The sequence below is a fragment of the Staurois parvus genome, unplaced genomic scaffold (assembly GCF_062004578.1).
Source record: "Staurois parvus isolate SC_StPar_1 unplaced genomic scaffold, SC_StPar_1.0 ptg000162l, whole genome shotgun sequence".
Classification (NCBI taxonomy): Eukaryota; Metazoa; Chordata; class Amphibia; order Anura; family Ranidae; genus Staurois; species Staurois parvus.
In genome coordinates, this window is record NW_028317958.1 from 6,865,412 (window position 1) to 7,009,590 (window position 144,179).

General features: G+C 42.8%; 3 protein-coding genes across 5 annotated transcripts; 1 reads left to right on the plus strand and 2 right to left on the minus strand.

Annotated features, from left to right (window-relative positions):
* Positions 1-4,007: 4,007 nt before the first annotated feature.
* On the minus strand, positions 4,008-54,846 carry UBA3 (ubiquitin like modifier activating enzyme 3). Of its 3 annotated transcripts, XM_089676022.1 has the most exons (18): positions 54,720-54,830; positions 54,588-54,626; positions 42,100-42,220; positions 29,959-30,039; positions 25,369-25,451; positions 24,951-25,031; positions 23,466-23,509; positions 23,314-23,378; positions 20,095-20,250; positions 17,076-17,178; positions 16,068-16,181; positions 15,469-15,522; positions 15,171-15,207; positions 15,003-15,084; positions 11,916-12,016; positions 10,680-10,743; positions 8,074-8,128; positions 4,008-4,739 (listed from the first exon to the last, which is right to left on the minus strand). In XM_089676022.1, exons 1-18 carry the CDS (start codon positions 54,737-54,739, stop codon positions 4,651-4,653), a joined length of 1,389 nt encoding a protein of 462 aa, XP_089532148.1. In that variant the 5' UTR covers positions 54,740-54,830; the 3' UTR covers positions 4,008-4,650. The 3 variants fall into 3 exon arrangements, with proteins under 3 accessions (XP_089532148.1, XP_089532149.1, XP_089532151.1); XM_089676023.1 differs by lacking the exon at positions 54,588-54,626 and having other exon boundaries at positions 54,720-54,846; XM_089676025.1 differs by lacking the exons at positions 54,588-54,626; positions 54,720-54,830 and adding an exon at positions 48,587-48,608.
* Positions 54,847-58,789: 3,943 nt separating this feature from the next.
* On the plus strand, positions 58,790-89,996 carry ARL6IP5 (ARF like GTPase 6 interacting protein 5). The gene is made up of 3 exons (XM_089676026.1): positions 58,790-59,016; positions 80,525-80,742; positions 82,416-89,996. Exons 1-3 carry the CDS (start codon positions 58,841-58,843, stop codon positions 82,586-82,588), a joined length of 567 nt encoding a protein of 188 aa, XP_089532152.1. The 5' UTR covers positions 58,790-58,840; the 3' UTR covers positions 82,589-89,996.
* A 12,099-nt stretch (positions 89,997-102,095) lies between these two features.
* On the minus strand, positions 102,096-128,692 carry LMOD3 (leiomodin 3). Its single transcript, XM_089676027.1, has 3 exons — positions 128,053-128,692; positions 114,705-116,147; positions 102,096-104,034 (listed from the first exon to the last, which is right to left on the minus strand). Exons 1-3 carry the CDS (start codon positions 128,518-128,520, stop codon positions 103,987-103,989), a joined length of 1,959 nt encoding a protein of 652 aa, XP_089532153.1. The 5' UTR covers positions 128,521-128,692; the 3' UTR covers positions 102,096-103,986.
* Positions 128,693-144,179: the final 15,487 nt, after the last annotated feature.

Genomic DNA, 144,179 nt, shown 5'->3' on the forward strand with positions numbered 1-144,179 from the left:
GGCTCATCATGTGTACCAGGTAGCAGATATAATTGCAATATGTCCATATGTGTATTGTGTAATAAAGCTTAATTATTTTAAGTACTTTTGAGTATCGCATTCTGTCCATAATTATTTATTTATTTCAGGTACTTATATAGCGCTGTCAATTTACACAGCGCTTTACATATATATTGTACATTCACATCAGTCCCTAACGCTCAAGGGGTGTACAATCTAAGGTCCCTAACTCACATTCATACATACACATACTAGGGGCAATTTAGACAGGAGCCAATTAACCTACCAGCATGTCTTTGGAGTGTGGGAGGAAACCGGAGTACCCGGAGGTAACCCACGCAAGCGCAGGGAGAACATGCAAACTCCATGCAGGAAGTTCCATGGTCGAGAATCGAACCCATGACCCATTTACTGCAAGGCAGACGTGCTAACCACTAAGCCACTGTTGTAACCGCTTTTCTGTGAATCTCTTTTCACGCTCCTTTTTTGCTGTCAGCCTCTATCAAACCCGTATACTGCAGAGCACATACTGGGGAATTAAGAAGCAGCAAAAAGAGACAGTCAATTGTGTTTCAGTGAAAGTGATGAAGTGATAAATCACCTGCTTCTTCTTTCACTGTCCAGGCACAAGCCTGGGGAGGGGCAAGTATTATTGAACTGCAACAGAGAAGCATACAGTCTTCTTCCCTGCCATGAACTGATGGACAAACACAAATGTAGGGCAAAACATACATTATTATTATTATACAGTATTTATAAAGCGCCAATGGTTCGCTCAGCGCTGTACATTACAAAGGGGGACAGAACATGTGACAGAACAATACCAATACAATGCAAAACATGAGGGGATCGAGGGCCCTGCTCTTTCGAGCTTACAATCTAGGAGGGAGGGGATGGTGGCACAGGAGGAGATAGCTGTGGGGGACGGAGTGGTAGGAAGAGTGGAGGAGGTCGGCAAGTTAGCAGGGGGTGGGGTAGGCTTCCCTGAAGAGATGGGTTTTCAGGGTGCGCCTAAAGGAGAGGAGAGTAGGTAATAATCTGATGGGTTGGGGCAGGGAGTTCCAGAGGATGGGTGACACCCTGGAGAAGTCGTGGAGGCGGGCATGGGAGGAGGAGACCAGGGAACTAGACATACATATATACACATACACAATGTAAAGAAGTGTTAATAGTTTATTTTATCATTTAAAAAATGAAAATTAAATGGATAGAAGAGGAATGCAAATCAAATCAATATTTGGTGTGACCACCCTTTGCCTTCAAAACTGCATCAATTCTTCTAGGTACACTTCCACACAGTATTTGAAGGAACTCTGCAGGTAGGTTGTTCCCAGCATCTTTGCAAACAAATCACAGATCTTCTATGGATATAGGTTGTGCTGATGGCACTGCTGGACATCTTCCGACGTCAAAGGAAAGTAAACATGATGTGTCTCATCTGCTGCATTGAGTTTCCTTCGCCAACCACTGCGACTACGGTCCTCAACGTTGCCCATTTCTTTGTGCTTGGAAATTAAACACATCTTAAAACCCAGGCAGCTATGTAATCTTATATCTGCATCAGCAAGGTCTCTTGCGGGCAAACTACCTTGGGGTCAATTCATTAAAAGATTTTGCATGCGATATGAAAGTAATGTTACCGGTTTTCAGAAATAACACAATAAAAGAGTCAATTTATCAAAGTGAAATATTGAATGTGATGTAAATACCTTACATTTGTAAAAATATGAGGTCAATACCGCAAAAATTAAAGTCAGTTCACTAAAGAACAGACACAATTGTTGTTTATCACCTGCCAGTAGGCAGCCGGTTCTTTAGCAATGTACAAAATGATAATGAAGGGAACTCTGCACTGGCCAATAAATTAAAAGTATACAATGTATCAGTGTGGAAATGCTCTGCCCTGAGCTCAGGAATGAAAATAAAATTGTAACATTTCACCATAAGGAGATCGTTCTGTGAATGAAAGAACACTAGAATGTATTGTTTCATATTATTTGCATATTCATTTTTGTAAAAAAAAGTGAAAAAACACCAAAAATAACTATAAATTTAAGTGATAAATATCTCAAAGCATAAAATAATAATGTATTCAGTAAAAACTGCCTTTTTTAGTGAATTGACTAATTTTGAGATTGTGCTGTCTTGAGACATGAAACAGTTGTCCACAACCTCAACTTATTAGCAGAGTGTAGCTGTTCCTCACCCAGCTTTAAGCCTCCTACACAGCTGTTTCTGTTTCAGTTAATGACTGTTTTTCAACCTACTGTACATATGAAATTGATGACTATTAGCACCTGCCTGGTATAAAATGAATAAAGGCAGGAGAGAAGCAGTGTATACAGTGACTGGCTGTCACTATAGGTCAGTGCCAGTTTTTAAATGTAATTACCAGCTTTTTTTTTTCTTCACTATAGCTCACAGAATGAGCTGTCACTTTCCCCTCAGCTAAAAGAAACAAAGTTTCCTTTTAGTTTCTTTCCCAGCTAAAAGAAACAAAGTTTCTTTTAGCTCCCAGGAAAGCATCAGCTAAGTTTATGAACTATAGTGAAGAAAGAAAAAAAAAAAAAGCCAGCAACTGCATTTAAAAACCGGCACTGACATATAGGGGTTTATTTACTAAAGCTGGCGAGTCCAAAATCAGACTCCCTTCTGCATAGAAACCAATCAGCTTCCACGTTTCATTGCCAAAGCTTCATTGAACAAGCTGAGGTTAGAAGCTGATTGGTTTCTATGCAGAAGGGAGTCTGATTTTGGACTCTCCAGCTTTAGTAAATAAACCCCATAGTGACAGCCAGTGAGGGAGCCTCTGTGTATACACTCCTACCTCACTGTATACACTGCTCCTCTCCTGCCCCCTCCTTGCACACACTGCCCCCCACCCCCTCCAAGAGGACCTGTCACTCATATGCTATCACATATTGGACTATTGGTTCCCTATGTGATAGCAATAAAATCATAAGTTAAAAAAAATAAATAAAAATATGAAAGTAGAAAAAACAAATATACAAAAAAAATTAGAGCCTCCCCACCCCCACATACGCAGACATTTCGGTTTTCGGACATATGCATTCTGAATTTCTGGTAACGGTTTCAGCAACAGAATTTTCATTTCGGTGCATCACTAATATATAGATTTAATTTCCCTGGAATTCAGCTGTAAGCACTACATTTCCACGTTTGATTACTGTGTATCTGTATGAAGAAAAACCTTAAAATAGGCAGACAAGTTGTGTCATTAAAGAATAACTCCACTTTTAGGTACATTGCCAGGATTTAAACAAACTTTGTTACAGATTCCTACCTTTTTTGTTTTGAAGAGAAAAGCTGTTTATCCCACTTTGTTTTTTGATACTGTTTCTATGCCTATTCTATGACTGTTTCTATGACTATGCCTAAAACCTGACTTGTTTCTTATTTTGCATTTATTTATTAACAGTACTTATATAGCGTTGTCAATATACACAGTGCTTTACATATATATTATACATTCACATTAGTCCCTGCCCTCAAGGAACTTAAAATCTAAGGTCCCTAAACTCACATTCATACATACACATACTAGGGCCAATTTAGACAGGAGCCAATTAACCTACCAGTATGTCTTTGGAGTATGAGAGGAAACCGGACCCGTAAGAAACCCACACAGGCACAGGGAGAACATGCAAACTCCGGGCAGGTAGTGCCGTGGTTGGGGTCCGAATCGACGACTCTAGAGCTGCCAGTTGGAAGGGCTAACCACTGGAAATTACATTTCTGGAGGCGTTCTGTACACCAGCTGAGTACAGATCGCCTCCAGGAGCCATATTACATTTACGTTATAGAAAATGACAGCAGCTGCAGTTTGGAAAAGAAAAGGTAATTTTTTAATAACATTAAATTACAATATGGCTTGTATAGCAGTTGTATATGCTATATAACTTTTTCCATTCAACTCCCTATTTTTTTTCCCTCAAAAGTGGAGTTACCGTTTAAAGTATTAAGAATATCAAGCATATAAATATTACTTAAGGTACAGATGTTTTTATTATGTCTAATTACAATATTGTTTACACCAGACAAAAAAAAAAAAAAGACAGCTTTTGTAGCTTCTGCCATAAGAAAGACACAACGTAAAAGATACAAAGCTTTATACAGATCAGAGCAATCAGAGCAGCTAAAGTGCACCTGATGTGCATGCGCGATAGCAGCCATTTTGTGGGTCAGATACATGTGCCAGAGGCTGCAGCCTATTATTGTGCTAGGACCTTGTGACATGAACTTTGTATAGCTGCCATAAAGTCACTAGCTCCTAGTGGACCACTAGCCAAAGTATATCTACAAACAAAATGGCTTCACGCTGACAGGTACTCTTTATTAGACCAAAATACTGTACATTGAAGATGTTTCTAAAAGTATATTTAAAATGCTCTTGGGGGGGCATTTAAAACATTTTCCCTTTCATAAATAATTTTTCAGTGAGGGCTATGTTACATGAGCATTTCCAATTAGCCATATAAACTGGGTAAGAAATCAATGCCTGACTTGCTGTCAGCTGGCCACAAATTTCTTTTTCCATTTTTGTCATACTCCACATCCATATCAGTATCTGCTACTCAGTCCTGCAAGTAATTCTAACTAAAAGTGTCTTCATGGAATCTCCTGTGTCAGCTAGGTGGTAAAATGAAGTTTAAATATGATGGTTTGAGGGGTCGTGACATCGGCAACTGCAAGTTCCTGTCCGTCAACAAGGCCGAGCTCTACAGGGAGGAAGAAGAAATAAAATATCAGGATAAGGTTATATTTTTAATGGGAATATGGACATAAATTATCATCTACACAGCTAATGTCATGCAAGGGGCATATTTATCAAGTAAAGAAGCTGACTTTCAAAACACATCCCCTGCAGTTAAATATTCCAGGTCCACGTAATAGTAAAAACAAAGTGCACAGAAAATCACTTTAATTAAAAAAAAAAAAAAAAAAAAAAGGATAAAATATCACTTACAATGAAGTAACCTGATGTTACAGGGCTACATCCATTCTTTAGAGTCACTCTACAGAACAGACATGGTCCTGAAACATGTCAGAATAGTGAAGGTTATTTTACAATTAAATGTACAATCTCGGCATCCCTTTCTGCGCAGCTCATATAGTTTTTTTCATTTTGGTTTTCCCAGTGTGAACCTCAAGAGTAACCATCATGTCTTGCATCCTCTCCTACTTCCTCCAAATTAGTGAGAGTGCAGCCTCATCTGTTGAAGTGATCTGTCTTTCCCTGATTTGTCTTGTTGGCATGTCCTGACCAAGTCACTTCATTGCATTCACAAGTATATTTTGCCTTTGCCACACATAGCTTGCAAGCATATTCAGAGCTGCCTTGGTACCAGTGAAGCACAGTAAATTTGAAGATTTTATTCTGGGTCCATGTGTTTTAAATGGCAGGGAATGATTCTTCACCAGAAAAGGTTTGGTGAAAGTCACATTCACTGTGTTATAAACAGATCCACTAAAGTTTTGTCCACATATAGATGACGTTTAAAGGAAACTATACATAAAGTGTACTTTTCACGCAGTTTTCAAACGTCAAACTCTTTGCAGGTTAACTCCATTGGGGCAGGCAAACTTCTGAAGGGTTTGTTCATTCCGTTCTGATATTTCATTTTTTTTTTTATAGATATTGGAGGATTAACACCCTCTCCTTTGTCTCTCAAGGACTTTACTGGCAGGATCCCAGCAATGTTACCACACCTCTTGTGTCCATTTGTCAGTGGCTTCCACTCCCCCTTCCGGATTTTTTATTTTATTTATATTAGGAAATCAACATCCTTCCAATAAATAGCATAGCAAGACATACAAATACCAGTTGCAAAAGGAGGACTCCCAGTACAGATGCAGGTGGAGGAACTTGAGGGTGGAACTTGACATTAGAAAGGGTTTGATGCCCTGAAACGACATCCACTTGTACTAGGTGTCCTTGTGTTACTGGTATTTGTATGTCTTGGTATTTGCTCTATGTGGACCCAATGTGTATTGCTATACGTTACCTGAGATTTTGTAAATGTAAATTACTGAATTGCTAATCTTGTGTGCTAGCTTTATCATTCCTAATTTATAGAGAACTAAGGGCCCTTTCACACGGGCACATTCTGTTCTCATCAGCAGGGGATCTGTCCGCCAACCCCCTGCTGATTGGAGCAGAGCAGAATGGATGACAGATCCATGTCCGCTCAGCCGACACAGCCCAAGCCTGCTCCACTCTATGGGCGGCCGAGTGTAAACAGACTCCGCTGTCTATTAAAACCCCCCTGCCTCTGATCCAGTCAGCCCAAATGAAGAGGACAAAGTCCTCCACTTTTTTGTGGACCTGATCAGACCCAGAGGTAGGCAGGTGTAAAAACGGACACAAGTCTGTTTACACCTGCTGATCCACAGCAATGTATGGCGCTTCAAATCAGGTCCGCCTGAAAAATGGATAGCCCCCTTCTTCTTACATCTTTGGAGAGGCTAATAAGAGTGGGATCTGTCTCTCTTTTTCCTCCCCCTCTGGTTAGTGGGCAGAGGTTTAGATTTCCAACGGTGGTCTGTGTGTTCGTTCGGTGGGCACAATATGTCAGTCCATTTGCTGTGGGAAGCTTGACACACATACAGTTTAAGGGTGAGAAAGTGAATTGGCCTGTGTCCTTTTTTAAACTTGATGCTCTTTTGCTGTTGCTGTGTGGGCATAATTATATTGTTTTTTTAATTTGACCAGTTGCAGGGATTATATGGGGTTTCCCCCTCCTATGGCTATTGATGTCCATCCTGGTGGAGAATAATGGTGCAAAAGCTTATTACTACTTCTTTGAACTACGCAGTATATGAATTCATATTTCAATTATACAGTTTTTCTGTGCATCCCTGGTAAGATAGTTCTCCACAATTACCTATGTAATACTTGTTTTGTATATACAGTATGTGATGATTGCTGCTTTATTCACCAGTGTTGTTTCATTTTTAGTAGCATTTTATGCAGTATTTATAATTCTCCTGAGGAAGCCATAATGCTGGTGAAACATGTAGAGCTGAATTTTACTGCACAGATTTTCAAGCTGCATAGATATTCTGTAATGATTTCATGCTCAATATTGTCAAGTGCTGTTTTAACTGCTGTGTACTGTATTAAAAATATCCATATTTTAATTATATAATCTCTTTTGCGTTGGAGGGATGTTTGTTGACACCTTTAAAATCCCTTCTTTTTTATTTCAAATATGTTTAATGTTTTGAATGGAGTGGCTCCCTTACAGCTATAAAAACTGACCACACCTCTCAACATTTCATAATCCAAAATCAATTTATTTAATCTCTGACCTGATTAGAATCAGCATAAATTCACCAACTGCCCTAAAATGGTGAACCCATGACAGTCTAGTTCCAGATGCCATTGCAGCCATTCACAGAGTTGTTAATACACTGAATTAAGCTAGTGATGGCCATAAGGTATGCTTTAGGTCAAATGATCAGGAACGTTGTAATAGGTTTTCCTGCTCCTACTCACCATCTCTATTGTACAAACTGAATCTAAACAGAGTTTGGGTCTGCTTTAATATACTAAGCTTCAGTTACAGATGTGGGTTCCTGATGTCTGATATTTTTCTCGTGAACAGCATGACTATGCCAGAACACAGAAAGGGAAAAAAAAGTTATATATTCTTAAGACAGCATTGTCATGGAAACGTAAACATGAATGGTCAATTAACTGTAACACAGTGAGATTCATGTAATGATAGTGGGCAGATAGCTATGACAGTGTTCAAAATTAACAGAGCTGTACTAGCCAATCACATCAGGCAGTTTGAATAATGAAAAACGATGGCTGATTGGCTGCCACTGATGCTGCGCATAACTTTTTGTTGTATTAGATAAATCGGATTGTGCTTCTGTGGATGTAAGATGAGCACAACAATCTGCCATGTTTCTCCTACGAGAAACTAAACTACAACGTTATAAGTAAACTGCTGGTATACAATTATGGAGCACTGAGGTCTGAATCAGACAATATTTAACATGCCCCAAACCTAGCTAAACATTTATTGCCAATAACAAGATTACCGTGTAAAGTCTTGCAAAGATTGGGCCTTGTCCTTTCTTCTATAGATGCAACAGTCTGGAGAGAAAAAGAAAATAAATTTAAAGGATAATGCCACCCACAATCACTACACAAGTCATTTTGTAATCCAGCCTCACTCAACCAGGGTTCCTTCGGGGATCACTAAGGGGTTCCATGAGTAACAAGCAGATTCTGCCGCTCTGATAAGTAACCACTGACACCAACAATCATTTTGCCTATTTGTGGGGGGACATTTTTTCCAATGACGAACAACCTAAGGTGGACCGTCATCACAGATTACATATACACCTGCAAAAGAAGGCCTTTCTTCAATGTCCAATATAGGAGAGATTTCACTGACCAACAGTGAGAGGGGGCCAGTCACTTACCACCAATGTAGAGAGGAACTTTTTCACTGGACTGTCAATTTGAGCAAACTTTAGACTTTTCATTGTCTGTATTTATTTTCTGGGTATTATTATTGATAATTAGTTTTAATTTACTATTAAAAAGAATACAGGAGGGTTATAACCCCTGTCAGATTTTCTTTTGCCATCTATGCCCCATTGCAGAGATTTGCCTTCACTTCCTGTCTCATAGCTAAACAGAAAGTGACAGGAAATCCCTACAAATTAAGGGAATTCCTTGGGGAGCCCCAGGACACCAGAGCTAGTGTCCCCATTGGAAGATTTTCCCTCTATTACATTTCTGGGAACAACACAAAATTTAGGATATTCTTTCAATGATAAAGGTAAACAGGACAAATAGAGAGGGTGAATCTCCCTAAAGGTGGCATAGACTGCAATAAAAATTGACAGATGTTCTTATCCCTCCCCACTCTATCAAAAACTATAAGAAAAAATTGCCTTTTGTTATACTTTAATAAAAATAATTTTGTGGTATAGAGCAGACCTGGGTGTCAAATATGCTGAGTACATCACATTCCATTTTATTCATATATCCATAAGGCCAAGATCAGTGGAGGGCTGCAGTGATGGTGGTCCTTCTTGAACTTTGTTCCATCTCCACACAGGATCTCTGGAGCTCAGTCAGAGTGACCATCGAGTTCTTGGTCCCCTCGCTTACCAAGGCCCTCCTCCCCTGATTGCTCAGTTTGGCTGAGCGACCAGCTCTTGGAAGAGTCCTGGCTGTGCTAAACTTCTTCTATTTGAGATATATGAAGGCCGCCGTCCTCTTGGGAACCTTCAGTGCAGCAGAATATTTTTGTAGACTTCCTCAGATCTATGTCTTGCAAAAATCCTGTCTCTGAGCTCTGTGGGCAGTTCCTGTGACCTCATGGCTTTTGTTCTGATACAGTATGCACAGTCAGCTGTGAGGCATTTTTTAGCGAGGTGTGTGCCTTTCCATATCATGTCCAATCAATTTAATTTACCACAGGTGGACTCCAATCAATCAAGGTGTAGATACATTTCAGCAATGATCAAGAGAAATGGGAGGCATCGGAGCTAAATTTCAAGTATTTTTACTAAGGGTCTTAATACTTATACCAATGTGATATTTCAGTATTTCCTTTTTCAAAAATTTGCATACATTTTTAAAATTATGTTTTCACTTTGTCAATATGGGGTACTGAGTGTAGTTTAATGAGCAAAAAAAATAATTGGAACAACTGTAGTACCAGGCTGCAACATAACAAAACTGAAAAAAAGTGAAGGGGGTCTGAACACTTTATGAATGCATTGTACGCATGAGGCAATCCAATTGCAATAAAATAAAGTACAAAAACATTCATTGCATGCGAAGTTGTGTTTATGTGAATATTTCTGGGGAGGGGGTCCATATCTTTCATCAGATTCTTAAAAGGGTCCATGACTCAAAAAGGTTAAGGACCGCTGATCTAGAGGATATTGGGATTTTTCAAAAAAAAGCAAAGCCCCTCTTTTAGCAATCAATACATAATTTCACAAATTATACCAGTTAAAAATCACTGTCTAGGGCAGCAATGGGCAAACTACGGCCCGGCGGACCTTTTAATCCGGCCCGTGGAGCGTGATGCTGTCAGGATGTGTGTAGGCGGGGCAGCGTGACGAACATGAGGGGAGCTAGGCTCCTCTCACAGTCCGCCCTGAAGACCGGAACGGCGCGGGAACACGGCGAGAGGAACGCGCGGAGCAAAGGTAAGTGAATTACTATGGGGGATGAATTACTATGGGGGATGAATTACTATGGGGGATGAATTACTATATGGGGGATGAATTACTATGGGGGATGAATTACTATATGGGGGATGAATTACTATATGGGGGATTAATTACTATGGGGGATGAATTACTATGGGGGATGAATTACTATATGGGGGATGAATTACTATATGGGGGATGAATTACTATGGGGGATGAATTACTATGGGGGATGAATTACTATGCTTACTATGGGGGAATATTACTATACTTACTATGGATGACACATACACATCATTCATCTACTCTTGGTCCGGCCCCCGGGTCCAATATATGAACTCATTGCGGTCCTCAAGTCAAAATGTTTGCCCACCCCTGGTCTAGGGCTATAGAGAATCTACATGGATCCAGATGTATGCAGCCTGAGACGACATGTAGCAAAAGATCTCCTGCTAAAATCTTCTTACCTGTAAATAAAGTGTCTTATTCTTCCCATCCAGTGTTGCTGTGATAGCAGGAGATCTCATTTGTCTGCACAAAAACATTCATGAAAGATTTATCAGAGATCAAAACCTAAAAGTAAGTGGCAGAAGCTTATAGCAAAATATAACATGGCATATGTGCAGGGGTGGAAGAAGGGGAAGTGGTGTCAAGGAGGTGATGACTTTAGCTTTATAGCCTTGGTCAACCAAGCACAACATGGAACCTGGAGTTATGTTAAAGCTGAACTCCAGCATAAGCAAATATTATGTAAATGCAACAGGCATGTGTATTTTTCATTTAACCTTGTTGTGCTTTGTGTATTTCTTCCAGATCTATGCATTAATCCAGTGTGAAACTTTGCTTCTGTGGAGGAGCTTCCTGCAATAAAGACCAGTTACTGCAGCTCTCTTGCTGTGCAGGGTGACTAGTCTTCTATCAGCCCACTCCCTCTGCATTCGATCTGCCGCTGCAGTGCTGATCATTGTGTTCTGACGGGGAATGTGGGTCCCTCATCAGAATACAATAGCACAGCAGGGGGTGATCCCTGCATTCACACTGTTTGTGTTGATGCAGGAATCAGAGTTTTTTGTATACTTTCAGCCCACCGTTTGAATAAAAAAATAACTCAGTGTGTACCAGCTTAGATGTAGCACAGTGCTAAAGTCACTGTTACTTTTATGGGGTAATAATTCCAGATCTATGCATTATTTCAGTGTGAAACTTTGGGGAGATTTACTAAAACTGGAGCACTCAAGAGTCTGATGCGGCTGTGCATGGTAGCCAATCAGCTTCCAACTTCAGCTTGTTCAATAAGGCTTTGAAAATAAAACCTGGAATCTGACTAGTTTCTACATAGAGCTGCACCATACTTTGCAAGCTCCAATTTTTGGAAAATCTCCCCCTTTGCTTCTGTGGAGGAGCTTCCTGCAATAAAGACCAGTCACTGCTGCTCTCTTGTTGTGCAGGGGAACTAATTTTGTATCCGTCCCCTCCTTCAGTTTTCTGAGGTTGGAACCTGCTGGATTTCTCCCCACAGCTCTCTGCACAGGCTACAGCTGGGTACACATGGATCGAAATTTGTCCGGTTCAGCAGAAACAAGGCAGATTTTGATCTGTGTGAAGCCAACTGTGTTCAGCAGAAGCCAATCGTTTGACGGACTTCTGTCGAACAAGACCACTTCAACGATTCAACCTTATGTTCCTTTAAATGGGCTACTCACAATGAGGTATCATTCGTTAAATAATCCAGAACTTCTTGCAACTTGGCAGAGGATGGAAACTCAATGTTCTGAGGAAGCAGACTACACGCCGGGCAATTATCCTGTTCCAAAACACAGAAAACTAGTTTAAACAATAAGAAAAATGTGTTGACATCGTACACTTTTTTTTTTTTCTTGGGACAGAGACTCAAAAGTTTGCAAAGCATGAATGTAGGCTTATGCTCATAACACTATTAAAGAGAGATTTTCAGTTCAACAAATAAAAATAAAGCGTTACACTCTGGTCACACTGATCCAGACTTTGAAATTGTGCGACTTACGACATTCTGATGTTGATTTCAGGTGCAATTTGCAAGACATCTGACACAGATGTCTGTGCAAATCACACCATAAGTAGTGCATGCACTACTTTAGAAATCGGTGCGGCTCCGACCAAGTCCGAACCGCACTGATATGACCGCTGTAATTACAGACGATAGGCTACGACTTGTCATGCGATTTGCAAGTCGTATGGCATGCAAATCGAATGCCAAGTTGCACCCAGTGTGACCGGGGTCTTAAAGCAGTAGTAAACCGCAAAAAATAGAACAAAAAAACAAATCTTCTCACTGCATACTAGCACATTATGAAAGATTTACTTGAAAAGGAAGCGCTCCAGTGCACCGCTGTCTCGGCTCCCTGGGGCTTCCATCTTCACTTGGTTTTCCTTCCGGGTTTGCGGGATGCAGCTGTTTGACTGGCCGTGCTGTAATAATATCACTCCGGCACACATTAGCGCTTCGGCCATGGCACAGCATGTCATCCCTTGAGCACGCAGTGCGCATGCGACAGTGATATCACCAGAGCTGCTAAAGTAAATATCTCCTAAACGGTGCACGTTTAGGAGATATTTACTGTACCTTTATGCAAGCCTTATTACAAGCTAGCCTGTAGGTAACTAATAACAAACAAAGACTTTACTACCACTTTAATGTTTGTGTAGATCCAGCAAATACACCAGCACTTAAGCTTTGCAGTGCTATGGTCCCATGTTAATTTTAGGGTGGTGCCACAATAGCTTCTTGAAACCAAGTGTAGCACGTGTGAGAAAACATAGGCATCAAAAGCATCAGACATACCCGGAAGTGTTTGATGCTCAAGATTATGATGGGAAGCCATTACTCTGCAAGGCAGTGAAGGTCTGAGGCACGGGTGGAGGGACATGTTACGTATTAATGTTGTTCTTTTGTGGGGGTTTTTTTTTTCTTAAATCAGTAATAGGGCCACTATTTTTTTTACCACTTGTCTACAGGGCACTTATATCACCTTCCTGCCCAGGCCAAATTTTCAGCAATTCAGTGCTGTCGCAGTTTGAATTACAATTGTGCGGTCATGCAACACTGTACCCACATGAAATTTTTATCGTTTTCTTGAGACAGATAGAGCTTTCTTTTGGTGGTATTTAATCACCTCTGGGTTTTTTATTTTTTGCTAAACAAACCAAAAACTGAAACTTTTGCAAAAAAAAAAATTTTTTCTTAGTTTCTGTTATAAAATGTTGTAAATAAGCGCTTTTTCGCCTTCACTGATGTGCGCTAATGAGGCTGCAGTGATGGGCACTGATAGGCGGCACTGATGAGGGGGCACTGGTAGGTGGTACTGATGGGCATTGACAGGCATCACTGATGGGCACTGAAAGGCAGCACTCATATGGCACAGATAGGCGGCACTAATAGGTGGCACTGACTGGCGGCGCTGATAGGTGGCACTGAAAGGCAGCTCAGATGGGCACTGATATGTGGCATTGATGTGCACTGGTAGGCACTGATATATGGCATTGATGTGGCACTGATGAGCACTGGCAGGTGGCATTGATGGGCAGACAGGTGGCATTGATGGATACTGCCAGGTGGCACTGATGGGGCTACACTTATCAGCGCACATGGATTATCAGTGCCCTGATGATCAGTGTACACGTCCCCTATGAGGAATGCCGATTACCAGCTCTCCTCTCCTCACGAATTGTCAGCGTGACAGTTTGTGAGGAGAGAAATGCCGATAACTGGCATTTCCTTATTTACATGCGATCAGCTGTGCTTGGTAACAGCTGAACACATGACAGAGCCGACGTGTTCGGCTCTTTCCGTTGATCGGTGATCCCAGGGACACAGCGCACCACCGATCGCCGTGCACCCCCGGGGACATGCACACACGGTTAGAGTAGGAGGACATTATAGGACGTCCTCCCAGAACGAGAAAACTGCCTTGTGCCCATCATTTCCTTATATGGTGGGCGGGAGGCGGTTAAAAGGCGTTCACCCCACTACAAATAAATTCAATCCCAATCAGTGGAAAACATATCACAAATGAACCAAAGTGCTAATATCCTTGAATAATAATCAGAATCACCTAAGTATTATCCATTGAAAAAATCTACATAATTCATAAATTAAATAGTGTCCATAAAAAAACAAAAAAAAAAACAAACCAAACAGTCCATCCACTGATTTCTCATCCGCTTGTGTGCCCAACATATATGTGAATTCCACTTGCTGCTTATTCACCACCATATGCATTAAAAATGAAATGCTTACCAGATAATAATTTGCGCATGTCTCAAAGTCAGGGAGGAAGCAGACACCACCAGGATCTTCTTTTTGAATAAACCAGTATGACAATACACACACTCAAGAAACAAAGATGCTTCCCAAAGTGCAGCAAATTTTATTAAATATACAGAAGTTAAAGGATAAAAATACACTCACATTTAAAAGTGCTGCTCCCGGAATATTCAGGGACACAAATTATTATAGATCTGGTAAGCATTTAATTTTAATGCATGTGGTGGTGAATCAGCAGCAAGTGGAATTCCCGCAGGTGTTGGGCACACAAGCAGATGAGAAATCAGTGGATGGACTGATTTATTTATGAACATTCTTTAATTTATGAATGTTGATTAGATATTTTTTTTACATGCATCTGTTGCTATTCACTGGCAGCGTATAGTAGGGCTTTTTGAATCAGAATATTTAAAGTTTTTAATCAATGCAAGTTTATGCCATCCTGTTAAAATGTTTGCAAAAACATTACACTTGTGTCTATACAAACCTTTCTTTCAGCTTCAAACGTATACGTGTACAATCCATCCACATCATTAAATACTAGGTAGTTGTTTAAGGGCATATAAGCGCTGCAAGAAATCATAATGAAAAGAGTCAACACGTGATATGCCACGGAACTACTATGATTAAAACAGTGACTAATAAACTTGATTACCTTGATGCTATTTTAAATACTTCAGTGGCGCAGGCCGCTAAAAGTACAAAGGGACCATTGTCAAATCAAAGGCACTTAGATACATTAAAGAAGAAAGCAAGTCAACTGAGAAGAGAAGCTACCATAGTAATAGAAAAATGAAGAAGGTGCAAACAGATTCTTATCATTTCAAATCCCTACAATTAGCAAACACACAAGGCCATTACGTCTTAAAACCTATTACCCCACCAGTATACATTTGGGTTGTGGAAGGAAATCAGAAAATCCATACAATCTTACAAACAGGTCAGAGTTTTACCTGCAATTACTGCATTTGTAGACGCTACAGCTGGAATAATTCTTTTCACAACACCTATGAGTCAGAAAATAATAATAATGTCAAATATGCATAAGCTGAAGAGCTCCATTTGATCTCATATAAGCTGCAAAAAGAATACATTAAAGTTCAAACTACTGCAACGTAAAATTACACATATTACTGCAGATCAGAATACTCCAGAGGTCGCATTTAAGATATCTGACGTTTAACTGCAGTCAAAATCTTTATATTAGTTTTGGATATGTTTCCTCTCATTTCTAGTTCTAGTGACACAACAACAATAAACATAGTGTGGGGAAGATTAGAACCTATAACATTTTTATTGCTGTGCATGTCCTTGTCGAAGACCTCTCTTTTATTCCATCTTCAGGGGCAATATTGAGGGAAAAAACGTAGGGGAAATCTCCCCTATTGGGACTCAGGGGAAACCTCCCCTATTGGGACTCAGCAATGAAAACCTGACCAGGGTTCAAATCCTTCCCGAAGCAATTAAAATAAAAAAAAGTTGACTGGATTTATAATTTAAATTTGAAAAAGTTTAAAGCAAAATCTTCTAGCTATAGGATTCTTCCATTTACCTTGAGTGAGTCTGTATGTCACTCCTCGGATGTTGAACTGTGAAGCACGCTCAAGAGATTTCTTAAATATCCACTGGATATGCTCAGGGTCATCTCCGTCCAGCTGAACACCCTCTAAAGAACAAAACAAGAAGTTTTTATACAAAGACATACAACCTTGTGCACAGCACAGAAGCCAGTTTTTCCCATATTAGACCTGATATCCAGGGTAAACAAATGTTGTCTAAATACAAGACGCTTGCTTGAATCCTGACTCCTTGTGACGCAACCTTTACATTTTACCAAGGTGCATGAGTCTCCTGTAACAAAAACTGGTCACTACTGTCCTCTTTCTTTCCAAAGGATACCCCCAGCCCCCATATACTCCCCTTACCTGTGCTCCATCATTGCTCCTCCACAACTGGCAAGGATACCCAGCACTTCCATGTATGGGGAAATACCTGCTCTGCTGTGACAGTCTCGGTCTAGCAGCCAATTGCTAGGCCTGAGCACTGTTACATTACTAGGGTAGTCACGCCAATGCGAAGGCAGCCGATTTCGGCACTGGTTGAGGAGGAGCAAGGAGCTGTGAAGGAGCACAGGCAAGGTGTGCACATGGAGGACAGGGATGCAACAGTATTTTTGTAAAGCTACTGTCACCTGTATCCCATTGGAGAAACATTTCCTTTAGTTCCTGTCCCGTAGGCACAAGAGAAAATCTCTCCAGACTGAGGGAAATATCTTTTTTGAACAGCTGCCATTGCAACAAGTGTCCCTACTGGAAGATTCCCCTCTATTTTCTTTTCAGTGACAACTCAAAATTTTGGCTTTTCCTCATTGTCAGCTTGTCCCCGGTGGGGACCCAAACAGCATTAAGAACCTGACAGGGTTGCTAACCCTTCCAACTCCATGTAAAATTAAAAAAATAAATGAGCCACAGATAGACGAGTTTAGTGAATCTGAAAAATAATTGCTTGGCAGATCATAAAATGAATTGCTAACTACATATCAAACAAATTTCCATTATACCTCCAAACGGTTGCTCTTTTGGCCATTGTAAAATCCGGACATACTCTATACAGTGCTCTGGTAACCTGGGCATAGATGCAATCGTACACATGGGGAAGTTAATCTGGAGGAGAGAACAATACAAATACATTACAGTAACAGGTCAAATTTTGGAAAAGAGCCAAATTAAAATGTTTTGATGGAATGACACTCAAATGTAACTTCACCTTACTTGGGAAAAAATAAATAACAAAGGTGCTTCACATTTTTTTATACATTATGCATACTTCAGGCTGAACTCTAGGAAAGTGGCTAAATTCAGAGCAGAAATACATACACAGAATTGTTTTTACCATCAGCACATAGGCAATGCAGCAGAGCCAGACTGGCTGCTAATGCTAGGGCTCCCTCTCCCGGACTGAGTATAGGAGAGTACAAGAGATCAAGACAAGCTCCAGTGCTTGAATTTCCTGAGTGTAATGATTAAGGGTACTTTTACACTGTCTTGTTGTATGAACATCAGATATTCCTAGCAGAAAAAAAAAAAGCAAGGAGGAGCTGTATAGCACATGTGCGTAAACGTACACATGTCTAAAAATGTGTCTACCTTATTTAATCAAGTGTGTGTGTGAAGTGTGCTGTACATGCATACCCGCACATAAAACAGTGATTGGCAACACAAATTTTTGAGGGTTGTTTTCTGATCTATACACAGCACAAGTTTATGCACTTGTGTGTACAAGCACATTAAAAACAATGGGCTGCATTTAAGTCAGTTTAAAAAATTGCCAGAAAGCATAGAAAACGTAGACATCCTGTGTGCAAGAGGCCTTATACTAAATACCAATTTGTTTTTATCTCCGGCTTAAAATAGACCATGCACTAGAAAGCAAGATCTGCTTTTTACACCAGACCTCCCTCCTGTATTATAAATTGCCTTATGATGAATGCACAAAACACTCCTGTTGGGATGGGGGCGGGGGGGGAGATATACACTTATCGTACCCCATCTTCTGCCCATAGTGATGTCACAGTCCATCTGGCAAGGGTTCATCTATGGCTGGCTGAGGAAGCCAACAGCATGTCTAGCATCGAATGGAATGCCCTGAAGAGTCATCATGTGGGTAGAGAGAGGAGGAGCAGGATAGGTGTGTGGACTGCAAGTAGGGATGTGGACTGCAAGTTGGAACTAACAACATTACCTTGTCTGATCCCAGCGGCAATGAGTAGCTAGGAGCAGGAGCCAGTCTGTACCCCTGGCAAGCATTGAGTACAGGGTTTCCATTGTGAATGTGATATTTTATTTTTACTTTTTCCTATTAAAGGAGTAACTAGACAATGCTGTTGTGATCTGCAGTCTTTATGTTTTGTAGTTCACATAATAGCACTCTCTACTTCTTGTGCAAACGGCATAGCAAGAATGTGGGAAACTTCTTGATTATGGACTACATAACTATTTGATTGATTTTTGAAACTGTTGATCTGTTGTGAACTTGGAGACTGCTACACATTTTTTTTTACTACAGATGTTTTACGATAATGATAGCAATTGGAAGCTTTTACTAAGAAGTATTGCAGTTTGTTACCAATTAGTTACATCCTCTGTGTTCAGTGCAGGTTAGATCAGCTGATCTTTTTCTGATGTTACTATGATACTGTTCAGTAAGCATTGCAAATGTGCTAAAGTTATACATTCTCGCAATTTATCTTAACAGAAGTTCTGGATACCCCCTACAAGATATACAATATATTGCCAAAAGTATTGGGACACCTACCTTTACACAAACATGAACTTTTATCGCATCCCAGTCTTAGTCTTTGGGTTCAATATTAAGTTGGCCCACCCATTGCAACTATAACAGCATTCGTGAGGTCAGGCACTGATGTCAGATGAGAAGGCCTGGCTTGCAGTCTCCGCTCTAATTCATTCCAAAGATGTTCTATCAGGTTGAGGTCAGGACTCTGTGCAGGCCAGTCAAGTTTTTCCACCCCAAACTCGCTCATCCATGTCTTTATGGACCTTGCTTTGTGCACTGGTGTGCAGTCATGTTGGAACAGGAAGGGGCCATCCCCAAACTGTTCCCACAAAGTTGGGAGCATGAAATTGTCCAAAATGTCTTGGTATGCTGATGCCTTAACAGTTCCCTTCACTGGAACTAAGGGGCCAAGCCCAACGCCTGAAAAAAAACCCCACACCATAATCCTCCCCCCCCCCCCCCCCCACCAAACTTTACACTTGGCACAATGCAGTCAGGCATGTACCGTTCTCCTGGCAACTGACAAACCCAGACACATTCATGGGATTGCCAGACAGATTGCCTGAGAGCGACCCATTCTTTCATAAATGTTCGTAGAAGCAGTCTGCATGCCTGGGTGCTTGATTTTATACACCTGTGGCCATGGAGGTGATTGGAACACCTGAATCCAACAATGTGGAGGAGTGTCCCAATACTTTTGGCAATATAGTGTATATACACACACAGCTCTATACATGACCAGTAAATGCGTACTTCCTAAAGCTCTGACTGCATAACTTCCTCTAACTCCTACATCACCAATCAACTTCAAAATCAGGTATGAATCTGGTTGGTGCTTGTTGAAAATGTTCTCAGTATTGATTCATCACTGACAATTAAATCCTCAGGTATGCATCCAGCAGTGAAGGACCCGAGGACTTACCAGATACATCTTATGTAGTGGATTTCTATAACAACTTGTCCAATTATACCAGTCTGCACCTCACACAGTGTATTTGTAAACTGGAGATGCAAAGTGGTGTAAGGCAGGAAAACAGCCAGTCACTGAAAATGTGCATGCTCACACAGAGCAACTTTAGCAAGACAGCTAAATAGACAGTTAAGGGACCGCTACAGGTACTCTTACCATCTAAAATAGTAAATACAACATAATGATTACCACACTTGTCAAGGCCAAAAATTCTAAAGACCTCTGTGCCACTGCTCCACCTCTATGGAAAACAGATGTACCTCATTACACATTCAGGTGAACTAATCGTACTGAAAACAATTTACACACTAACCTGTGGTGGGTACAATTCAAGAGTACACTCTATGCATGCCGTCATTCCCGGTAAAATGACACGGGCATTTCCTTTAAAGCCTTCTGTACCTCCATCAATAAAAGGAATAACTGTGCTTTGCTGTACCTCTCCATCGTCATAATTTAAGAGGGACATCTGAGAATAAAGAAAAAAATTATGTCTAGATATCTGTATAGTTATTTATACTGTGTAGTACCTGCAGTTGATAGGTTTTAGGAAACAATTGGCCACTCCTCTACTGTAAAAAAAAAAAGAAAAAAAAACAGTCTATCCAAAACTGTTTTCAGACTCTGCTACCGTAGGAGATCTGAGCAGAGGCTTGAGTAGCATCTGTGGCGGGAGATATGGAGGGGGAGAGCGACTGCCAGCTCTCCCTCTCCACATACAGAGATTTCTCATGCTCAAAGCCTTCTACTCCCCTATAAATGTGAGTGCATAACACATTGGTTTTAATTCACTTTTTAATAAAAGACATGACTACACTATGAGGCTGTTGAAGCCGCTCTCTTTTCATTGTTCAGCATCCTGGTCACACAAGCCATAGTCTGCAGTGGCAGCATAGCTAACAGCTAGATACAGTCTCTTCTTGTGTAATACACAGCCTTACCTCTGGGATCCAGCTTTGCTTTTTGATTTGGTTTTATATTTGTTTATGTAATCAGGTACACTTTGTGCCTTGATATTACACAGTTATGCAGGCCATAGATGGGTCGAAAATCAGCCGATTTTTCTTTTCAAAAAAATGAAAAATCAGTCGTTCAAGCGGCCGACGTTACCAGCAATGGTAAAAAAAAAAAAAAAAAAAAAAAAAAATCGGCCGATTTTCATCCCGTCTACAGCCGGGAAAAAGTGTCCCTGCAGAGAGCTCCGCTATTTCTTTGTTGCAACCGCTATAAATGTCAAGGAACTGTCAATGTATTTGTATCCATTTAGGATACAGATGTTTTTATTCGGAAACAAATAGATACATTGTTGCAACCGCTATAAATGTCAAGGAACTGTCAAAGAAATAGCGGAGCTCTCTGCAGGGACACTTTTTGCCGGACTGGAATTCCTCTTCTTCTTCATCCTCTTCTTCTTCATCCTCCTCTTCTTCTTCTTCATCCTCCTCCTCTTCTTCTTCTTCATCCTCCTCCTCTTCTTCTTCTTCATCCTCCTCCTCTTCTTCTTCTTCATCCTCTTCTTCATCCTCTTCTTCTTTTTGTCTTCCTCTTCCAGGTCACTGCTCATGCGCAGATTTTTTTATCGGTAAAAAGATCGGCCGATTTGCCCATCATTGCTTCGAAAATCGGCCGATCGGCAAAATCGGACGATTTTTTTCCAACTTTACAGATAAAAAAAATCTGCCAAAATACCACAATTAGCCCACTAACGATCCGAAAATCGGCCGATTTTCGACCCATCTATGGCCTGCATTACTCCCTATTCCTGATAATTTTGTGAGCAACCTATGGTTACTTTATTATCCACCTGACAGATCACTATTTCCAATTGCTACTTTACTTTTGATTTGTTTATCCCGTCAAAAGGCCCTCTAGTGACCATGACATTGTTGCATGTCCATTGTGCGCCTTAGCATATTTTCCCAAACATGTTAAGACTTCTAAACATAAGAAGCATCAGCTGATGTGAACCATGTCTGACAAAAAAGGGTAGCTGATCTGCACAAGGCTAGAAAGGGATACAAAGCAAGCTCAATGTGTTTAGGCATCCTATAAGCAACAATTAAACAAACTGGCTATAAATGGACACAGTTTAGTACTGTGGCTACTCTGCCTTGAAGTGGGCACCCAGCCAAGATGACTTTTAAGGCACAACGCAAAATCCTTAATGAAATAAAGAACCCACCAGTAACAGCTAAAGACTTGAATACATCACTGGAACTGGCAAACATTCCTGTTCATGAGTCTACCATACGTACCTATTTGAACAGGCAGGGTGTGCATGGTAGAACACCATGGAGGAAGCTGCTGCACTAAACAAAAACATTGCTGCACACTTGAAGTTTGCCAAAGAGCACCTTGGCAAAATGTTTTATGGACAGATGAAACAAAAGTTGAAGAATACTTATTACTATGTATGATGCAAAAAGGGCATAGCTTAAGAACATCAAAATGTCATCCCAACTGTGAAGTATGCTGGAGGGAACATCACGATTTGGGCTTGCTTTGCTGCCTCAGGGCCTGGACCACTTATCATTGAGGGGAAAATAAATAGTAAGTTTACCAAAATATCCTACAGGATAGTGTTAGGGCGGTTGTCCACCAGATGAAGCTTAAAAGTTGGGTTATGCAGCAGGACAATGACCCTAAGCATTGAAGTAAATCCACTACAGACTGGCTTCAGAAAAAGAAAACGCACCTTTTAGGAGTAGCCCACTCAGAGCCCAGATAACCTCAGAGATGCTGTGAATGACCTCAAGAGTTGTTCACACCAGACGTGCTACAAATGTGTTTGAGCTGAAGCAACTTTATAAACAGGAATGGTCAAAATTCGCCCTGAACGTTGTACAGGTCTGATCCAGAGCTACCAAAAGTCATTGCTGTCAAAGCAACAGCACACAGCATCACCTGCCTGGAGTTTGCATGTTCTCCCTTTGCCTGCGTGGGTTTCCTCTGAGTACTCCGGTTTCCTCCCACACTCCAAAGACATGCTGGTATGTTAATTGGTTCCTGTGTAAAATGGCCCTAGTATGTATGAATGTGAGTTAGGGTCCTTAGATTGTACACCCCTTGAGGGTTAGGGACTGATGTGAATGTACAATATATATGTAAAGCGCTGCGTAAATTGACTGCGCTATATATGTACCTGAAATAAATAATAAATTAATAATAAAGGTGTGACCAGCTAATAACTCCAACTGTATATATAAACATACACAACCCGTGTATATATGTAATTGTGGCTTTTTTTATGTGGATTATTTTGATATTAACTTGCAACATATTTGTTCATGAATTCACATAGATTGGTGAAGATTTGGGATTGTATACAATTTTAAAAATATTTGATTTGGTGCACAAGGCTTATGATGGTTAGGAATTCAGATGATTTATGAACTGACTGAATGCATTCCATTTTGGTATAAGCACTTTTGGAAACTTTCTTGATGAAATTACCCCTACCTTCCTCCTTCACAACAGGTGATTACTACTTAGAACAGGTTCACTTTAAAAGCAATTACAAGTATAACATTACCAGCATTCCATTCAGCCACCGCCTGGCAATAATCGAATCCAGACCACATACTACGAGATGAAACTCTGGAGTGGGGAAAAAAAAAAGAATATATTGAATTCCTGAATAACAAAGGATTATTATGTTAATATCTAACAAGAGACATGCATTACCTCGATAAAATGATTCATCCATATCTTGAATTTTTTTATAATAACTTTATATTGATAGTATCCAAGGTTAAGGAAAAAGTAAATAAAGTGAATTTATTTCTGCTCATTACCTTCCAAGTATGACTTTGTTCTCTACTGGGAATTCCCCCTTGTGCTCCCCCCCACCATGCGTTAGGCAGAGAAGCATTTCCTGCCTACACTAATGGAGAAGGGAACGCCCTCCATGTACTCAGAAACAGTCACCCTTCACACTGTCTGCCTCTCACATTTGCAGTAGGGTGTATTTTGCTGCCATCCATTGCATTATTTACAGTTCTAAATCAACAAATTTAAGAAGGAAATGGACACCTCCTTGTACAAATTTCAGGTGTCAAATCTTAGTAGTCAAGCTCCCATCTGTGTAGTCAAGAGAAGAGTACAAAAGATTGTTGTTGGTGAGAAGTGTAGCTCATTGCAGGCTTGGAATAATATTTTATATCTTCCCGCTGGTCTTGACCAAAGCCATCAGCATTTTTGTTAGAAATAAGCTGGCTCATGCACAAACTGTTATTTCCTGGTATTTACTTCCTTCTCTAGGTAGAAATACCAGATCCTCTATGAATTCCTTTGTGAATGTAGAGAATTTGGCACTGGAAGTCTAGAACACCATGGCACCCACTTGGTGTATAGTGGTAGTGGAAGGGTGAATTTGTGTATGGGAGTTTGAAAGGGTCACTATACAAAAGGAGTGACATTAAGGCTGCATTCACACCTAGGCGTCTTGCATTGTGGGCAGAATCGCCGCAATTTCAAAGCGCTCTACTACAATAGCAAAATGCACAGTGACAGCTTGCGACTTCAGAGCCGGGTGCCCATTGCGCACGCGTGAGAAGCGCTGCGTTTTGTGAATGGCCCCGGAGTCTTCTGGGACCTGTCACGTGTCCCAGAAGACTGCAGGAAGGGGGGGGGGGGGCAACTTCCACTTCCAATCTCCTAGGTAATCACAGCGGAAGTGGAAGCAGGTACCCATCAAATTCAGGTACCCCCCCACTCCCCAAAGGTGGCAATCCTTAATGGGGAGCTGGGGACAAAGGCTTAAAGTGGAACTTCCCCCTTTGGATGGCACTCCGCTTTAACATTATCTCCATTCCCCTGCCACTCCATTTCCGCCCATTACACCTGCAATATCATCTGCAATTGCAGGTATGGTTATCATGTTGAAAGCATTTGGCTAGTCAAGAGTATGCCGTCTTTTACAAGAACAAAGAGAAAGTTAATAAAAGTAATCTTAACGGTCTGTTTCTTCTGCTTATCTTAGTGATTAGAACTTGCAGGAATGTGATGGGCTGTGACTGATGTGAGTATATAATAAATATGTAAATTGACAGCACTATATAGGTACCTTTAATAAATAATAATAATAGTGTAAATATCGAGAAAGACAATTGCCTTCATACACACATCTGAATTTTTTTTATACGATGCATAAACTTTGAGGAAGGATACGGCGTGACACAGCAGTCAGGTATTCTGCTATTTATAAATTCAGCTGCCACCTCTGCTTTGGGTCTTCCTACATCCTTTGGCCTGCAAAAACATACCAGAAAACTATTCAAGCACAACTGTATTGAAATAGCAAACAAACATGAAGACAGAGGGAAGGAGGACACTGTAGATGGTTCTCCCAAAGAGAAAGGTTGTAATGTACAGATCTATCATGTATAATGCCAAATTCCAGGTGAATAGTGAAAAAATAAATGTATTAATATGTTTAAGAAAAAAAAAAAACACAGTGAGGGTGTCTGTTTATAACACCCTTCAAATATACCCTAAAACAGTCTCAAAGTTTAAAAAAAAAAAAAAAAAAAAAAAAGGGACAATGACTATATTCCCTTACTCTAGTAATAAAGCTATTTTTGCTTACCGGAAAAGAAATTGCCTGTTTAAGTTAGAGACATCTATGGTGTCCATATCTATAACATGGATCTGTCGGAATCCAGAGAGCGCCTGTTGACAATACAGGATAAAAGGTTACTAAAAAAGTCATGTATTTTATTTGCTTACTGTATTTTAAAGGCCCTCTAGTTCTGCAGCAGCTTTCACATAAGCAAAGGCAATGGAAGTAGATATTGATCTCTTGGTACACTAAAGGATTACGATCAATAGCTGCACATTTAGTACAATTTCCCTGGGGTCCTAAAGCATATTTAGGCCCTGGTCACATCGGGTGTGAATTGGCATGCGAATTGCATGCCCTGCGATTTGCAAATCGCATGCCAAGTCGAACCCTATTGTCCGCTATCAGAGCGGTCATATCAGTGCGGTTCCGATTCCGCACAGATTTCAAAAGTAGTGCATGCACTACTTTTGTTGCGATTTGCAGAGACATCAGTAAGCGGTATTTTACCGCTTCCGAGTATCCGGTAGGATACCGCTTCCGAATATCCGGTAGGATACCGCTTCGCATTTAAAAAAAAAAAAAGTTTGAATCCACCAAAAAAAGCGCCACTAAAATACAGAGTTATTTTATCAAGTCATGCAGTATTTTAGCAGTGAAAACCATGTTTCAGCTGTCGGGTTCCCCACTGATAGCTGAATGTAAGAAAGAAGTGCGGGCAATTAAAATACGGCCCAAATTTAAAAAAAAAACAAAAAACGGCATGGGTGTCCTCCCCAAAGTCCATGTCAGACCCTTATCCGAGCATGCAGCCCGGCAGGTCAGGAAAGGGGGGGGGGGGTGTCAAGCGAGCACCCCCCACCCCCCTCTCCTGAACTATACCAAGCCACATGCCCTCAACATGGGCCTCTTCCCCACAACCCCCTGGGCAGTGGTTGTGTTGGTCTGTAGGTGGCGTGCTTATTGGAATCTGAAAGCCCTCTTCTGCAAGGGGGCCCCCAGATCCCGGCCCCTCCCTATGTGAATGAGTATGGGGTACATGTTACTGCAACCCATTCACAATAACAAAAAAAAAAAAAAAAACTAGTAGTGTGAAAAAAAAGACAGGAGACCATCTTTGACAAGTCCTTTATGAAAAGAAGGAAAATAAAAGAATGTCCCATGAAGTAAATCCAACATCAATCACAATGCCCGCCACCGCCGGAGAAATTTAAAAAAAAAAAAAAAAAAAAAAGGCTCTGCTCCCGACCGTCTGATTGCTGCACTGGTTTGACAGTTCTTAAACATGTAAGGGGCGGGGCCACCTGGTGACATCACCAGTGTGACCCTGCTCCCGTGTGACATCGACCAGGGCATGCTGAGTCAATTATGTCACATGGGGGCGGGATCACATATGTGATGGCCCCGCCCCTTACATATTTAAGAACCGTCAAGCCAGCAGAGTCAGACGGCAAGGAGCCAGTGTCTCCAGCATTTTTTTCTTTTTTCGGTTGGCGGCGGCAGGCATCGTGATTGCCATTCCTTTATTTTCTTCTTTTAATAAAGGACTTGTCAAAGACTGTCTCCTGTGAATGGGTAGTGGTACCATGTACCCCATGCTCATTTACATAGGGGGGGGGGAGGCGGGATCTGGGGGTTGTGGGGAAGAGGTCCTTGTCTCCATCAACATGCTTTACCCCAAAGCACCCCCCCACGTTGAGGGCATGTGGCCTGGTATGGTTCAGGAGGGGAAGGGGGGGGGGGGCAAGGGGGCGCTCGTTCCCCTTCCCCCCCCCCCTTTCCTGACCTGCCGGGCTGCATGCTGGATTGATATGGAACTTGGGGGGGGGGGGGGATACCACGCCATTTTTTAATTATTTTTTTAATTGCCAGCAATTCTTTCTTTTACATTCAGCTGTCAGTGGGGAACCCTGCAGACAGCTGAAATATGGTTTTCACTACTACAATATCGCATGACTTGATAAAATAACTCATGCAGTATTTTAATAGCAATTTTTTGTTAATTCAAATGTTTTATGTTTTTTTAAATGCTATGCAGTATCCTACCGCATGCTCGGATGCGGTTAGATACTGCTTAGTGAATTGTTCCCTGTGTCAGATGTCTTGCAAATCGCGGCTGAAATCAGCGATTCACCCGACTGAAATCGTGCAGCTTCACAGTAAGTCCGGGGGGGGGGGGATGATGTTTGCTTAGCCCTGGTTCACACCGCAGCGATTTCAGGTGCGATTTGGGAACTGAAATCGTACCTGAAATCGGATCTAATGAATGTGAATGTCTTAACATACACGATTTGCTGCAGCGAGATTTCAAAAGTAGCTCTTGTATTAGTTTTTCTGCAGTTTGTTGCAATTTCACATAGACTACAATAGAAATTGCACTGCAAAATGCAATGGAAAATGCAAGAAATTGTTGGGAAATCTTCAGAAAACACAGCAAACAAAACACGCGATTTAAAATCGTATCCAGTGTGAACCAAGCCTTAGCCTTGGTTCACACTGGATGAGATTTATAATCGAGCATTTTGTTTGTGATTTCACCGCATTTTCTGAAGATTTACCAAAGATTTTTTGTGTTTTCAAAGAGGGACAATCTAGAGTTCAAACCACTGATTGAACCCTCAGGTCTGGGATGTCTGTGACCCAGAGGGGCAAACTGTAGTAGAGGTCTCCCCACTCTTAGGAGTGAGAGTGCACTTTCAGTGGGAAGAGCTTTGAGGAAGACTTACTAGGCTTAGTGGCCCAAGTCTTGTGCCGAAAGAAAGAACTTAGGCGCTGAAGTCTGGGTAAAGCAGTTAGATGCTTTGTGTTTTGAGGAAGTAGAGGCTCTTGTGGCTGGAGGATTCTGGGATCCTCCTCTGTATAATCTACCCTCATGTGACATCTTTTATGAATCAACCAAGTGTCTCTCCAAATAGACATTGTCCTTGAAAAGGCATCCATGGGAGGTGTTTTTTTTACAAGCAGCTTTGGCTGTGCATGTGAATGGAGATTAGCGCAGGTCTGGACCTGCCTCGTGTTCTAATGCAACCACACAAAAGGGCAGAGTGGAAAGTATTTTCTGTAATTGATCTGTTAAAGCATGATCCTGGAAAACAGCGTCATATTGGTTGTTCATTGTCCTAGTCCAGTTAGCTGCAGTGTGAGATACTGAAATTGAAGGGAGAGCAGGCTGCAGAGGTGGACCTGCAAGGGTATAGAAAAGCCTTTTAAGAGCATCTCAAATCTTCTATCAGCATTATCTTTGGATGGAGGAACAGCTGTAGGTACAGCGAGATATTTGTTTAAGACTGAGACGACACGATCAACTACAAGAATAGACCACTTGTTTGTGAATTCTTTTTCCACTAAATCTGGATTCCCTGTTTGTGGCATTAGAAGGCACAGAGATGACTGAAGAATTTGAAGATAAAATAATAAAGACAAATTAAAAAGTGGTTAAGCTAAGAGTAGAGGTCCATCACCTTAAAACACTAGCAAAAAAACTGAGGGCCTAGGGGTAGCGATTTAGGGGATGTGCCCAGGGGGCATATTCTCAAAAGCTTTGTCAGTGTTCAAACACCTGAAATTTTGCAGTTGTAACCCCGGGTCTATGACTACTTTTCTTTTATGATTAAGTTAGTACAATACTCTTTAAAGAATGGTGATTTCAGAAAACATTTTTGGTTGTTTTGGATAGCGTGAGTGTAGCTTAAAGTGTATTTCCATTTTTGCAGCCAAACTGGGATAACACCTACTTTATGTTTGTTCCCATTAATATAGCATAACTTTTAACTTGCCTAAAAATGCTACCTAGCTCCCCCCTTTGATGTAATGTTAAGAAGGGAACTGAAGAAATATGTTAGAATAAACCCTGTGCTGTGCTGGCAGATTTCACATCAACTGTAAACTAGATTTGACCACTGTCTGTCCTAACAAAGGGTTGAAGATTTTAAGGCTTGAGTGGTACATTGTATATTAATGCACTTTTAAATAAACCCTGACCCTCACTATGTACCTTATCATCACGCTGCCTTCTATTCTAAGCAAAAAAGCTCTTTATAAAGTTACTCCAAACAAACCACCAGATAGGTCAAGAAATATTCTTTAAAAATGTATTTTGAGGTATGCTGTGTGAATAAGAACACATAACATATAGTAGGGGGGTTCTCAACCTTGATTGCAAAGGTGAATATACACTTTAAAATATATACCTGACACAAACTCTTAGAGCCCAGTCACACTGAATGCAACTTAGAAACTTGAAGTAATACAATTTCGAAGTTGCAGATCAGTGTGATTTTTATCTCCGATTTCACTGTGGCTTGCAACTTCATTTATGTAAGTTGCAATGAAATCGGAAAAAAAGCAGTGCAGGAACTACTTTTGAAATCGCGCTACTTCAAATCGCACTGATTAAGAAAGTGCCATAGAAATACATTAGATACAACTTCAGGTGCGATTTGCAAATTGAACCTGAAGTCGCACCCGTGTGAACCAGAGCTTAGCCTTCCTTCCTTGCTGATCCAAAACAAAATGAACAGTTTGAGCTCAGCTTTACAATTATAAACAATTTACTTGTTGAGTAAACAACAAAACACATTTCCAATACTCAAAAAAATAAATAAAATGTACAATTACCAGATTCTTGAGAAGTTCACACCCCAAACCCCCAGCTCCAACAACCAATATTTTACAGGTTTCTAAGAGAAACTGGAGAGACTGTAAAAGAAAAACAAATTAATACTTTCCACTGCATATTCCAAGATGACCAACCTGCAACCACGTTGTATATGGTAAAAAGTAAGGTTAAATTGCTAATCCAACTCTTACACAGCCCCAAAACTCCTAACAATGCAGTATTATGTGCACATCACACGTACAGTAAAGCAAAGAGCAGCATGTAAAGAGTCAAAATCACAGCAGCCAATCAAAGTTTTTCTTTTACAACTCTGAATACAGTAAATTGAAATCTAATTGACTGCTATGGGTTACTTTTGCACTCTTACTGAATAAACATGTTTATGTCATGGATGCTAAGGGCCTGTTCATGTTTCTGTAAATGTGTGCAGTTGCCATGTGCACAGTTTTCATTTTATAGCGCACTGTGAATTCTTTTTAGTACACATTCAAAATGCATAAATTATTGTTAAACCATTTCTTTAATTGAAGTGGAAAGCAGGCTGGTCTCAGACACCAGAAGTAACTCAAAGGAACATTTAGAAGGGTTTATGAACATGGATGTTTGGGCTGCCCAAGTGTGCATGTTTGTGTTATGCAGGTAACAAACAAATCCTCTGCCAGACGCCTAGAATGTCATATTCCAGGGAAAAAAAAAACAAAACAATACATCCATTAGAATATAATGAAGTCACTTTCCCAGGTGTTCATACGCTGGGGGCACCTCCTGACATCTTACTATCTCCTGATTAGCTAATGAGAAAAAGCAGCTTTAGGATGGATGGCAAGGGTATAGCCAGTAGGGAAAAAAAGTAACATTCTTCATGTTCAATGTCCTATAGGCAGGGCACATCTGTTCACCAATCAATAGGCAAAATGGAGAAGTCTCTCTAATGCCTTGTTCACACCATGGTGCAGAGATGTGAGTTTTTCTGCTCTGCAAGAGCACAAAAAACAATTGTTCTCTCTGTGTCCTTGTCACACCACAACATTAGTATAATGTGCGGATTTCTGCACAGGAATCAGCAATATGTATCAAACGCGCATGAAAACTGAAGTAAATTTGTGTCTCTGCAAGTGAAATCTGCAGTTTTCCCATCAGTTTTTATGCATGTATGGTGTGAACGAGGCCTAAAACACATCTGTGCTTTGTCTATGCAAAGTGACAGCGTCTCTTTAACCACGAGCCTACAGGGCACTTATACCCCCTTCCAGCCCAGGCCAATTTCCAGCTTTCAGCGCTGTCGCACTTTGAGTGACAATTGCGTGGTCATGCAACAATGTATCCATATGAAATTTTTATCATTTTTTTTTGTGACAGATAGAGCTTTATTTTGGTGATATTTAATCACCTCTGGGTTTTTTTATTTTTTCTTGAACAAACCAAAAACCACTGAAAATGTTGAAAAAAAAATTTTTTTCTTAGTTTTTGTTATAAAATTTTGTAAATAAGTGATTTTTCTCCTTCACTGATGTGCGCTAATGAGGCTGCAGTGATGGGCACTGATAGGCTGCACTGATGGACACTGACAGGTGGCACTGATGGGCACTGTTTAAGAATCACTGGTAGGTGGCACTGATGGGCATTGACAGGCAGCACTGATACATGGCACTGATATATGGCACTGATAGGCAGCACTGACTGGCACTGATAGGTGAAACTGAAAGGCAGCTTAGATGGGCACTGATATGTGGCATCGATTTGCACTGGTTGGCACGGATATGTGGCATTGATGTGGCACTTATGGGCACTGGCACGAGGCACTGATGAGCACTGACACAGGTCACTGATGGACACTGACAGGTGGCACTGCTGGGGCTATACTGATCATCAGTGTCCTGATGATCAGTGTACATGTCCCCTGCGTGGAAAGCCGATTACCGGCTCTCCTCTCCTGACGAGCTGTCAGCGTGACAGCTCGAGAGGAGAGAAATGCTGATAACCGGCCTTTCCCTGTTTACATGTGATCAGCTGTGATTGGACACAGCTAATCACATGACCGAGCCGACATCTTCGGCTCTTTCCGTGATTGGTGATCAGCTGTGTCCGAGGGACACAGCGCACTGCCGATCGCCGCACGCTCCCTGAGCTGCGCATGTGCGGTGAGAATGGGAGGACGTCATATGACGTCATCCCAGAACAAGAGAACCTTGCGTCCATCATATTACTATATGGAGGGCGGGAGATGGTTAAAGCAAACCTGTGTTTTGTCCATGCGAAACAAGGAACAGGCTTGCTTTAATAGTTCCCAGCAGCAAACACTCACCTGTTATTAGCTTCCACACTGTTCTGTTCAGCAACTAGGAGTGAAGCAAATAGACAGAACTTATGTGTACAGAGGAGCATGTGACAACACTAGTGCTTGGTGACTTGCCCAGCACTGTCACGTGAATGCTGAAAGACAGTCATCAGCCTTATGTAAGCTCTGACTAGAGTGACTTGGAGCTTACACAGAGTTTCCTTTCTCAACTGCTTGACAAAGCAGGGGGGAATAGAAAGGTAAGTATAAACTGCTGGGATGGGATGGAATGGGGTAGAGTCTGGGGAATTAAAAGCTTTCTATTGCTTTGACCTGCATGTGTCACAGATTTGCTTTACAGTACAACTACTGCATGTATCAGCTTACAGCACTGTGCATGACAGCGGTGTAAATTAAATCCATTGTGTTCTATTCATTTTACCTGCTGTGATTGGGCATGCTTTACATCACAGAAAGTTGAACATAGGTGAACAGGCCCTTAGGAAACATTATGCGCACATTGTTCATGCATGTTTCAATCTCATAGACACAACTCAGCTCTGGCTACAAGCAAACTTTGGGCTTATAAACTCATTCAATTTCATTGTAAGATTTTAAATTTGTTCTATTACACAGAACAACATACTAACCACGAAAACACAAATATCATTGGATAACTGTTCATGTCACAAAGGAAGCAGAAAAGCCAGCAACACATAAAAACAGTGTAATAATGCAAATTAAAGAAAGTTATACACATTTGCCTTTTTTATTACAGCAACGAGCACTGTACAAAATGTGGCAAACCCTTTGTACTCTTTTACAAATCTGCCTTCAGTATCACTGAGGTCTAGCAGCGATCACCGCAAGGTAATCACTGGCTGTGCGAACAGCCACAGATGGCTACGGCCACCGCCAACCTGTTACTGAAGTGTACAGGGCTCAGCGGCTGCAGCAAGCCACTCACAGGTGGCTAATTCAGCTGCAGGAATCGGCAGATGCTAATCGCCCATGTGAATGCAGCCTTAGATGGTTTTGATCTAGGGGAACAAAAAGGTTTACTTACCCAATCCTCCCTGCAGCTAGACTGGACCTTGCAGCTTTTTCTCCCCCATGCGCCAACAGTCTACATTCCCGATGTCATCAAGACCAAAGCAGAGTCCAAAGCCCTGAACTGGACGTAATGATGCCGAGGGATAGTCCACCACCAAGGCATGGGGGAGCACCATCTGCTGGAGGAGCGGAGGATCAGGTAAGTAAAACGGTTTCACCTCTGCTCTACACAAAACAAGCTATTAACCCTTGCAGTGCAGGCCGGAGTTTGGCTTTATATCTACTCGTTTTCTCCACCGTCAGTCTTTTTTGCTTTCCTCAATGTTGGGGCATGATTGTTCTCTGCGTCATTTGTGGGTGTGGTTTTGTCTGTCCTACTTCTTTTGTGGGTCTTTGCTGGGATGCCCACCAAGGCCACTAAAATGAACATACTCACACATCCAGAGCCTGCCTACTGTGTGGAAGGGATTTTATGAGTAATATCATAATTACAGAAATATTTTTCTGGCACCACCCACTAAAGTACTTTCTGTAAAGCAAAGATCAACAAGAGAGATCCAGTGATTACTTCACTGAGTCTACAAAACAGGTATAATTTACAAAACTTTTAATTAAGAAATTTTATATTGGGGGGGGCAGTTTATGCATATATTACACTTCAGCTTTAAATAGAGGTGACAATGGTAACTAGGACAAATAAGGAGGAAGAATCTCCATATGACAAAGCTTTAAAGGATTAGTTCACCTTTTAGTAAAAAATAATAAATGCACATTTTTTTGCAGGTAAAAAATGTGCATTTATTAATTTTGCAGGAGCCTGTAAAGCATTGCATGCCGTGTTTCCTGCAGATCTGTCAGAATATCTCCTTGCTCGTATGGGATGTATGAGCAAGCAGATATACTGACAGTAAGAGTCAATGAACTAACACGGTGCTCCACAGCGCCATGGTAGTTCATTGAGGACTACAAGCTGAGAGCCGTTAAGGCTGCCAGGACCTGTAGTCTCATTCACAGAATGAGTGTGAATGAGTGACGTGGCGGGGTGGGCAGAGCCCCGCACGGCCACAGGTTTTTTTTTTTTCTTCAATTTTCAAAGTGGTGATCGGGGGGGAGCAGGGGCTGGTCAAATCGTAATATGTTACATCCTGAATATGGGTGTAACATGTTATGAAAGATGAACGTATCCTTTAAAACTTTCTCTGACAAGTTTTGGCTTTAAATAAAGTTTATCTACCTAGAGTTCAGCTTTATGTGCCTGAGATGCATAGACAGACATGAAAATTTACAATTTAAACTACCTGAAAAATATTATAATTTGGAACAGCTGGTGGAGCTTTTATATACAGCTTTGGGAAAACCAGCACAAAATTCCAGCAAACACCCATCTTTTGCCTCATCCAGCATTGAACTGCCACGCTGAAATCCCTCCTATCATGCATTGCTTTATGTCGCTTTTTCTAACGACAGGTCCCCCTTTGGAACATGCCACACCTGAAAAATGAAACTTCCTTTTTATGTGCTACTGGCTTTTAAATGCATGCTAAGACCTAGCACTCTAGAAAGCATTCAGAATGAGGGTGAGACTTCATAAAGATGATACACGTTATTGCACTTAACATAATTGGTAGGGTTAAATAAAGATACCAATCCATTCAGTTGTGTGTGTCTGTGTGTCATTTTGTGTGAGTACAATTTTTCATATCCCTGTACATTGCGATCACTAAGAAACATAGCTACGTTTTTTTGTGCTTTTTTTAATGTATCCACACTCTCCGCTGACACCACCAACTGTGAAAGGGAGTTCCACATCATTACTGCTCTAAATACCGTGCAAGACTGCACCACTTCTCATCTAACTTCATTGTGTGGCTATGTGTCTTCTTTAGAGACTGGGGGTTAAATAGTTTCTTCCCAATGACAGAATCCCCATTTAAAGAATTGCAATCATATTCCCTCTTAAATCTCTTGTCCAAGGAGGATAACTTTAGTGTTTGCAGTCGTTCCTCTTAATGGACGTCTTTGAGCCCCCTTATTAGCTTTGTCGCCCTTCTGTGCACGCTTTTCAATTCAAGCAAAGCCTTCCTGAGGTTCAGTATCTAGGTTGGCACGCTCAAGATGTGGCTGAACCAGAGTTTTGTAACGTGGTAGAATTATAGTCTTGTCGCTTGAGTAAATACCTTTAATACCTCATTGAATATTCTGCTGCATGAAGTAATATATAAATGCCAAAGTTACCACTTTGTAAAGTAGCTAAGCAAATGCAGCTTTAAGATGCAATATGTATTAGCCAACTGAGACTCATGTTATCCTCCTGATGTTCACTGTTTAGCCTTACTAAAGTAGCAAAGTCAACCAACCAAGTAGACTTACTGCATTTGTGGGAAAGGGTATCTGATGATCAGAGAGGTGTGAAGTAGTCTGTCTGCCCCATCTGTTCACCCACCCATATGCGAGAAGAATGCAAGTTATGCAGGTGTAGTGTGAAACAAATCGAACTGCTACAAAGAGAGGAAAAAGTTTATTCCCCCCAAAACATTTACTGATAGCAGGGAGATTTTGACAACCCTAAGCATGACTATGAAAGAAAAAAAAACATTTTTTTCAGCCTAGCAGCGATTGTCACCTTTGTAATTATTTATATATTCCTATGCATTAGATGTTTTAGATTGTAAGCTCCAAGGAGCAGGGCCTTCCTAACCCTCTTGTATTGAACTGTATTGTTGCTGTATTGTCTCCCGTTATATTGTAAAGCGCTGAGCAAACTGTTGGAGCTATATAAATCCTGTATAATAATAATATGCTGGATCCACAAAACAGCAAAAGAAAAAAAAATACTACCCTACTCACCTGCACTCTTGTGAATTCTCTGTAGATAAATATAAATTGTACGGTACCTTGGCTGAGCCTGTAGATAAATATAATTGCACGGTACCTTGGCTGAGCCTATGGCAATTGCCCTGGGGTGGGTAGTGCTGTCTAATGCTAACAGTGTACACGTCTCTACACACACATCTGTACAAATTACTATTTGATTGCCCCAAACATCATGTTTGTTTCCAACCTATCTAATCCATCATTGGCTCAATGCTACCAAATCAATCACATGGTAGTGAAAAAAAAAATCAATACACAATTTATGCACAAATTGACTTCAAAATATGTTCCTAGATTGTAAGCTCAAAAGAGCAGGGCCCTTGACCCCCTCGTGTATTGTATGGTTACTCTATTGTCTCATGTACTGTCCCCCACTATAATGTACAGTGCTGAGCAAACCTTTTAGCGCTATATAAATAATGTATAACAATAATGTTTTGAGTATTTTAAATTATTTTATATATTTTGGTGGATATAAGGACTAAATGTATTGTGCTGGCCTTTTAGATTTTTGTAAATATATTTTACCTTAATATAGATTCCCACTTGTGTGACCTTCCTGTAGCACTCCAAATATTGCCCTTGGTCTGGGTATTTTTGTGGGGGGAATTTTGGACCGGCTGGCTCTCAACCAGTTTATGTGCTTTCAAATTGATCATTTTAGATCCATGTATATGGGTAAGACACTATTTAACCTATCTACCATGATTATTTATTTTGTTGCAGTTTTGGTTTATTGTTGTAAATACAAAAGATTGTTTTATTTAATTGAATCATGAACCTAAAATGATTTATTTGTTATATAAGATGTTATAAACAGAATATATGTGCTGTGAGGTATTGATGACCCTTTTCTCAGTTCCTTTATAGTGTGATAGATTTTATCCCCTGAGGAAGCCTGAATGGGCGAAGCATGTTGGGATTCATCACACCACATATGTAAATTATTGGGAACTATGATGTGTGAGACTGCATTTCATCAAAACCTCCAAACTGTTTTCTTTTAAACATATAGATATTTTTATACTTTTGTAATAAAGAATTGTTGATTTTATTTTGGAATTTGTGTCATGACTCTGCACCTCCCAAGTTTTTGAAGAGTGTTTTTCACTTAATGTGGAAAATGTGATGCTATGATCCCTCTTTGAGACACAAGTACTCGTGCAAATTCAAAATAATAATTTTACTGAATTATCAAATCACTGTGTATGGCCGGCATAAAACGCACTGTCCAATAAGTGTGTCCTAAAGCAGAACTGAACTCAAAAAGTGACTATCTACAAAAGTTAATTGTGCTTGTAGAATACCTTGAGGAATGTACCTGATGTCTGGAATTCATCATGAAAAACAGCAGTGCACTTTCCGGTATGTAAGCGTTCCTAGATATCCCTGTTCTGTACCCTCATAGCTGTATATCTGCAGGTGATCTAAGGCCAGAGTGGACCAGATAGGAAGGAAAGAGCATAAACCTCTTGAACCCTCCTCCTTGGAGAAAAGTTTTACTGTAATTTAGGCCTATACTGTGTAATCCAGATCACAATACCATATTTTTTATCCTTCGTAACAATATGAAGATATCAATTAAAAAAAAAAAAAAAAAAAAAAAAATCAGAGAACAGTGTCAACAAATTTATTTTTAAGCTCTTCAGTGCTGTTCAGTTGACAAATGCAGAGCAAATGTGATCACTGTTGAAAGGGAGGACTGTTCAATCAGAGAAACTGATTGGCCCACTCTTCCACAGCCCATTATACAAGTTGTAGAGACTTATAGAGAGGACCATGGATTACAGAGTGCAATGAGGGGGACTGTCTGAGGTAAGACTTCTCTCCAAGTAGGGGTTAGTCAACATTATATGCCAGCGTATGGAGGAGGGAGTCCCAAGACAGAGAATGTAAGATTTTCAGGGCAAAACAGTATGTACAAGCAGACAGTGTAGTGTCAGTTTTCTATAATTAAAATAGTGATAAGATTTACTTTAGATAAAAGGTGGACCCTTGTATGTTGTAAAATAAAAGGCCCCAGAAAGGACCATGGACAAACAAAGGTCCACAAGAGAGGGTCTCCATTTAAAGGCCCAAATCCTAAACTCGCAACCCTTAGGATTCAGGAAAGGAAGGTTCCATGATGAAAATAAGGTTGTTTGGCTAGGAAACCAATCTTACAAAAATGTGAGAATATCTGGTGTACTGTCCCAAAAAAGATAGCTAAACAACCCCTGAAACTAGTAGAGGACTCAAGAGTACAGACCCTGACATCAGCCTGATCAATAAAAGGAGATACGCCATGAGATAGGCAGGGATAAAAGAGAACCCATCTTCAGGTGACCAGTTCCCACAAAGGCCTCCAGGCTTAATCTATCCCCAACTGGTGATGCCTTCAGCCGGAGCTCAATATGTTCTGCCTGCTGGCAAACCAGGGGGGCACAGAGCCTCCAGTAATGATTCCTGCCTGTCATGCAGAAAATGAAGAGCACCCAGATGCACAAATAGACCAAATCAAGCACTGATGTTAGCGAGAATCTTGACAGGAGCCACCAAAAGAAAAAAACAAAAAACAAACACAAGGCTAGCAAAAAAACTGTATTTTTCAGCAAAGCTGAATAAAAGATGTCCAACATCTTAGGACACTAGCAAAAAACTGATGCATGCTGGTTAGAGATGTGGGTTGGCCTACAATTTTTCTGTGTGCCAGTGTTCAAACCTCACGTAGATGGTAATTTAATGGACTGCTTGTGAATTCCTGAGTCCTTCAATGGACGAAAAGACAGAATTGCTTTGTAAATGTATTCTCTTCTATTCCAAAAAAATGAAAATGTATTTACCTGAGAAACATGGTCACAGTACTGTTTGTATCAGAAATTCCCTACTTTTATTCTCTGTTTTTCTATGCCAAAAAAATTATTTTATTTTTTACCTGGCAATCATAGCAAAAGTACAGTTTGTATCAGGAGGTCTCCACTGTTCCTGTAATATAATCACTGTTTCACCCAGATATTTACACAACCCAAAGTCAATGTATGGGCAGCACAGTGGCTAAATGGTTAGCATTTTTCCACCTGGCAGTACCAGGGTTGTTGGTTCAAATCCCAACCACGGCACCACCTGCCTGGAGTTTGCATGTTCTCCCTGTGCTTGCGTGAGTTTCCTCTGGGTATTCCGGTTTCCTCCGACCCTCCAAAGACATGCTGGTAGGTTAACTGGCTCCTGTCTAAATTGGCCCTAGTATGTGTATGTATGAATGTAAGTTAGGGACCCTAGATTGTACGCCCCTTGAGGGTTACGGACTGATGTGAATGTACAATATATATGTAAAGTGCTGTGAAAATTGACAGCGCTATATAAGTTACCGGGAACTGCTTACATGGAATCAAGAATTCCCGGTATGCCCTCAGCCAGTTTATCTTTGGGAAAGTACTTACAAATATCTGGAAGGATGGAGAGACTGACTGGAGTACAATGTGTTTTTTCCAAGACTGATCACATAATTATAGCAATGGCAGATTAGGCACTTTCTTTAAAAGATTTCAGCAAGGGCACATATAAAGGCCTACCCTTAATATCTATAGGGCAAAAATGGATGACTATTTGAAAAGTTTTTAAACTACTTACAACAAACATAGAAAAAAATACACAGGTTATCATTTTTCTCAGAAAAAAAGGCAGTGTTACTTTATTGTAAACTTGGAAAGAGAGAAATAAGGGGGCTGACATTGCCGACCTTTTCCTGAAAAATTCCAGATGCCTGGCTCTCTCTGACCTCAGCAGTTTCAGAATCAATGATATAGAACAAGCATGCAGCAAGTGAAGCCAGAGTGAATGCATAGCTCCTTATTTGCATACACGTTTCATATCTGGCATTTTAAAGGATATCAGTAATGATAGCCCTATAATTCTCTTATCACCAGTTTGCTCTTAAAGCTGAACTTCAGGCAGATATAACACAAATAAAAACAGTTCTGTAATCAAAACTCCATTAAATGTATTTTTACATTTAAGCAGAGTAAGTGCCTGAATATGACTTGGTATCAACGTCTTACAATCCCTGAACAGCACAGCTCAGACTGCTTCTTCTATGAAATGAAGCAGCAGCACATAAATACAATCAGTTGTGATCTGTGGTCATATGCGGAGCATAAATCTGATGTTTCTCCTTTCACTGTCCAATCAAAGGCTGGGGGAAGGGCAAGATCTGTTCCAGACTGACTGATGCATTCTGTTAGCAGGTGTTATGCCGCATGTTAACGTGCGTTGTGTTAATGCTGAATTCCAATAACTCAGCTACTTTGCAAAAATTGCAGGCATACAATGAGTTAAGTGTAACAAGGTGCCTGCAGCCTTGTAGACTTATCTCTATTATTCACATCTGACATGTTTATTGTGCTTCATGTAGAAACAGCTCACTGTGCTCTTAGTTCCTTCAAAAGCATAGTCACTGCTATCCCACCTCTCTTGCTGCCCATTCACAGAAGCCTTTGTATTATGTGAACTCATAGAATACAATGGCTTCTGTGAATGGGCAGCAGAGAGGAGGGGTGGGCATAGCTACTCTGTGTACGTCTCTACTTCCACATCAGGAGTGTATACTCTGGGAGTGCAATACACCTGTCACTTATAAGAGATAGGTTCCAGAGGTGATATGCACCTAACTGGTCTTAACTCAGGGTGCCTGCACTTTTTGCAATGTTGCAGAATTCCTGGAATTCAGCATTAAGATAGCCCATTCATCAAAGCGCAAGACCACACTAAATATTTGGACACGTACAATTTTTTTCAACACAGAGCACTACAACCCATTGTAGTACGTCATCGTGCATTGCATTGGCAAGATGTGTTAAAGAACCAATAAGCATTAATGGCATTGCATCAAACCAATGTTGTAATGCTGTTAAAACAATGTGAATGGGCCTTCAGGCCACATCTTCATGGATCTTTTGCCACAGTGCAAATGTCAGCAGGGGGAATCTATTGATTTCTGCCGCTCTGTTTGACAGGTTGGAACGGCTAGCTGCGGCTGTCAAACCTGTCAGCTTCAATGAAAGGTTGTTGGTGGCCACAGCTTATCGTGGCTGTTTGAACAGCCAGCGATTACCTACAGTAATCACGGCTGCACACAGCTACAAGCTATTGCCACTGACAATCTGTCACTGAGTGTATGGACTCGGAGGCTGGATTCCTGCTGCTGGCATTGTTAGGCTCCATGCACACTGGGCGTTTTGATAACGCTGGTAACATTAGCTGTGCAAAGTCATGTTAAAAACGTTAGTTTTTCAGCGTTTTTGCATTAGTGTTTAGCGGCGTTTTGCCACATTTATCCGTCTTTGCGTGTTTTATAATTTTATTTTACTCAAAAAAAAAAAAAGGTCCAAAAATGACGGTTTTCCACGGTTTGCCACATTTTACAGCTAAAAAAAAAATTCCTAGAAACCCACTAGTTCTGGCTTTTTTTTTTTGCCAAAAATTGATTACAGTCTGTGTGTCCATGGACACATAGGATGACATGCTGGGGAGTTTACTGGCTGTAGAAAAAAAAACGTCAAAAGCCAAAAACAGCAGCTGTAAAACCATCCAGTGTACATGAGGACTAGATGTGGTAAATGTCCTTGCAAACGTAGCCTAAGTTTGATTTAAATGAAGAAAAAAAAAAAATCAGGTCTTCTGATCTGCCAGATAGGGTCCTGATAAGTGACAAAACTACAAAGATTTCAGGATTGAATTGACAAACATTCAAATCCTTTAGCAGGTTAGATAGCTCCTACATGTACAGTATATTTTTTCTGTGCATTTAGCCATGTGTCTGGAGTTCAGCTTTATTCTCAATTGCAATGGAGCATACTATAGCACTTGTTATAAGACACGGAAAAGAAGTCTCACTCTCATTCCATCTAGCTAGAGTGCAAAGCTATAGACAAAAGAATGTAAACATGGGGTTTCTCACTTCATTGCTTGGTTCAAACGCGGGGTGTATGAATGGTCCTGATCGCTCGAGGAACTTCTTAACATGGTTCCAGCGACCTTCCCAGTCTCCAGTCTCCCCACACCCAACATCCACAGCCATTCTGCATAGAACACAACACAGTTCACTGACATTATTCTACAGAAAAACAGTATTTACAGAAAACGATTTCTGGAAATGACAGGTGATTAAATCATAGGCATTAGATGGCAGTTAGAAAATCCAATGACAAAAGCAGGTTTTCTAAACAAGAGTGCTTGTTTAGGGAGAATATACACATTTATGAATGGAGCGGAAACCTACAGTGCTAGACTCACCTCAGAGGATCAACAGTGACTTATCTGGAAATCAGCTGGAATGATCTATTTGTCCCCCTCCCCCAGGAATGGTCAGCCACAGGGTGTCTGCAGAGATTGTGCACTGCCCACAGAAATGTGATATGTTCCTAATTGGCCTATACATGCCCCAGCTGGACATCTTAAAGTAGACCTATAGTAAAAACACATCCAGTCCCAAGTTCCCATAAAAGATAGTCATGTGACCATATGCCTAGGCACTTGGCTCCATACTCTTAGCCGAAAAGGAAGATCAGTAATCAGGCAATTCCACCGACTGGCTGGTTCACCTGCATTTCAGTCTCCAAGCTGCTATAGCTGAGGCCAGATGACCAAATGCCGCAGCACAGGTACTACAAATCTCCTCCTCCTCCCCCCATGTCATTCATTGAAAAATTAATAAATATATCAGACTGGTCAGGATAGGGGTGGGGGTGGTATGTGGGCAATACTGTAGGTCCACTTTAAGCTGTAGCCATAATGCCCACAGAAAACATAAACCTATAGAAGCCAAATTAATAAGCAGAAGTTACCCATCAATGGAATTCACATTCACAGAAAATAAAATCCTGCTTATTATTACATAACATTTAGCAAGACAAATGTGGGAAATATTTAAGACAGCAAATCAAAGTCATAGAGTTCATCTTAATCTATAATGAAGAACGGATACAGAAAGATGTAGATTTACAGCAGAGGAGAATATAGCTGGAAGGAATGAAAGAGACAAACTATCAGAAAATCCTGGAGCTGTGTTACTGTGTTAGTAAAGGACTCCTAAAAGCTATCCAGGAAACAAATCCAACGTTTGTCCTCAAGTTGCCCTGCAATGAAGAATCTGCTGAACGAGTAAATGAGGCTCCAGCCACAATGAGAACCCCCCCCACAAAAAACAAAACAAAACTTTATTATTTCAGATTACCCTTACATGGAAGTACTTGTCAGTATAAGCGCCTGCTGAGCAGCCAAATCAACCTCCGAGCAAAAAAAAAAAAAAGTAAACCCTGCTGTAGGGCTAAATGTAAAAAAAAAATAAAAAAAAAAAAAACATATCAGGCTATATGAATTGAACATACCGGTCTACTGCAAGTGTAGGCAACCCCGGCACTCCATCTGTGCTGAATTTACAAGTCCCATGAGTTATTGCAAGACTGACAGGCACAGAGGCATGATGTAGTTTCATCACAGCTGGAGTGCAGAGGTTGCCTATCACTGCTTCATTGCATACTCTTTGCTCCTTCCCCACCCCACCCCCTCAGCTTCAACGCTGGGAGATGAAGAAGGTGGAAGAGCTGGGCCAGCACAAAATAATTAGACACTCTCAGAAGAGAGGACTAGGACATTGCTGAATGAGGCTACAGGAAATCAGCACCACTGAGATGCAAACGTTGGTTAGGGTTTACACATACTTTACTCAAATCAGGACAACCAACAACCCTGCCATGTAAATACACAATTTGTGGTAGATTGCCTCCATCTGTTTTGCACTCAAAATCTATGAGAATGTGGCTAGAAAATTGCACTATGTACAGTCATGGCCGAAATTGTTGGCACCCTTGATATTTCTCCAGGAAATCATGTATTTCTCACGAAACGTATTGCATTAACACATGTTTTGCTATACACATGTTTATTCCCTTTGTGTGTATTGGGACAAAACAAAAAAAGGGAGGAAAGAAAGCAAATTCGACATAATGTCACACAAACCTCCAAAAATGGGCTGGACAAAAGTATTGGCACCCTTTCACAACTGCGGATAAATAAGAATGTTACAAGCATGTGATGCTCCTGTAAACTCACCTGGGGCAAGTAACAGGTGTGGGCAATATAGAAATCACACCTGAAAGCAGATAAAAAGGAGAGACGTTCACTTAACCTTTGCATTGTGTGTCTGTCTGTGCCACACTAAGCATGGACAACAGAAAGAGGAGACGAGAACTGTCTGAGGACCTGAGAACCAAAATTGTGGCAAAATATCAACAATCTCAAGGTTACAAGTCCATCTCCAGAGAACTAGATTTGCCTTTGTCCACAGTGCGCAACATTATCAAGAAGTTTGCAACCCATGGCACTGTAGCTAATCTCCCTGGTCGTGGACGGATGAGGAAAATTGATGAAAGATTGCAACGCAGAATAGTCCGGATGGTGGATAAGCAGCCCCAAACATGTTCCAAAGACATTCAAGCTGTCCTGCAGGCTCAGGGAGCATCAGTGTCAGCGCGAACTATCCGTCGACATTTAAATGAAATGAAACGCTATGGCAGGAGACCCAGGAGGACCCCACTGCTGACACAGAGACATAAAAAAGCAAGACTACAGTTTGCCAAAATGTACTTGAGTAAGCCAAAAGCCTTCTGGGAAAACGTCTTGTGGACAGATGAGACCAAGATAGAGCTTTTCGGTAAAGCACATCATTCTACTGTTTACCGAAAACGGAATGAGGCCTACAAAGAACAAAACACAGTACCTACGGTAAAATATGGTGGAGGTTCAATGATGTTTTGGGGTTGTTTTGCTGCCTCTGGCACTGGGTGCCTTGACTGTGTGCAAGGCATCATGAAATCTGAGGATTACCAAAGGATTTTGGGTCGCACTGTAGGGCCCAGTGTCAGAAAGCTGGGTTTGCGTCCAAGATCCTGGGTCTTCCAGCAGGACAATGACCCCAAACATACGTCAAAAAGCACTCAGAAATGGATGGCAAAGAAGCGCTGGAGAGTTCTGAAGTGGCCAGCAATGAGCCCAGATCTAAATCCCATTGAACACCTGTGGAGAGATCTTAAAATTGCTGTTGGGAAAAGGTGTCCTTCCAATAAGAGAGACCTGGAGCTGTTTGCAAAGGAAGAGTGGTCCAAAATTCCGGGTGAGAGGTGTCAGAAGCTTATTGATGGTTATAGGAAGCGACTGATTTCAGTTATGTTTTCCAAAGGGTGTGCAACCAAATATTAAGTTAAGGGTGCCAATACTTTTGTCCAGCCCATTTTTGGGGTTTTGTGTGACATTATGTCATATTTGCTTTTCTGCCTCTGTTTTATATTTGTTCCAATACATACAAAGGGAATAAACATGTGTATAGCAAAACATGTGTTAATGCAATACCTTTTTTGTGTGAAATACTTGATTTTCAGGAAAAATATCAAGGGTGCCAACAATTTCGGCCATGACTGTATGTCTATAAGGGCTGTGTAAACTTGGTATTTCATGTTAACCAGAGCCGTGATGGCTATTCTGCTAATGGGAAAGTACTATAAAACCCAAACCTTGCTGCTTTCACTGTAGTTTTAGGTAAAACGTATACAATTTTAAGCCCGTGTTGCGGTACTACATGCTAAGCCACGTGGGTTAATGCAGTTGCTCCATGTGTGGTATGTTGCGGTGTCATTCGCTGTTCAATAGAGAGCAATGCAAGACACACCACCCTGTGTTGAGCTGGTGAGCTGCGTTGCTAAAAAAAAAAAAAAAAAAAAAAAGCATCATGTGGGTTTTTCATCCATTGTGATGCATTGCCAGCCCCTCCAGAATGAACACGCTGCCTCAACACAATGCACTTTACACATGCCAATACTCATGTTAACACGTGTGTTAATGCACCCCAACAGATAACTCAAGTGTGAATGGGCCCCGTCTTTTTGCCTAGAATTCTCACTCAAAGTCCAATGGATAGGGTACTCATATTTCAGTAAGAAAAATGGGATCTTTCTGGAATGTGGGAGGAAACATAACAAATACAAGGAAAACATAAAAAGGGAAACTTTGTACTGCCTACAACAACCCTTGAAATATTTGTTTGGCTTTTACAAATCATTCTTGAAATAAAAACAGCCTTAAATAAAGTCTTAGAGGTATGAGGCTCCATGCACACTACCATTGAAGCTGTTATCAGCATATTATTTTCTGCTCCTGGAAGCTAAATATCATTATCCTATGTGTCAATGCACAGTGCTTTAGGCTAATAGCATTTTTTTGAACTTCATTGTCCAGGAGCAGAAAAAATAAATTGTTTTTGTAGAGTTTTTTGGAGCTTTTTTCCCAGCAGAAAAAATGCCAAATGCTACAAAAATGCTCCTAACAGCTACTGTAAAAACATTAATAAAACACTAAGGCTCCTAAACGCTTCTGAACGCTACTAAAAACTGCTATTAATAGTGATTTTTATCCAGCGGTTATTGAGCGTAAAAGAAAAAATGCTAGTGTGCATGAAGCCTGAAGCTTCCCAATGTTAATGTTACATTAGCATGTTCTGTGTATCTGAGCAAAACCTGTATTCAGTAATAAGCAGTTTCAGAGTATAGGTTGACTGCTAAGTCCATCAATAGGATTGCAGGATAAGAAGTCAGCTGCTTAAACCAAGATAACAAAATCATACAGAATGCCTTTAATGAGGAAATAAGGATGCTGCCAATCTGACTTCCCTCTTCTGAAAATACCAGTTCCCTGGCTTTCCCTCTGGTCTAATGGCTTCAGTACTTTGAGTAACTGACCAGAATGCCAAGTAGCTCAGGAGATCTAACTTCAGTCTAACTTTTCCTATTCTGAAATCCAGTCATCTTATAAAATGTATGTTTGGATGCCCCTTGTATTAGGGGATGTTTGGATGACCCTCATATTAGGGGGCCACTCCTCTCCTCCAGTTGTGCAGCAGCAACCTCACCAACGTTATGAGGTATAATACAGGACCAGATGTCCTGCAATGCAAGATAGGACATCAAAGCAGGCAAGGCATATTAGAAGGCAGAAAAGAACACCAGCTGTCAGAAAGAAATGAATAATATTGAGATGATATATATCTCAATCAATCAATATATGTTAATATATACAAGTTAAGCTATAACTTAAGTTTTCAGTTCATAAGGGAATGAGGAATAGATTCTTATAATATGGGTGGCACCCAAACATTGTATTTATAAGCGAACTAAAGTTCACCATTAAAAAGGTATATGGCCAAGGTCTCTCTCATGAGCCAATCTCAAGCCTCCTGCTGATTGGAGAGCTCTAGCTTTTGATTTAGCAGGAGGTAAGTCAGGACCACTGAAGAGAACAGTGCTCAGTAGCCAATCCTACTCTGCAATGTATGCCAGAGCTAAGGCTTTCAATAGCCACTGGGAATTATTCAAACAATTATACAGACATTGATCAAATACCTTTTCAATGTACCCTTAAATGTATCTAGACTGGTTTTTTGCAAAGAAATTGGGCTTGAAGGTAAAAATGCAGATCTACTATTTTCTCAGGCCAATGGCTGTCAAAGCACTGAAAGAAGGTCCTAAATCAACCAGGAAACCAGTCAGAAGTCAGGGCCTGTTCACACCAGGTGCGTTGAGCGGCATTGGTCAGCACTGATCAACGCAGATTCCACACAAAGGCATATAGAAAACAATTATTTTCTACATGCCGTGTTCACACAATGTGTGGCGGTGTGTGTCATGTTAAAATGCAGCATGTCTGCTGTCACCTCATGTCAACACAGTATTGTTGCATAAAGCTGAATAAAATGTAATTTGCATTTTAATAAAAAAAAAAAAGTAAACAGTGCAATGTGTTCTAACACCATATTGCACTATCACAACACAACGTTCACCAGCAGGCACACATTATACCAAGTATAATGCCCATCCGCTGATATGAACGAGCTCTTAAAAATCACTAACTACAACCTCCATGCTCTTTAAAATAAGGTTTCCTTTATATTTCTGATGAGCTTCAGAAAGCTTTACATATATACTTGTTAAAACAAATCACAAACTGAATATTTCTAAAACATTGGGGTGTTAAGAGAAAAATAAGACATACCCTTAAGTAATAACATGCAATAATAGCCAATTATTGTTTTATCGCCAATAATAAAGTCAAGTATTTTTAAATGGCTGAAAGAGTTCAAAATATTGAAAAGTCTCAAAACAAAAAGGGAAAACAGAAAGGAAAACAACATATAAAGAAAGTTGTAAACAACAAAAATACATAAAGAAAAATAACAGAGCATTAATACTATATCAGTATAACAAAATGAGGATGTCCACCTAAACAAAAATGTTGGAGGTACTTTGTGATCCAAGCACACAATTGTGGCTTCTATTTCCAGGCTGACCTATAAAAACCACTCATAATAACCAATGAAATGTTACCTTTAGCATTCTCACCTGTCTTTGAAATATGTCCGCTGGATTACAATTAGTTTCTAAAAGCAACAAATGAGTATTTATTTGCTTTAAGTTCTATAAATGGGTCCATTGTCAAGCATATTAACGGTTTTGCGTTAAATAAAAAATTCATGTATTTGTAAGGAAGCAGAGCTATGTGAATATACACTATATTGCAAAAGTATTGTCCCCGCCCTCTAAATCATTGGATTCAGGTGTTGCAATCCCCTCCATGGACACAGGTGTATAAAATCAAGCCCCTAGGCATGCAGACTACTTCTACAAACATTTGTGAAAGGATGGGTCGCTCTCAGGAGCTCAGTGAATTCAAGCATGGTACTGTGATAGGTTGCCACCTGTGCAGTAAGTCCATCCGTGACATTTCCTTGTTACTAAATATTCCACGGTCAACTGTTAGTGGGATTATAACAAAGTGGAAGCAACTGGGAACAACAGCAACTCAGCCATGAAGTGGTAGGCCACATAAAATGACAGCGGGGTCAGTGCATGCTGAAGCACACAGTGCGCAGAAGTCGCCAACTGTCTGCAGAGTCAATAGCTAAAGACCTCCAAACTTCATGTGGCCTTCAGATTAGCACAACAGTCCATAGAGAGCTTCATGGAATGGGTTTCCATGGCCGAGCAGCTGCATCCAAGCCTTACATCACCAAGTGCAATGCAAAGCATCAGATGCAGTGGTGTAAAGCACATGTGCAGAAAGGACTTTCCAGTACTCAGCCCCGCTTCACCGCCATTCATGACAGTACTCGCCAGACATCAAGTCACAGTACCAAGGACTCCATGATTGTGGAAGCTACTGTCAACGCGTTTCATCCGCTTGTTTAGACACAGGCTTCCTCAAGACCCCAACTGTCTGCGGAGTCAATAGTTAAAGACCTCCAAACTACATGTGGCCTTCAGATTAGCACAACAACAGTGCATAGAGAGCTTCATGGAATGGATTTCCATGGCCGAGCAGCTGCATCCAAGCCTTACATCACCAAGTGCAATGCAAAGCGTTGGATGCAGTGGTGTAAAGCACGCCACCACTGGACTCTAGGGTAGCGGAGATGTGTTCTCTGGAGTAACGATTCACACTTCTCTGTCTGGCAATCCAACGGATGTCTCTAGGTTTGACTATTGCCAGGAAAACGGTACTTGCCTGACCGCATTGTGCCAAGTGTAAAGTTTGATGGGGGGGGCGGGGATTATGGTGCGAGGTTGTTTTTCATGGGTTAGGCTTGGCCCCTTCGTTCCAGTGAAGGGAACTATTAAGGCATCATCATACCAAGACATTTTGGACAATTTCATGCTCCCAACTTTGTGGGAACAGTTTGGGGATGTCCCCTTCCTGTTCCAACTTGACTGCACACCAGTGCACAAAGCAAGATCCATAAAGACATGGATGAGCGCGTTTGGGGTAGAGGAACCTGACTGACCTACACAGAGTCCTGACCTCAACCCCATAGAACACCTTTGGGATGAATTAGGGCGGAGACTGTGAGCCAGGTCTTCTCATCTGACATCAGTGCCTGACCTCACAAATGCACTTCTGGAAGAATGATCAAACCTTCTCATAGACACCCTCCTAAACCTTGTGGACAGCCTTCCCAGAAGAGTTGAAGCTGTTATAGCTGCAAAGGGCGGGTCAACTCAATACTGAACCTTACAGACTAAGGCTGGGATGCCAATAAAGTTAATCTGTGTGTAAATGCAAGCTCCCCAATACTTTTTCCAATATAGTGTATATCTGTGATGTGGATACGTGAATATTTGGCTCAAAATTCAGCAGATTCAGCAGGAATCACCTGATATTCAAGCTGTATATGGACAGCCAACACTCTGGTAAGGCTGGGTAGATTGTACTTCAAAATTTCCAAAGAGATGTAAAAAAACTAGAAGCAAGGCTCAGCCCACCAGCATTCAAAAACTATTCTAATATAAGTTCTGGGTGGAATGGCCTTTTAAGTTGCCTGATGTAATAAGGACACTATACATCGAGAGCAGAGACAACCGAGAGGGATGATTCAAATTTCTAAGGATATTTAAAGGGTCACTTCACTAAAAACTGACAGTTGAGTTTTTGGGAAAGACGAGCTCCAGGAAAGTAAAACCAATTATACCTGCGGTGCAGCTTGCCAGACTACCAAAGTTGTGTTATTGTCTTACTGGTGTGTGCTGTACCTGAATAAAACAGTTTCCCTTCCTGACCACCTCCTGGAACTGGAAGCCACTTCCTGGAGCTATAGCTGGCCTAAGGTTCCCCCCTTCCCATCCCAAATATTGAACTGTCCTAAACAGTGCAATTTTGATTTCAAAGCTCAAAATGTCATCCTAGGCCTAGCCTGTTTACATTTGTGTTTGCCCAGTCATGCGCTTTCACAGTGACAGACACTCCTACCCTTCTTGTAACTTAGTAGCACTGGATGTCAAAGGAGGACAAGAAAATGACCAAATTCTGCCTGAATCTGAAGAATAAATAGCTCACTATACTAAAAGATGGAACTGACTTGGCTTCACTGATAATTCCATTCCCAGTGCACCCTCAGATATCCCTCCCCACACTATAGGGGAACGTCTGTGCTGATGTTTAATCTCTCCTAATAATAAACAATCAGGCTCTTTACTGCTCCATCAGGTATAAAATAATTCTTAATTTTTTTTATTTAAACATTGTACCACAATCTTTTATGAGAATCATGAATGTCTTTTTTGGTAGTCTGACTCTTCAAACAACAATAATAATCACCAGAAGTGCTGTGTCATACTCGCAGTCTTGATGCTGGTGATAAGTCTCCAGCAACAGATTGCTAAAGAGAACACTCACCTGATCCTACAAGCGTCGCCTCCTTGCTGGCCAAAAAGGTGCAGAATTTGGCTCACCAGTCAGCAATGAGGAAGCAACACCTTTCTGCTTCAGCCAAGAAAGGGAACAATGCCATAGGGACAGATGAATGTATTCTCTCTCTCTCTGGTAGTACCAGGATTGCTAGTGTGACATGGGTCAAGTATAAACAGCAGTTAAAAGGGCACCAAAGCTACACCTGCACTGCACTGCACTGCATCTCATCCCACGCATGCTCACAGCAAACTCCAAATAATATTATGGAAATCCACACTCTGCTTGTCCCATTGAAGTACAAACCCAACCTTAGCATTGAATGCTCGGGGGGGAAGAACTGCCAGTGATGAATTTGAAGGGGCTGTGTGACAAGCAGCATTCACAGTGCAGATCTCCGTGTAGTGGAGATGGTAAAGACATCAGAAGCCAACAAGTCTAACTGCTCAACTAGTACAGTTCCCCTTTACCCACAAGCCTACAGGGCACTTATACTCCCTTCCTGCCCAGGCCAATTTCCAGCTTTCAGCGCTGTTGCACTTTGAATGACAATTGCGCGGTCATGCAACACTGTACCCATATGAAATTTTTATCATTTTTTTGAGACAGATATAGCTTTATTTTGGTGGTATTTAATCACCTCTGGGCTTTTTATTTTTTCTTAAACAAACCAAAAACCACTGAAAATTTTGAAAAAAAAAAATGTTTTTTCTTAGCTTTTGTTATAAAACGTTGTAAATAAGTGATTTTTCTACTTCACTGATGTGCGCTGCAGTGATGGGCACTGATAGACACTGATAGGTGGCACTGATGGGCACTGATGAGGAGGCACTGGTAGGTGGCACTGATGGGCATTGACAGGCATCACTGATGGGCACTGAAAGGCAGCACTGATATATGGCACTGACTGGCAGATAGGTGGCACTGTTAAGCGGCACTGACTGGCACTGTTAAGCGGCACTGACAAGCAGCTCAGATGGGCACTGATATCTGGCATTGATGTGCACTGATATGTGGCACTGATGGTCACTGACAGGTGGCACTGCTGGGGCTACACTGATCATCAGAGCTCTGCGGAATGCCGATTACCGGCTCTCCTCTCCTCTCGAGCTGTCAGCTTGATAGCTCATGAGGAGAGACATGCTGATAACCGGCATTTCCCTGTTTACATGTGATCAGCTGTGATTGGACACAGCTGATCACATGACCGAGCTGACATCTTCGGCTCTTTCTGTGGATTGGTGATCCGCTGTGTCCAAGGAACACAGCGCACCGCCAATCACCGCGCTGCGCGCTCCCTGAGCCGCGCATGCGTGGTGAGAATGGGAGGAGATCATATGACGTCCTCCCAGAACGAGAGAACCGCCTTGCGCCCATCATTGGACTATATGGCGGGTGGGAGGTGGTTAAAGAATTATTCACAGCACCGCTACTCCAGTGATCTCCACTTGCTTTCGGGTCCCGTGCCAAGCAGCTGGCCTGCTGCATTCGGAACACAGGAGGTGAGCTGCTTGCCACCAGAACCATTCAGAGATTGCTTTGCATTTTCTGAATAAATACAAAGCATTCTCTGATTGGATGAGATGAAGAGGGGGGGTGGTAATGTCACACTCTACGTGGTTTCCAGCTTCCAGGGGCACCAGCCAGTTATGGTTACATACATAATTACATTACACTGGTCCAAGCTGAAGCTATGTAACTATGTATAAAATATCCATACCTGGAATACCTCTTTAATGGGATAAAACAAATGTGCATTTATAGCAGAGATGGATCATTTACATGAACACACTTTAAAGTGTTACTAAACCCCGGACCCTGCATTCACTATATCTGGTCTCCCCGGACCCTGCATTCACTATATCTGGTCTCCCACAGTACACAGAACATGGAAGTGCAGTTATTTTAGTAAATATAAACTGCTAAATACCTTTTCTCATCAGCAGTATATAGCAGTCTTGTGACTTCTATCAGTGTACAGCTGAGCACTGGGTAATCTTGTAGGAGTTTTCATTTTTTTCTGACTGTCTTATGAAGCTGCATAACCCCCGATCTCTGCCTGGACAGTGCTGATTGGCCCTGCGCTGATCACATGCACCCTCCCAAGGAAAAAAAAAAAACATCTCTAGCAATACACACCAAACTGAGCATGTGCAGACATGCCACTGCTGTTCTGTACTATGGCAGATGGATTGGGGACAGTAGAAGGGGAGGATCAGAGAAGACAGGATCAAACTGCCTTTTTACACAATGCAAAGGATTAACCCCTTAGGTTCCACAGTGAGTATAACAAGCATACGCTACTGCATATACAGACTTATTTTACTGTTGTGGGTTTAGTAACACTTTAAAAGGCAATCTATTCTTGCCCCAACAATGAAGCTCCATTCACACCATTGTGCACACTTATGTTTTTTGGTGCAATTCATTCTTAATGGGGTTAGTTCACCTTTACAGAAAAGATGTGAAGCTCAACTAACACCAGACACCCTCTGGTCTCCACTGTACTTACCTCCGGCGATCCTGAGCTGCCAGCATCCCTGCAACGGGTCCAGCAGTCGGGAGATTTGAAACCCCTGCTCTTCTCTGTCAGCAATTCCAGAATGGACCAGATCGATTCTGATTGGTCAGTGCCATCACAGGGATAGTGCTGATCAGTCAAAATTGAGCTGGCTGTTCTGATGGTGAAGAGCGGGGATTTCAAATCCCCCAATGGCTAGACCTGCTGCGGGGGTGCTGGCAGCTCTGCAACCCCAGAGGTAGAACCAAGGGTGGGGGTGTCAAGGATTTGTTCAGCTTTACATTTTTTGTGTATAGGTGAACTGACAGCACCCCAACGCACCTCGCCACCGGACGCACGATAACACTCTACCATACACTGCAGTGAGGATGCGTAAGTGAGGCCCAAACCACACAAAGTAACCATCCTGGCTCACATTTTCGTTCAGGTGGACATGCCCTTAAAATGGACCAATCATTGCACTCTAAGGTCCAGTGAAGCCCCATTGGTCAGTATTATGTGCTCCTCAGTGTGGTGATGGTCTACAGGTCACGTGACTGACAGGTGGCCCCGCCTCTCTGTCTCCCTATGGGTATCCTGGGCATTGTCTGAGGGGGTTTCCTCTGTCCATGTTCTAACACCTCCCCTGTGCCAGCACTAACTTGTCAGAGAGCTCTTCTATCCGCCTTCTTTTCTTCTCCCTAAAAAGAGAGAGAGAGAATAAAAGAAGGGTCTCACCCTCCCGGCCTGGGACACAGAGGGGACCCTAGCTGGACACACACACGGATACTCACGGCTCTTCAGCATCCGCCATATTCACCTCAGCCTTCCCACAGTGCACCGGGGCTCGGGGGGAAAGGGGCGGGGTTTGAGCTGACAGACCACAAGCTGTTTCCCGGCTCCGAGCCGTCTTCTGGTGTCTTTTTTTTATTTCTTTAAATTAACTTTATTAACAACAGACAATCCAAGCAACATTGTGTAGTCGGTAGAATGCGCCGCTGTTCCTGGGTTGCATTTCCTCTTCCGTGCTCCGATTTGATGTGCCAATGTATAGAAATAAATACAGATAGATGAAAAGAACTCATGGCCTATTAAAGTGGAACTAAATTCGTGTTTAAAATACGTTGCAGGCAAGGTTTTATTGCAGAGGAGGTTCTGTATTCAGGGATTTACTGCCAATGAGGAAACCTGAGGAGACCACCTCAGGAAGCACCTGGTGAGAGGTAGCTGTGTCTGCTCCATCCTTGCTGTAACCATGGAGCGCTAACAAGCTGGTTGCTAGGGCACTAACAGTCAATGATGCTGAGCAGTCTATCTGACTGCATCCTAGTGACCCGTCACACTGCAAGGCAGCCACCTGCATCCTAGCAACCAATGATGCACAGCTCCATTGGTTGATAGAAAGCTGTTAGCCAAGCCACAGCATCACTGGCTGCATGCACAGGGCAGCGTCACTGAGCTGGTTGCTAAGACACTGGCGATACCTGCATCATAACAACCAGTGATGCTGTGCAGCCCAGCCACCTGTATCCTGGCAACCAATGATGCCCAGCTCCATTGGTTGCTAGAATACTGTCAACCAAGGCCACAGTATCAATGATTGCATACACAGGGCAGTGCCACTGACCTGGTTGCTAGGACACTGGCGCCTCCTGCATTTCAACAACCAGTGGTGCTGTATGGCCTAGCCACCTGCATCCTAGCAACTAATGACACTGTGAAAGCCCAGCCACCTGCTCTTTTATCAACCAATGATGCACAGCTCCATTAGTTGCTAGAATACTGTCAGCCAAGGCCACGGCATCAATGGTTGCATACACAGTACACAGGACAGCGTAACTGAGCTGGTTGCTAGGACAACAGCACCACCAGTGATGTGCGGAGCAGCCACCTGCATGATAGCAACCAAACATGCTGTGCAGCCCAGCTGCCTGCATTCCATCAACCAAAAAGCTGTGCAGCCCAGCCACCTGCATCCAAGCAACCAATAACACTGTGCAGCCTGGCTACCTGCACCCTAGCAACTAACAACCCTCTCACCTGAATTCTAGCAACCAATGATGCACAGCTTCATTAGAAACCTGCTGCCAGACCATAGCTTCATTGGTTGCTGTGTCATTATCCTAGTAACCAATGGGGGACATCAAACATGGATGCATGGAGTTGCCGTGGTAATTGGGACTCCCACTAGAGATCATACAAGTTTTTGATTGTTTCTATGGGGCTTAGAGGGGAGGGGAAGGGTAACAAATATGGCTGCCTCAGATGGCATTTAACCTGGGCACACACCTGTATGGCCCCTTTCACATGGGCGTTCCATGTGTCTGTTTTTCTTCTGTACGTTTATGGATGAAAAACGGACACCCATGTATTTCTATGGACTAGCGGATGTAAACGGGTGATCATCTATTTACATCTGTTAATGTCCGCCTCCGTTAACATACTTTTTTTTAACGGAAACAAACCTTATTTTTTTTCAGTTAAAACAAAAAAAAGGACCGGACAAAAAACGGATGTAATCAGACAAAAAGAGATTTAAACTACCGAAAACGGATGTAAATGGACACAAATCGGATGTAAATGGACGAAAATAGATGTAAACGGACAAAAATGGATGTAAACGGACAAAAACGGATGCAAATGGATGAAAACTAATGTAAACAGACAAAATTGGATGTAAACGGACAAAAACCGGATGTAATTGGACGAAAACTAATGTAAATGGATGAAAAACAGATAAAAATGGATGAAAACTAATGAAAAACAGATGTAAACTGATGCAAAACGGATGAAAAAATTATGTGAACTGATCAGTTTTTTCTTGGAAAAAACGTGACTGAAGTGATGAAAAAAATGTAACTCCCGTGTGAAAGGGGCCTATATCTCCTCTTATCTGGCTGCCGGCAATGTTTTTTAAAACTAGAAGTAAAGTCCTGCTGTTGAAAACTGTGAGCAGGAGGCACTTTATTGTAGAAGAGACATGCAATGCCTCTTCTGCAATAAAATTCACCTACCTGCCTTCTTGCTGTTTTTTTGCGGCATGTAAACTGAGCTGTCACGTGTATACTTCCCAACTGTCTGAGATGGGAACGAGGGACGCTTATCAGCAAAAGTATGCAAGCTTAGGACACACACCCCTGCCACGCCCCCTTATAAGAGAATTAGACAACAAAAAGTGTTGGTTAAACCCTCAAATAGTTGCAGCAATTTTAGCACTGTAAAACACTTTTTGATAGATAAATAATGCATTTTATATACAACTATATACAGTACATCAGACCAAAATGAAGGACAAATTATGAGGAAAGAGGGACAGAGGGACTATGTTCCAAATGAGGGAAGTCCCTTGAAATCAGGGACAGTTGGGAACTGTGCATGTGCAGCTCAGCTTACAGCACTGGCACTGTCCTTGTGTGCTGGGATGAATGACTCCTGAACATGTGCATAAGTGACGTCATCTCGCTCTGGCCAATGAAGACAGCCCAAGACTGGCACCTAGCAGAAGATGCTGACTCCGGTGAGGAACCACTGAAGGAAAGGTAAGTTTTATTCCACTTTAGTGTACACCGAACCATGCATGCGCATCTTCGGGTGGTTAGTGCTTGTAGGAAGAGTTTTCTTTCTGCTCTAGCAGGATGCAGAACCCCTGACCTCTGTCTGGACAGTGCTGGTTGGCCCTGTGCTGATCACATGCACTCTCCCAAGAAAAAAAAATCCTCTCTAGCAGGAGCAGACTGACAACTCATGGGGCCCCCGGGCAATAGGGGATCATGGGGCCCCTGTGTCCTTGCCCACACTCAAAGCACACCCAAAAAAGCCTATAAAAGGTACCAGGGGCATTTCATGGGGCCCCCTACTGACCCCGGGCCCTTGGGCAGTGCCCGAGTGCTCGCATGGTCAGTCCGTCACTGCTTTCTAGCAATATACACCAAACTGAGCATGTGCAGAATGGCTATGGTTCAGTCTGTCTTATCAGGAGATAAGACGTGGACATTTGAACAAGAGGAGGAGCAGAGAAGACAGGATCAAACAGCCTTTTTACACAATGCAGAGGATTAACCCCTTAGGTTCCACAGTGAGTATAACAAACATGCTTTTCTGCATATACAGACTGATTTCACTATTGTGGGTTTAGTAACACTTTAAGTTCAGTCTTGTCAAATCAAATGGTAGTGAATACTAATGGATAATAACTTAAAGCGGAGCTCCACCTAAAAAAGGGGATGTTCTGCTTTAAGCCTTTGTCCCCCACTCCCCATGAAGGATTGGCACCTTTGGGGAGCGGGGGGTACCCGAATTTGACAGATACCTGCTTCCACTTCCGCTGCGATTGCCTAGGTGATCAGAAGCGGAAGTTGTCCTCCCATCCCATAGTCTTCTGGGACACATGACAGGTCCCAGAAGACTCCGGGGCCATTCACAAAACGCAGCGCTTCTCCTGCAAGCTGTCACAGCCGGGTGCCCACACTGAAGATGCCAGCGCCAGGGAAAGAAGATGGCCAGTGAAACCAGCAGTGGTGAGGACACTGCGGGACCGAGGGACAGGTAAGTGGCTGTATTTTAAAAGTCAGCAGCTACAGTGTTTGTACTGTAGTGTTTTTATTTCTTTTTTTTTCAGGTGGAACTCCGGCTTTAATCTAATCAAAATGTATACAATTCCTGAATAATTTGGATTGACATATGTCTGGTCAGCCCAGCATTAGGAACGCTGAGATAGATCAGACAGGTTCTCTTTCATATGCCAACCACAACATGACAGCTTGTAATAACACGGCGCGCCCTCTAGTGCTCAATGGCACTACATTCCTTGGCTGAGTGCACATGCGCAGTAGATAGCTGGAATGAAGTAATTGAGCTGCGGATGGGCTGAGTGCGCTTGCGCCGTAGATGTAGCGACAGACAGAGCTGCAGAAACATGGACGTCCAGGTGGCTCCTCTCCGGGCCTGGGATGATTTCTTCCCCGGATCTGACCGCTTCTGCCGGCCGGACTTCAAAGACATCTCCAAATGGAACAACAGGGTGGTGAGCAACCTGCTCTACTACCAAACCAACTACATGGCCCTGGCGGCCGCCGTCGTCTGCTTGGTGGGGTGAGTCAGTGCATGATGCAGCACAGGGAGGACACTGACAGATCAGTATGGACTGGCCAGGATCAGATATAGACAACTGGGGGACTACAAGACTCAGCATGGACTGGCCAGGATCAGATATAGACAACTGGGGAACTACAAGCCTCAGCATGGACTGGCCAGGATCAGATATAAACAACTGGGGGACTACAAGACTCAACATGGACTGGCCAGGATCAGATAGCTGTGGAACTACAAGGCTCAGCATGGACTGGGCAGAATCAGATAGGTTGGGGACTACAAGGCTCAGGATGGACTGTCCAGGATCAGATGTAGACAACTGGGGCACTACAAGACTCAGCATGGACTGTCCAGAATCAGATAGCTGGGGGACTACAAGGCTCAGCATGGACTGGCAAAGATCAGATAGCTGGGGGACTACAAGGCTCAGCATGGACTGGCAAAGATCAGATAGCTGGGGGACTACAAGGCTCAGCATGGACTGGCAAAGATCAGATAGCTGGGGGACTACAAGGCTCAGCATGGACTGGCAAAGATCAGATAGCTGGGGGACTACAAGGCTCAGCATGGACTGGCCAGGATCAGATATAGATAGCTGAGGTACTAAATGTCTCAGCACGGACTGCCCAGGATCAGATAGCTAGAGGACTACAAAACTCAGCATGGACTGTCTAGGATAAGATAGCTGAAGAACTACAATGCTCAGCATGGCCTGTCCAGGATCAGATATTGACAGCTGGGGGACTATAAGGCTCACCCTGGACTGTCCAGGATCAGATATAGAAAGCTGGGGGACTACAAGTCTCAGCATGGACTCTCTAGGATCAGATAGCTGGAGGACTACAATGCTCAGCATGGACTGGCCAGGATCAGATATAGACAGCTGAGGGACGAAATGTCTCAGCACGGACTGCCCAGGATCAGTTATTGTCAGCTGTGGGACTAAAAGGCTCAGCATGGACTGTCCAGAATCAGATATAGATAGCTGGGGGACTACAAAACTCAGCATGGACTGTCTAGGATCACATAGCAGGGGGACTACAAAGCTCATCATGGACTGTCCAGGATCAGTTATAGACAGCTAGGGGACTACAAGGCTCAGCATGGACTGTCCAGGATCAGTTATAGACAGCTAGGGGACTACAAGGCTCAGCATGGACTGTGCAGGTCATGTGACATAGGATATTCATAGTACACGCAGGACGTGGAGCATTTCCCGTACCATCTGCTGAGCGTGCACTGAGAAAAAAAACAGTTGCAATGATCAACAGCTTCAAAATGAATTCAGCTTTCTGTGCTGCAGCCGGCTGTGCCGATTGTCTCCGATATCTGGGGACTGTCCCAGGCTTCCCCCAAATGAACCACAAAATATATGATTTTCTATCACCTTCCCCCAAATGAACCATAAAATATGTGATTTTCTATCACTTTCCCCCAAATGAACCACAAAACACGTGATTTTCTATCACTTTCCCCCAAATGAACCACAAAACACGTGATTTTCTATCACCTTCCCCGTTTCCTGTGGACCTTTAAGTCTCCCTGCACACTAGCAGCTGTTTCATTTTTTGTCCATTCACGCTACTTTAGGTGTTTTTTGAGCTTCAGCGTCTACATGCTACTAAAGACGCCATTACCAGCGCTTTGTGTTCATTGGGTTTAATAGAATTGTATAAAATAAATGTAATAATATGAATCTCGCCATGTTTGGAATGTCTTGCTCTAAACCATTTAGTAGGGATTTACATTTTTATTTCATTTTTTCCTCTAAATCTGTATGCAGACATTTTTCTATATGTCTAGAATATTTCTCATTGCTGCGTATAATTACTAATGTTATATCCAATCACAATGTATTATGCAAACATACTTTTTTTATTTGGTTTTTCAGTAAGAAGATCAATGATGAATCCATCAACTCTTAGTTCATAGCTATTCAACCAGCTTTTGATTTGATTGGAAAGCACTTAAGCCGGTCATTGATGGATCGAATATCAGCTGGTTCAGCATGGACTGGCCAAGGTTCAATCCATCTATGGGCACCCTGCCCTGGTTGTACTGAAGTCAATCCATCAATTGATTTGGATACAAGCAGCTTGTCGGATTTTGTACATGCGATCACTGCCAGCAGCTCTAGCCACCAGCAGTGATCAGGAAGACATCCTGTCTGCAGTACACAATAGCACTGCCGGAAGGATTCCCCCATCAAAGTGTTACTAAACCCACAACAATAAAATCAGTCTGTATATGCAGTAAAGCATGCTTGTTATACTCACTGTGCAACCTAAGGGGTTAATCCTGTGCATTGTTTAAAAAGGCTGTTTGATCCTGTCTTCTCTGATCCTCACCTTCTCCTGTCCCCAATCCATCTGCTGATAGAACAGAGCCTTGGGGGCAAGCTGAACATGCTCAGTTTGGTGTGTATTGCTAGAGAGTTTTCTTTTTTTCTTTGGGAGGGTGCATGTGATCAGCACAGGGCCAATCAGCTCTGTCCAGACAGGGGGTCGGGGTTATGCAGACTCATAGGACATTCAGGGGAGAATGAAAACTCCTCTTACAAGCTTTAACCAGTACTCTGCTGGACACTGATAGAAGTCACAAGACTGTTCTATCTGCTGCTGAGAAAAGGTATTTAGCAGTTTATATTTACTAAAATAATTGCATTTCCATGTCCTGTGGGAACCTGATAGTGAATGCAGGGTCGTGGGTTTTGTAACATTTTAACAATGACAATGGGGGATTTTTTAAGCACTTTCAGCAGCTGATTTAGTTATTTACAGAGTATACAGCGTCTTTATCTTAATCTTTGCCTGTGTTCCATTTTAAGCTGGTGCCATGAGCTCTGCCCCAAGTTTCCTCTTTCAGGGTGGGTCCTGCCCCTTGCAGCATCCTATGGAGCCACCCTTGCCTCCCTATACTGTGTGCATCAATGGAAACACACAGATTCACAGCCTAGGACAGCAAAGCCCTCCCTCCTTCCCCCTCTTCCCTTCTTTTTTATTATTATTATACAGGATTTATATAGCGCCAACAGTTTGCTCAGCGCTTTCTTCAAACTAACACTGACTGGAGACTGCACTGTCTACTGTTACCGCTTTGCTGTAAAGACTGGAAGTTCAGGGAAGCAGCGCTGAGGGAGCAGGAGCCAGCAGCATTGAAAGCTGTAAAATATTTAACCGGGGAATGCTTATTTTATTACGTTCGGTGTGTTAAACCAAAAAACACTGAGGGTTTAATCCAAAAAAACTCTCCTAGAAGCCTTCTTCCTGGGAGCAGCGTTTTTGCTGAAAAAACATCTGACGGATGTAAAAGTAATACATTTAGTTGCATTTAGAGGCGTCAAGCGCTTGGGCTTTAATTCATTTCATTGGCCAGAATAATAATTTATTCTGACCAGGGGCGGACTGACCATTTGGAAACTCGGGCACTGCCCGAGGGCCCGGGGTCAGTAGGGGGCCCCATGAGATGCGCCTGCTACCTTTTTCATAGGCTTTTTTGAGTTTGTGCAAGGACACAGGGGCCCCATGATCCCCTATTGCCCGGGGGCCCCATGAGTTGTCAGTCCGCCCCTTATTCTGACCATTGAAATTAATGCTCAAGTGCTAAAACGCGCCGAACGATAACACTCGTGTAAATGCGTTTAGCAGCGCCAAGCGTTTTTTTCTGCCAAAGGACTGCTGCCCCTGGATGCACTGGCCCTGGGGGGGTTTTTTTTCTCCTGCTGGTAAACGCCCCTGCCACTAAAAGCTCCTAAAAGTCTGTGTGTGTATGGACACATACAATAACATTGAGGGTCGTTTACAAACAAAAAAAAATGCCTGACGCCCCTAAAAGTGGCTGCAAAAATTCCCTGTGTGCATGAGGTCTAAATAACACGTCAAAGAAGAAAAATAAGTGCTTCCCAGAATACAGATCCATATTCCACACACTATAATACCCTGTTAGAAATGATCAGGTGGTTTTTGTTTTTTTCTTTCCCTAGCCACATGCTTTCTTTTCGAGGGATCAAAAGAAATTCCACAACCAGTTACAAACTATTTTACAGGGGACTCCGGTTTAAGCTGCTGTGTTATAGTGGAAAAAAAAAATCCCTGACGTGAAACATTTGTCAGAGGAAACTTTGTATGTCTCTTTTATCAGAAATACTTATCCCAATCTGTTAGCATTTTTTTTTTCCAACCCCAGCACGATTGCGTACTGGGGTAACGAAGTTCTGGCATCGTGGCCCGGACATTCTTGGTGGGCAAAAAACTACAGACCAGGAAGTGGACCAGGTGAAGATAAGTTACGAGGGGGACCACAAGGTCAGATTTTGTTTGCATGAGCAGGCCAGGGGGCGGTAAAACCGCAGCTCGACCACCTGGCATTACCGCCCCCTAGCCGTTCATGTGACCAAAAACCTGCCCAGCTGAACACTGACATTAACCGCTTCCTGGCCGCCATATAGCAGAACTACTGCTACAGGGCTGTGCAAAATCACGTATATATGTGATTTTGTATTTCTGGGTAGGGGGCGCTCTGCTCTACCCGCGCCACCATCGCCAGCTCCAGTTGTCACCTTCAGTGTCAGTCGGAGATTCCGAGTCGGCGATTGCCGAGGAACACTGACAGAGGAGAGGTCAGTATGTAAACAATACAAATCTCTCCCGTCAGCTCCAGCATGCTGCTTTGTATTGCTCTGCAGAGCAATACAAAGCAGAATGCTTGCATAGTAAAAAATACACAGACAACACAGTAAAACAGCACACAGTTAACCCTTTGATTGCCCCAGATGTCTATGCAAATCACACCAAAAGTTGTGCATGTACTACTTTAGAAGTCGGTGCGGCTCCAACCGAGTCTGAACCGCACTGATTTGACCGCTCCAACTGCGGACAATAGGGTGCGACTTGGCATGCGATTTGTAAGTCGCAGGGCATGCAAATTGCGTGGCAAGTTGGGGTTAGCTGCTGTTTGTCCCCCTCCCTCCAGGGTCCTGGACAGAAAACTTTTATTACTTGGTTGCTCTTGCTCCGTCTTCACCCCATGGTCAGCCTATCCGTGTAAAGCTAGGAAATGTTAGACCTTTGCCCTGTGGATTTTACAGGCGTGATCCCTCAAAACTGTTCTTAGTTTTCATCTCCTAGTAGCTGAGATTTATAGTTGCCTTTCTTTAGACATACGGAGTTTGGCTGGAGGGATTGTAACTGTTGCAAAGTAGGCATTGTAAAGCTGGATCCCTGATATACTTTATGACTCAGACTTTCTGTTGCTGCCTGACTCATCCGTCCCGTCCTGCATTGCCGAGAACGAACTGTATGCCAAGTTCTGATTTCACTGCACACTGTGAGCTTCTGGCAGGGTGAAGACATGGGGGTTCTGGCAGCATTCACAACTGCGGAATATACAAGTCAAAGTTCAAATAATGAAGCTGAGTGTGCTGGCGGGGGAGCGAGTGAGCGTTCACTTCATACTGCTTGTAAAGTGGGGCCCCTGGCACTATGACTCACATCTGGGGTACTTGCCCACGTATTGCCCCTTTTTTGGAAGACGTGATTGTTCACTGACCTGGTGGGTATTACACACCATAACCAGCCCCAGCTCAGGGTTTTATCCCTAGTGCCAGGATCCTTCAAACAGATCAAAAAGAGTCTGATTGGATTTTTCTTAAAGCGGAGTTCCACTCCACTGTCAAAAAATAAGTCAGCAGCTACAAAAACTGTAGCTGCTGACTTTTAAAAAACACACACTTACTTGTCCCTCAGTCCCGTGGTGTCCTCCCTGCAGCCCGTTTTACCGGCCGTCTTCTCTCCCTGGGTGCCGGCATGTTCAGTGTGGGCACCCGGCTGTTACAGCTTCACAGCCGGGTACCCACTGCGCATGCGCGAGAAGCGCTGCGCTTGCTGAATGGTCCTGTAGTCTTTTGGGACCTGTCACGTGTCCCAAATAACTAGAGGGAGGACATCTTCCACTTCCAATCACAGTGGGAGCGGGTACCTGTCACATTCGGGTTTCCACTCCCCACCCCCCAAAGGTGCCAAACCTTAATGGGCAGCGGGGGACCAGTCTTTAAAGTGGAACTTCCCCATTTGGGTGGAGCTCCGCTTTAACTGCTGCTCGGTTTGTTATTGCCAGATGCTGGCGCCAATGTGACCCACCAAACTTATCCGCTTGAGCTTGTGAAATGAATCAAATTGAACATTTGGAGAATATGATAGCTTGGAATGAAGACAAATATGATTCTCACAATCTCATTTGGACTGTCTGGAACTATTTCTTGGTACTCCTCTGCTTTTGATACGTTTTCCTCCACCGTTCTTTAACCCCTTGTCCTCCAGAGGATTTACCCCCCTTCCTGACCATTTTGTGCGTTACGGCACTGCGTTACTTTAACTGACAATTGTGCAGTCGGGCAACACTGCACCCAAATGAAATTTACATCCTTTTTTTTTCCCCCCACAAATAGAGCTTTCTTTTGGTGATATTTGATCGCCTGTGCGGTTTTATTTTTTGTGCTATAAAAAAAAGACAATTTTGAGGAAAAAAAACAATATTTTTGACTTTTTGTTATTAAACGTGTCCAGTAAAAAAAAAAAAATTTCATCATAAATGTAGGCCAAATTGTATTCTGCTACATGTCTGCTAAAAAAAAAAAATCCCAATACGTGTAAATTAATTGGTTTACGTGAAAGTTATAGCCTTTACAAATGGCGGTGTATATATATTGGGATTTTTAACATTTTTTTTACTAGTAATGGTAGTGATCAGCGACTTGAAGCGGGACTGCAGCAGGAATTCTGACACTGGAGGGGGAACTGACTTGGTGTCACTGATATCCCCAGTGACACCAATACAGTGATCAGTGCTAATAAAAACCACTGACACTGTGCTAATGACACTGGGCAGGAAGGGGTTAACGTGAGGTGATCAAAGGGCTAACTGTGTGCTCTGTGCCATTTTACACAGCGTGCTTTGTTACTGCTTCACTATAAGCACACTGCTTTGTATGGCTGTGCTATGCACAGCCATACAAAGCAGTGTGCAGTTGCTGACTGGGAAGAGAACTGTATTGTTTATAAACAGTTTTCCCCCATCGGAGATGCTTGGCAACCACCGGGCGCCGGCGAGTAATCACCAGCTGGGACCCGGTGATTGACTGCTGAGGCTGTGAATGGTGGCGCGGGTAGGGCGCGTGCTCACCCCCTGCACGGAACTACAAAATCATGTATATATACGTGATTTTGCACACCCGTGCTGCCCTGTGGCAGTATAGGGAGGACGGGAAGCGGTTAAAATGTTACTAAAGCTACAACAGTAAAATCAGTCTCTATATGCAGTAAAGCATGCTTGTTATACTCACTGTGGAACCTAAGGGGTTAATCCTCTGCATTGTGTAAAAAGGCTGTTTGATCCTGTCTTCTCTGAACCTCCTTCCAGTGTCCCCCTCTTATCTCCTGATAAGACATATATCGTGTGAGGTCACTCTGCACATGCTCAGTTTGGTGTGTATTGCTAGAGGGGTTTTTTTCTTGGGAGAGTGCATGTGATCAGAACAGGGCCAATCGGCACTGTCCAGACAGAGGTCAGGGGTTCTGCATCCTCTTAGAGCAGAATGAAAACTCCTTCTACAAGCTTTAGCCAGTGCTCGGCTGGACACTGATGTAAGTCACAAGACTTCTATATACTTCTGATGAGAAAAGGTATTTAGCAGTTTATATTTATTAAAATAATTGTACTTCCATGTTGTGTGTACTGTGGGAGACCAGATATAGTGAATGCAGGGTCCTGGGAGACCAGATATAGTGAATGCAGGGTCCTGGGAGACCAGATATAGTGAATGCAGGGTCCTGGGAGACCAGATATAGTGAATGCAGGGTCCAGGGTTTAGTAACACTTTAACCTAGTGGGCTGTTCTGGGGATCCTTTCATCAGCTTTTGGCTGTCTTTTTGTAGCTACTCATGGCCCCCCCCCCCCCCTTTTTTTTTCTTTCCTCTTTTTCTCCTGTTTTTGCCCCCTTCCTCTTGTGCTGCTTCTGGTTATACTCTTTATGATGATCTGTTATTATGCTAAATCTGTTTTTATTGGAGCTGTTTAAAAGCTGTTTTTATTGGACTGAGTTAATATCCCACCCTTAATGCATGGCAATATGCTATGCTCTCTTTCCTGCTCTTAGGATTATGGATGCACCAATATATCGGTGGCGGAAACATACCGGCCAAAAATAGTCTTGACATTTTGCTGATAGGAAAAAAATGTCCGATAATGGTGTTAATATACGCAAAGTCGCATCTCACAGACTTTCATGCAAAAACACTCCCTAGTGACTTCAGTGCAAATCACGTCCCTATTGACTTCAATGCAAAAACACCCCCTAATGACTTCAATGTAAAATTTCGTCTCATAGACTTTCATGCAAACTCGCGTCTCATAGATTTTCAATCAAAGTCACATCCCTGTTGACTTTAATGCAAAAACGTCCCCCTAGTGACTTCAATGCAAAATTGCCACCCACATTAATTTAGATTTTTTTTTTTTTTTTTTTAACGTAAAGCGGAGTTCCACTCGCCCTGTCAAAAAATAAAACTCAGCAGCTACAAAAACTGTAGCTGCTGACTTTTAAAAAAACAGCCACTTACCTGTCCCTCGGTCCCATGGTGTGTGTCCCGCAGCCCGTTTCACCAGCCGTCCTGTATTCCAGGAGGCCGGCATCTTCAGTTTGGGCACCCGGCTGTGATAGCTTGCAGCTTCACGGTCGGGTACCCACTGCACATGCCCGAGTAGTGCTGCGCTTCATGAATGGTCCTGTAGTCTTCTGGGACCTGTAACATGACCCTAAAGACTACAGGGAGGGAGGACACCTTCTGCTTCTGATCGCCTAGGCCAGTGATGGCGAACCTTTTTGAGCCCGAGTGCCCAAACTGCAACCCAAAACCAACTTATTTCTTTCAAAGTGCCAACACTGCAATGAAACCTGAATATCGAGCTTTTGGTTTAGAAAAAACAACTCGTACAGTAGTGCAAACTAATTAACAGTACAGGGATGACCAGAGACTGCGGACACAGTACAGGGATGACCAGAGACTGCGGACAGTACAGGGATGACCAGAACTGCAGACAGTACAGGGATGACCAGAGACTGCGGACACAGTACAGGGATGACCAGAGACTGCGGACACAGTACAGGGATGACCAGAGACTGCGGACACAGTACAGGGATGACCAGAGACTGCGGACACAGTACAGGGATGACCAGAGACTGCGGACACAGTACAGGGATGACCAGAGACTGCGGACACAGTACAGGGATGACCAGAGACTGCGGACACAGTACAGGGATGACCAGAGACTGCGGACACAGTACAGGGATGACCAGAGACTGCGGACACAGTACAGGGATGACCAGAGACTGCGGACAGTACAGGGATGACCAGAGACTGCGGACACAGTACAGGAGATGACCAGAGACTGGGGACACAGCACAGGGATGACCAGAGACTGCGGACAGCACAGGGATGACCAGAGACTGCGGACAGCACAGGGATGACCAGAGACTGCGGACAGCACAGGGATGACCAGAGACTGCGGACAGCACAGGGATGACCAGAGACTGCGGACACAGTACAGGAGATGACCAGAGACTGGGGACACAGTACAGGGATGACCAGAGACTGCGGACAGCACAGGGATGACCAGAGACTGCGGACAGCACAGGGATGACCAGAGACTGCGGACAGCACAGGGATGACCAGAGACTGCGGACAGCACAGGGATGACCAGAGACTGCGGACAGCACAGGGATGACCAGAGACTGCGGACAGCACAGGGATGACCAGAGACTGCGGACAGCACAGGGATGACCAGAGACTGCGGACAGCACAGGGATGACCAGAGACTGCGGACAGCACAGGGATGACCAGAGACTGCGGACAGCACAGGGATGACCAGAGACTGCGGACAGCACAGGGATGACCAGAGACTGCGGACAGCACAGGGATGACCAGAGACTGCGGACAGCACAGGGATGACCAGAGACTGCGGACAGCACAGGGATGACCAGAGACTGCGGACAGCACAGGGATGACCAGAGACTGCGGACAGCACAGGGATGACCAGAGACTGCGGACAGCACAGGGATGACCAGAGACTGCGGACAGCACAGGGATGACCAGAGACTGCGGACAGCACAGGGATGACCAGAGACTGCGGACAGCACAGGGATGACCAGAGACTGCGGACAGCACAGGGATGACCAGAGACTGCGGACCTTTGGGGAGGGAGGGGGAGCGGGTACCTGAATTTGACAGGTACCCGCTCTTACTTCCGCAGAGTTTTTTATTTTTATCTTACCTGTTCCTCGATCCAGCCGCGCGCTGTCTTTCCGGCTTCTGTAGTGTGGGCGCTCGTCGGACAGCCGGATGCCCAGTGCGCATGCGCGAGAAGCGCTGCGCTTTGTGATTGGTCCGGCGGCTTCTGGGATCTGTCATGTGTCCCAGGTACCGCCTTACCATTCACAAACAGCACTGCTTCTTGTGCATGCGCACTTGGGACCCGGCTGTCACGCACACTACAGCCGGGAAGACAGCGCGCCGCTGGATTCTCCTGGCGTGCCCACAGATAAGGCTCGGCGTGCCGGCTGTGGCACGCGTGCCACGGGTTCGCCATCACTGGCCTAGGCAATCGTACCGGGAGTGGGTACCTGTCAAATTTGGGTACCCGCTCCCCCCCATCCCCCAAAGGTGCCAATCCTTACTGAGGAGCGGGGGAGCAGTCCTTAAAACGGAACTTCCCCTTTTGGGTGGAGCTCCGCTTTTAAAACTGACCATTTCGGTTTTTGGCAAAGTGCATCCTGAATTTTCGGTTTCAGCACCCGAATTTTCATTTCGGTGCACCGCTACTTACAATCCATCTGTCTTATATGCTCTTGACTGTATACTTCATATGCAGGTGGACAGATTGTTTTGATACTTGTATTTTTACTATGCATTTCCCACATATGCAGACACCGATATGATAAGACTCCTCTGAGCCATTTGTATTTCATTGACATGTTATGACATTTGACAGTATGTCTTATTATGACTGCAAAATTATAAAAAAAAAAAAAATTAGACATATAGTAAAGTGAATCTGTCATTTTGCCAGGTATGAACAAAGTACAAGTTTACTTTAAAGTTGCTTTTTTATATTATTGAGTAGTAAATTCAGCTTTGAAATGAGCCTTAACTGACCTCTGTAGCTACAGGCACTGTGGAGCAATGCAGCCTCAAAGTTTACAGCAGTAGCACAGAAGTCATTCTGCCAACTCCCCAACTGACCGCTCTCTCCCCCAAAGACCACCTGCTCTGTGTTTGCATTAGAAGGCTGCAGAGCCACTGCTGGGAGGGAGTAGCAGAATTAGCTGAGCTGCAGAGTCAGTGCTGGGAGGAGCAGGGGTAGCTGAGCGTCTAAGTCACTGTTGGGGGTGGGGAAGAGCATGATGAGCTGAGCTGCAGAATTACTGCAGGAATAGGGAAAAGGGGGAACTGAGCTGCTGAGAAATAATCATGGATGACTTCAGTGCTTTTGTGCTGTGACGTGAGTAGAAGATTAATTCCACAGTGCCTGCTGCTACAGAGGGGAGTAAGGGCTTGTTTTAAAGTGGTGTTAAACCCCAAACCAAAAATGTAATATATTGCAGCTAACCAATCATTAGATATTGTGGCTGCGTTAGTTTTCTTCATCTTTTTTTTTTTTTTTTAGGCTTTTTTTCCCACTGTTTTTATCTGGTGATCTGGTCAGGGGAGGGGAGTGTTAAATGTACTTGCAGATTTAGATACACTAACACTGAAGCCAAACTCCAGTTAATACTTTATAATCAGTTACAGCAGACAGTTTTTTCTTTTTGGGTTAAAGGTTTGACGTAATAAAGGCTGATCATTGTAAGCACCCCTGCTAGTGTTAAATGGTGTATTTCATCTCTGTAACTGATATATTTTACTGGGGAGCTTGTTCTTTTGAAAAGAAACAGGCTTAAGCTGGCCATACTCGTATAGATTTTCGTTCGGGTCAAATCGATGTTCGTTATTGACAGCAGTGACGGGAAAATTTGAAGGGGCAGAAAGGAAAACTTTTCTTGATCAAACAAATTTTCGACCAGTGTATGGTTTTAAAGTCGAATGTTAAAAGCAAAAGACAATTTTCAAATTACATTTGTTCATTTATTGAATGTTCAAAGAATTTTCGTACGATTTTTCTTACAAATATTCTCGTCCAATAATCTACAGGTGCATGGCCAGATAAAAATAGAAGAAAGTTACCTTTAGATTGTACGCCCCTTGAGGGTTAGGGACTGATGTGAATGTACAATATATACGCTATATTACCAAACGTACCGGGACACCCCTCCAAATCATTGGAGTCAGATGTTCCAATCACCTCCATGGCCACAGGTGTGTAAAATCAAGCCCCTAGGCATGCAGACTGCTTCTACAAACATTTGTGAAAGAATGGGTCGCTCTCAGGAGCTCAGTGAATTCAAGCGTGGTACCGGGATAGATTGCCACCTGTGCAATAAGTCCATCCATGAAATTTCCTGGCTGCTAAATATTCCACGGTCAACTGTTAGTGGGATTATAACAAAGTGGAAGCAACTGGTAACAACAGCAACTCAGCCATGAAGTGGTAGGCCACATAAAATGACAGAGCGGGGTCAGCACATGCTGAAGCACACAGTGCGTAGAAGTCGCCAACTGTCTGCAGAGTCAATAGCTAAAGACCTCCAAACTTCATATGGCCTTCAGATTAGCACAACAACAGTGCATAGAGAGCTTCATGGAATGGGTTTCCATGGCTGAGCAGCTGCATCCAAGCCTTACATCACCAAGTGCAATGCAAAGTGGCAGATGCAGTGGTCAATCCGATACATGTGTCTGGGTTTGGTGGTTGCCAGGAGAACGGTACTTGCCTGACTGCATTATGCCAAGTGTAAAGTTTTTAGTGGAGGGGGGATTATGGTGTGGGGTTGTTTTTCAGGGGTTGGGCTTGGCCCCCTAGTTCCAGTGATGGCGTCATCATACCAAGACATTTTGGACAATTTCATGCTCCCAACTTTGTGGGAACAGTTTGGGGATGGCCCCTTCCTGTTCCAACATGATCGCACAACAGTGCACAAAGCAAGGTCCATAAGGACATGGATGAGTGAGTTTGGAGTGGAGTAACTTGACTGGCCTGCACAGAGTCCTGACCTCAACCCCATAGAACTCCCTTTGGGATGAATTAGAGTGGAGACTGCGAGCCAGGCCTTCTCATCCGACATCACTGCCTGACCTCACAAATGTGCTTCTGGAAGAATGGTCCAACCTTCCCATAGACACACTCCTAAACCTTGTGGACGGCCTTCCCAGAAGAGTTGAAGCTGTTATAGCTGCAAAGGGTGGGGCCAACTCAATATTGAACCCTACGGACTAAGACTGGGATGCCATTAATGTTCATGTGCGTGTAAAGGCAGACGTCCCAAACGTTTTGGCAATATAGTGCATGTAAAGTGCTGTGTAAATTGACGGCGCTATGTAAGTACCTGAATCAATAATTAATAAAAAGGAAATGAATTCAGCCATCACAGCTAAGAATTGGTAAGCTGCTTTTGGGTTTAATACCACTTATTATTTACTGCCTGTTAGGAATAAGTAAATACTAATGTCCATAGCATGGCAACTGTAATACTTCAAGAAAAACATAGGAATTACAGATTGTTTTGTTTTTTTTTTTTTTGTTTTGTTTTTTTTTGTTTTTTAGTTTAGATTTAAAAATTCATCAAGCTCTCTGCTACATAACCAGAAATAAATCTTGCATGTAGTTTTTTTAGTGAGGCTGCAGAAGTGGTTCACATATTTCTGCCTTCTCGCCTTTCATCTGTCGTGACCGTTCATTACCCATTTCACCTCTATTGCCTTGTCACTGCCCATCGCTGGTGTCCAGATTAGGAGCCCCTCATAATTTTGGTTTATATGTTGTCAGGACATCCTGAGTCCTACAACTTATTAACCTGACTTTTGTTTAGGCTGCTTGGAAACGGATGTGATCAATATTTACTGGCAGAGCGAGGGAATCCTTTAATGCCATTTGTGATCCCTGGCAGTGTTCTTTATCCGGATGGTAATACTTCTAGAAGGCCTTTCCCTGTACACAGAAATAGAACACTTTCCCTGTAATCCAATATAAACTGATGGCTTCTGGGTCTGCGCTGTCATTGTTCTTTTATTTTCTTGCTGCAGAGAATTTATGAACCTTGGAAGTTCTATTGCTTGGTGCAGTGCCTGCAGTTGTAGGGCCCATTCACATTTCTCCAATGCGACACATTATATGTTGTGATGCCATTTATTCCAAATGAATCTACGCAATGCAGCTCAGACACACAACTAAGAGTATTGCTTTCTAATGAATTGTGGTGCACTGTGTAGGTAGGCAAGAATACTGCATGTAGTTTGTCCGATCTGTCCCATTGAAAATGAAAGGGCTGCCTTAATGCAACACACATTAAAGCGAAGTTCCAGCTGAAAAAAAAAAAAAGCAGCTACAAAAACTATAGCTGCTGGCTTTTAACATACAGCCACTTACCTGTCCCTCGGTCCCGCAGTGTCCTCACCACCGCTGGTTTCACCGGCCGTCTTCTTTCCCTGGCGCCGGCATCTTTAGTGTGGGCACCCAGCTGTGATAGCTTGCGGCTTCACAGCCGGGTGCCCACTGTGCATGCGTGAGAAGCGCTGCGCTTTGTGACTGGCCCGTAGTCTTCTGGGACCTGTCACATGTACCAGAAGACTATGGGAGGGAGAAAGGACAACCTCCACTTCCAATCGCCTAGGCCAGTGGTCGGCAAGCCGCGGCTCACGACCCACATGCGGCTCTTTACACGCTTTAATGCGGCTCTTGTGTGCCGGGCGCCCGCTCCCCTCCCTCCTCTCGGGCGGCAGGGACTCTGCAGCGTGATCCAAAAAAAAACAGCCAGGGCAGCGCGCTCAAATGCAATGATTGGCCAGTCTCGCTGCCACTCACATCCTGATAGCCAGTGATTGGCTGTCAGGATGTGTGTAGGCGGGGCAGCGTGACGAACGTGAGAGGAGCTAGGCTCCTCTCACAGTCCGCCCTGAAGACCGGAACGGCGCGGGAACACGGCGAGAGGAACGCGCGGAGCAAAGGTAAGTGAATTGACACAGGGGGGACTTGGCTTACTACTTGCTACTTACTTACTACTACTATATGAGGGATGAATTAATATGGGGGATGAATTACTATAGGGGGGATGAATTACTATAGGGGGGATGAATTACTATATGGGGGATGAATTACTATATGGGGGATGAATTACTATATGGGGGATGAATTACTATGGGGGATGAATTACTATATGGGGATGAATTACTATAAAAACTTATTGAAACTAAAAACAGTGTACCATCCTATGTATTTTCAGTTTTAAAAATGTGGCTCTCAAAATAAATTTCAATCGTGGTTTTGGCGAGATTTGGCTCAGTTGAAAAAAAAGGTTGCCCACCACTGGCCTAGGCGATCAAATTCGGGTACCCGCTCCCTAAAGGTAGCAATCCTTAATAGGGAGCGGGGAACAAAGCCTTAAAGCGGAAATTCCCCTTTTGGGTGGAACTCCACTTTAATGTACGACTCAACATCTGTTAATACAAACACAAAAATGGCAAAGGGTGCTTGGGCCCTAAAGATAGTCACACACTTTACAGCATGGGTATACAATCCTTTTTTGATCCATAGGTAGACACATTCAATTTTTACACAGGATTTGTATAGTTCCATCAATTTGTGCAGCGTCATACAGAATTAAAAGCTATTATGGCCCTGCTTCTCCTGTAGGTCACAGGAGTTCTGTACTTTAAATTCAGAATCCAATCAAATTCCTAACCGGCTGCTGAGAGCCTGAGCCAGCCAATCCCTTCACAGCTCAGCTCTCCAGAGAGCACTGCAGGGGTAGCGCTGAAGACCGAGAATAAAGTGATCAGCAGTCTTTGATCACTCCCTTCTTGGTCTTACGGGGGGGGCAGATGCAGCATCAGACCTAGGTGAGAATATACAGCTTTTAGAGTTACAGTACAATTCCAAACAAGAGGATTGGGAGGGCCTTGCACCAGAGAGGGGGAAGGACCAGTGAGAGGTAACAACTGGATGGGGATGAATTGACGGAGAAAGCTGTTAGGAAGGGGCAGAATTGGCTTCCTTTAAAGAGATGAGTTTTCAGGGATCACCTAAAGGTTGACAGAATAGAAGATAGTTGTACAGATTGGAGTAGGAGGTTCCAGAGGATGGTAGAGGCTCTGGAGAAGTCCTGGAGGCATGCATGGAAGGAGATGGTGAGGGAGCTGTAGAGCAGGAGGTTTTGGGTGGTACTTTGACACAAGCTTGGTGCTGTAGCTCAGTTGTAGATGGCTTTGTATGCCAGTTGGGGCATTGACAGAGAGTGTAGTGGAAACAAAGTGGTTGGTAATGTGGATGAGTCTGGCAGCAGCATTCGTGATAGACTGAAGAGGGGGAATGCATGTGCAGAGATAGGCCAACAAGGAGCCAGTTGCAATAGTCAGGTGAGTGATAACTAGGACATGAATTGATGCTGTAGGTGTCCCACTTTAGAACCACCTCCTAGCAGATATATTGCTACAGGGTGGTCCTCCTGTGCAAAATCACGTATATAAACGTGATCCTGCATTCCTGCCTAGGGAGCGCACCACCTACAGGCCGCTTCAGCTGTGAGTATTCACAGAAGAAACTGATCTGCAGGTGCCGGGCAGTGGATGTCCACTGGCACCCGCTGTTTGTCAAGGAGAGACACAGAACTGAGCTCTGCCTGTGTAAGCATTTCGGGATTGGGGAAATGATGGATCCAATGAGATTCATCACTTCCCTTAGTAAAAGCAGCACACAATTTACACAAAAGCACTAGCTAGGCACACAGTTAACCCTTTGATCACCCTAGATGTTTAACGCCTTCCTAATAGTGTCATTAGTACAGTGTCCCTGCATATTTTTAGCACTGATCACTGTATTAGTGTCACTGGTTCCCACAAAGTCTCAGGGTCTGATTGTCCCGTCGCAATATTGCAGTCCAGCTATAAGTCGCTGATCGCCGCCATTACTAGTATAAAATAAATAAATCCGCTATACTGTATATACCGCTATTTGTAGACGCTATAACTTTTGTGCCAACCAATCAATACACACTTATTAGAATTTTTTTACCAAAAATATGTAGCAGAATACATATTGGCCTAAATTTATAAAAAAAATTAGATTTTTAACATTTTTTTTATTGTCTTATAGTAGAAATTAAATATTTTATTTTTTAATGTCTTGTCTTTTTTGTTTATATCACATATATAAAAAAAACACAGTGGTGATCAAATACCATCAAAATTCGTGGGGAAAAAGGCATACATTTAATTTGGGTGCAGCGTTTCATGACCACGCAATTGTCAGTTGAAGTAATGCAGTGCCGGATCACAAAAAATGGCCTGGTCGGGAAGGGGGGTAAATCTTCCGGGGGGCAAGTGATTAAGAAAGGGCGAATTTTGAAATTGTTTCGGAAGTGAAGTTTGTAAGATTTAAATGGTAACTGGATATCAGACTTAAGGGAATGGTCCAGGTCCACGATTACAGCTAGCACCCTGGCATGGGTGTAGGGACTGAGATTGAATAGGAAGGTGCTCCCTATGTATAGTGTTCGGCATTGTTCAGTCAGGTTTTTGGGTTTTTTTGTTTTTTCTGTAAACTATAAGTCATGCATTCTGAATGGAAATAGGATAATAGCCACAACCTAAGATAAAAGCCAAATAATACATGGATCATACTGCAGGGATCTATATATACTTTGATTTGGTTTCCTACAAAGGAGGTGTTGCATTAAAATAAAAAGTTCAAAACAAGAAGCACTTTATTAAGACTTTGATTTTCTTGCTGTGGATACTGGGTGTTGGTTCTCGTCTCTACACATCTGTTAACATTCAGTTCCTGAGGCTTTGAACATATTCACTTTTTCCATACCAAGAAAAGCAGCTATTTGGGAGCTAAATATAAGCGGCACTTATTAACTCCCGCCTCTGCTGTGCTGGACATAAGAGATGGAGGCAGCCAGGTTCTCTTCATGTTGCAAGAGAGAAAAGACAGACTGACCACAGCAGGTGGACGGCTAAATTGGAAATTTAAAATGATCCTATGTGTATCGCTTTGATGGATCAGGGCCATTTGAGTCACTAGTTTTCGACACCATCATTGACAGAAGTGGAGTTCAGCTTTGTTTCAGATTTTTTTGTTGGTGTTTTAAAAAAGCAGAATTCTACAATTTTCATGCTGGATTCTTGGGAATTTGATCTAGGAGAATTCTAGGGTTCCATGTTGGATTCTTAGGGGTTTGATAAAGGAGAATTCTAGGAATCCATGTTGGACTGTAGCAGTGTAGAAGTGCGGAAGGTACCACTTTATGATGAGTAAGTTCTGTTAAAGAAAATTGTACTGGGTGCATACTGGTTGCCTTGGTTGAATTTTGTAAATGCTAGTTGCGGGGCTTCTGTGTTGATCCAAAGGCTTCAGTACCCAATACAAGTATACTCTTCACTACTTGTGATTTTTATCTGATTCACTAGATCAGGGGTGTCAAATTCAATTTCATTGCGGGCCACATCAGTATTATGGCTGCTCCTCAAAGGGATGGCTGTATCTGTAAGACTATGTATGTAGGGTTGGGTGGCGCGCTACGTACAGAGCGCAGGGTTGGGTGGCGCGCTACGTACAGAGCGCAGGGTTGGGGGGCGCGCTACGTAAAGAGCGCAGGGTTGGGGGGCGCGCTACGTACAGAGCGCAGGGTTGGGGGGCGCGCTACGTACGGAGCGCAGGGTTGGGGGGCGCGCTACGTACGGAGCGCAGGGTTGGGGGGCGCGCTACGTACGGAGCGCAGGGTTGGGGGGCGCGCTACGTACAGAGCGCAGGGTTGGGGGGCGCGCTACGTACAGAGCGCAGGGTTGGGGGGCGCGCTACGTACAGAGCGCAGGGTTGGGGGGCGCGCTACGTACAGAGCGCAGGGTTGGGGGGCGCGCTACGTACAGAGCGCAGGGTTGGGGGGCGCGCTACGTACAGAGCGCAGGGTTGGGGGGCGCGCTACGTACAGAGCGCAGGGTTGGGGGGCGCGCTACGTACAGAGCGCAGGGTTGGGGGGCGCGCTACGTACAGAGCGCAGGGTTGGGGGGCGCGCTACGTACAGAGCGCAGGGTTGGGGGGCGCGCTACGTACAGAGCGCAGGGTTGGGGGGCGCGCTACGTACAGAGCGCAGGGTTGGGGGGCGCGCAACGCTCAGAGCGCAGGGTTGGGTGGCGCGCAACGCTCAGAGCGCAGGGTTGGGGGGCGCGCAACGCACAGAGCGCAGGGTTGGGGGGCGCGCTACGCACAGAGCGCAGGGTTCAGCTCTCTTTCACAGGTTGTCCACATCTCACTTCCACCCTTCTCCTTGGCTCTGACCTCTGCACACATCTCTCCCCCCCCCATCTCAAAAGCTTCCTTGCATCCTACCTACCCAGCCCAACTTTCGTACCTCCAGGCAGTGTAGGAGGCTCCGCCTGTTTCATATGCAGGGAGATCATTGGTCAGCATCTGCCTCCATCCTGCCCTGCCTTGAATGCATGCAGGGCAGGTAGGGATCTCCTAGAGCTATGAGCTGCAGAGAGGAAAGCTGTCCTTGTAAACACTGAAGTCTTCTGTGCTTATAGGTGACAGCAGTGAGTGGGAAGTGGAGGGTGAAAGCCAGAGATGGCAGAACAGAGTTCCACTACATTCCAGCTGAAAAAAAGCCTTGAGGGCCACATAAAATTGTCTGGTGGGTCAGATTCGGCCCTGCGGGCCTCTTGTTTGACACATGTGAACTAGATGCATCATTATAAAAAAAAGTTTTTCTTTTTGGTTTTGGATTGAGTAGGGAATAGTCGGTTACAACCCTTTTTGTTCTGGTGCAACTGTCAAATTTTTGATTTCCCATCACTTTGTCCCAGTGCAGTGGTCATCAAGATGAACAGGGAAGGAAAGGCCTAAACTTTTACATAGTTTTGAATCCATTTTCCTTTATTTTCAATCCTAATTTTCCATTTACCTAATTTTCAATACTCATGGAATAAGGTAGGCTAGAACCTGTCAGCTTTTTATTGATCCCTGTGTACAGAGTCTGAGAAGGCCCAGCAAAGGATCTGGGAGTCCAAAGTCGTTTATTTCCAAAGTCTTTTATTAAGTTTTAAGTCACAACAGAAAAACTCAAAGATCTCCTCCTTATTCAGGGCTTGGGTATTATACCAATTAAGGCCTCATTCACATGGGGCCTGACAATGCTTACACTGGTGCGAGGACCGTCTTTGCCTGCACAGCTGTTCATTCATCCACATGCAGGCAGATCCATTTATTATAATATCAATGTGCAGCGCTAATAAAAATGTGTGTTATAATCAATGATGACCAGTGTGATTGTAAAAGAGAAAGGATACATCATAAAGAAGAAATAGAGAATAGTGAATACTCCAATGCAGAAACAAAATATATGGTATAACAAATGAAAATAAAGTCCTCTAAATATCATAATAGTCCCAAAAATAGTGATGTGATCAAATCAACAAAATGTAGTGACTTCCACTCTTCACGTCCACCATAAGTAAGTAGCAAGCAAGCGCAGAGCGGAATGACATTAAGGGGTTGTTCCTACTTGTTCCCTTGGCGGTGACCCGGTTGAAGGTGGGATCTCTCCAGAAGCCAGTGATGCACCAAATGAAAAATCAAAAGTAGAGTAGCCAAGTCTCCATCTCCAGCCCATGGTGAACCAAGGAAAGGGACTCCTCTTAGAGGCCAAGCTCATAGACCGAGCTCGGAGACCGTATCATATAGTGTAGTATGTTTTATTAAAAAGATAGCAACCACGTGGAGCATAAAATCATCAATGGATAAAAAGCACTTACATAGATGGCCACCGAACCATCACGTGGACATGGCGGCGTGACGTCAGCATGACGCGTTTCGTGCTCACGCACGTTCTCAAAGGGATCCACCCTGTTCCATTTATGTCAGTTGGGATGCAGCAGCTGCACGGACACAGCTCATACAATCTGCATATGGGTACACGCACCTGTATACTGTAAATATAATGGTCAATTTTATGTATTATATTTTATGTTTTCTAAACTTTCTCATCTTTCAGGTATTTATAATCAATATTTATACTACAGTATACCTGTAATACGTTGAAATATTAGCATAATAATTGCCTGGCTGTGTCTGACTTCAATACTTTCTAAGTTGCTAACCCTGGACAATCGTGCAAAAATTGAATGTTGGAAAAGTCAAAATTCCTGATCCTCGATCACTATATTTGTCTTGGCTCAGTGGCCCAGAAGGTTTTGAAGAACATCTGCATGACAGCCAAAGAGTGTTGGATAAATATGTAGATCAATCAAATATCCTCTTGCAAAAAAAACTATTATGTCTTTTCTGCCTCTCATTGTTTTTCAGGTTTTTAAGTCCTTTCAACATGATCCTGGGAGGCACAGTGGTGGTCTTGGTCTTTTTGGCCTTCGTGTGGACCTCGCACAACAGGGATATCATCAAGAGATTTAAGAAGCAATACCCGACCGTATTTGTCATGTGTATCATGTTGTGCAGCTACTTTGTCATATCCATGTGTGGGGGCGTCATGGTTTTTGTATTTGGAATTTCTTTGCCACTGTTGTGTAAGTTTCCTACATTTCGATATTATTTATTTATTTAACATATTTTATGCAAAGATTTAAAATGTTCTTAAAGTTACAGAAACAAATTTTCTTAGAAACGCAGAAAAAAGTGCGGTAGTCATGTATATGTAGATCATGACAATAGCTGAAACCTTGACTATACATCAGGTCAGGGCATATTGTGCAGTGTGACATATCCAGTACCTTGGCTAGTAAACCAAAAGGAGAATATTGGAGCCTGATGATATATTTTTTTCTTTATTTACAATCAGATTGCTGCTCATTTACTTGTACATTAAAACAAATGCTGTTCTTACAGTTTTTATGTAGCAAAGAGCCACAGAGTGGGTAAACCTTTCCTCTGCCAACATGCTATAGAGACGGACCCTTGCTCTTTGTGTCTGAGTAGTGGTCTCTTTGCAGAGGTCTGAGCTAGAGATCTCCAGTCAAAAGAGGCTTGAGGTTTGCTGACTGAAAAGCTCTAGCTCTGACTCAAGGGATATATCAGACTTTTACAGAGAGACCACTGCGTTCACATAGAGAAAGGCAGTACCGGTAAGACACACAGATGGTAAAGTTAGGGGAGTATAATTGAAGGGTTTCATTTTTAATGGGTCGGATGGGAGAGCTTTGCCTGGAGAAGGGCTTTACCATTTTAACAAAAAATAACAAAATCCAAATTTTTTTGCAAAAAAAATTAGTATTTACTATTTTTTGCTTTGGGAGCCTGGAAAGCATTGCACCAGCAATCAGCAGATCGCTGGTGCCATGCAGGACTCCTGCAGACCTGTCAGTGGATCTGTGTGCTTGTACAGGCAAGCAAATACACTCTTGACAGGAAGAATCAATGAACTACCACAGCGCTCAGCAGCACCGTTGTAGTTCATTGAACACTACAAGCCCACAGCCGCAGAGGCTGACAGAACTTGTAGTTTTCCCATTCACAGTACACTGTGAGCGATGCGGTTGGGCAGGTGGAGCCCCGTACGGCCACATTTTTTTAAAAAATTGTGACAGCTAAAGGGGGGGAGAAGATCCCCTGCTAGCTCTCACAATGGAAGGTTGGGGGGGCTGGTCCTTTCTTTACATGTTACACCCTAAATATGGGTTCAACATGTAAGGTGAACTTTCCCTTTAAAGCTGAACTGCCAGAAAACGGCTAAATGCTCAGATGAATCACATATAGGAGAGCTGTTTTACCTTCCAAAGGATTTGTAATTCTGTCCATCCAGTGCTGAAATTTATGCAACTCTGCCACACAGCACAGTCAGATTGGTGATCTGGCACTTGCCAAGCTAGAATATGCTGATAGGAGGAGAAAGCAGAGTGAGCAAGGGGCAGTCAGTGCTGCTGGTTCTCTGCTTAGTCACAGTCTGGAGGAAGGGAGGTGATCAGGTTGCATTTCATAACTCCTGGAGAGAAAAGTCAGGTCACCAAACCGTCTCTGCTGTCTGCATCTCTGCGCACTCATGCTGAAGATTTACAAACTCTTTTGTCGTTTAAAGCAGTTTCCTTACATCGAGTTCATTTTAAATTTCAGTTGAGATTGAAGTGTACCATTTCTAAACCCACCAGCTGCCATCTAACCATGAAAAATAGCTGATTTGGTTGTTTGGGTTCTTTATTTTCATATATAATTGTCATTCCATTTATTTATTTATTTTCCTGCTCAGTGATGTTCATCCATGCCTCCCTGCGGCTCCGTAACATGAAGAACAAGTTTGAGAATAAGATGGAGGGCGTTGGTCTGAAGAAGACTCCAATGGGGATCGTACTTGATGCTCTTGACCAGCAGGAGGAAAACATTGCAAAATTCGCCGACTCCTTCATTAAATTAAAGGAATAAGATGAACCGTCTTATCGGAACCCCCAGATCATGAAAACTTTCCACCACTCACCCGCTGAAGTTTTTCCATTTTGGTTCAGTTGTGTATACCGGCAGCAGCACCTCACTGCCATATATGTTATTCCCCAGATTACTGTCAGACAATCTGATGCTGTTTGTATTGATTGGTGTGACGAAACCTTCAGCCCGTCTCCGACAAGGTTGTTTATCTGGTTGTCTCACTTAGAGCCAAGTCTGACGATAGACTCCACCACTTTATCCCTCGCCACTGCTCGGTCCAGTCCGCTGACTCGTACTTTTGTGTGGTTTTAGGTATCTGGGGGATCCACTGCCCCACTCCTAGAGGTGTTACCCCCCCCCCCCCAGTGTTACAGTATGATTAGAATCGAAATCTGTTAAGTTTCCTTTACACAGCGCTTGCTTTGGTCACTGTAAAATGACCACCATGCCTCTTTTCCCTGGGGAATGACGTCACCCTGCATATCGGGGTTTAATATATTCCTCCTATTGCATATTTTTGAATAGATGATTTGTTTTGTAACAGTCTCTAAATGTTATTTACTTTACAACTTATATATTATCAGATTGTTACGCCTTTTCTTAGACGAAGGATAGAATGTTACTGGCACTTGGTACAAGGGATCGCTGATTCTTTTGGAGGGGGGATGAATAAAGCATTCAGGTGCAAGACCAGTTTATTAGCCAAACTTAAAGCTGAACTCTGGGCTGGAAAGTAAAAAGTACACTTGTGCACTGTAAGGGTTAAGTGGTTGTTACAGGAATACGGTGAAATACATACCTTATCCTTGGCTCCAGCTGGCTTCATGTATCCATATGACTGGTCCAGTGCTGGTGCCTCTCAAAGGCGCTCAGTACATTAAGTAATGCAGCCTTTTCTGATACCCATAGAATTTAGCCTTTAACCCTTGCAGTGTAGGGGGACCCCATTGAAAAGGTTTTTTGTTTTTTTTTTCTAAATACAATCCCAGATTTCAGCTTCAAAGCGGTCCTTGCATCAAAAGTCTGCTTATTCTTTAGGTTTCCCCTCACCCTTGTAAAATACAGCATTAGGCATTCCAAAAAGATAAAAAATATACGTAGCCTTATGGTAGGTTAATTGGATCCTGTCTAAATTGGCCCTAGTATGTATATAAGTTAGGGACTTTAGATTGTACGCCCCTTGAGGGTTAGGGACCGATGTGAATGTACAATATATATGTAAATTGCGTAAATTGGCGGTGATATATAAGAACCTGTAATAAATAAATCAAATATCCCAGCTTCCACCTGACATTTCCTTCTGACGAGATCCTCAGAGAATGATGACCCCAAAACTCAACACATTCTAGTGAGATTTTGGATCCTGAGCTTTCCCAGGATATGTGATGTCGTCCCCATGGGCAGAAGTTAGGGTGTAAGGGTTTTTTGTGTTTTTTCTGGGGTTTTTTTGTAATGTTTATTACCAAATTTTTACATGGGGTCTAAAGAATACATTTTGATGCAAGGTCTGCTTTCATGGCCAGGGAATAAGCTTCTCAGCTGCCAGAAATAGACAATTTAGCACCCACTGTTGTATTTTAGGTTTATTGGCAGTGTGGCTTCCTAGATTCACTACAGAGAAAACCCAACAGTTTACCAAAGCTTTTCTTACCGTTGTAGAAAGGACCTTTTGGCATTAAAACAATGCTGAAACTGCATGCATAGCACTTAGGCTGCTATAACCAGTTGGCTTCATGGTCAGAGGTGTCTTAGGAACTGTCTGTGTTATCCATGGCAACCGACCAGTTTCACCATTATTTAAAAAAAGAAAAGAATGTTGACTGGTTGCTGTAGGCAGCACAGAGAGCACTTCATTCACATTTGACTCTTTTGCATGATTTTTTTTTTTTACTTTTAATCATACATTGGCGTGTTGAATGGCTCTGCATGTGTATGAACCCTAACCGGATGAGATCACAAGCATCTGTCTCACCAGTCGTCATGTAATTCCTCCATTTATTGGCACTTCTGGGCAGGGGCGGACTGACCATTTTAAGCACTCAGGCACTGCCCGAGGGCCCGGGGTCAGTAGGGTGCCCCATAAAATGCCCCCGGTACATTTTTATAGGCTTTTTTGGGTGTGTTTTGAGTGTTAGCAAGGACACAGGGGCCCCATGATCCCCAATTGCTCGGGGGCCCCATGAGTTGTCAGTCTGCCCCTGCTTCTGGGCTCAGTAAGTGTCTGTTACTGAGATATTGGTCATCCAAAGAGATGGATAGATTGGGGCCTGCTCCACAACGAAATACACTCTTCTGTCTGCAAAGGTTAAATGCTCGTTTTTGCCTAGGTGTAGAGGAATAAGGAGGAATTCTATTTTTCTCACTCCGGCAGACTTCCTCTATCTGTGTTACCTGTCCCCTGAAGGCTTCTCTCTAGGGCACAGGTGTCAAACTGGCGGCCCTCCAGCTGTGTCCCATGAGGAATTGCGAGCGTGACAGTTACAAGCACGACTTCCAAAGGTAGAGACATGATGGGACTTGTAGTTTCGCAACAGCTGAAGGGATGCCAGTTTGACACCCCTCCTCTAAGGCGCTCTGGGCTGTGATTGCACTATTACTTCCTCACATACAATGCAGGATAAATAGCCCTGCATTGTAGGTGATGGCAAAGAGGGACTTCCCAGAGCAACAGGGAGAATAGGATAGAGTGTCAGATCAAGTAGTACAGTTTCTGTCTCCTAGAGCAGGGGTCTCCAAAGTTTCGAACCCAAGGGCCAGTTTACTGTCCTTCAAACTTTGGGGGGCCGGACTTTGGCCACTGGAAGTACAAAATACCCTGGCATCGGTGGGAGTGCAGTGCCATAGGCTTGGTGGTCAGTGGGAGTAGAACAATTACATCGTTGGTGTCGGTGAGAGGAACAGTGCTCCATCATTGATGTCAGTAGGAGGAATAGTGCTCCGTCATTGGGAGGAACAGTGCTCCATCATTGGTATCAGTGGGAGGACTAGTGCCCCATCATTGGTGTCATTGGGTGTAATAGTGCCCCATCATTGGTGTCAGCGTGAGAAATGATAACCCATTGTTGGCGTCAGTGGAAGGAATGGTGCACGAAGAGCCAGATCAAGTAAAGGGCCACATCCGACCTGTGGGCCGCAGATTGGAGACCCCTGTCCTAGAGTTGACAAATGTTTAACGCTTGCACTGCAGAGGGCATCCCTGCAAGTGTTTTTTTTTTTTTTTCTCCATCTTGGGAGTTGGACTTTAGGAAGCCAATAAACTTCCCTTTGCCACCAATCCAGAAGCCGAGCCCCCTGTCCACCATAGAGATTAATTATCTGATATCACACCTGACACAGCTACATACTGAACCCCACTGCTTGTGAATGTGATCTTTGATAATTCAGCTCGGCAACTTCAACTTTTTGAGTATGGTGACCACTGCGGTTGCCAGTAGCTACAGCCGTGTTTTGGGTTATTTGACTTTAGCCGGCGTATGGCCATAGGCTTTACATGCTTTGTAGATTTCTTCCTTTATTAGCAAAAGCTGAATTGGCATTAAACTGATGATTAGCAGGCAGTTTAGTGATTGTGCTTCTGTTGGGTATTACCAATAAACATCTCAGTTTGTGCTGACCATTTTCTGCTTTCTATTTTATTTTATTCTTTGATTTAAGTTATAACTGAGCAATTTAATGGATAAGTGCATCATTTTAGAGCAGACATTTCCTGCCTCCCATCTGATTCTCTTGGAGATGAAGATGGGGCTCAAGTCATGCGCTAGAGGAGACCTATTCATTGGAGTGGTCATTTCTTTTTTGTAATCTGACAGAAGTGCCAGGTGATCGCTGAGCATAAAATTGCAGCCTGATAATTCAATCTCCTATAGAAGTGCAGCACTAATAAGACTTCATACAAAAAAAGGTCATATATATAAATTTCCTATATGCACTGTAAATTCAAGAAAAAAAACATCCTACAATAAAGTGATCCAAAGCTTTCATCCAGACAGTGTAAATACTATATTAAAGCAGAGTCAACAAAAAGTGATCCAAAACTTTTGAGGCCCAGTTTACACTACATGCGTTTCAGTTGTGTTTTTTCTGCATCCAAAACACACAGAAGAAAAACACTGGAATGCACTGGAACGCACATGTCCCTATTTAAATTGAAGAAAAAGAGAGGGAAAAATGAACTGGAACGCGCCAAAAACGCACATGGAAAAAACACATCTGGAATGCATCTGGACTACAGTTCTATAGTGTGAACCAGCTTTGAGGGGCCGGTTCACACTATAGAAATGCAGTCCAGATGCATTCCGGATGCGTTTTTGCATGCGTGTTTTTGGCGTGTTCCAGTGGGGTTTTTTTTTTGGTTTTTTTTATACACATTCCAGTTAATTTTTTTCCCCTTTTTTTTTTTAATTCAATTTAAATAGGAAGATGTGCATTCTGGTGCGTTTTTGATGTTTTACCACGTTCCAGTACAGTTCTGTGCAGAAAAAATGCAGCCTGTTCTAATTTTTTTTCCTGCAACTGGAATGTACTGGAACTGTAAGCAGTGATGTGAGCTATGACATTACCAACTATATAGCTTTCTGTGCGTTTTGGATACAGAAAAAAGGCAACTGAAACGCATGTAATGTGAAATGGCCCTGAAACAGTGTAAATCTAGTAAAACTAAATCAACAGTAAACGATCTAAAAATATGACCTAGGCCTCTTTAAAAATTAAGATGTCAGCCCATGTATTCTCCAACTTACCATGGAAAGGAAAGCCTTGTATGTGCAATGTCACACCACTTATTGGGGGACCACTCATCCTCTGTCGTGGACCACTCAACCAGGAGAAAGAAAATCTCTTCTATTGAGCATATGTGATTTTCCATTGGGCGAGTGGTAACCCAATAAAATATTGCGCCCATCCCCATCTCGGAGACTAGTTGAGTTGTACTTGAAGATACAGGGGTTGATTTACTAAAACTGGCGCACTCAGAATGCGCTGCAGCTGTGCATGGTAGCCAATCTGCTTCTGACCTCAGCTTGTTCATTTAGGCTTTGGCAATAAAACCTGGAAGCTGATTGGTTTCTCAGACCTGCACCTGATTTTGCATTCTCCAGCTTTAGTAAATAATCCCCATAATCCTCCAGAATATGTGAGCAGAAAGGTCATTCATTTAATAGACTTGTAGAAAGTTAACCATTTTCAAAGCTTTTTTCTTTAAAGGTGCACTTATTCTTTAATGTGCTGTTCTTGTTTCTGCTCTTGTTTGTATCATAGAAATGACGTGACAGAGAAATTAGAGAAAAAAAACTATGCAAACCCCTTTGTGTCCTGTGTAATCTTGCAGTCAAGCTTTGCTTTTTTTTTTTTGTCCAGCTTTCTTTATGCACTAGACAGATATATTATAACCTCTATTACACTCCATCTTGTGTATTGGAACTCTAGCTGTTGTGTGACTTGACTCAGTCCTGAGAACCCATCCTGCTGTTACAAACATTGCTTGGCAGATGGAAGTAAAGTCATCCAGATCATTATTTTACAGAACTGTTTTATGTGCATGGTCACTCTGCAGTACCAGATGTTGCCAGTGGGTGAAATTTGTATTTGATTCTCATGTTCCTAGTAATATGTGCCGCTATAACTATGGAGGTTGAGGCCCTTCTGTGCAATAGAAATTTCACAAGCAAATTGCAGATTTCCATTTTAACTGTCTGCTGCTCATATGACAGAGCATAAATAAGCAATCAATTGGATTTCAGTTGACTGATGTCCAAGAAAACTTCCTCTGTGGTTGCTTTTGGATACTGTCAAAGATGCAGCTTACAATTCCAAGGACTGGGCCTTATACCTGCTTGGTATGGTTACTGCACCATGCATCTCATCATTGTTCCATGCGCTACTTTTTCAGTAAGCTTCAACATCACAGTTTAAATTGCAAGAATATGCAGCAGCCAATCAGATGTAAGCAGCATCTCAGTGAAGAGTAACTGCAGGCAACAATTACTGATTGATAAATAAGTGCAGCTGTGATAACATCACATTTTCTACTCCCTCTACCTTCTCTCTATGTAGGCCTTTGCTGCTTTGCAAGATCCTGTTATGTATTTTAGGATGAGGCTGCAGCTTCTGGTCATAGGATGCTATCAGGATAGAAATATGGGAGCTGCCATTGCAGGCTGTCATTCTCATCCTTAAGAAATTAAAGTTACTAAATACGTTTGCAGCACAGGAGTTCCGACTTCACTGGCTGCCTTTATATTTCTGTTTTGGCAGGTTCTCTTTACTGGTGGTGGTGTGGTGCATAACAGCTATGCCTGGAAATCCTGAGCAGATAAATTGCCGGATGGGTGACTTTGCCACTAACAACACATTGCCAGTAGAAGAGCCTGCCTACCTCTGTGGAATTGCTCCCTCGTTGGTCTCAAATGCTGCTGAATCCTACTTGCTAGCATTGCCAGGACAGAGTCATCCAGCGCCCAGGGCAAAGATACCAAACTGCCCCCCCCCCTTCCCTTTAGGGTTAGCAGTGATGTCGCTGTCACTACTCCTGTCAGCCTTGTAACAAGCAACTGGCACAGGGAGCCCCCATCATTGCAATAGACCATTGCACCCAGGGCAGCAGCCCCTCCTGCCCACCCCTTGTCCCGGCCGTGCTCGCTAGTGATGGGGCAACAAAGGGAGCGACATCTTACTGGTCCTAGGCAACGATTCCATAGAGCCTGATGACAAGTTTCATAGGCTGATGTCGGGCGGGCTGCTATGCCTCTAGCTATCCTGTCAATGACAGTTTGTCGAACACTAAGAGGCTGCCCCTATGGAATGGCTTCCTCTGTAATGGAAGCAGCAGGATGTTGCTCCCTGGATTAGATTCAGCAGTATATGGACCACAGACAGAGCAACATCCTGCCGCATCCAGCCAGAGAGGGAGCGATTTTCACAGAGACAGGCAGACGGCCTATTTAATGATCCTGCCATTTGCAATTTGTCTGTAGCTGCAGAATGGCCTTTCTGACATTAGTCTATATGATTCTGACACTTTCATCAAGATTGCTAATGTTACATGGCCCGCATGTCCGCTTCCTTTGTTTATATCTAAAGCAGCATTTCAAATTCTGGCCAGACTGTATCTTGACAAATCTCATTTCTGATTGGTTGCTACAAATTACCTCGCACTCTTCAATCTTTGTTAGTCTGCACGTTCTCATTTGTGGCAGGCTTCTGTATATGTTTAGTTTTTTTTTCTTTACTTTTAGGGTCAGACCTATGATTGCATTTTGGTTTGTTTACAGGCAGATGATGGAAAACCGAGTTTACATGCTAGGTATTGTTTGGAAAATCCCTCTCATTACCTTTTAATGCAAACACCTTTCTAATGGCTGTATGATTGTTCTAAAGAACCGTTTAATAAATAAATATCTGTGTAAGTACACATTGCTTGCAAGCTGCTTCTTTTTTTTTTTTTTTTTTTTTTTTTATGCACATCTGAATTTAATAAAGGTTTTTCTTGTACTGTTCGCTTCCTCCATATTGTGTTCCATCCCAACATACTTGATCTGCTATGTGAGGGTTAAATCAGAAATTGGACATGAATATAAACCACTTTTTTGTGTGCAAAACTCAGGTTTGGGTGTGTTTTTTAAGCAGCTTTTCTGGAAGGAGAAAAGACACGAAGGGCAGCTGAGCAAACACTTTGAGCACATGAGGCCTAAGAGCAGGGCTGCTGTTAGATATCACGGGGCCCCATACGGTCAACCTGACAGGGCCTCCTCGAACAAAAAAGTTTACTATGCTTCAGTTATAAATGAACACAGTGAGTGATTGGTACCGATCACTCATTCTGTTCACTCAGGAAAGGAAGGATTCTATTATGTGCTTGCAGCTGCCAGTGGGAAGGAGGGAAGCCAGCAGCATTGCAGGGGTGGGGGGGAAACGTATGGCGCACAGGAAGAGTGATGGGTGGGTGGGGGTGGTGGCAATTATTGGAAATGATCCCCTGTATGGCGCTCCCTCTGCAGAAGCAGCTGAAAGCCAGCGGGAGGGAAATGAGAAGAAGCCAGCTTTCAACTTATGCAGAAAAAGCCACACGGGATTGGTTCCAGTACTTGCCCCCGTCGTGCTGATCAATCACCCTCCCTGCCCACATTTGATTCACCCAGCTGCCTGAGACCCCTGCTTGCCCAGGCGGACAGGTGGTATCCCCTTATCCACGGCCCTGCCTAAGAGCATACCTGTGCTGAGTCTTTTTCTTGAATACTGGCCTCTCCAGTGACATATGCTCGCCTTTCCTTCATTTCTCTGCCACTCCTTTCAGCTGCTGAGAGGGAAGAGAAACACACTGTGTTTTCTGGTATAGACGACCATGCATTTTGTTCCACTTACATGTCACAGTGCTGGTGCTTAGTGATTGGAGGCTAAGGCACCCAGCGCTATCACATGGGGGGTGGGGAGAAAATCCAAAGGCCTGTGGAAGCTTCAATTTGCCACAAGGTGCCCTGCAAGGACAAAGCACAGGTTCTCGTCAAAGCCCTTCTAAGATCAGGCAAAATTGGAAGGTGCAACAAAACATAGCAATTAGTCCCAAATCTCTTATTGTTCAGACCATTATACTAAAATGTATGGTTGTTGTGAGTTTCTCTACAACATTGGTGTTGCTGATCCATGCTGACTCATTCTGCTGGGTACAGATCTCTAGCAAGCTCTAGATAGCAGCTGTGAAAACTCAGGTGGCATAGCGATTGACCATAGGAGTTGCTGGTGGTGTATACAGCTGGCTGTAGATGTGTATGGCTGTACTGAGGTCTACGCTAATGTTTTAGCAAATGGGCATGAACACTCGCATGTACATATGATGTGTCCAGTGATTCCCATAAATACATGCACATATGCAACCACGTACAGCCATTGTCTTGTAACGCTGGCTGTATGTGATACTGCGGCTCCCAAAGTAAGGAAAAAGCCAAAACTTGATGCCAGGCATATTTTATGCCTCAATAAGCTGAGGACAGCATCAGAAAGGAGGCTATGATCGGGAGCTGGCGGGACAGGCTCTCATCATATGATCACTCTGACAGCCAATCACAGTAGTCATGTGGTTGAGAAGTGCTTCCCTCCCCATAATCCATGCCTTAACACCTACACAAGTGGCCATAAAGAACACACAACAAAGAGGGAACAAATCAATTCTTGACTGCCTAATCCAGGGGTGTCAAACTGGCGGCCCTCAAGCTGTTATAAAACTACATGTCCCATCATGCCTCTGCCCTTGGAAGTCATGCTTGTAACTGTAATTCTTGCAATGCCTCATGGGATTTGTAGTTTGGCAACAGCTGGAGGGCCACCAGTTTGACACCCGTGGCCTAATCACTAAATTAGTTTTGCCATCTAAACCATAAATGACTCACAATGGGAAGAAAAGGTCGCAGACATTGGGTAAATCCCTCTGTATGAGACAAGTGGTTACTCTGACAGCAAACAAGGCTTGTATCAAGAAGTATAATAATACAAATATGATTTATTGATTGCAAAAAGATAAAATGTAATTAGTTTTGAACTATAATGCACAGTGCTCAATACCCAAAGTGTACATATCACAAACCACAATAATAAAAATATCATAATGAGGACGTCCGGACATCAGTGGTGACATATATATCCAGCAGAACACACAACGTGGACAGACCTGCTTGTTGTATCAAAAGGTTATATAATTAAGTTGGTACTGAAGGGTATATATAAATGCCCCAGGGCCCATATGTCAGTTCATTCATCCACAAAATAAAGTAAATTGTAGACAATAGGAGGTCTCCACCTGTGGACTAAATGATATGATGTCACAAAGAACTGATGAAATTGTCCCAAAGTAGCCAAGAGTAGTTATTGGTCAAAGCAATCCGGGGACCAGGTTGCTGAAGGAATAAATGTGGACTCTCAGTGCGTGCTCAATGGAAATTATAGTCCCATTCAAGGATTCACCTATGGTGTGTAATGACTGTTTAGCCGGGTCGTTCAATGTCAAGTTGGATTACAAGAGTTAGCTGACATAAGATCGTACCTTGATTTTAGGTGTGCCTATGGACAGCATTGGAGCAATTGTCGTTGGACCCTGACATTGAGCAGTCCTACCTATAACTTATAATACGGACATATGTGGCAAGGCTCCCCCGATGCTCCACAATGGATTTGAAATGAAACGAACAAGATGTGCTTTAACTGCAGACTGTCAGCTTTATTTTGAGGGTATTTACATCCAAATCAGGTGAACGGTGTAGGAATTACAACAGTTTGCATATGTGCCTCCCACTTGTTAAGGGACCAAAAGTAATGGGACAGAATAATCATAAATCAAACTTTCCCTTTTTAATATTTGGTTGCAAATCCTTTGCAGTCAATTACAGCCTGAAGTCTGGAACGCATAGACATCACCAGACGCTGGGTTTCATCCCTGGTGATGCTCTGCCAGGCCTCTACTGCAACTGTCTTCAGTTCCTGCTTGTTCTTGGGGCATTTTCCCTTCAGTTTTGTCTTCAGCAAGTGAAATGCATGCTCAATCGGATTCAGGTCAGGTGATTGACTTGGCCATTGCATAACATTCCACTTCTTTCCCTTAAAAAACTCTTTGGTTGCTTTTGCAGTATGCTTTGGGTCATTGTCCATCTGCATTGTGAAGCGGCGTCCAATGAGTTCTGAAGCATTTGGCTGAATATGAGCAGATAATATTGCCCGAAACACTTCAGAATTCATCAGAATTCAATTTTGTCAGCAGTCACATCATCAATAAATACAAGAGAACCAGTTCCATTGGCAGCCATACATGCCCACGCCATGACACTACCACCACCATGCTTCACTGATGAGGTGGTATGCTTAGGATCATGAGCAGTTCCTTTCCTTCTCCATACTCTTCTCTTCCCATCACTCTGGTACAAGTTGATCTCGGTCTCATCTGTCCATAGGATGTTGTTCCAGAACTGTGAAGGCTTTTTTAGATGTCGTTTGGCAAACTCTAATCTGGCCTGTTTTTGAGGCTCACCAATGGTTTACATCTTGTGGTGAACCCTCTGTATTCACTCTAGTGAAGTTTTCTCTTGATTGTTGACTTTGACACACATACACCTACCTCCTGGAGAGTGTTCTTGATCTGGCCAACTGTTGTGAAGGGTTTTTTTTTCACCAGGGAAAGAATTCTTCGGTCATCCACCACAGTTGTTTTCCGTGGTCTTCCGGGTCTTTTGGTGTTGCTGAGCTCACCGGTGCGTTCCTTCTTTTTAAGAATGTTCCAAACAGTTGTTTTGGCCACGCCTAATGTTTTTGCTATCTCTCTGATGGGTTTGTTTTGTTTTTTCAGCCTAATGATGGCTTGCTTCACTGATAGTGACAGCTCTTTGGATCTCATCTTGAGAGTTGACAGCAACAGATTCCAAATGCAAATAGCACACTTGAAATGAACTCTGGACCTTTTATCTGCTCATTGTAATTGGGATAATGAGGGAATAACACACACCTGGCCATGGAACAGCTGAGAAGCCAATTGTCCCATTACTTTTGGTCCCCTAACAAGTGGGAGGCACATGCAAACTGTTGTAATTCCTACACCGTTCACCTGATTTGGATGTAAATACTCTCAAATAAAGCTGACAGTCTGCAGTTAAAGCACATCTTGTTCGTTTCATTTCAAATCCATTGTGGTGGTGTATAGAGCCAAAAATGTTAGAATTGTGTCGATGTCCCAATATTTATGAACCTGACTGTATATGGTGGGCAATAATACAAAACTGGTAGGTGGAGAAACAAATATATTAAAAATATATTGAAATTGTGGGTGAAAATGAAAAATAAAGAATATAAGGTTATAAAAATAAAAAATGGTTATAACAATGGAAAGAAAAATAAGGGTAAATATAAGATAAAAATGATAAAGAAAAGGATAAAAAAATAATAATGTATGAAAAAAGAAAATAATGTATGACAAAAGAGAAGGAAGAAAGTGGCAGGAGGTGATGGGGGGGGGGGGGGTATGGAGGATACCATAGTGTGGCAGACGTGTAAAGAACGAAAAAGAAGAATGAAGTGTGGTGTGGAGGATGCTGGGAAGATGGGATTGGGGATTCTTTGTTATCAGCCTGTGGGTATAGGCTGACATAGAGGCTGGGTGGAAGGACATTAACAGGTGGGGGGAGGGAAGTGAGGAATTGATTATAGTATGGTGGATAGTTCCAATTCCTCACTGAGGCTTCCAGGTGCCAGTGTATTAAGGGTATATATCCAGAAAGTCTCTCTTTGGCAGAGGCGTTTAAAGAGCTCTGCTTGTGGGGGCCCTTTGGGGATGGTTTCTATAACCCATACTCTCATGTGGTCTGAGGATTGGGAGTGAAACTCCAAAAAACGTTTGGGGATGCTGAGTTTGTTTTTGCCATCATGTACTGAGCGTCTGTGCTCACCGAATCTTTGGCGAAGTGTGCGTCTGGTGCGACCAACATGCAGGAGTTTGCAAGGACAGGATGTACATTAAATGAGAAATTCAGTGGTAGGTTTTTCCTTGGGTGGTGAATTCTTTTTGTCCATGTGGGATGTATTTGCAGGTTAGGCATTTAGGTTTTTTGCATTGGTACATGCCTTTGATGGACAGAAAGGTGGGTATGGGTTTGGTAGTGAGTTTTATGCCAGTTTTTAGTTTGCTGGGGGCTAGTTTGCTTTTAATGTTCCTAGCCTGTCTGTTGGAGAATTTAGGAATCTGCGGGATGGAAGTTTTGAGGTGTGGGTCCTCAATGAGGATGCTCCAATATTTGCGCAAATTTGTTCCATTTTGTGGTGGTGGGTGTGGAACTGTATGGTGAAACGTAGTGGTCTGGAGTTGGGGTGGTTGGCAGTGGTTGGTGCCATACAGGCCTCCTGCAGATCTGTTAGTATATCTGCTTGCCTGTGCAGGATGTACAATCAAGCAGATTTACTAAAAGGAAGAATCAATGAACTACCACGGCACTCCACAGTCCCATGGTAGTTCATTGAGAACTGCAAACTGACAGCCGCAAAGACTGTTGGTACCTGTAGTTCATTCATTCACAGAATGAATGACGTGGCCGTGTGGGCTATTCAAAATGTGACAGCTTGTACGGGGAACTTCTTCCCATACTACTGTCGGAGGGGGGGATCAGGTGGTGGCTGCAGCACTGGGAACCCCTAAAATCAGATGTAACATGTAAAGTGATTTTATCCTTTATGGTTTGTCATCGTAATGCATTCTATGCATTAAGGCTAAAAATCTTCTGTGTTGCAGCTCCCCCCCAGACCCCCCTTACCTGAGCTAGATCCAGCGATGTGCATGAGAGCAGCAGCTCTCGCCACTGTCTCCCTACTCCCTAGACAGATTGAAAGCTTTGGCTCCTGCTGCTGTCAATCAAATGCTGTGCCGAGCAAGCGGGGGGGGGCGGAGCTGAACCGCTTGCACTGTGTCAATAGATGCAGACAGGATGGCTCGGGACTGAGCCTGCACAGGTGCCCTCATGGAAAGCAGCTTTCCATGGGGGCACCCGCCGAAGAGGAGGGACCAGGAGTGCCAACGGGGAGCCCCAGAAAAGGATCGGGGCTACTCTGTGCAAAAGCAATGCACAGGCAGGTAAGTATAGAAATGTTTGTTATATTAATAAAAAAAAATGTAATATAACTTTAAAGGCATTTTTGTGGGGGGAAAAAAATAGCAAATAAAAAAAAATACAGCATATAAAATTGTGACACAAGCCTTACTGTAATTGAATGCTATTAAAAATTACTTTTCCTTTTTAATCTACAGCGCTGCAATATTTTGTAAAATGCAATGCAATATGGCAACCTAGAGCCTTTCTATACACAGGTGGTGTACAGAACACCCCCAGAAATGTAATTTCCTGCCAGTGTGATAGGCTTACTGATTTCCCCAGAAGTCTGCACTAAGAATCAAGTCAGATTTTGAGTATCCCCTGCAACAAAAATTTAATTTTTGATTAGATACTCCCAAAGCGAAATCACATCTAAAGGGATGCAGACCCTGCAACCTTTCTCATTAGAGCCCTGCAGGTTCAGCAGCTGGCTGGTAATGATAAAACCACTGCCATACAGATTCACTTTGCACATGGACAAACAAACAGCTATTACTTCTTAATAACAAAATGGAGGAATCTCACACAAAGTTTGTTAAGATCCTTGCAATGTACATGGATCACCCAGAGGTGAATGGTTTTTTTTCCTCTTTAGTGGTTCTAAAAGCAAAAGTTTATTGACTCAATGAATTCATTACATTAAAGCGGAGCTCCACCCAAAAGGGGAAGTCCTTCTAAACGGACTGTTCCCCCGCTCCCTATTAAGGATTGGCACTTTTGGGGGGCGGAGCGGGTACCCGAATTTGACACCTTCCACTTCCGGTCTGATCGCCTAGGCGATCGAAAATGGAAGGTGTCCTCCCTCCCTGTAGTCTTTTGGGACAAGTGACAGGTCCCAGAAGACTACAGGACCATTCATGAAGCGCAGCACTACTCGCGCATGCGCAGTGGGTACCCGGCTGTGAAGCCGCAAGCTATCACAGCCGGGTGCCCACACTGAAGGTGCCGGCCTCCTGGAATACAGGACGGCTGGTGAAATGGGCTGCGGGAGACACACCACGGGACCGAGGGACAGGTAAGTGGCTGTTTTTTAAAAGTCAGCAGCTACAGTTTTTGGTGCATATTGAAAACTTGTGGCTTTGTGTAATTAAATGGCAGGGTTTGTTCCACCCGCTGGGTTGTATGCAAGTTTTGGGCAATTTTTAGATATTTTGCCAAGGCACCCCTGAAGAAACCCCAAGGTACCCTGGTTAAAAAAGGCTGTTCTATTTTATGCAGGATAAATACCTCTGAGTTCTTCCATTGAAGAAATTGTATCATTTTGAATCTATTTGTCACAGATGCACGAACTGATACTGGATGGTTGGCAAGGGGCTGTGCCAGGCACTGTTATTATAGGTGATGGGAAGTTCTGCCATCCTTGTATATGAAGATGTTGTGTTTCATTCTTTCTTGCATTCCTTCGGAGCCCTGGCAGATGATGGCTGTAAAGAGCACAACCTTTTTAAAACATAACACATATACAGTAGTCAATGAGAAAACCATACAATAATTCTGACATCATTGCTACCTAAATATATACGGTTAGGGCATAAGACAGCAAGATAACAGTAATACAACAGAAAAAGTGAGTTATTTTCAGTCGAGTCCAGTAAAATTTAAAATTTACAGTCACGTCTGAGAATTGTGCTTTAGTCTTCCTTGCAGGTGCGCTGCGGTGCCATTTATTCTTAATGACACCTACCAATAGACATTCGCTATCATACCACAATGCATGGTTACTCATTACCATAAGTTATACTGCAATACAAGTTTAAAAGAGGTGCTTGCACTTATTTTGTGCATTTGTCATGTGTGCGGCAGCCAATTGAAATGACCCCCCCCCAAAAAAAATCCCCCTATCCCCCCTCCCAGCACAAATCCCCCTAAATCCCTCTTCCTAGCACAACCCCCTCCAAATGACCCTTCCCTGCTCAAATCCTTCCCCCACACCCAAATCCCCCCTCCTAGCACAACCCCTTCCAATTCCCCCTCCTAGCACAACCCCCCGTCCTAATCTTCCCTCCTAGCACAATTCCTTCACCCCAATCCCCCCTCTTAATACAAATCCCTCCAATCCCCCCTCTTAGCACAACCCCCTCCAAATGACCCTTCCCTGCACAAATCCTTCCTCCCCACCCAAATCCCCTCTCCTAGCACAACCCCTTCCAATTTCCCCCCTAGCACAACCCCCCCCCCCCTCCTCCTAATCTTCCCTCCTAGCACAATTCCTTCACCCCAATCCCCCCTCTTAACACAAATCCCTCCAATCCCCCCTCCTAGTACAAGTCCCCCTACATCCCTCCTCCTAGCACAACCCCCTCCAAATGACCCTTCCCTGAACAAATCCTTCCTCCCCACCCAAATCCCCTCTCCTAGCACAACCCCTTCCAATCCCCCCTCCTAGCACATCCCCCACCCCCCAATCCTCCCTCCTAGCATAAATGTCCCCCAAAATTCTGCCTCCTAACACAAATCCCCCCAATCCTTCCTCCTAGTACAAGTCCCCCCCAATTCCCCTTCCTAACACAAATCCCCTAATCCCCCTCTCCTAGTACAAATCCTCCCACCTCATCCCAAACTCCCCTCTTTTAGCAAAAATACCTCCCTCCCTCCTATTCCTAGCACATATCCCCCCATTCCTTCTCCTAGCACAAATCCCCCCCCCCCCAATCATCCCCATTACCCTTCCCAGTACAAATAGCCCCATCCCCCCTCTTGCACAAACCTCTCATCTCAGCACAAATGATTGTTACCCCTCCCCCTCTCATTGTGTACAGTTCCCCCAGCCTGTAAGTTCCCCTCTCACTCCATCCTCGAACTTACAGGTGGGAAACCAGGTAAAAGTGCAGGTTGTGCTGTGCTCTCACTCCTGTCAGTGGAGCAATCCTCCATACAGAAGATGACACAGAATTGCTCTTGGATCGGGCTGTTAAGTTTGATTACCCCGCCCCCTATCTCCTCCAATGACTGCTCATCTCTCAGCAGCAGGGAGCCAGGGAATGAATCAAATGCTGAACATGCCATTGTAAGAGCCATAAGAGTGATCTTGTGTCATCTGCTTTATTGAGGATCACTCCACTGACAGGAGAGGAGAGCACAGCCCACACCTCCCGGCTCACTCCTGTCATTTCTTCTTTGCAGGTTTCACTGCTCCAGGCTGCTGTCCCCTTCCTTGTCCCATCTGTGAGTGTGGTGGGTGAGGGAAGGCACTCAGTGGCCAGGCACAGCGTCCATGGAAATACTGGCCCTGGGGTAGGTCACAACTGAAATCTGGGAGGGGCAGCCCCCAGCACCTCCCTAGATCCGGCTATGGCAGAGAGTATTAAAAACAATACAAAACAAAACATTTTTTGTACTGTTGAATTGTTGGTGAGTGGGTGCTCTGGACACCCTGGCTGCCATTGTGCTACATGCTGGTTGTCCAGTGCGCTCCTGTACCTTTAAGGAGGGGTGGGCTCCCTCAGATTCACCTGCCCTTGGTCTATCCATTAAATTCATGTGTCTGTACTATGGGGGCTCTCAAAATTTGCTAGGACCACAGATTCTCGGGGTGCCGTGACATGGCTCTGTGGCTTACGTATGTATTTGCAAATGCTAACTAAACCCCTGTTTGTATACTGTTAGACAGGTTAATTCTGTTGTTAGTAAACTGGCTGGCAAGTTGAGCTGGGAACTTTCTTTTCTTTTTTGACAAACCAGTGGCCATGGCTGCACCCTTGGTGACAGTGTGCCCTAGGCAGTTGTTTGCCTAGTGGTAGTGCCGGCCCTACTTCCCCCTAATGCTGTATTCCACAAATTCAGCTACTTTGCAAATAGTGCAGATACGCTATGAGTTAAGTGCTAATAGCTGCCTGCCACATGTGGGCTTATCTTTATTATTTATATCTGATAGGTTGATGGCTCTGCTGCTGGAGAGAAGAACAGAGAGCAGCTATACCCACCCCTCCCCTCTGTTGCCCATTCACAGAAGTCTTTGTAATACAAAGGCATCTGTGAGTGGGCAGGAGGAGGGGAGGGGTGGGCATAGTAGCTACACTGCCTTTAAACTTGAAGGGACTGAGACCAGCTGATTCCAGCATTGGAGCTCCAGAGAAATCCTGTCAAATACAAATAATAGCGATAAGCCCAGAAGGTGACAGGCACCATCCTCAGCAGGACTCATAGAGTGCTTTAAATTTTTATAAAGTTCCTGAATTCCTGTAATTCAGCTTACTTGAGGTGATTGTAATTCAGCTTAAAAATCTTTATACATACCATTTTCCTAATTGTCTTTAGGCTGGTTTTAGGTGTCTGCATGGCCATCTCTGCAGCATTATCCTGTGAGTTCAATACAGCATGATGACATGACCCAGGAGGGGAGTCCTTGACACCCTGGAATCACAGGAAGTGGGGTTATTGATGCTGAGTGTCATCCAACCCTGACAATGACTGACACTGGGTTGCAGACTAGAGAAAATGTGTATTACAGTCAGAGTTGCTTTATTGTTGTTGGCTGGGGAACTTTTTTTCTTTTCTTAAAGAAGCTGGAGTTGGGCTTTACTTTTTAAGCTGACCCCAGGACTGGATATACCATTAGACACAGTTGGCACAGTTTACAGCCACACAAGGCACGTTGTAGCTGTGATGGAGTGGATGAAATTGGACAATGTGTCCACCATGCAAAAGTAGAAGGACCAGTGGAATAGCTGGGCACCCTGGCATCTTATCTGCTAGTGATTCCATTCTAGGCATACTGATCTTGGGTGGGTGAACTGTAATCACACAATGAGGAGCTGGACAGATGGCATCATCAGTAAGTGAGATGCTATGAAACCATATATTATACACAGAAATGTATGACCATCAGCTACATGACAACCCTTCTGTCCAAGGCTGTGGCTATGGTGGCTGTGTAGACATCTGGAACCAACAAAGATGTCCTCACCTCTCAACTGATTAAGGGTCAGTTGTCTTCCAATCACATCGAGAGTTTCCAGCTTTTGCATATGTGATGACTGATCGTAGTGAATTAGCTATGTACATTAAAGTGTTCTTAAACCCACAACAGTAAAATCAGTCTGCATATGCAGTAAAGCATGCTTGTTACACGCACTGTGAAACCTAAGGGGTTAATCATCTGCATTGTGTAAAAAGGACCTTTGATCCTTTCTTCTCTGCCCCTCCTCTTGTTGAAATGACCACCTGATACAGACTGAATCCGTAGTCACATGCACATGCTCAGTTTGGTGTGTATTACTAGCGAAGGTTTTTTTTTTTGGTTGTTTCTTAAGAGAGTGCATGTGATCAGCACAGGGCCAATCAGCACTGTCCAGGCAGAGGGTCAGAGGTTTCACATCCTCCTAGAGCAGAAAGAAAACTACAAGCTTTAACATGTGCTCTGCTGAAGTCACAAGACTGCTCTAACTGCTGATGAGAAAAGGTATTTAGTAGTTTATATTTACTAAAATAATTGCATTTCCATGTTCTGTGTACTGTGGGAGACCAGATATAGTGAATGCAGAGTTCTGGGTTTAGGAGCACTTTAAGCAAGCAGGATGCTGATTTCAGTTGCACTTTTTTAATTTATGCAAGAATAACCCCATAGGAAAGGAATACAGTTTGTACAAAAGGTCATTATTATTCATGTATACAACATAATACATCGATATGCTATGCATGGGTCATGCCTGTGGGGTTTTTTTTTGTTTCTTTTATAGCCCTGATGTCACCACCCCAAATTAAATAAAGGTCCTGCCATTGTTGTTGTAAATAAAGGATTTGTATGGAATCTGATTCCATATAATATAGCCTATAGCTATTTGTCACAGTTGACTTTTACAGGGAGCAATAGCAGTAGTGCCATCAGCAGGCTAAAGTCACACATCACATCACATTAAACATTTGTAATTCAGAAGAGAATATATACATATAAAATATAATTTAAAAAAAATCCAGTTTATTGATTTTAGTCATATGTAGCACTGACACTTTTTCCACAGCACTTTACAGACAACCATTCACCTGCCCAAAAGGAGCTTACAACCTAACATCCTCAAAATGTCAAACATACTGTATGGCCGATCACAACAAGAACCATTTACTTTTTGGATTGTGGAAGACACCCACACAAACATTGTCTTTGGCTAGAATTAAACCTAAAGACTGAGGTGCTACGAAATGCGGCTTCCTATCTGTTATTAAATAATTAATTGGATTTCATTTATATATGTAAATAATTCAATATATGATATTTTTCACCTTTGTTGTATCTCAATGCTGCTGATCTCTTACAGCCCTTCCTCTCTACATTATGCATTCCAGCAAAGGCTGCATGGCACTTCTCAGGGAAGGTTTCGTAACAGGAGACAGGGACAGAGCATTGTCATCCAATAAATTTATTTTAGTAAATGTTTGAACCGGGACCTTTGTGGCAGGATCACCAGGTTTAATTCCAACAGAAACTGCTGGGATTTTATGCATTGAATTCACATATAACTTTCTTCTCATGGTAGTACATAAACTAAACTCTTTGCCCTAATAATGCATACTGTGGTTCCTGTTCATCTTGGGGGGCTCATGTAGATTTACACCCAATTCACACCTGTGCAATTTTAAATTTGTTAGTCAATGCATGACCAGAGGATTACCATTACTTTCTATGGAGCCCATTCACACCTGTGCGTAGTTCCTCCATATGTCTTGGGAAATAAAAAAGTATAGGTGCATGTTGGTGCAACAATGCTTGTTCTTTGCCCATAGACTTCAATGAAAGTGCATCAAAAATGCGATAATAAACAAAAACTTGAAAATGTAGATGCATGACTATGAACAATTTTCAAAAGAGTGTTATGTTTTTCTGCCACTAGAGGGGGCAAGATCCTTTCCTATTGAGCAGGCAGAAAGCTAGACTAGACACCCCTATTATCCTTCACAACCAATTTATCTTCTTTGATATAAATTTGCAGCACTCAATTACCCTTTTGACATAATCACATTTCATAAATCTGTCCAAAATGCAGACACAGCTCAGTTCGAACATGAGCTACTGACGTCCTTTGCAAACGTTCCTTTAATTCTTCTAAAACTTTGCTCACATCAATTAGATCGCCAACTTTTGAAGATTCATAACTTTCTTTAATTTCTCAGAACACCTGTCCTATGGTGTCATTGCCCAGGGTTTAATACAACTTCCAGGGACATCACTAATGTAAAGTTAATTCAACATGGTCTATACTGTCATGGTGAGCCACAGAGGACTATACTCCAAGTTACAAACAGCACAGTGCAGTTTAAAGCCACAAAAAACATTTTGGCCGGAGTTAGACTTTACCATTCACAGACAACCTTATTAAATTAAATATAACGTGATGACCTGATAATAAAAAGTAAGTTAATGACAACTACATACAAAGAATGCCATAGGTGGAAGAATTGCTTTTTTAGTGTTCCATTTGGGGATCCAGGTATCAAAATATTTCCGTTGCCTCTGTAAATGATTCATGATATCCACTGATGTACAATCTTGGGATTTTCTCTTGAGACACATCAATGAAGTGATGCACAAACATCTATTCTGAAATTGCAGTACTTGCGTGTTCACTCCTAATGATGCCACTATATGCCGTACCCAGCGACTTCTGTGCCTGTCACTTGCTGTGTGCTGTGCCAGAATAGGTTGTTGAAAGATACGGGTTAATGATTCACACCATTCAATCTACTATTCATCCCATGTGCTGCGTTGATCCCATATAACTAGCTAAAAAGACTTTCAATTGTTTCCACAAGTTCATTGTAAGCAATATTTGTACAGCCTAGGTATAAAAATCTTCACAACAATTCATCCAGGGGGCTTTCTAGCCCTTTAGGTAGGGGTACCTAGAAATACAAATAAACACACAAATTAAAATTAGGAAACATATACGTAACTGATGTGTTACATAATATTATCATTGAAATGGAAATTTCTAAATATATTGCTGATGACACTTGAGTAGCACAGCAGGTATTAGTTATTAGGACTTGTGCCTATATAGGGCAATGGGGGCACCATGTCACCCTGAATCCCTTCCTTTGGACACAATAGGTGCATTAAAGTGGAACTTCACCCTAAAGGGGACATTCCGCTTTATGCACTCCTCTTCTGTTTTTGGCATTTTTTTTCACACTGATCCGCTGTAAAAATGCATGCCACACTTGCGGTGCATTGTTTAAAGGATATGTGACTCAAAAACTGCACTGAAAATGCTTCTCTGGTGCGTTTTTGAGGCATTTTCCATTTATTTCAATGGTAAGAGGTGTTTGTGGTGCATTTTTTTAAACTGAACAAACATGCTCCACAAATGCTACAAGCAGGATTTTTTACTCTGGAACAGAAGTGCAACACCCCAGTGTAAAAACATACATAGACATAAGCATCTTTTATGAGCTTATCTTGTGTTGTTTTTTTTTTAACACAAAAGCCGTTAAAAATCTTCTCAGTGTGAAAGCAGCCTGAGTGTCCTTTTATTAAAAGTCAGCAGCTACAGAATGTTTAGCTTCTGACTTTTTAATTTTTCTCAAACAGGGAGAAGAACCACTTTAAGTGACATAATGAAAGGGGGGAGCAGGTCTAGTTTTCTAGAATTTGCTGTATTAGTCCATGGGGCCTCTCACATACAGTCAGGTCCATAAATATTGGGACATCGACACAATTCTAACATTTTTGGCTCTATGCACCACCACAATGGATTTGAAATGAAACAAACAAGATGTGCTTTAACTGCAGACTGTCAGCTTTAATTTGAGGGTATTTACATCCAAATCAGGTGAACGGTGTAGGAATTACAACAGTTTGCATATGTGCCTCCCACTTATTAAGGGACCAAAAGTAATGGGACAATTGGCTTCTCAGCCGTTCCATGGCCAGGTGTGTGTTATTTCCTCATTATCCCAATTACAATGAGCAGATACAAGGTCCAGAGTTCATTTCAAGTGTGCTATTTGCATTTGGAATCTGTTGCTGTCAACTCTCAAGATGAGATCCAAAGAGCTGTCACTATCAGTGAAGCAAGCCATCATTAGGCTGAAAAAACAAAACAAACCCATCAGAGAGATAGCAAAAACATTAGGCGTGGCCAAAACAACTGTTTGGAACATTCTTAAAAAGAAGGAACGCACCGGTGAGCTCAGCAACACCAAAAGACCCGGAAGACCACGGAAAACAACTGTGGTGGATGACCGAAGAATTCTTTCCCTGGTGAAGAAAACACCCTTCACAACAGTTGGCCAGATCAAGAACACTCTCCAGGAGGTAGGTGTATGTGTGTCAAAGTCAATAATCAAGAGAAGACTTCACCAGAGTGAATACAGAAGGTTCACCACAAGATGTAAACCATTGGTGAGCCTGAAAAACAGGAAGGCCAGATTAGAGTTTGCCAAACGACATCTAAAAAAGCCTTCAAAGTTCTGGAACAACATCCTTTGGACAGATGAGACCAAGATCAACTTGTACCAGAGTGATGGGAAGAGAGAGTATGGAGAAGGAAAGGAACTGCTCATGATCCTAAGCATACCACCTCATCAGTGAAGCATGGTGGTGGTAGTGTCATGGCGTGGGCATGTATGGCTGCCAATGGAACTGGTTCTCTTGTATTTATTGATGATGTGACTGCTGACAAAAGCAGCCGGATGAATTCTGAAGTGTTTCGGGGAATATTATCTGCTCATATTCAGCCAAATGCTTCAGAACTCATTGGACGCCGCTTCACAGTGCAGATGGACAATGACCCAAAGCATACTGCAAAAGCAACCAAAGAGTTTTTTAAGGGAAAGAAGTGGAATATTATGCAATGGCCAAGTCAATCACCTGACCTGAATCTGATTGAGCATGCATCTCACTTGCTGAAGACAAAACTGAAGGGAAAATGCCCCAAGAACAAGCAGGAACTGAAGACAGTTGCAGTAGAGGCCTGGCAGAGCATCACCAGGGATGAAACCCAGCGTCTGGTGATGTCTATGCGTTCCAGACTTCAGGCTGTAATTGACTGCAAAGGATTTGCAACCAAGTATTAAATAGTGAAAGTTTGATTTATGATTATTATTCTGTCCCATTATTTTTGGTTCCTTAATAAGTGGGAGGCACATATGCAAACTGTTGTACTTCCTACACCGTTCACCTGATTTGGATGTAAATACCCTCAAATTAAAGCTGACAGTCTGCAGTTAAAGCACATCTTGTTCGTTTCATTTCATATCCATTGTGGTGGTGTATAGAGCCAAAAATGTTAGAATTGTGTTGATGTCCCAATATTTATGGACCTGACTGTAAATCATACAATACAATTCCCTCCAGTAAATTCTCTGGACAATCTTTAGCAATAATGATAATAAAATAGTTGGTGGAAAAAAATCGATCGATAGATGGATAGCTCAAGAAATCGAGAGAGAGAGATAAATCTACTGTACCTGTCTATTGCTCTCTCTCTCTCTCTCTCTCTCTCTCTCTCAAGTATCTCTACCTACAGTGCTCAGCATACATGAGTACACCCCTTTTGAAAAGTAAGATTTTAATCAATATCTCAATGAGCACAAGAAAAATTTCCAAAATTTTGACAAAACTGACTTTTATAGAACATTTGTTTAGCTCATTACATGAAAATATTCAGTTTTACTCAAATTTGTGGATGCAAAAATGAATACACCCCACAACAAAAACTACTACATCTAGTATTTTGTATGACCTCCATGATTTGTAAGGACAGCACCAAGTCTACTAGGCATGGAATGAACAAGTTGGCGACATATTGCAACATCGATCTTTTCCATTCTTCAAGAACAACCTGTTTTAGAGGCTGGATGGAGAGTGATACTCAACTTGTCTCTTCAGAATTCCCCATAGGGGTTCAACTGGGTTCAGATCAGGAGACATACTCAGCCACTGAATCATTTTCACCCTGTTCTTCTTCAGAATGCAACAGTGACCTTAGATGGTTGGATCATTGTCATGTTGGAAAAGTGCACGACGACCAAGGGCACAGAGTGATGGTAGCATCTTCTCTTTCAATATAGAGCAGTACATCTGTGAACTCATGATACCATTAATGAAATGCAGCTCCCTGACACCAGCAGCACTCATGCAACCCCACAGAAGGACACTGCCACCACCATGTTTCACTGTAGGCACCATGCATTTTTCTTTGTACTCCTCACCTTTGTGACACCTTACAGTTTTGAAGCCATCCATTCCAAAAACCTTTATCTTGGTCTCATCACTCTAGATTACAGAGGCTTTTTCAGCCTGGGCCCTGGCAAATTCTAGGCGGATTTTTTTGTGCATGGGCTTTAGGAGAGACTTCCTTCATGGATAACACCCATGCATGCCATTCATCCTCTGCCATTCCTCTGCAGTGTACGCCGTATTGTGTCACGGGAAACAATCATCCCAGTTTGGCTTTCTACTTCTTTATTAACTGCAGTGAACTTGCATTGCGATTTTCTTCAACCCTTCTCATCAGAAGACGCTCTTGTCGAGGTGTTAACTTCCATGGACACCCTGGATGTCTATGTGAGGTGGTTGCAGTTCCATCTTTGTTACATTTTTCTGTATCACTTTTGCTACAGTATTCTGACTGATAAGTAAAGCTTTGCAGATCTTCTTGTAGCCTTCACCTTTCTTGTGTAAAGAAATGTTTTTCTATCTCAGGCTTTGTGACATTTCTCTTCCATGTGGTGCCATTGCTGACAGCATGAAATGGGAAGGGGATTTCTTTGTTAAGTAATGCTCTTTTATAATCAACTGTCTGCTGAAAACCTGTTTAATGAATAATTAGACTCACCTGTAGTTGAATTCTTGTTAATTAGAATTTTGTTGTCTAAAATTTAGCTTTGCTCCTAAGACTTTCATTGGGGTGTATTCATTTTTGCAACATGGTCATGGAATTTGTTAGGAGAAATACTTTTTTGTGTGTGCAACTGAACAAATCTTGTCTATCTATCTATCTATCTATCTATCTATCTATCTATCTATCTATCTATCTATCTATCTGTCTATCTATCTAGCTTTCTTTTTTTTCTATCTTCTTATCTATCTAATTCTTTCTATCTCTTTCTCTAGCTTCATCTAGAACCCCAATTCCAAGAAAGTTGGGCCACTGTGTAAAATTTACATAAAAACAGAATGCGATGATTTGCAAATCTCATAAACCCATATTTTATGCACAATAGACAACAGAAAACATATCAAATGTTTAAACCATGGGTGCTGAACCTGTGGTCCTCCAGTTGTTGGAGAAATACAAGTCCCATCATGCCTCTGCCTTTGGGAGTCTTGTAACTGTCAGCATTGCAATGCCTTGTGGAATTTGTAGTTCCACAACACCTGGAGGGCCACACGTTGAGAACCTATTGTTTAAACTGAGAAAATGTACCATTATTCTACTAATTAGATTAATTCACAACAGGTCAGTAACATGATGGGGTATAAAAAGAGCATCTTAGAGAGTCAGAGTGTCTCAGAATTAAAGGTGGGCAGAGGTTCACAGCCTGCACTGTATGACACCTCTTAAGCTAGCCATACACTTTTGTGGAGCACACCCACGTGGCACCCACCAGAAGGGTGACATCCGCCAGCAGGGGCACCACTAACGCCACCCCAGTGACTGATCCGCATCTCTCGTCACCTGTCTCTTTGTCTCACACAGCAGAGCAGAGTCCGGACCGAAACCGTCTCCCCCTCCTCGCCTGATATATACAGTGGGGCAAAAAAGTATTTAGTCAGCCACCAATTGTGCAAGTTCTCCCACTTAAAAAGATGAGAGAGGCCTGTAATTGACATCATAGGTAGACCTCAACTATGAGAGACAAAATGAGAAAACAAATCCAGACAATCACATTGGCTGATTTGGAAAGAATTTATTTGCAAATTATGGTGGAAAATAAGTATTTGGTCAATATCAAAAGTTCATCTCAATACTTTGTTATATGTCCTTTGTTGGCAATGACAGAGGTCAAACGTTTCCTGTAAGTCTTCACAAGGTTGGCACACACTGTTGCTGGTATGTTGGCCCATTCCTCCATGCAGATCTCCTCTAGAGCAGTGATGTTTTGGGGCTGTCGCTGGGCAACACGGACTTTCAACTCCCTCCAAAGGTTTTCTATGGGGTTGAGATCTGGAGACTGGCTAGGCCACTCCAGGACTTTGAAATGCTTCTTACGAAGCCATTCCTTCGTTGCCCAGGCGGTATGTTTGGGATCATTGTCATGTTGGAAGACCCAGCCACGTTTCATCTTCAATGCCCTTGCTGATGGAAGGAGGTTTGCACTCAAAATCTCACGATACATGGCCCCATTCATTCTGTCCTGTACATGAATCAGTCGTCCTGGTCCCTTTGCGGACAAACAGCCCCAAAGCATGATGTTGCCACCCCCATGCTTTACAGTAGGTATGGTGTTCTTTGGATGCAACTCAGCATTCTCTCTCCTCCAAACACGACGAGTTGTGTTTCTACCAAACAGTTCTATTTTGGTTTCATCTGACCATATGACATTCTCCCAATCCTCTTCTGGATCATCCAAATGCTCTCTAGCAAACTTCAGATGGGCCCAGACATGTACTGGCTTAAGCAGGGGGACACGTCTGGCACTGCAGGATCTGAGTCCCTGGCGGCGTACTGTGTTACTGATGGTAGCCTTTGTTACGTTGGTCCCAGCTCTCTGCAGGTCATTCACTAGGTCCCCCCGTGTGGTCCTGGGATTTTTGCTCACCGTTCTTGTGATCATTTTGACCCCACGGGGTGAGATCTTGCGTGGAGCCCCAGGTCGGGGGAGATTATCAGTGGTCTTGTATGTCTTCCATTTTCTAATTATTGCTCCCACAGTTGATTTGTTCACACCAAGCTGCTTGCCTATTGCAGATTCAGTCTTCCCAGCCTGGTGCAGGTCTACAATTTTGTTTCTGGTGTCCTTCGACAGCTCTTTGGTCTTCACCATAGTGGAGTTTAGAGTGTGACTGTTTGAGGTTGTGGACAGGTGTCTTTTATACTGATAACAAGTTCAAACAGATGCCATTGATACAGGTAATGAGTGCAGGACAGAGGAGCCACTTAAAGAAGAAGGTACAGGTCTGTGAGGGCCAGAAATCTTGCTTGTTTGTAGGTGACCAAATACTTATTTTCCACCATAATTTGCAAATAAATTCTTTCCAAATCAGCCAATGTGATTGTCTGGATTTTTTTTCTCATTTTGTCTCTCATAGTTGAGGTCTACCTATGATGCCAATTACAGGCCTCTCTCATCTTTTTAAGTGGGAGAACTTGCACAATTGGTGGCTGACTAAATACTTTTTTGCCCCACTGTATATATATATATATATATATATATATATATATATATATATATATATATATATATATCGGATGGACAGAGGAGAGGGACAGAAGGGAGGCGATTTAAAAAAAAGATTTAGGAGAAATTGTGTGCTGGGGGGCAGGGCAGTTTGGGAGGGAGGGGAAAGGACCTATGCTAGAAGTGGGGGTTAGATTTAAAATCCGCCCCCCCACAATAACACAAGCTCTCTTCCCTCCTAAAGCGCCCCCCAGCACATATCCAACCCCCTCACCTTCCTACTAGCAAAAGTGGAGAGGGGTGCCAGTACTGAGGAAGGGGGGTTTGTACTAAGCAAGGGGGGGGGGGGTCTATACTAAGGAAGGGGGTCTATACTGAGGAAGGGGTCTGTACTGAGGGGAGGGGTCTGTACTGAGGGGGACTATACTTGGAGGGGGTGACACCATGTTTTACTGCACCAGGTAACACCAACCCTAGTGACGCCACTGACTTTTTTCACTTAGCCAGCCAGCTGAAGTAAAAAAAGCACCAACAGATTCTTCCATCCACACAAATTAGATGAATACAGGAACCCCCGAACACCTGTTGGGACATTGTGACAGCAAAATCCGCCACCTATAGCTATTTACAGAAAATTAAAGTATAAACTATAGAGTGTGCCTGTAGTTCCTGACTATAATGTGAAAAATGTTACAGAGTGAGCGCAACAAAACCCGAGAACAAAAATGTCATATATTATACCTTAGCAGTCCTTATATGTGTGTTGGCTGTACACTTTTTTTTCCATGCTTTCCTTTTTTTCACCTGGAGAATTTGGCAGTAACACACTTCTGTCCTACGAAGATAACACTCACTTACTGTATAGCTATACAGAAGCAGCATTGTCAGCCTAGGCTGTTAGCTCATGACTTGGACTTGCTGCCAGGACAAGAGCAGCACAGACTTTAAAAAACAAAATGGTAACTCTCCCTTGGTGTGTGGATGGGGTTCCACTATGAATTAGGTTATCCAACTATAGGGACCATTTGAAAGCTAAGTACAAAACTCTTTAGTAACACAGAAATTTCTCCTTGGCCTTTGTCTCTGTTCCTGATCCTAGATAACCCATCCTTTAGACCGGGAGTGGAGGACCCCTACTTCCACGAACTGAATAAGGCAAAGGTTTTCAGAGCTTACCATTTTATTCACACTTACGAAATCTGGATAACTGGTTGAAAGTCCAATTATCACACTTTCTCTCCATCCTTTCCCCACCACAGCCTTTAGTTGAGACCTTATATAATTTGAATGGGAATATTTAGCCACCACTCCTTCTAGGCATTCAGTTTCTCTCATGTACAACCTTATTAATGCTCCCCCTAGGGCAGGGGTGTCCAAACTTTTTTCAAAGAGGGCCAGATTGGATGAAGTGAACATGGTGGAGGGCCGAACATTTTTCCAAACATTCTTTGAACCATTACAATTAAATGCAAATAAATTATTTTATGCCAAGTTACCGTATTTTTTGCCGTATAAGACGCACCTGACCATAAGACGCACCTAGGTTTTAGAGGCAGAAAACAGGAAAAAAAAATTCTGAACTAATGGACTGCAGACACAGTACAGGAGATGACCAGAGACTGCGGACAGCACAGGGATGACCAGAGACTGCGGACAGCACAGGGATGACCAGAGACTGCGGACAGCACAGGGATGACCAGAGACTGCGGACAGCACAGGGATGACCAGAGACTGCGGACAGCACAGGGATGACTAGAGACTGTGGACAGCACAGGGATGACCAGAGACTGCGGACAGTACAGATGACTGCTGACCTTTGGGGAGGTGGGGAGCGGGTACCTGAATTTGACAGGTACCCGCTCCCACTTCCGCAGTTGTTCTTTGATCTTACCTGTTCCTCGATCCAGCCGCGCGCTGTCTTCCCGGCTTCTGTAATGGCGCTCGGCATGACAGCCGGGTGCCCAGTGCGCATGAGTGAGAAGCACTTGCGCTTTGTGATTGGTCCGGCGGCTTCTGGGATCTGTCATGTGTCCCAGGTACCGCCTTACCATTCACAAAAAGCACCGCTTCTTGCGCATGCGCACTTGGTACCCGGCTGTCATGCCCAGCGCCCACACTACAGAAGCCGGGAAGACAGCGCGCCGCTGGATAGAGGAACAGGTAAGGTCCCGCTGCAGAGCTGAGCGGCCGGCCCGGTATTCTGACATGGCCGCGGTGGAAATACCGGACCGGCCGCTCCATAAGACACACTGACACACTGACATGGAGGGCCGTATTAAACCGACCCTCGGGCCGTAAATGGCCCGCGGGCCGGACTTTGGACATGCCTGCCCTAGGGACTTTAAACTACCTTGTCTCAACAAAATGGGAACAAGATCTCCACTTGACCTCATCCAAGCAGATTAACAGAATACTCTTTTTTATGCATAATGTCTCCATGTGTACCAAACACCAAGAAGCACATTTTAAGATCTTAACAAGGTGGTACATTACTTCTTATAGCGGGGGTCAGCAACCAGTAGATTGTGATCTACCAGTAGATCGTGGCCAGGTGACTGGTAGATCACAGTCTGGGATTGTTGATGCACTATCCCAGAGCATCAGAATGCAATACAGAAGGACTACATGTAAAGAGCTTTAAGCCAATCCCTCCTCTGTAGTGCTTGCTCCAGTCCCATGTGAAGTGATACCAACTGCACTCTATCTGCTATCACAGCTGGTGGTCTCCAGATTGGTGCCAGCAGCAGGAAAGAAGAGATCTTCAGGTCAATGTGAAGCAATACACTGGGAATAATAGTACAGGACTGCTTTCACACTGATGTGCTGCGGTTTACCCACACCACGGGTGCAGAGCAGTGTACCTGCAGCTTTCCTGTGGGTTAGTTAGCCATAGACTTCTATTACATGCTACAGGTTTGGTGCACTTTCTAAAAGCGCACAAAACTCATGAATGTAGAAGTTTTGGTGCACTTTCAGAAAGTGCACCACACCTGCAGGATGTAATAAAAAGTCTATGGCAAAGCGCAGCTAACCCAGGAAGGTCGCAAATGCACTGCACTGCACCCACGGTGCAGGTAAACCGTAGCGCATCAGTGTGAAAGAAGCCTTTTAGGGGGCTAAGAACAATAAGGGTTCATTTACATTTTCAGCAGACACTGCTGCTCCTCTGAAAAGCAATCCAAGTGTATTTGACAGGTGGTGATGAGGCGATATGTTGCGATATGGTGCGGGAGGACCGTCGGGGACACTCTGCTCATTTTTTGGACATGTGATAAGATTCAAGATTTTTGTCTAAGGGTTCAGCGATATCATAAAAATGTACGCACTACCCAATTCCCTTGGAGACGATCCTGTTCCTTCTGCATCATCATACCATGCGAAGGAAAACTTATAGACACTCAGTGTTCTTCTCCTTGGTGCGGCCAAAGGCTGCATCCTTGATTGCTGGAAGCAAAGACAACCACCCTCTGTTGCCCTATGGTTGGACAAGGTTGAGGAGACCAACAGGATGGAGGACCTTGTTGCAACAGAGTGAGGTACCCGTGAAACATTCTGAAAAAAAAGTGGTTCTGCTGGCATGAATCTATGTTTTCGGCTGAATATAGAGACCTCCTTGAAAGTTCAGAAGACCTGTGGGGAACCCAAGGAGATTTGGTAAATCCCCCCCTCTACCTACCTTCTCTCTCCCCTTCTGAGTTTTTTTTTTCTCTCTCTCTTCATTCCTTCTTCTCTTACAACTCTTTCCTCCCTGTATACAATTTTCTGACACCTTGTCAGAAAAGCTTAGCAACCATATTGGTTGTTTCTATCCCCTCTGTTAGTATATAAGGAAAATAGAAGTACATTCTTAGTGTACATGTTGACAGCTTTTAACACTGCCTAATGCAGAGACCTGTATTTTCAATATTGATTTGCCATGCCTCTTGGAATTGTATATACAGTATCAATGCTATGCTGATTCATTCTACAGTTCTTACTCTGCATTACATTGTATGTGCTCCCCTTATTTAAAAATAAAGAATGAAAAAAAGCAATGTGCTGAGTATTAAAACAGATATAAAACAATAATAATAAGGGTTGCTATTTAATTAGTATTAAACGATCGTCAAAAAGCTTTGGCTAAGGTTATGCTATCCTGTACAAGAGTGCATTCTTATCTTTAAAGTATGCAGAGACTGGATAAACTTGGTTAAGTAGAAAACCCTTTTAAAATTGGAATGACTCACCGATTTAAGATAAGCCACGTTACTCTGGCGAATATCTTGCAAAAGTTCATCCCTTGGCGTCAGTTCGACAAGAGGTGGTGGCCGGTTTCTTGGCACTGGCTTGAGAGTTTTTATTACATCCCTGAGATTGGTTTTCTCTGACAGCTCTGAATTTTGAGACGTGCTTGACTTGGGTGCTGCTCTCTTCAGTTGTATCATGTCTCGCAGGCTGGTTTTATCTGCCTCTTCTCTCAATTTTTGGGCAACAGACTTTGGCTGGAATTTTTTGAGTTTCACATCCTTGAAAGGTGGAGGTTCAGCACTGACCATGTTTTCTGAGCTAAGCTGTGGCTTGATTTGTTTACTTTTTCGGAGCGGTGGGATTGGAATCTTAGGCTCTTCAGGAATTGTTGGCATCCTTGAGTTAGGAGCTGGTGAAGCTTGATTAATCATCGCCCAAAGTTGTGGAGGAATGCCCAATTCCAAACCATTTTCTAGCATAGTAATGATCTCCTCCTCATCTTTTTCTTGTTGCTGTTTCTGTTCTTCTTTCCTTTTCTGCCTTTGCTTGTCTTGGTTTCTGGTCAACAGATTGGTAACCACCATTCGGGGACCAGGCAGCTCAAAATGGTACCCCATCTTCAGCAAAGTGTTATTGGCCTTTAGAAGCCTTCCAATTTCCATTTCAGCATGGTGGCCCAACATATGTCTCTGATTGTGAAACCTCAATTCAGTCAAGTATTCGTTAAACTGAAGGCACCTCATGATGGCCACAATACCTTTACCTGTGATGAAATTAGACTCGATGTTCAAGGTGGTGATGCTTCTATTTTCACGCAACATATTGGCTAAAGAAAATGCAACATTCTCATCAGCTCCCACATTGGTCATACTGAAGGTCTTTACGTGCTTGTTCTTTTTCAGAGCATTTACAAAGTCAACCAGCATTTCCTTTGGAATATTCTCAATGTTGTTCAAGTTGACCTCTTTGATGTTTGGATCATTCTTTCTGATGCTCTGCAATGTTCTGTCCAAGTCAGTTTGGTTGCCAGAAGGCCTGGCACTCATTTTGATGAAGCTAGAGTCTATAGCTAGTTTCTTGGGGATGTTCAATTTGGAAATTTCTGCTGGCTTTTTATCTTCTGTGTTGTTCACTAGATCATTGTTAGCAGTCATTGTGCTAATATTTGCCTCCTCAAGCACAGACTCAGTTCCTTCCTCTTTCTGTTGGGTTGGTTGTTGACCCTCGTTATCCAGGGCATTTTTGCCACTGTCCTTTTCTGGCTCTGCTTCTGGGATTTGCTTTGTTTGCACCTTTTCTTGCACATCTTTTATGCCATCAGCATGGTCATCCTTCTTGAAGACTTTCTCCAATACTTCTTTTCTAATCTCTTCTGTTTGTTGTTGTTCCTCCTCTCTGTCCAGATGTTCTGGTCTTTCTTTTTCTGCTGTTGCAATTTTTCTCTATCAGTAATAAATGGCACATGGTTAATTTTATGAAGAAATTAATTACATAATCTCATTCTATATCTGCTTTAAGTTGATGTAAACCCTCACTGGATGACATTTAGTTTGCAAAACAGTTGCACCACAAACAATCAGTTTTTTTTTTTGTTCAAAAATACTTTAATCTTTTCTTCATTAATTTTAGCGCTTCTGATTTCCTTCAGACTCTTTCAATCACTTCCTGCTGTCTAAATGCACTCTCTTCACTTGGTTGCACATCATTGCTGTGAACCAGTGTATTTGTGTGTGTGTGTGTGTGTGTGTATATATATATATATATATATATATATATACACACACACTCACCGGCCACTTTATTATGCATATCTGTTCAATTGCTTGGCACCACAAATTGCTAATCAGCGAATCACATGGCAGCAACTCAACTCAATGCATTTAGGCATGTAGATGTGGTGAAGATGACTCACTGAAGTTCAAAGAGAGCATCAGAATGGGGAAGAAAGGGGGTTTAAATGACTTTTAACGTGGCCTGGTTGTTGGTCCCAGACAGCCTGGTCTGAGTTTTTCTAAAACTGCTGATCTACTGGGATTTTCTAGGGTTTACAAAGAATGGTCAGAAAGAGAGAAAATACTCTATCCAGTGAGCAGCAGTCGTGTGGACGAAAATGCCTTATTGATGTCAGAGGAGAATGGGCAGACTGGTTGCTGCGACATTCAGATGGCAGGGTCAGAATCAATGGTATCAGAATCAGCTTGTATCAATGGTTCAGGCTGGTAGTGATGGCTAGCATTAGCACCGGCAAGGTGTACCTAATAAAGTAGCCAGTGAGTGTGTGTATGTGTATATATATATATATATGTGCATGTATATGCCTATGGCTGGCATCAATGCCGTTTGTATGTTGAGTGGCTCTCTAATGACCAAATCACAGCTGAGACAGCTGGCAATGTCCTGTGACTCTGTCTGTTCTGATGTCGCAGGAATTAATCCCTGCACACATACCATCTCTCTTGTGTCATGCTCTCCTATAGACAGGACCTCATGTATAAAAGTGTCTGTAACTAAGAACCGTCTCTGTTGGCCAAAGGAAGTCAAATCATTCTTTCCATCCCCTATTCTAAAAGGAATGATGAAGGTGATAATCTGTTTTCTGTTGCCCACACAAAGTTCTGTTGTGGTCAAAATTTCAGCCATAAAAGTAAAACCACCTCTATAAACTACAATAAACTGTTTTATACTACACTACACTACTATACTAGATGTGATTATGTTCAATGACTGGAAAAAAATAGGTTTAAACTTGAAATAAATAAAGAAAAGAAATACATAGAGAACACTGTATGTTGTTTTTATTGCTGAACTTCTGGGACACTTCAAAACTATTCTTGTAATCAGGCTCCCGCCACAATGCAAGAATTAGATGTTTGTTTTTGTCTAGGCTACTAGTAAAAAGAGGTTTTACTTATCCTATCCCTCACGGTTCCTTCTTATTGTGTGACTGGCCCCTACAAGCCATTTCTCCTTGGTGCTCCATCAGTTGGTCTCCTCTGATGTAATCACAAACAATGTAGTCCCAAATTGTGAGGACATCAAGGACCTTTCCACAACCCAGAGCATTGATGAAAAGAGGAGAATGGCAGCTGCAATGGATAAGGTAAGTAAAATTTATTTTATTGGTACCCTAGACAAAAATTAGCAAAGTAGAATTATTATTATACAGGATTTATATAGCGCCAACAGTTTGTGCAGCACTTTAATACATGAGGACAAGCATTACTGTTACAATACAATACAGGAGGAATCAGAGAGCTCTACTCGTGACAGCTTACAATCTAAAAAGGGGAAGGTCAAGAGATACAAAAGGTAATAACTGTCGGGGATGCGCTGATGGAGAAAATACATGTACAGTTGTTAGGTGGAAGCAGAATAGGCTTCACCGAAGATAAACGTTTTCAGAAATGGCCTAAAAGTGGACAGAGTAGGAGATAGAGGGACAGATTGGGGTAGGGAATTCCATAGGATGGGAAAGGCTCGGAGAAGTCCTGGAGGCGTGCATGGGAGCAGGTAACAAGAGAGCTAGAGCAGGAGGTCTTGGGAGGAATGAAGAGAGTGATTTGTTTGGTATTTTTAGGCTTGGTTAGTGATGTAGCTGGGTGTTGAGTTGTAGATGGCTTTGTAAGTTGTTATTAGTATTTTGAATTTAATTTGTTGGGCGAGTGGCAGCCAATGCTGGGATTGGTGGGGGGGACGGGGGGGGACAGACTCTGAACAGTTGGTAAGGTGGATGAGCCTGGCAGCAGCATTCATGGTGGACTGTAGGAAGGATAGCCTATGTAAAGGTAAGCCAATGAGGAGGGAGCTGCAGTAGTCGAGGTGAGAGATAATCTGGGAGTGAATTAGGAGCTTTGTGGTGTCATTAGTTAGAAAGGGGTGCATTTGGAGATGTTGCAGAGTTTGAGATGGCAAGCTTTGGAAAGTGATTGGATGTGGAGCCAAAAACAAGAGTTCAGAGTCCAGGATTACACCTAGCACCCTGGCATGCGGGGACAGGTTGATGGTTGTGCCATTGATCTTGACAGAGAGGTCAGGGGAAGGGGCACGTGGGGAAGGAAATATTCAAAGCTCGATTTTGGATGGACTGAGTTCCATTGTCCCTTTTAAATAGTTATTTTGGCCAAGCTGGCTCAAACTAATTCCATTACTAAAGGATGCTGGGACTCCTGTGCTGTCAGAACACACTGATCAGTGCTGCTGCCCATTGGCTGCAGCTGCTGATTGAATACAAATTTTCCAACATCCTGTTCAACAAAAGTTGATTGTTGGGTCAACTTTTGTTAAGCAGGAACGGCCATAGATAGATTGAAATTTGGCCAATTCCTACAGAACCAGACAAATTTCAAGTCATCTATGGCCTTTTTAAGTGTTTCTCTGCCATTCAGGAGAAGCCTAGTATTTTTATCAATTAATACAATGCTTCCTTTGATTGGCCAATGTGGCGAGGCGGGCAGATGAAGTCACAATTTCCACCATGGCCAATGAATACAGCCTTGTATTCATTGATAAAAATACAAGTTTTCTCCTGAATGGTGAAGTACTAAACCCAACTTTCTTTATGTGAAGTAACAGTCTGTACTGTTGCCAGAACATGTGCTTACTCTATGTAGCTAATGCTACTACAGTAAAATACAGCACACCAAGCAGCCACACCATTTAATAATAGAAATAGTTTGTTTCGGCCAGCCTGGCCCCAAAAAAATAAAGTGACAACAAACCTGAAATTCTACCTTAACCATTGCAGAGTGAGGGGGAGCCCCACTACAAGGGTAGTTGTGAATTTTCTGCAATTCAACTTTAAAATTGACATGAAGCATAATATTTCTAAATCAGCAAATTATTAATTCACTGAACAGTTGGCTATTGGGATCAATAGCCAACTTTTTACTTTTTAGCTTTGGATAGAATGGGGAGTAAAAACCCCTGTCGCTTTCTTTTTTTTTTTTTTGCTGTCTGTGTCCCATTGGAGGAATTTTCTTTTTATTCCAGTCCCAGAGATGCAACAGGAAGTGAGAGGGAATCTCTCCAAAGTTAGTTAAATTACCCTGTTAGACAGTTGTCATCAGAACTGTTGGCTCCATTGGAGGGCTTCCCTTCTATTTCTCTTCAGAAGACAGTTGTAGAATTTTGGATTTCCCATTAATTTCTGTTCCAGTGATAATGGTCAAAAGGACAAACAGAGAGGGTGTATTTCACACAGACAGCAATATATACCTGAAAGTATAAAGTGTGGTGCTGCAGTTGAGTATCTCACAAAATGGAAGGAATAATCATCCTTAGGTTTAGTAGCCAAGTGTTGGCTCTTATCTTGGATAAAAATGATATACTGTATGCAAGACTATGGGCAGCACAGTGGTTAGCACTTCCACCTAGCAGCATTAGAGTCGTTGGTTTAAATCCCAACGATGGTACTACTTGCCTGGAGTTTGCTTGTTCTCCCTCTGTCTGTGTGGGTTTCCTCCCACACTCCAAAGACATGCTGGTAGGCCCTAGTATGTGTATGCATGAATGTGAGTTAGAGACCTTAGACTCTATGCTCCTTGAAGACAGGGACTGATGTGAATGTACAATATATATGTAAAGCATTGCATAAATTGACCGTGCTATATAAGTACCTATAATAAATATAAGCACCAGACATAGATTGTGTCAAGTCCATATATACTTTGTTTTTAGATCTTGCACCATAAAAAGCCAACATATCTCAGGGGCTCTAGGGTCCCCCTTTATTAGGGCTTGGTAGTGCTGAAAAAGTGTGTTCTCAACCAGCAGAATTGGATAAATCCTGTGGGGTATTTAATCACCAAGCAGGAGGGATCACTCCAGACACCTGTTCAGTTCTGCTAGTTCTTCATATGGTGATCCTGCCACTAACACAATTCCTACATTGTGGTAACAACGCTCACCCATTGTCCTCTATCCATGGAAAACAGAATTGTCATCCTAGGACCAAAAGTGTGTTAGGACTACAGAACACTTTCACCCTTCTCATCCCCATACTATAGGGAGGTGTTCTGTATTCCACATAGAAAGATAGGAGCAATGCTAACTAGTTAGCAAGTTATCAGCTCACAAGATTTCTATCAAGATCAGCAAGTATATTTGGCACTTATTGAACAGATATAACAAAATGTTTTCAATGGTATAAAAACAGACCAACAGGAAGCAAATAAATAAGTTCATAAGCTTAAAAAAGCAAGTCAAAGCATCTCAGAAGCAACTGAAAGACTAAGTCTACATAAACCCTTAAATTTCAAATGTTGAATTTTGAAATAATTTTATCATTGATGCACCATGGACTCCTATGGAGATCTGGTGCTCAATCCTACTTGCCGTTGTTGCATGCATTCAAAGCAAGTCTGACACACCTTTTATAATAACAAACCCTACATTTTCCATCATCCCATAGAATATAAATTACTCTTTAGTCCTCACGCACACTGGATGTTTTTACAGTGGCTGTTTTTGGCTTTTGATGTTCTACAGCTAGTAAACCCCCCAGCTTGTTATTCTATGTGTCCATACACACAGACTGTAATAAAGGTTTTCTTGCTGGGACATTTTTTGGCTGGAGAAAAAAAACCCAGAACTAGTGGGTTTCTAGAGTTTTTTAGCTGTAAAAACGCTCTAACACTGAAAAATGCTGCAAAACGAGGTAAAAAGCGGTAAATCACAGCAAACCAGCATTTTGGACATTTTTTTTACAAAAAAAAAATTTGGGGTACGGGGGGTCAAAAAAACCCTCTAAAAAAAGCTAAAAACCGCAAACGTGAAAAAGCACAGCACAACGCCGCTAAACGCTAATACAAAAACGCTAAGTCCTCATGCACACTTGACATTTTTACAGCTGCTGTTTTTGGCTTTTGACATTTTTTTTCTACAGCCAGAAAACTCCCCAGCATGTTATCCTATGTGTCCATGCACACATAGACTATAATCAACGGTTTTTGGCTGGGACTTTTTTTGGCTGGAAAAAAACCCAGAACTAGTGGGTTTCTAGAGGAGTTTTTTAACTGTAAAAATGCTCTAACGCAGCAAAACACGGTAAAACGCCGCAAACCGGCGTTTTGGACTTTTTTTTACCAAAAATTGCTAAAAACTGCAAACGTGGAAAAACGCCACTAAGCACCAATGCAAAAACGCCAAAAAAAGCTGAAAAATTCATGTTTTTGAGGTGACTTTACACAACTAACGTTAAACGTCCAGTGTGCATGAGGAAAAAAATTTTTTTTGTGGTAAAAAAAAAACGCTGGTAAACCTGGCAAAGTGCAGCTAAACGCTCATGCAAAAACGCTAACAAAAACCTGAAAAACTCACATTTTTAACGTGACTTTACTCAGCTAACGTTACCAGCGTTATCAAAACGCCCCGTGTGCATGGAGCATAAAAATCAGCAAAAAAATTATTATGTAATCTTTAAAACACAGTGGACTAAATCTGAATAAACCCCACTAAATGGGGTCTCCTTTTACATTTACCAGTATGGCTCCCCAAAAGGATAAGGCAATTCTTATTTATTCCAAAAATGAATATTACAAAATAATGGTGTTTTGCCATTGCAACCCCAGTATCTTATAATATAAACCTCGAGTTGTGCTTCAATGCAAGCTGATCTATTATATCCATATAAAATCCAGCACCGTTAATTTAAAGTATAACTAAAGGCAAACTTTTTTTAGTTTTGAGTAGAGAGAAGAGGGATTAGAACACCTGTCAAGTTTTTATTGCTGTCTGTGCCCCTGTTAGGGAGACTCCCCCCCTCTATTTGTCCTGTTTACCATAATCATCAAGAGTGAAAGTAAAAGTCCCAAATTTTGGGTTGTCCCCAGATAAGTTATAGATGGGAAATCCAATCCAATGGGGACACTAGTTCTGGTGACCTGGGGTAACCTTTAACCACTTTAGTCCCAAGCCATTTCTGGCATTTTTTTTTAGATCAGAATTTTTTGCTAGAAAACATCTTAGAACACCCAAACATTATATGTTTTTTTTTTAAAGCAGAAGCCCTAGAGAATAAATTGGTGTTTTTTGCATTTTTTAATGTCACACGGTATTTGAGCAGCAGTTTTTTTTTTGGGGGGAAAAAATTAATTTTATTGCTTAACTCAGTTTTTTGTAAAATATGAAATATGATGTTACGCTGAGTAAATAGATACCAAACATCTAACGCTTTAAAAAAGCGCACGCCGTGAAACGGCGACAAACGGCGTACATTTTACTATTCATAGACAGGGGCGGATTGACAACTCATGGGGCTCCCGGGAAATAGGGGATCATGGGGCCCCTGTGTCCTTGCCCAAACTCAAAAAAGCCTATGAAAAAGGTACCATGGGCATCTCATGAGGCCCCCTACTGACCCCGGGCCCTCAGGCAGTGCCTGAGTTGCCAAATGGTCAGTTTGCCCCTGTTCATAGATGGTGCTTTAAAAGCATTTACAGGTTACCAATTTTTATCTACAGAGGGGTTCTAGAACTAGAGTTACTGCCCATCATCTGACGATTGCAGTGATACCTCACATGTGTGGGACAATCGCTGTTTGCATGCATGCGACCACCATGTAAACATCCCCTGTCACAGCAATAGACACATGACAGGCATTTTTATGGCAGGATCTGGGGGTCTATGAGACCCCAAAGCCCCCCTCTGCACTTGAAAGCATTCAAAACACCAAGATCTGTGTTTTCAAATGCTTACAGATATTTGAAAATGGCTCTAAAAGTTTCTGCGTAAACTAGAATTAATGTCCAGTCATCACTTCTAGTTTACAATAAAGGAGAGACTATCAAAGCCAATTCTGCCTTTGCTCGGCTTTCTGGCCAGCCAGCGGACGTGCCGGCTGGTCTCTCGGGACTCCCAGTGGGATGGGAGATCCCGAGAGAGTGGTGGGTTACAGCAGATATCCCCTCATGCTGCTTGTACAAACAATCGAGCAGCTAGTAGCCACTCCAACTGCTTGTACAAGAGAGACGACCACCGGCCCTAAAAAAACGGTACCGGGGTGATGCCTACAGCTTCAGGCATCACTCTGGTACAACCACGGAAAGTCGAGCAGTCTCTGGTCCCAAAGTGGTTAATTTGCAGGGATTTCCTCTCACTTCCTATTTTGGCTGTGGAACAGGAAGTGAGGGTAAATCTCCCCAATGGGACACAGATGGCAAAAAAAACCCCTACAGGAAATATAATGCCACCTTACTCTATCCAAAAATGAAAAAACCCTCCCCACTCTACTAATGAAAATACTATTTTTTGCCTGTGTCCCCACTTAAGAAATTCTCCTAATTTCCTATCTGAGTATTACTGGCACTGAGGCTAAACGATACCCGAATAGGACACAGACAGCTGTAAAAGTCAGAGAGATTCTAATCCTTATTATACAATAGGCCTTATTGAAAAGTTACTGAACTAAGCCAGAAAGGTTCTCGTTATTTATTGAAAGCCCCCGTATGCACCCTCATTGCATGGAAGTAAAACTAGGACAACTGATCTACGCTCATGGGGCACCCCACAAATAACTGTTAACCTGTGGGGTGCCTATGGCTGTTTTGGGCCGCTGGTGTGTGATAGGATAACAGTGGTGCCGAGACACCAATTGGGCAGCATTGCACTATTTACTTTTTTTTAAGCAAGCTTTATTGAAATATCACAAAGAAATATTTCATTAAGTTCTATTGATTGTAGTGCACTGCGTTGAGCTGAAAAATAGTACGGCATGCACACTTTTTTCAGATCACACCAGAACTAAAAGTGCTGCGTGCACTTTTCATTGCACACCACCAGTGTGAACTAGTGGTTCAGTCTTTTCTCAAACAGGAAGTGTGTTAGGGCTACAGAACACCTCCCCCTCACGTTATGAAGGTGAGCAGAAAAGAAGGTCTTCTGTAGTTTTAAAGCGGAGCTCCACCCAAAAGGGGAAGTTCTGCTTTAAGGACTGCTCCCCCGCTCCCCATTAAGGATTTGTACCTTTGGGGGGCGAGGGGGAGCAGGTACCTAAATTTGACAGGTACCCACTTCCAGTCCACTCGCCTAGGCGACTGGAAGCGGAAGGTGTCCTCACGCCCTCCCTCCCTGTAGACTTTTGGGACACGTGACAGGTCCCAGAAGATTACAGGACCATTCATGAAGCGCAGTACTACTCACGCATGCGCAGTGGGTACCCGGCTGTGAAGCCGCAAGCTATCACAGCCAGGTGCCCACACTGAAGATGCCAGCCTCCTGGAATACAGGACGGCCGATGCAACGGGCTGCGGAGGACACACCGTGGGACCGAGGGACAGGTAAGTGGCTGTTTTTTAAAAGTCAGCAGCTACAGTTTTTGTAGCTGCTGACTTTTATTTTTTGACAGGGTGAGTGGAACTCCACTTTAACATACTTCCTGTCCTAGGATATCAACACTGCTCCTCCTTAGCTACAGCACAGTGTTGTCACCTTGCACAGGAAGTTAGTCACTTACAGGATCATCAGGTGAAAATAAAGAAAACAACCCTGAAAAAGTAAAATTAATGCAGCCACATCTAAGACTTCATGCACACTGGGTGTTTATCTCATGTGTGCCGAATTCCTGCACTTCCAGGTGCCTGAGAGGCTCAGGTGCAGCATCCAGATTTGCTGCTTACAGCCTGTCAAAGTCTATAAGAAGCAGGGGCAAACTGACCATACGAACGCTTGGGGTCAGTAGAGGGCCCCATGAGATGCCCCTTGTATCTTTTCTAGGCTTTTTTGGGAGTGTTTTGAGTGTGGGCGAGGACACAGGAGCCTCATGATCCTCTATTGTCCGGGGGTCCCATGAGTTGTCAGTCCGCCCCTGATAAGAAGCTTACATACATGGTGGCTGGACGCTGTACCGACTGGTACTCATGTTTAGGGCTGTTTGTGTTCAGGGACATATGTAGCCCAAGGAACAGTAGACTGCCAAATATTCTGAATTTGTTCTTGAGTTTAGATACACTTTAAGGGCCACTTAAGAGTAACATTATACTCCTCCTCATTCATTATTTTTATTAAATGGTAAAGCAGCACTTTTATTTCTGTAACTTGCGTTATTAATTGGCTTCAATCCACCAGGAACTTTGCCAACCAAATTTTATTTTATAGTTTTGGATAGAGTAGGGAAGGATTCGAAAATCTCCAACAGGGACAAAGACAGTCATAAAAATCTAGGTGCACAAAAGCAGGCTCCCTCTAAGCAATTTTCCGCACCCTAAAAGTAAGTGAAATGGAAGAATGACAAACTAATTATATATATATATATACTGCTCTAAAAATGAAAAGGAACACTTTTTAATCAGAGTATAGCATCAAGTCTATTAAACTCCTGAGATATTGATCTGGTCAGTTAAGTAGCAGAGGGGGTTGTTAATCAGTTTCAGCTGCTTTGGTGTTAATGAAATTAACAACAGGTGCACTAGATGGGCAACAATGATACAACCCCCAAAACAGGACTGGTTTTACAGGTGGAGGCCACTGACATTTTTTTCCCTACTCATCTTTTCTGACTGTTTTTCTAGTTTTGCATTTGGCTAAGGTCAGTGTCACTACTGGTAGCATGAGTTCTCTATTGGACCCTGTGCACACTGCCTGGCACCATAGAGCTCAAATGGCATTTGCCATTGAACACCAGAATTGGTAGGTCTTCCACTGGCGCCCTGTGCTTTTCACAGATGAGAGCAGCCTCACCCTGAGCACATGTGACCGACATGAAAGGGTGTGGAGAAGCCATGGACAACGTTATGCTACCTGTAACATCGTTCAGCATGTCCGTTTTGGTGGTGGGCCAGTGATATCTGGGGAGGCATATCCATGGAGGAACACACAGACCTCTACAGGCTAGACAATGGCACCCTGACTGCCATTAGGTATCGGGATGAAATCCTTGGACACATTGTCAGACCCTACGCTGATGCAATGGGTCCTGGGTTCCTCCTGGTGCACGTCAATGCCCGTTCTCATGTGGCGAGAGTATGCAGGCAGTTCCTGGAGGATGAAGGAATTGAAACCATTGAATGGCCAAAAATCCAATAGAACACCTCTGGGATATCATGTTTTGGTCCATCCGACACCACCAGGTTGCACCTCAGACTGTCCAGGAGCTCAGTGATGCCCTGGTCCAGATCTGGGAGGAAATACCCCAGTACACCATCCGTCATTTCATTAGGAGCATGCCCCGACATTGTCAGGCATGCGTACAAGTACCTGGGGGCCATACAAACTACCGAGTACCATTCTGAGTTGCTGCAATGAAACTTCAGCAAAATGGACTGGCCTGCTGCATCATTTTTTTTCACGTTGATTTTTGGGGTGTCTTTGAATTCAGTCCCCTGTAGGTTGATAATTTTCATTTCCATCAAACGATGGGGCATCCTTACCTTCCTAACACATTACCCAGTCCATATCAATATAGATATCCAGCATGGTATTTTTCTATATATATATATATATATATATACACACACACACTGTACATACAATGGGACTGTGGGTATAGGAGAAATAATGTGTTCCTGATCAGTCCATACAGTACAGAGGTGAAATCAGAAACTGGCGCCCAAATACGGCATATGCAGCTTTGAGTTCCTAGTGTCTTATATTGGGGTACTCCCCCTCTACAAACTCGGTGATGGTGGTTTGTTCTTTAAGAAATAATTATCTGACAAATTGACCTACCCAGGGGCGGACTGACAACTCATGGGGCCCCCCCCCGGGCAATAGGGGATCATGGGGCCCCTGTGTCCTTGCCCAAACTCAAAAAGCCTATGAAAAAGGTAGCAGGGGTATCTCATGGGGCCCCCTACTGACCCCAGGCCCTCGGGCAGTGCCTGAGTTTCCAAATGGTCAGTTTGTCCCTGGACCTACCCCTGCTCCACTAAAAACTCATTTATATTTGCCTGTGTTGCTGTAGGAGATTTGACCTTACTTCCTCTCTGGTGAAACAGTTGTCACCTTGACAGTAATGTGGCGAAATCTCTCGGAGACGTGGATAGCAGTAAAAGCCCAACAGGATTTTAATCCTTCCCAACTTTATCCAAAACTAAAAAAAAGTTTGACTGGTTATACACTTTCATTAACAAGATCTGTTTGAGTTTATCTGCTCACCTTTTATGGATAGTACAAGAGGATTCTATTCCCCTTGCTGAATTTTCTATTAATTTCATAGCAAAGAGAATGAAGCTGGAGGAGTGAGACTCCAAAGAGACAGGAGCAGAACTGGGACCCTCGAGTAGATAGATGAGTCACATCACTAAATATTTAAGAAGAACTATTGATTAGAAATGTTTGCTCCTGTTTTGTGTTTTTGCTGTAGCACCCAGAGATAAATTATTAGTTGTTTTTATCTATTGTATGATGATTTACCTCAGAGGGCAGCAGGGTAACAGGAACTCTCTCCTCTTCTAACATTCGTTTTGACTCCTTCTCCCAGTGCAGGTAATCAATGAGGGATCTGTGGTCAAACTGTCCTGTAGGTGCTTTTTCTGTCTGGTCCTTCTGTATCATCCCCACTGGTAAATTCGGATCCGGTGCCAATACTTCCATCTCTTTCTGGAGCTCCTTCAGCTCTTCCGGAGAGAGATTGGACAAAATTTCATCTTCATCGATGTCTCCAAAAGACTCCTGGGATTGGAGGTCAGACTGGTCAGATGTAGCCTTATCTGTTCGGTTCTTTGGTGTCATCCCTCCCGGTAAATCCGTATCTGGTGCCAGAACCTCCATCTCATTCTGAAGCTCCTTCAGCTCTTCCGGAGAAAGATTAGCCAAAATTTCATCTTCATCGATGTCCTCGAAGAGCTCATCCAAATCTGAATCCTGGCTGGACTTTGTCATGGTTATCAGTGGTGTTCGAACAATGAACGTGAAGGAAATAAGAGGCTATGGTACCTGTACAGAGCTCCTCACCATCAGACAAGAGTCACTCCAGCTGAGGCCAGAGCTATATTAAGCTGCCGAAAGGCTTCATAGAGAATTTATGACAGTGCTGCCATGTTCTGTTTTCAGCAACTGGTGTCAGCTGTGCAAACGCTTCTGACATTTGAGTACAGCTGGCCCCCCCTCCTCACATGTAGCAGTCACTTTCTAGAGGCTTCCACCCACAGACAGGCAACAAATGTCGCTCTCCGTAGGGTTACCGCAAGCCTGTAGCTTTAAATAAAGATTTCATGCTTTAAAACCTGACTAGCTTTACACCTACAGTGGTGCCTTCATCACTCAGTGCAGGTACTGCTTAACCAATTCAATACCGGGCAATTTTACACCTTCCTGCCCAGGCCATTTTTCAGGTTTCAGCGCTCTCACACTGTGAATGACAATTGCGCGGTCATACAACATTGTACCCAAACTAAAATTTTATCATTTTCTTCACAGAACTCGAGCTTTCTTTTGGTGGTATTTAATCACCGCTGGGGTTTTTATTTTTTACTAAATTAACAAAAAAAGACTGAAAATTTTGAAAAAAAAAACACGTTTTTCTTTGTTTCTGTTATAAAAGTTTGCAAATAAATAATTGTTCTTCATAAATTTAGGCCAAGATGTATTCTGCTACATGTCTTTGGTGAAAATAACCCAAATTAGGATGTATTTTTTAGTTTGTAGGAAAGTTATAGAGTTCACAAACTATGGTATAGATCTGAAAATTGATCAATCCTGAAGTACTGACAGCCAATCTAATTTCTTGAGGTCCAAGAATGTCAGAACAGTACAGATATCCTCCAAATGACCCCTTTTTGCAAAGTAGACAGTCTGACGTATTTCATAAGAGGCATGGCGAGTTTGAAGTTGTATTTTTTTTGTCATAATTTTTAGGAAAATGAAAAAATTTAATAAATTATTTTCACTATTTTTTTTTTTACATACTGTCACCAGTGCAGTACAGCATCATCATATAACTGGCATGGCGGTGATCAGGGAAACTGACTGGTGACAGTGTGAAAAAAAAATATATTTTTTTTTTATTTATTTATTTATTATTATTTTAAATTTTTTATTACATTTACTTTCTTTTTTTTAAGATTTTTTTTTCATATTTCACTATGTCCAAAGTAGTACAATGTTACCATAGTAACATTGTACTACTTTGGGGAAGTGATCAGTATTTGTTTTTTGTTTTTTTTACACAATTTGCTTATAGCAAAGAATTACTTTGCTATAAGCAAGCATTTACCTGAATGACATCGATTCATTCAGGTTTTTTTTTTTTTTTTGTGCTTAGCTGTGATTTGGCCACAGCTAATCACATGACATGTGCATGTAATTAGCTGTGACCATTCACAGCTAGACACTAGTATACAATGGATGGCATGAATGAAGCCATCCATTGTATACAACTGTCATGTGACCTGCTGTGATTGGTCACAGCAGGTCACATGGTACTTGCAACAGGGCCGGTACTCAGATCTGTCATCGGCCGTGTCCGAGATACACGACCGGTGACAGATCGCACCGCTGCGCGGCTCTGCAATCGCGCAAACTGCGCATGTGCGGGAGGACGCCATATGGCGGCCTCCCGGAAAGCTAGTACATTTTTCCGGATGCCATTCGGCCATAGACCGGGTGTCAAATGGTTAAAGTGAACCTGTATTTTGACAATGCAGATAATTATTATTATTAATATTACACAGGATTTATATAGCGCCAACAGTTTGCTCAGCACTTTACAATATAACGGGAGACAATACAGCAACAATACAGTTCAATACAAGAGGGATAGGAGGGCCCTGCTCCTTGGAGCTTACAATCTAGGAGAATACAAGTAAAGTTCATCAACTTCAAAACTTTGGGCCACTGACTTGGAACAAGCATGAACATCAGGAATACTGACTTCAGCAACTTAGCATGTTACATGCATGTGGTGGGTTAGTAACTAAACGTATTAAAAACAGTATCGACCAAGTAACCAGCATTTCAGGAGAAGGTCGATAATGGCAGCTACCATTTTCATATTTTTCAACTCTTTCAGACGACAGACACCTTTTAGTACAAAAATTGTAGCCATAGGACACAAAACTTGCCATGGCCTCAGTTAAGCAAACAGCAAAGAATTAATACACAAAAACTGGTTAAACTCACAATGCTGTTTTCACCACTATCTTTCCTGACTTTTCAAAATGACAAATACAATCATTTGAACAATAATTTGATATAGAACGATGGCAGATCTAAATTGATTATTGAAATGATGAACCCAACCAGGGTTCTGTTGATCACTGGGGTGGCTCCAGAGGTTCCTTGGGGTTTCTTGAGTTGTTGTTAATTGGCTTCTCACTTGATGGTTCCTACATAGTCCCTGGTCCAGGGCTACTTGGCAGAGCCAGAAACACGACACCAAACATTTGCTTAGCTGTGTGTAAATGTTGCATTCCTCCCACTGACCACTAATGAATTGACAATTTTCCCACAGCACCAGCCCTAGCACGTAGCTTGTTAGGGAGAGAACTCAAAGAGGGGAGGAGTCAGAAGCGCCAGTGGGGGACCCAAGAAGAGGAGGATCAGTGCTTCTCTGTGAAAAAACATTGCAGAGAGCAGGTAAGCATGACATACGTATTTAAAATAAAAAAACAAAACAAAAACTGAGCCTTTATTATCACTTTAAAGTGATACTAAAGGCTTAAATTAAAGAAAAAAAATTACAAACATGTTATACTTACCTGCTCTGTGCAGTGGTTGCGCACAGAGCAGCCCGGATGGTCCTCTTCTGGGGTCACCGCTGGTGCTCCTGGCCCCTCCCTCCTGTCTGGTGCCCCCACAGAAAGCAGCTTGGTATGGAGGCACCAGAGCAGGCGCGTTCCCAAGATGCTGCTCTGTGTGTCCATTTATACAGAGCCGTGGCGCAGCTCCCCCCCTCTCTTCTTATTGGCTCACTGGCTGTGATTGACAGCAGCAGGAGCCAGTGGCTCACACTGCTTTCTCAGCCAATGAGGAGGGGGAGTGGCTGGATGGAGAGGAGGCTTAGGCGAGTAATAGAGGGGGCTGGGGGAGCTGCGGCACAGAAAAGGTTTTTTACCTTCATGCATAGAATGTATGAAGGTAAAAAAACATGAGCCTTTACAACCTCTTTAACTATTTCCCGTCTGGCCCATGTATATAAACGGGTGGACGGGAGCAGGAGCAGGGAGCAGTGGACAGGTGGAGCGGGTGGCCATTTATAAACGTCCTCCCCAGTTCCCTGTCTGTGCGCGCTCCCTAGGAGCGCGCAGCACCACAGTCTGGTGCCCGCTGTGTCCACAGGACACAGCGGAACACCGATCGCTATACGGGACCTCTGTGTGAGGTCCCCATTATGTGATCACTGATTGGCCAATCAGTGAACACATGACTTGTAGTAAGCAATATGTCACTTCTGACATCATTGCTTACTACTTGTGAAATGTGTGAATGATCACAGAGGTCACATGGTACAAGGCTATTCACAACAACCTTGTACCATGGGACAAGCTGTGACTAATCACAGCTTGCACAGTATTTCTCAATGGCTGCTAGAATGCAGCCAGAGAGGAGAGATGATTGTTTTTACAGCCTTTATGGGTGTAAAAGCAATCAGTGAAAAAAAAAAAAAATCTTCATCACCCCCCACAAGTAGTACAGTGTCACTATGGTGACACTGTATTGCTAGGGTGACAGTATGTAAAAAAAAAAAACATAAATAATAATATAAAAAAATAAAATAAAAATGTAAAAAAAAAAGTTTAAAAATTATAATTTTTGGTTATAAACTAATTTGGGTTATTTTTTTTTTACTAAAAAGATAGATGAATACATTTTGGCCAAGATTTATGAAGAAAGATTATTTGCAAAATGTTATAAGAAAAACACTTTTTCATTTATACGGCAAAAAAATAAAAATCCCAGTGGTGAATTAATACCACAAAAATAAAGTTTTATCTGTCTCAAAAAAATGCTAAAAAAATTCATATGGGTACAGTGTTGCATGACCTCACAATTATCATTCAAAGTGTAATAGCATTGAAAGCTGAAAATTGGCCTGGACAGGAAGGGGGTGAAAGTGTCCGAACTTGAAGTGGTTATAACCACTTGCCGTCCGCCTGCTGTTTATAAATGGCAGGGCGATGGCACACCAGGGCGGGTTGCCGTTCATAAACGGCACCCGCCATTTCTAGCTGTGTGCGCTCCCTGGGAGCGTGCAGCACCGCGATCTGGTGCCCGCTGTGTCCTCCGGACACAGTGAAACACCGATTGTCGGACGGGACCGCTATACGAGGTCCCGATCATGTGATCACTGATAGGCCAATCAGTGATCACATGCAAAGTAGTAAGCAAGATGTCACTTGTGACATCATTGCTTACTACATGTGAAATCTGTGAATGATCACAGAGGTCACATGGTACTATTCACAACAGCCTTGTACCATGTGACAAGCTGTGACCAATCACAGCTCACTCAGTAGTTCTCAATGGCTGCAAGAATGCAGACAGAGAGAAAGAGAAATTATTGCTTTTACATCCTATATGGGTGTAAAAGCAATCACTGCAAAAAAAAAAAATCTTCATCACCCCCCACAAGTAGTACAGTGTCACCATGGTGACACTGTACTGCTAGGGTGACAGTATGTAAAAAAAAAAAAAAACATAAATAATAATATAAAAAAATAAAATAAAAATGTAAAAAAAAAAGTTAAAAAAATTATAATTTTTGGTTATAAACTAATTTGGCTTATTTTTTTTTACTTAAAAGATAACGGAATACATTTCGGCCAAGATTTATAATGAAAGATTATTTATTTGCAAAATGTTATAAGAAAAACACTTTTTTTTTAAATTTTTGGACTTTTTCATTTACATAGCAAAAAAAATAAAAATCCCAGCGGTTAATAAATACCACCAAAATAAAGCTTTATCTGTCTCAAAGAAATGGTAAAAAAATTCATATGGGTACAGTGTTGCATGAACGCGCAATTGTCATTCAAAGTGTGATAGCTCTGAAAGCTGAAAATTGGCCTGGACAGGAAGGGGGTAAAAGTGTCCGGACAGGAAGTGGTTAAAGGATAAGTTGAAAAGTAATAAATGCTCATCTTTTTGCAGATCAAAAATTGTACATTTATTATTTATACTTACTAGGAGCCTAGAAAGCATTGCACTCGCAATCAGCAGATCACATGTGCCATGTGGGACTCCTGCAGACCTGTCTGTATTTCCATGTGCTCTGACCTCATGTGAGCAGGTAGATATACACAGGAAGGAAGAGAGAATGAACTACCACAGCGCCATGGAAGTTCATTGAGAACTAGAAAAAAACAGCCGCAAAGGCTGTCGGTAGTTGTAGTTTTACTGTAGAATTCCATGAATGAATGACATGGCCAGGTGGGCGGAGCCCCGCACGGCCACATCTTTTTTGAATTGTGACAGCAGACATGGGGAGAAGATCCCCAGTCTTCTATCACAGCGGGGTCAGCTGCAGCGCTAACATGTTACATGTTACACCCTGAATACGAGTGTAACATGTAACATGTTAGAAAAGGTGTACTTATCCTTTAACGAGATATTGTCAGGCTTTTGAACTCTTTTTGCACTTTTAGACAAAGCCAAGATTAAAGAGGAATTTCACACTACGTGGGTAAAATAAAATTCACCGACAATTGTCCCTGTATGATTAAAAAAAAAATCACTTGGGGCTCATTCACACTAGTGGTTGGGGGGCAGTAAAACTCCACAGTTGAGCCGTGCTTCTAGTAACCCCATTCGCTACCTGCTTTACTTGCAGAGGCAACAGCTGAGGGTATACACATGCCACTGCTACCATAGGAAATATACCCCCTAAATCTTTTGGCAGGCATAGCAGTCACTAAATGCAACCCATTCAAGTGAATGGAGCCACTCTGCAAGTGCCCCACAACTGCGTGCAATGCATGTAGGTGCAGAGCGCCAGTGCAGGGTTCAAGGGGTTAAAGTAGGCAGTGTGGAAGTATACAGTGCCTTGTCACCATCTGTCAAATTCTCTCTAAAGAGCGATCCAATTACAAATCATTTTTCAGAGATGAACGCTAGTGTGAATGAGGCCTTACTAAGTCCATAAAATTCAGTGCTGCCTTCCTTGAGCTGCTCTGCTACCTTTCCACCATTCTGATGCTCCTGGTTGGCAAGATGGCTGTTTCTTTCTGCACATGCATGTCGCAAGATGCACAGATATGCCACAGGCAGTGGTGTATTTAGGATTTGTGCTGCCCTAGGCAACACACAAATCGGCAACCCCCCCCCCCCTGCAGAGAGAGCCTAACATTGACCAACAACACCCCTGCCCCCCACCGGAGAGCCTTCCACTATCACTGCCCCCCATACACCAGCCATCATCCGCCATGGTGAGACAGAGAAAGACACTCGCCTTCACAGCTCTGCACATCCCCAGGAACAAGAGCCGGGCTGTGCATACACTGTCATGAAACCTGGAGCCTCTCTTCGAACCCACCAGGTTGCCATGCTGCATGTGTCCCTTTTTCCATACCTTCTTCTGCTGTCCCCCCCCCCCCCCCGAAAAATGCCGCCCTAGGCAAATGCCTTGTTTGCCTTGTGGTAAATACACCCCTGGCCACAGGTCTCTGTCTGCCAGATATTTGGGACCTGCGGTGGGGGGAATACTCATCTTTGCCTACACAGGACAGGGGAGGAAGAAGAGGAGAAGAAATTCATTCAGAGGGTGAAGGTCCATTGTATTACTCATGTGTGCCAAGCCTAAAGCAGGTCCCCAGTGTGATAAAAACTGGTAGTAAATTTTTATAATATTAGACGCTTTTGCATAATTACTTTGTGGGGAAATTACAGAAGCGCCAGCACTAAAGCTTAAATACCAATTCCAGGCAGGTGAAGGTGTGGTTGTAGGATGGAGCAATGATGACAGAAAAGAGCAATGCTAGACCTGGGAACCCATCAGAATTGGCATGAGATCTCCGGCTATTCAAAAAGATTACTAGGCCACGCCTCCAATGCACCACATCCATTGTTCATTAAAAAAAGAAAACAAACCTGAGCAACAGCTACACACACAGCATTCTTTTCAGTCTGTGTTGTGAAAACAGCACAGGATTAGCAGAGAAGCAGCTGCAATGTGATTATTGGTGGAGAATTCAAATCTAGTCCTTGTGTGGTGTTGAAATGGTAAATTCAGATGGAATTATGGAGGACAATAGAAGCACAATGGATTAAGTTATGGGTTAATATGTCTTCAGCTATAATGGAGGCTCTGCCTTCTGGGAAAAAAAAATCAATTTCTTGTAATCTGATCAAGTTGTAGTGGCCGAAAAAATTATCACCATATACTTGTTAATGCATTTATTTATAGAGAGACATTCAATACGACCCTTTTCCCAATGTGAGAAATCCGCTTGAGCTTCTTTCTACCTTCCTGATTAAAGTCAGCGGACATTTAAAAAAATGCAGCTTTGTAATAATAAAAAAAATGGTGTACTTTATTCCTGCTTGATCCAGGACTGACAGCCCTACAGGTCATCATTAGTGTACAGCAGGGGTCTCCAAACCTTTCAAACAAAAGGCCGACTTTAACCACTAGCCCACAGGGCACTTATACCCCCTTCCTGCCCAGGCCAATTTTCAGCTTTCAGTGCTGTCACACTTTGAATGACGATTGCGCGGTCATGCAACACTGTACCCATATGAAATTTTTATAATTTTTTTGAGACAGATAGAGATTTCTTTTGGTGGCATTTAATCATCTCTGGGATTTTTATTTTCTCTTAAACAAACCAAAAACCACTGAAAATTTTGAAAAAAAAACTTTTTTTCTTAGTTTTTGTTATACAATTTTGGAAATAAGTGATTTTTCTCCTTCACTGATGTGCGTTAATGAGGCTGCAGTGATGGGCACTGATAGGCTGCACTGATGGACACATAGGTGGCACTGATGGGCACTGATGAGGAGGCACTGGTAGGTTGCACTGATGGGCACTGAAAGGCAGCACTGATACATGACACTGATATATGGCACTGATAGGCAGCACTGATAGGCGGCACTGATAGGCGGCACTGACAGGCGGCACTGACTGGCACTGATAGGCGGCACTGACTAGCACTGATAGGCGGCACTGATGCGCACTGATAGGCAACACTGACTGGCACTGATAGGTGACACTGATTGGCAGCACTGATAGGTGGCACTGACTGGCACTGATGGGTAACATTGAAAGGCAGCTCAGATGGGCACTGATATTTGGCATTGATGTGCACTGGTATGCACTGATATGTGGCATTGATGTAGCACTGATGGGCACTGGCACGTGGCACTGATGAGCACTGACTGCTGGCACTGATGGACACTGACAGATGGCACTTCAGGGGCCACACTGATCATCAGGGCACACTGATCATCAGTGCCCTGATGATCAGTCTACATATCCCCTCCGCGAAAAGCTGATTACTGGCTCTCCTCTCCTCTCAAGCTGTCAGCGTGATAGCTCGAGAGGAGAGAAATGCCGATAACCGACATTTCCGTGTTTACATGTGATCAGCTGTGATTGGACACAGCTGATCACATGACCGATACGACATCTTCCGTCCGTGGGACACAGCGCACCGGCGATCGCCACGCACTCCCTGAGAATGGAAGGACGTCATATGACGAGAAAACCACCTTGCACCAGTCATTGTACTATATGGCGGGCGGAAGGTGGTTAAAAGGGCCAGAGTGTGGCCAGTGGGTGTAGAAAATGTTTCAGGCCGAGCCTAGTGAGAATAAACATGGCCTTAGGGATGGTGGTCAGTAAGAGGAAGAGTAGTCCCAAATCACTGGTATTAATGGGAGGAATAGTACCCCATAAGTGTTATCATTGGAAGAAATAGTGTCCCATTGTTGGTGTCAGTGGGAGGAATACTGCTTCATATCATTGGGAGGAATAGTGCCCCAAGGGCCAGATAAAGGCTAGCAAAGGGCCACATCCAACCCTCGGGCCCCAGTTTGGAGACCCTTGGTGTACAGCATAGACACCCAGGAAAGGCTCTGCTAGGAGGATAGAAGATCCAAGTTATTTTTTCAGTGAACTATGAAAGACAATATTTCCGCCATCCCTTTAGATGGTAATCCCTTGATGCCGACCATACGCAAATATGCGGCCTCCCGGAGGCTGGGCCTTGACACAGAGCAGCCGGATATTTGCGTACCATTTGAAAACATTTGCCCTGCGCGCTCCCAGCACATATGTCAGTGTCTCACGTAAAGGTCCCAATCTCCCCTTGCGATCGGGACCTTTTCCAATCATGTGTCACAAGACCCTAAAACCCTGCCCCGCCTCTCAGCATCTGTAACCCCTTAAAGGGCCAGGAGGCGCCGGCGTGAAGAGGTTAAATTCTCTGGTTTATTAGAATCTAGCATATACATCTAAATTGATGCAGGAGATTCCTCTGTTGATAGAACTCTGTATGCATGCAGAGCCGCAACCAGTTAATAATAGTAGAAAATTGTATCAAATACTTGGGCCTTGTTTGCATTGGGTTTACTTGAGTGTATGGCCTTGCGAGGGTCATGTTTGCCCTCACGGGGATGCACAGGTGTTCTGTGGATCCCTCTGAGCGTACAGTCCTATTCATGTCATTTTGGATGCAGCTGCTGCTCCCAGTTTGACAGCTGTGTGGGTACAGGTGCGTGTTGGTCCCTGAACAAAGACAATGTGAGTTTGAGGACCTGAACACACATGGCTGTCAAATTGGGAAGAGCAGCTGTGTCTGTGCAACCACTATGTTCCATCTGACCTACAGTGCTCAGCATAAATGAGTACACCCCAACAGATTTGTCAGAATCCTATCAGAAACAACATTTTCTATGGAACACTATACTACAAAATACTCCCACAAATGCGGGCCATTGATTGCAAACAAAATATGTTAATTTGCACACACAAAAATGTATTTTTCCTAATTAATTCAAGACCATGTTGCAAAAATAAATACACCCCAATGAAAGTCTTGGGGGCAAAGCTAAATTTTAGACAACAAAATCAGGTGAGTCTAATTATTCATTAAACAGGTATCCAGCAGACAGTTGATTATAAAAGGGCGTTACTTCCCATTTCCTAAATGGTATGGGATCCTCCTGCGCTCATGGGAATAACTAACACAATACAGCTGCTGTCACTTTAACTAATACCAATAAGTGCAAGAAATAAACATAAAATTAGTGAAGCGCTTGTATCTCATGAATACAATCATGTGTCTCCATAAAGTATAATAGTAAATCAAAGTGACCACTATATATATTAAAAATATGTGAACTCCCTCTAGTGGATAGAAAAAATAATGTCAACCGAAATGACTATAATAGCTAAATATCACACTTTAAGAACCTTAATGTGTGATATTTAGCTATTATAGTCATTTCGGTTGACATTATTTTTTCTATCCACTAGAGGGAGTTCACATATTTTTAATATATATAGTGGTCACTTTGATTTACTATTATACTTTATGGAGACACATGATTGTATTCATGAGATACAAGCGCTTCACTAATTTTATGTTTACTTCCCATTTCCTGCTGTCAGCAATGGCACCATATGGAAGAGAAATGTCACAAGGCCTGAGAAAGGGAAAATAATTTCTTTACACAAGAAAGGTGAAGGCTACAAGAAGATCTGCAAAGCTTTACTTATCAGTCAGAATACTGTAGCAAAAGTGATACAACAATTTAACAAAGATGGAACTGCAACCACCTCACAGAGACGTCCAGGTCGTCCACGGAAGATAACACCTTGACAGGTGCGTCTTCTGATGAGAAGGGTTGAAGAAAATCGCCATGCAAGTTTGCTGCAGTTAGCTAAAGAAGTAAAAAGCCAAACTGGGATGATTGTTGCCCGTGACACAATATGGCGTACACTCCAGAGGAATGGAAGGAACTTCAGAGGAATAGCATGCAAGGAATCATCCATGGAGGAACCCTCTCCTAAAGCTCATGAACAAAAAGCCCACCTAGAATTTGCCAGGGCCTATTTTGAAGAAGAAGTCTATTGCGACTCTCTACTCTGGAGTGAGGAGACCAAGATAAATGTTTTTGGAACTGATGGTTTCAAAACCGTATGACGTCGAAAAGGTGAGGAGTACAAAGAAAAATGCATGGTGCCGTCAGTGAAACATGGTGGTGGCAGTGTCCTTCTGTGGGGCTGCATGAGTGCTGCTGGTGTCGGAGAAGTGCATTTCATTGATGATATCATGAATTCACAGATATACTGCTCTATATTGAAAGGGAAGATGCTATCATCACTCAGTGCCCTTGGTCGTCGTGCACTTTTCCAACATGACAATGATCCAAAACACACATCTAAGGCCAAATTTTTTCATTTCTGTTGAAGAAAAGGGTGAAATTGATTCAGTGGCCAAGTATGTTTCCTGATTGGAACCCATCGAACACCTATGGGGAATTCTGAAGAGAAACATTGAGCACCACTCTCCATCCAGCATCCAGGCTCAAAATGTCTTGAAAAAGTGGAAGAAGATAGATGTTGCAATATGTTGCCAACTTGTTCATTCCATGCCTAGAAGACTTGGTGCTGTCCTTACAAATCATGGAGATCATACAGAATACTAGATGTAGTAGTTATTGTTGTGGGGTGTATTCATTTTTGCATCAGCTAATTTGAGTAAAACTGAAGATTTTGTTATCTAAGTTTTATTATTAACCTTACTTTCATGTAATGAGCTGAACAAATGTTCTATAAAACTCAGTTTTGTCAGAATGTTGGAATCAAATACTTACCGTAATTTTCTTTCATGTTGTAAATCCTACTATGTGAGCTGCCATGCTTGCATCGAGAAAGATGATTTTGATGAAGGCTCAAGGCCAGGCTATTATAATTGGCAAAGGTAGAGAGGCGTTCAAGAGATGTATTTATAACAAAATCTGCATTGCTATTCATCCAGCAAAACTGCATGTATATGCATTCGGTGCAAACTAACCAGATTTTGTGATCCTCCCCACCACTGCCACCTATCCCATCCTCTCCACCACTGCCACTGATCCCATCAACCCTCTCCCCAGCACTGCCACTGATCACACCCTGACCCCAGAACTGCCCATGATCCCAGGAGTCCTAGGAGTTTTCTGCCTATTAGTGGGTCCCCTAACCTTCTTAGTCCATGGTGTGCAGGCAGTGAGATGATGTGCTGTAACCTTCAGCAACCAATCAATGAGGCGTAATTATGTGCTGTAACCTGTAGTAACTAATCAGTGAGTGGTAAGAATGTGCAGTAATCTCTAGCAACCAATCAGTAAGTGGTAATAATGTGCAGTAACCTCTAGCAACCAACCAGTGACCAGTAATGATGTGCAGTAACCTCTAGCAACCAATCAGTGAGCTGTAAGGATGTTCGGAAACCTCAAGCAACCAATCAGTGAGCAGTAAGGATGTTCAGTAACCTTAAGCAACCAATCAGCAAGCAGAAATCATGTGCTGTAACCTCTAGCAATGAATTAGTGAGCCATAATGTGTCCTGTAACCTCTATCAACTAGTCAGTGAGTGGTAAAGATATGCTGTAACCTCTGGCAATCAATTTCAATTGCTGCCTGATCTGCTGGAGTACACAGATTTTGAGTTTAGCTGCTATTTATTGTATGTCTCAGAGCAGGTGGAGAGCGAAATTGTATGGGGGGGGGGGCTAAAAAAAAATGTTTGCCATCAATGGCGGGGGACCCAATTCCATTGCACAGAGTAGGCAAGTATAGAGATGGTTATTTAAAAAAGAAATCCTTTACAACACTTGGGAGCAAACTATTATGGGATGTATGTGTTTGTGTGTATTAGCTTAGTGGGGGGGGGGTCTCCAGCAGTCCTTCCTCCTGATGGGACTGTCTGCTGTTGTGAAGTTTGAATACCTGTGTATCTCTTGTTACTAAATGTAGATTGCCCCACCCTGTGTCATTATGCAGGGAGGGGGGATTGACCCTGAGTGCATATATCTTGTATCTGTGTTCAAATAAACTAGTCTACCTCCTGGTTTACTTAAAGACTGGTGTCGTCTAGTCTTGTATGGTCAGCTGTGGTGTCTGTTGTCGGTGTTCGGATGGGGAAGCGGTAGTCTAACGGAAGTACTCAAGCGCAGTCTGGGTAGGTTCCGTTACACTCGGAGTAACCTCATATTTTTTTGGGTAATACATTGCATTTGTCTGCCCTAAAAATAACTTTAGTGTATTTTTTACTGAAATGTATTTCATAAGTTGTTGGGCTGATATCCTGCAATATCACATACACGTCACTAACCATGTGGACTGCGATCTAGTGTACAATGATGATCATTTTCCCTTTTAATTTTAATCACTTTTTTAAAAATAATTTTAACTTTTTCCTTATGTATTAAAATGCCTTTAAATAAAGAAAGTAAAAACAAAGCAAAGAACACAAGAGTATACGCCATGTATAATAAAGGTGAAGATGGCTGCCTCCATGTACCTAAATGATAAAACCGCTATAAACAGAAGGATTGAGAATTGACGCATATATCTGCACTATGTTTATCACACTGACACAGCTTATAGGAGGCTTCCAGGTCTGACAGGCCAACTATAAATAATGGTGGTGGGCACCTGTTAGGATGGCATATGATGCCAGGGCCCTCAGGGATTTACCCTGACATCGGAGACTGGCACGGTTAAAGGAGCAGACCTTCTGTGGGATTTGGAAGGGATTAGAATTATCATGCAGTTTATGATAATATAGAAGCATGAACTTTGAGACCTTGGCTGACGCCAGCAACTGGGGTTTGTCTAGAGTTCTGGGAAAGACATTTGGCAGATTACCTGCTACCATTGAGATCTGGGTCATTTCTATTAACCACATGAGTACCAGCCTCTAATCCCCCCAATTACTGGGTTATTTTTTTAATGCCGCGATCGTTTGACTGACAAAAACTAGCTAATGTGGAAGTCTATTTAACAATTACTGTTAGGTTGGGTTCACACTTGTGTGGTGCGGCATATCGCTTGTGATTCACACAGTGCACCCCATTCCTGTGCAAATCAAATGCAAATTCTGTGCGGTGCAATTTGAGCCATACTTTTTTTATGGCTCAAATCGCATCCCATCCACACCAGAAAGGTGCAGGACCCTTTTTTTTGGTCCGCACTAGAATCGGATCGCATGGGTATTCACATCCATGCGATCTGATTCTCCACATTGCACCACGTTTTGTGGACCGATTTCGGGGTGTTGTTAACATACACACCTGCAGTGGTTCGCATAAATGGGGTGCAATTGTGATGCGGTGCGGAATTTGCACAGAAACTGCTTCAAATTCCACACTGCATCAGTGTGAACCCGGGCTAAGGGCTTGCTCACACTAGTGGTTTAGAGGAGGTAAAACCTTACAGTTAATCTGTGTTTTTACTGTCTCAACTGCTCCACTTTTAGCTGCAGAGGCAGGTACACATGCTTCTCTTTCTGTCCTTTCATGTCCCCTAGATTATAAAATCATATTTTGGAAAAAGGCTGCAAGCATGGGATAAATGTTTAACTCCTCATGCACTCCTGATGTTTTTACAGCGGCTGTTTTTGGCTTTTGATGTTTTTTTCTACAGCTAGTAAACCCCCCAGCATGTTATCCTATGTCTCTATGCACACAGACTGTAATCAACGTTTTTTTGCTGGGACGTTTTTTGGCTGGAAAAAACTAGAACTAGTGGGTTTCTAGCTGTAAAAATGCTCTAACACTGAAAAACGCAGCAAAAAATGGTAAATCGTGGTAAATCACGGTAAAACGCTGCAAACTGGTGTTTTTGGAATTTTTGTGGTAAAAAAAAACTCTAAAAAAGCAAATGTGGAAAAAACGCTGCAAAAACGCTAAAAAAAGCTGAAAAAATTGAACCTGACTTTATACAGCTATCATTACCAGCGTTATCAAAACACCCCATGTGCATGGAGCCTAATTGTTCCTTAGCCTGAGGGTGTGTTTAGGTGGGGGTAGGGCTGTGTTTTGCATAATTTGGTAAATTATGGATAATAAAAGTTTCTTTGTATATAGCTCTATTTATGTTATTTTCAGAAAAATAAAAACATTTTCATTTCTGTTATTCACTGATGTAATCTTGTTTGGTTTTGTTTATATATATATTCGTTTTTACAGTTGCAAGAAAAAGTATGTGAACCCCTTGGGATTACGTGGAGTTTTGCATGAATTGGGCATAAAATGTGCTCTGAAAGTGTGATCTAAGTTAAGGTTAAATCAGGATGTAAGGATGTGATACCATGTCTCCCCACCCCGTCAGATGCTCTCTGAAGAGCGATCCAAACACAGATTGCTTTTCAGAGACGAGCTCTGATAACTTCCTGAAGACGCTGCCAGGGCGAAACGTACGTTGAAGCGTGGACCGTCACTTCCGGGTCCCTATGATGTTACGTCCAGCTCCCCAGATCGAGGTTCGAGACGCACGCCGGCCGCCATACTAGATGCGGTGCATCTACAGTCAAAGGCTGTACAAACTAGTGCCGGTATTGTCTAGGCACCTTATCATGTGAGTCGGTTTTTATATTTGTTTTACTGCTATTGG

What these genes read in the sequence shown, in the direction of transcription:
- LMOD3 (XM_089676027.1), bottom strand. Translation starts at nt 128,520, where the DNA reads ATGACAAAGTCCAGCCAGGATTCAGATTTGGATGAGCTCTTCGAGGAC. An exon ending in TTACCCTGCTGCCCTCTGAG is followed by an intron (nt 116,148 to 128,052) that starts GTAAATCATCAT and finishes TATTACTGATAG; the next exon opens with AGAAAAATTGCAACAGCAGA. An exon ending in ACGTGGCTTATCTTAAATCG is followed by an intron (nt 104,035 to 114,704) that starts GTGAGTCATTCC and finishes TTGTATTTCTAG; the next exon opens with GTACCCCTACCTAAAGGGCT.
- UBA3 (XM_089676022.1), bottom strand. Translation starts at nt 54,739, where the DNA reads ATGGCGGATGCTGAAGAGCC. An exon ending in ATGGCGGATGCTGAAGAGCC is followed by an intron (nt 54,627 to 54,719) that starts GTGAGTATCCGT and finishes CTCTCTTTTTAG; the next exon opens with GGAGAAGAAAAGAAGGCGGA. An exon ending in CGTTTGAACCAAGCAATGAA is followed by an intron (nt 30,040 to 42,099) that starts GTGAGAAACCCC and finishes TTTCTTTTACAG; the next exon opens with TCTCTCCAGTTTCTCTTAGA.
- ARL6IP5 (XM_089676026.1), top strand. Translation starts at nt 58,841, where the DNA reads ATGGACGTCCAGGTGGCTCCTCTCCGGGCCTGGGATGATTTCTTCCCC. An exon ending in GCCGTCGTCTGCTTGGTGGG is followed by an intron (nt 59,017 to 80,524) that starts GTGAGTCAGTGC and finishes ATTGTTTTTCAG; the next exon opens with GTTTTTAAGTCCTTTCAACA. An exon ending in AATTTCTTTGCCACTGTTGT is followed by an intron (nt 80,743 to 82,415) that starts GTAAGTTTCCTA and finishes TTTCCTGCTCAG; the next exon opens with TGATGTTCATCCATGCCTCC.